The sequence below is a fragment of the Chiloscyllium punctatum genome, chromosome 6, assembly GCF_047496795.1.
Source record: "Chiloscyllium punctatum isolate Juve2018m chromosome 6, sChiPun1.3, whole genome shotgun sequence".
Classification (NCBI taxonomy): domain Eukaryota; kingdom Metazoa; phylum Chordata; class Chondrichthyes; order Orectolobiformes; family Hemiscylliidae; genus Chiloscyllium; species Chiloscyllium punctatum.
Window position 1 is genome coordinate 83,646,360 of NC_092744.1, and position 143,441 is coordinate 83,789,800.

At 43.7% G+C, this 143,441-nt stretch overlaps 5 protein-coding genes across 10 annotated transcripts; 3 read left to right on the forward strand and 2 right to left on the reverse strand.

The window, feature by feature from the left end:
• Positions 1 to 3,824: 3,824 nt before the first annotated feature.
• On the reverse strand, positions 3,825 to 12,105 carry LOC140479152 (BEN domain-containing protein 5-like). Of its 5 annotated transcripts, XM_072573115.1 has the most exons (9): positions 11,838 to 12,105; positions 11,284 to 11,631; positions 11,127 to 11,195; positions 10,762 to 11,004; positions 10,527 to 10,684; positions 10,029 to 10,389; positions 9,762 to 9,919; positions 8,476 to 8,701; positions 3,825 to 4,099 (listed from the first exon to the last, which is right to left on the reverse strand). In XM_072573115.1, the coding sequence occupies exons 4-9, from the start codon at positions 10,997 to 10,999 to the stop codon at positions 3,948 to 3,950; spliced, it is 1,293 nt and encodes a 430-aa protein (XP_072429216.1). In that variant the 5' UTR covers positions 11,000 to 11,004; positions 11,127 to 11,195; positions 11,284 to 11,631; positions 11,838 to 12,105; the 3' UTR covers positions 3,825 to 3,947. The 5 variants fall into 5 exon arrangements, with proteins under 5 accessions (XP_072429216.1, XP_072429218.1, XP_072429219.1 ...); XM_072573117.1 differs by lacking the exon at positions 11,838 to 12,105 and having other exon boundaries at positions 10,029 to 10,386; positions 11,284 to 11,766; XM_072573118.1 differs by lacking the exon at positions 11,838 to 12,105 and having other exon boundaries at positions 10,822 to 11,004; positions 11,284 to 11,765.
• Positions 12,106 to 12,220: 115 nt separating this feature from the next.
• On the forward strand, positions 12,221 to 29,558 carry LOC140479151 (E3 ubiquitin/ISG15 ligase TRIM25-like). The gene is made up of 6 exons (XM_072573112.1): positions 12,221 to 12,807; positions 14,169 to 14,264; positions 17,032 to 17,265; positions 19,712 to 19,734; positions 22,375 to 22,505; positions 27,839 to 29,558. Exons 1-6 carry the CDS (start codon positions 12,253 to 12,255, stop codon positions 28,375 to 28,377), a joined length of 1,578 nt encoding a protein of 525 aa, XP_072429213.1. The 5' UTR covers positions 12,221 to 12,252; the 3' UTR covers positions 28,378 to 29,558.
• Positions 29,559 to 42,694: 13,136 nt separating this feature from the next.
• On the forward strand, positions 42,695 to 55,387 carry mterf4 (mitochondrial transcription termination factor 4). Its single transcript, XM_072573121.1, has 4 exons — positions 42,695 to 42,953; positions 49,003 to 49,525; positions 49,865 to 50,049; positions 54,886 to 55,387. The coding sequence occupies exons 1-4, from the start codon at positions 42,921 to 42,923 to the stop codon at positions 55,255 to 55,257; spliced, it is 1,113 nt and encodes a 370-aa protein (XP_072429222.1). The 5' UTR covers positions 42,695 to 42,920; the 3' UTR covers positions 55,258 to 55,387.
• Positions 55,388 to 55,422: 35 nt separating this feature from the next.
• Positions 55,423 to 104,999, reverse strand: pask (PAS domain containing serine/threonine kinase). Of its 2 annotated transcripts, XM_072573119.1 has the most exons (20): positions 104,906 to 104,999; positions 97,599 to 97,852; positions 97,043 to 97,260; positions 95,354 to 95,524; positions 93,878 to 94,018; positions 93,240 to 93,374; positions 90,480 to 90,621; positions 84,005 to 84,177; positions 79,931 to 80,102; positions 77,953 to 78,027; positions 76,473 to 76,644; positions 73,604 to 74,913; positions 69,960 to 70,132; positions 68,949 to 69,116; positions 68,154 to 68,279; positions 67,385 to 67,519; positions 65,303 to 65,502; positions 64,245 to 64,378; positions 60,553 to 60,696; positions 55,424 to 58,796 (listed from the first exon to the last, which is right to left on the reverse strand). In XM_072573119.1, exons 2-20 carry the CDS (start codon positions 97,813 to 97,815, stop codon positions 58,564 to 58,566), a joined length of 4,239 nt encoding a protein of 1,412 aa, XP_072429220.1. In that variant the 5' UTR covers positions 97,816 to 97,852; positions 104,906 to 104,999; the 3' UTR covers positions 55,424 to 58,563. The 2 variants fall into 2 exon arrangements, with proteins under 2 accessions (XP_072429221.1, XP_072429220.1); XM_072573120.1 differs by lacking the exon at positions 77,953 to 78,027 and having other exon boundaries at positions 55,423 to 58,796.
• Positions 105,000 to 119,731: 14,732 nt separating this feature from the next.
• On the forward strand, positions 119,732 to 141,622 carry ppp1r7 (protein phosphatase 1, regulatory (inhibitor) subunit 7). Its single transcript, XM_072573122.1, has 10 exons — positions 119,732 to 119,824; positions 120,941 to 121,054; positions 125,808 to 125,863; positions 127,916 to 127,981; positions 130,902 to 131,032; positions 133,400 to 133,562; positions 136,068 to 136,184; positions 136,745 to 136,849; positions 137,907 to 137,993; positions 141,188 to 141,622. The coding sequence occupies exons 1-10, from the start codon at positions 119,767 to 119,769 to the stop codon at positions 141,362 to 141,364; spliced, it is 1,074 nt and encodes a 357-aa protein (XP_072429223.1). The 5' UTR covers positions 119,732 to 119,766; the 3' UTR covers positions 141,365 to 141,622.
• The last annotated feature ends 1,819 nt before the right edge of the window (positions 141,623 to 143,441 follow it).

The window sequence follows — 143,441 nt, forward strand, 5'->3', positions numbered from 1 at the left end:
CTCAGCAGGTCTGGCAGGATCTGTGGAGAGAAATCAGAGTTAACATTTCAGTCCAGTGACTCTTCCTCAGAACTGATGGTAGCGAGGAAAAAGTTTTTTTTATGCAGAAGATTGCGTGGAGGGAGGGTATAAGGAGTAAACAATAGAAGGAGATGGAGTCCAATGAGAGAGAAGAATAGTTGGACAAACAATAGAGTGGTTAACAATCAGCCTGGGAGAATGGATAGCTATTAATGGGGTCAATTAGTGGCTAACAATGGGTAATATATGTAATAGCAGACCACATGATAACAAGGCCTACTGGATGGCGGTGAGGGGGTCGGGGTGAGGGGGTCGGGGTGGGGTGGGGGGGGGCGGGGCAGGAGAGGGGGGAAGGTTAGAGTAAGCATGTGGGAGAAGGTGCCTGAAGCCCAAAAATTATTGAACTCGATATTGAGTTTAGAAGGCTATAGAATTCCCAAGTGGAAAATGAGGTGCTGTTCTTCAGCTTACGCTTAGTTTTTCTTGAGCACTGCAGCAAGCCTGAGACAGAGATGTTGGCCAGGGCACACAGTGGTGTATTGAAGTAGCAGGCATTGGAAGCACACAGTCTTTTTGCGGGACAATCCATGCTTTGTTATCCCAAATGTAAAGGGGACCACATTGTGAGCAGCAAATGCAGTAGACTAGATTGAGGTTGAGCAGTGGCTATTTCCAGTAACAGGCCCAAAGTGTTTTGCTGGTGGTCCCAGCTCTAATTTCAGATGAGCTACACTTAGCCATGTTTTCCCTTTTGTCCCTTCCCACCCCTTTTCTGGTTTCATTGGCCTCTCCCACACCCTTTCTCCTCACCTTACCTCGTACCAAACAGTTGGATTGAATTTATTGTCACGTGTACCAAGGCACAGTGAAAAACTTTGTCTTGCGAGCAATACAGGCAGATCACAGAGTTAAGTAGCATAGGTAAGTGAATCAAAGGTACACAGCGGCAAAAAGAAAAACACAGGTACAGGTGAATGGTAAGAGTTTGTGAGTCCATTCAGTATTCGAACAACAGTAGGGTAGAAACTGTTTCAAAACCAGCTGGTGCCTGTGTTCAGGCTTCTGTACCTTCTCCCCGATGGTAGAGGTTGTAGAAAAACATTGCCAGGGTGGGATGGATCTTTGAGAATGCTGGTGGCCTTTCCTTGACAGTGAGCCTGGAAGATGGATTCTATAGATGGGAAGTCGGCCTTTGTGATTGTCCGGGCCGAGTTCACCAATCTCTGTAACCGTCTCCGATCTTGAATGGTACAGTGGCCATACCAGGTAGTGATAACATCCAGACAGAATGCTCTCGATGGCGCACCTATAAAAGTTGGCAAGGGTATTCACCGTCATGTCAAATTTCCTCAGCTGCCAGAGGAAGAAGAGACGTTGTTGGGCCTTTGTAACCAGTGCGTCCACATGAAGAGTCCAAGAAAGCTTTTTGTGGATGACCACTCCCAGGAGCTTGGCACTCTCTGCTCGTTCCACCTCTGTGCTGTTAATGTGTAGGTGGGCATAAGTAACATCCTGCTGAAAGTCAGTAATGAGTTCCTTGGTTTTGCCGGCATTGAGAGCTCGGTTGTTCTCAGTGCACTATTTTTCCAGGTCTCCCACCTCCCATCTGTAGTTTGTTTCATTGCCATCTGAGATTCAACTGACTATGGTGGTGTCATCAATGAACTTGTAAATGGCATTAGTCTGGTATTTGGTGACTCAGTCATGGGTGTACAGTGAGTATAGTAGGGGGCTGAGTATGCACCTCTGGGGGCTCCAATGTTGAATGTTAATGACAATGAAATATTGTCCCCAGTCTTTACTGATTCTGGCCTGTGGGACAGGAAACTGAGAGTCTAGTTGCAGAGAGTGGGGCTTAGTCTGAGGTCACTAAATTTAGTAATCAGTCTCAAGGGCATAATGGTGTTGAAGGCTGAACTGTAGTCAATGCGTAGGATTCTTACATAGCTGTTTTTGGTGTCAAGATGTTCTAGGGAGGAGTGAAGGGCAAGTGATATGGCACCTGACATGGATCTGTTGGTCCAATAGGCAAATTGGAGTGGGTTAAGAGTAGTGGGGAGGCTGGAGTTGATTAATGCCATGACCAGCCTTTCAAAGCACTTCATGACCACTGAAGTTAGGGCCACTGGGCGATAGTCATTGAGACATGCTGCATGAGCCTTCTTAGGCACAGGAATGATATTGGTCCTCTTGAACCAGACAGGGACAATGGCCTGCTGCAGGGAGAGGTTGAAGATGTCTGAGAAGACCTCTGCCAGTTGATCTGCGCATGCTCTGAGTGCACGGCCTGGTATTCCGTCTGGTCCCAAACCCTTCCTTGGATTCACACAAAGGAAAACTGATCTGACCTCTGATGCAGTGACTGTTGGAACAGGTTTGTCAGGACTGGTCGGAATAGGTGTTACCTCTCCGCCGAAATGCTGCTCAAAGCAAGCATAGAAGAGACGGTCTGGAAGGGATGTGTCATTTTCTGCTATCTTGCACTGTCTCTTTTTAGAACCTGTGATGTCATTCAGTCCTTGCCATAGTCACCGGGTGTCTGTCTGGGTCTCTAGTTTGAATCAGTATTGGTCCTTGGCTGTCTTAATGGCTCTGCGAAGGTCATACTTGGATTCCTTACATTTGAGTGGGTCTCCTGATCTGAAGGCCTCATGCCTGGTTTTTAGCAGGTTCTGTATGTCCTGATTCACCCAGGGTTTCCTGTTGGGGAACACCCGGATTGACTTCCTCGGTATGCAGTCCTCCACACACTTGCTGATAAAGTCTGTGACGGTGGTGGCGTACTCAACCAAGGTACCTGCGGCCTGTTTGAACACGGCCCAATCAGACAGCACCAGAGTTGATCCTCTGCCTCCTCCAACCAGCACTGGACCTGTATCCACGAGGGGCAGTTCTCCGGCTTGAGCTTTTGCATGTAAGCTGGGAGAGAGAACACGGCATTGTGGTCGGAGTTCCCGAAATGAAGGAGGGGGATGGAGCAGTAGGCATCAATCAGAGTGGTGTACCAGTGGTCTAAATTGTTCAGGCCCCTGGTGGAGCAGGTAATCAACTGACTTTCAGAAGGATCTGTACGTGGAAATGTTTACTGTGCAGGGCAACCATTGCTGACAGATGACGTGGGGAACACCAGGGATCCGTGAGGGCAGTTCAGTTGTATTCTTTCACCTAGCTCCCAGATCTTCCTGCCATTGCTTCTGAGAGCTTTAGTTCAAAGGCAGGATAATGTGGCAAATGCATTAATTGAAAGCATAAGTAGCTCTGCCACTTAAATAGAAAAAACTGACCATCCATCACCTGGTCTGCCAAGTTGTGCTGTGCACACCCGCAGCTTCACTCGACTGGGTAAATCAAGTTCAGCATTCAATGCACACGTTTTAGAGGAACCACATCAAATCACATCAGCTTCTCTACAGGAGACAAAAACATTGGCTCCCAGAAGGAAAACCCAGGCACTGGCATTCGTGTAAAACCAGCCTGCTGTGATATGTTGTGCACTGTTATATAATTCATGAGTAATACTGGTCATAGCACTGGTAATGCTAGTCAGGGTGCCTGATGCCAGTTGGTCATCTGTCATTATGGTCATAGACTTAGCAGTAATGGTTATGGCACCCATATGCATCAATGAGTGTGGTGCTCTATAACACAGGTATCGTTGCCCAAATAGGATTTATTAGGTCAGTTGTGAAGAACTAAAATGAAAATTGCATATGGAAAAGCTACTGAGGCTGGCAGGGGCCTCTGGTGCTTGTGTGGGTGAGGGCCCACAGCCATCTTATTGGCAACATCAATTGAAGCACTCATTGAAGATTCTGAAACCTATTTTATTGGAAATCTAAATCATAACAGCATACACCGCTCTATGAAAATGGCAACACTTAAAAAAAAAGAAACATTGATAAAAATGCAGAGTCCCTCCCTCCTCTTCACTGTGACACCGACTCTTGTGCCAGGCTGCTTTTTCTTGTTCTGTTTAGGTCCATGATCTTCTCTGATATATAACCATGGACCCGGGCTTGCTCCTTACAGACCCCTTCAGTACTAATCCCCTTAGATCTGAGGTAGTGGCCGTAGCAAGCTGAAGATAGGGAAGAAAAGGGGGAGAATATAATTAATGAAGTCATAATACTGCAGTGTGAATTAAATAATATTTAACGGAAAGGGTTTACAACAGGGATATAAATGACACCTTACAAGCTAATACAATAAGACACATTTTGGCAGGTGTGAACCTGGAACACCTTAAAGTGTTCACACCATCAGATATGATTGGAGGGGAACCTTGTACACCCCAAGGCCTGTATCAGCCTTGGCAGCAGACACGAGAATTTAAACAGATTTCTGTGCACAGGTTAAGAGAAAGGACAGAGATTTCTAGTCATTGTACAGGAATGAAATAAAAACAATGACTGCGGAGAGTCTGAAGAAGCCATTCCAGACTTGAAATATTTACTGTTTCTCTCTCCACAGATGCTACCAGACCTACTGAGTTTCTCCAGCTATTCTCTGGTTTAGATTTCCAACATCTGCAGTAGTTTCCTTTTTTTAAAAAATACATTTTTATTTATTTTGACATTACAACAATACAAAACAATATAATTCAAAACAGTACAAGGTAAGAACAATAAAAAACCAAACTGCACTCATGTACAAACATACAAATCTATATACAAAAAACTAAGTATGCAAATAAATAATAACTAACAACTAACTAATAAATAATAATAATAATAATAATAATAATAATGTAGCTCAGTGAGACAAAACACTGACTCTCAGCCATCAAGAGCATTAATTTACACATATTCATACATTCGCAGTTCCCCCTCTCTGGGTATTAGACTCTTAAAACCCAATCATTACAGCTATTTAAAAGCCCTTATTAGTGTGGCAAACAGATCTGTGTCCACGTAGTCGAAAAAGGACTGCCATGTCTTATAAAATTCTCAATCTTATGATGCACCATGCTTGTAAGAAAATCCAAAGGGATATGCTCCACAACTGTCTTACGCCAACCTGACAAACTTGAAGGATTTTCAGACACCCAATCGAATAGAATATTCTTTCTTGTGCAAAAAGTAAGGATGTTGAAAAGTTTTAGCTAATTTCGTAAGGGGCTGCTTACGATGCCAGATAAAAGAGCTGAACCAGCCGTTCAATTTCCTGAACATTTGCCTAGTGAAAATCAAGGGGAGCATTCACATAGGGTACAATAGATGGGGGACAATGTTCATTTTAACGAGGGCTATCCGACCTAACCAAGTAACCGGAAGCGCCTCCCATCTGCAAAGATCTTGTTTTTGTCAAATAAATGAACAAAATTAGGTTTAAACAGCCAATCAAAAACTTGAGTAATGAATATACTCAAATAAAGAAAGCCCCCTGTGACCACTTAAAAGGGAAGAGAGATTCGCCCTTAAAACCTAGAATTCTCGTGAGACCACCCATAGGCATAACCTCTGATTTTGCAAAACTGATCTTGTAACCCAAAAAGGTGCCAAACGAATTGATACATTGTATCAGACGGGACACCAAAACTGCTGGATTTAACAAAAAGACGAGGACGTCATCTGCATTCAACAAAATCTTAAATGATTTTGACCCCACTTCTGGAGCCAATATATTAGGATCCCTACAAATGGGCTCCACCAGCAGCTCAATCACCAATGTAAAAAGCAGTGGTGAAAGGGCACAGCCCTGTCGGCTGCCCCTAAAGATATTAAAATTGCTTGATCTCACACCATTGGTGAGAACCACAGTGAGAGGATCACTATAGAGAATCTTTACCCATCTTATAAAGGCTTCACCCAAGCCAAAGTGCTCTAGAGTATAAAAAAGGTACAGCCACTCAACCTGGTCAAATGCATTCTCTGCATTTGGAGAGATCACCAATCCCTGTACAGACTGTTGCTGACATGCTTGAATTACAATAAGCAGCCTCCTAACATTATTGGAGGATCTGCGACCCTTTATAAATCCCGACTCGTCTTCTTTAATAATAGAAGGCAACAACACAGTTTCCAGCCTTAATGCAAGACTTTTTTTATGATTAGATTCGCTACAGCGTGGAAACAGGCCCTGCAACCCAACCAGTCCACACCGACCCTCCGAAGAGGAACCCACCCAGACCCATTTCCCTCTGACTAATGCACCTAGCACTATGGGCAATTTAGCATGGCCAATTCACTTGACCTGCACATTTTTGGACTGTGGGAGGAAACCAGAGCAAACTCACGCAGACACGGGGAGAATGTGCAAACTCCACACAGACAGTCGCCCAAGGCTGGAATCCTGGTGCTGTGAGGTAGTAGTGCTAACCACTGAGCCACTGTGCCACCCAAGTTTTGGAAAAGATTTAAAAATCAACATTTAAAAGTGAAACGGGCCTACAGGAAGCACAGTCCACTGGGACTTTCCAGTTTTGAAGAAGAAGAGAGGTACTGGCCTCTCTTAGAGATGGGGAAGGGCGATCATGACTGTATGAGTCATTAAACGTGTTGAGCATCGGGCCTGACAATATGCTTGTAAATTCCTTATAAAATTCACTGGGAAGTCCATCAGGACCAGACGCCTTTCCATTCTGAAGCTGCGACACGGCCTCCTGCACCTCTTGCTCTGATAAGGAGCATTGAGAAAACAACTCTTGTTCAGGGGTTACACCTGGAAGCTCCAAGTTCTTGATAAAAGACTCCATCCTAGCCCGCCCATCCTCACAAACTTCAGACTGGTAAAATCTCTGAAATGCCCCATTGATCTTTTTAGAATCACCGGTTGGGTTTCCAGCATATTCCCTAATCGACATAATGGACTGGGGGGAGCGGGGGTGGGGGTGGAGGGTCACTCTTTTTCCTGGCAAGCACTTGCCCGGTTTGTCACCATGCTCAAACAAGCCTTTGTCTTGCAAAAGCAAGCTTCTTCTTTCCTGTCTGCGTGAGCGTGGAGTTCAATGCAGACCGGAGCACTTAGCCAACAAGGGCCTGTCAGAGTAAGTCTCCTCAGCTGCCTTCAACCATACTTTGGGCAGACATCGCTGTTCACCATCTGCCACTCCCCTCTGGTGGAATGGGAAATGACTAACCCATAAGCTTTAGCTGTTTCCCAAAGAACAGACAGGCTACTAGCCAAACCTGGTCTAGAAATGCCCTGTATTCATTAGAGGAATACTCCACAAACTTACTATTCTTAAGGATTAAGGGATTCATTTACCAGTGCCTTAGACCCACTGCAGCATTTCCTTTTCCGAATCACCGCCACTGAGAAGTCCTGGAAAAACATGATCCTACAGCCCTTGTAAACTAAGGCCTTCAGATCCTTCCCCTGGACTCTGGAAGCTTTCATGATTTTCTGCTTTGTCTCTATAATTGTGGAACGGCACCAGGATAGAGCAAGGATGTTGGTCCAGACCAGACCTCCAAGCCGTGACCCAATGAGCCCTCTCAATCTTCAGACCTCCCATTCCAGCCTCCAAGTTAAGGAATTTCAGCAGCCAATCCTCAATAAATTCCATCGGTTGCTCACCTTCCTTACTCTCCGGCAAACCAACAATCCAAATATTTTTCCTCCTGCCTCTGTTCTCAAGATCATCAACCCAGTCAAGCAAAGTACGGACCTGGGCCTAGATCCTATCCTTGGAGGAATCAGTCTCAGCTTCTACCACTGTGACCCTGCGTTGGACCTCGTCCGACCTTTTCCCGAGGTCTCCCAGCTGCAGCTCGTGCTTCTGCACCGTAACAGAGATCAGGGCCGGCATCTCCAATTTGCTTACCCAGCATCTCGCGAGATTTTGTGAGTTCCGATACCAGGGCCAAGTAAGAAATAGCATCTGAGAATCCTGTGGGTTGGGCCGTGGTCCCAGCCTCAGATGAGCCTGCTTCCTACTTAGGCATCCCTGGACGGCGAGATCGTAGGTAAGTGACTTCTTAGAACTTTCTAGGACTCTGTGACCTTTTCAGAGTCCTAGAATACCACGATGACTTGGGTAGAGTGGGTTAGGGCTTTGTCCCGCCTGCGATGCAGTGCGGAGCTCAGCAAAGCAATCTTCCTAGATTGCCGCCATCTTGGTTCGCCCAGTATTTTGCTTTTATTACAGCATGAAAGTTGTTAATTTTCTGAGTGTATCAGACTGATCTCGACAGAATGATCTGTTTAGCCAGCTTGAAACCCTCTCTCTGAGTTTCATGAACAGAAATTGTTGGAAAAGCTCAGCAGGTAGAGAGAAATCAGAGTCAATGCTGTGGGTTGAGTGACCCTTCCTCAGAACTCCCTCTGAGTTTGTTTGAGTAAACACAACTTTGATCCGCAAACATTAGTCCTCGGTGATCTGTGTAGGAAACTAAGCACAACAATGTGAATGGTACATTCAAAGCAGGCAAGATGTTTAGGATCCTGAAGGCTAGGTATCAAGGGCATGTAAGGGAACACATAAATGCAATTACAGTTTGCAATTGAGCTTACCTTTAACAGCACTCAGTTTAACAGGAGAAAGTGCAGGTTTCGGTACCGGAGGTGTGTCCGCGTTGATGAAGCGGGCACACACTCTGCCATGAATCGACCTATTGCGGAGCACGTCCGAGCCCCATACAGCGGCAGCCAGGGTCTTGACAAACATCGAGTTTGTCTTCGATCGCAGAACATTTTCCCATTGGCGCTCTGTAATCTCCAGACCACCCTGAAGTTGAACCTGTGGTAGAAGAGTGTACATATGGGTTTTCTGCTGGAAATAATGCAGTTTAGTGCACTGTGAACATACAGAGGCTACGTACACACAGTTGAGATGCGGAAGACTGCGGACTGAGTCCAATTTTTAACATCACAGCCGCCATACTACAGGTGCACCATTACTTGGTGCAATGTGATGATAATTAGTGGTATAGTGGACAGTGAATCTGATTATCTAAAAGCACAACAGGATCTTGATCAACTGTGCCAATGGGCCAAGGAACGGCAGATGGAGTTCAATTGAGAGAAATGCGAGGTGTTGCATTTTGTTAAGACAAACAAGGGCAAAACTTATACTGTTAATGGGAAGGCAGGTTGTCGACCAGAGAGATCTAGGGGTTCAAGTACACAATTTCTTGAAAGTGGAGTTGCAGTTCGACAGAGTGGTGAAGAAGGCGTTTGGCACGGTTGTCTTCATTGGTCAGAGCAGAGCATCGAGTATAGGAATTGAGATATCATGTTTCGGCTATACAGGACATTGACGAGGCAAGTTTTGGAGTACTGCATACAGTTCTGGTCACCCTGCTGTAGGAAGGATGTTATTAAATTGGAAAGGATGCAGAAAAGATTTTCCAGGATTTCACCAGGACTGCAAGGTTTGAGTTATAAGAGGAGATAGGCTGGAACTTTTTTCTCACTGGAATGCAGGGAGTTGAGGGGTGACCTCATTGAGGTTTATAAAATCATGAGGCGCAGAGATAAGGTGAATAGCCAAGTTATTTTCTCTAGAGTAGGGGAGCTCAAAACTAGAGGACAAAGGTTTAAAACGAGAGGGGAAAGATTTTAAAGGGACCTGAGGGGCAACGTATTTACACAGAGTTCGTGTCTAGAATGAGCTGCCAGACATAATGGTAGAGAGTTACTACACTTAAGAGACATTTGGACAGGTACATGGATAGGGAAGGATTAAAGGGATCTGGGCTAAATGCAGGCAAGTGGGACTCGTTTCGTTTCAAAACCTTGTTGGCATGGACAAGTTGGGCTGAAGGATCTGTTTCAGTTCTGTATGACACTATAATTACCATTCCATCGATAGGAATATAGAGATTGTCTGCACAGGTGCTGGCCTCTCCGTCTGTGCCAGTGAATGTGGGTGAAGGCTCTGTATTCATCTGCACTGATCTGGGCAGTGCTGGTCTCGTCAGATCCACGGCCCGTCTGGAGAGTGCAGGTTGGCGTGCTACAACAGACAGCAAATAGAAAAATTAGCTCCTTATTCTCAGCTTCCCCAGACTTGAATCTAAAACATGAAATCACATCATCGCGTATTCAGCAATCAGATCAGTTACGCTGGGCGCGGTTTAGGAGTCGCTCTTGGAGTCGGCAGTTGAGGTCCTGCAGCTGGTCCATTCTCTCCTGCAGGCGACGGATGATTCTTGTAGCCTCCTGCAGGTCACTGTTTAGGGACTCCACCTTCTGCCTGAGGACTTTGTTCTCAGCTTCCACCTGCATGAGCCCTGGTTTCCTTTCCTGCCAGTCATGTCCGACCATCCTTGGTGGAGGGGTCATCTCATTCTCAAACCCTCCTGATACAGAGAGGGGGTCTGTCATATTCCCCAGAGCACAGTCGGGCATCTCGGTCTTGAAACCATCTATTAGCCTCTGCAGATGTTTTCTCCATGCACTTTCTGTCCGAGCTCTCTTATCCTTCTGCCAACAAAGAGAAATTGGCATGGGTGAGAGATACGGCTCCATACATCAAGTGCTACCCTTTATTAGATGTGTCTCCGCAGTGTGCATTGTTGACCATATCTCACCAAAACCAAATGAATGGCTTAAGCACCTACCGTTGTCACACCGATGGCCTCCAATACTCTCTTCCCCTGTGTGTTTCTGCTTGGGCCAGGCCCATCACTGGCACTGTCTGATTCCACATTGCTATCCCAGGTAGGATACTTCAGCAGTCTATGTTTAGCTCTTTCTGCTCTGATCTCTTCAGGGGACTCTGGAGATGAGATCACAAAAAATTTAATCAATACCTCATCATCAAACACAACTGTTATCTCAGATGATCACACTTACCTGCGAGAAGCATGATCTGTGCTTTATAGTATGGATCATTGGGGCTCCGCGTATATTCACCAGAGTTATAGTCCTCTGACTTGCCAATGCTCGCCTGGATCCATCGAACCATATATACCCTGCTGGGATTGTGGGTCAGCAGCTTAAACTTTTGGATGTCCTCCTGAATGGACACAATCCTAGATACCCCATTGTCATCAAGGAATCTGACAAATGCAAATTTTGCGACTGCCGCCATTGTATCTGAATGAGGTGGAAAACATTCAAAAATTACATCCAAAGCAGACTTTTCAATTAAATTTGTAAAAAGATTTAATTTCCAGCTATAATGCTGCCTTTAGTTTCCCCGGTTGGGGAAATCTTACCTGACCATAGAGCTTAATGCTGCCATTGATTTGTGAATGCCATTTTCAAACACCGCACCAGGGCAGGTTCTGCATAGAAACAAGCACACAACAATACCTTTACATACTGATATGAGTAAGCATATATCTGTTTCTTAAAACCTTTTCTAAAACACACCTTACATGCAGCACTTCTACATAACAGAGGGAAAGGTGTCCATCCAGGCGGGAAAACCAGTAAAACGTGCGAAGGATGTATACTGGTCTGCTGCAGTACAACCAATATGTGAATTTCCAGGTACCGTTTTTTAATTTTGTTTTTCACTTCTGGGTGTGCTTATTAATTCATCTGAAAATAGATCCTTCAAATAAAGATAAAAGGTGGACACCCACTGCTGAGCATGTTTTGTTTTGAAAGACTGGGCAAGTTTGCAACGTTCACTGTGACTGCGGGCCTCCCTAGGCCCCTTTCATTTCTCCAGTTTGTTCTTCTAGTAGAAGTCCCATCTCTCTGTGTCCAGTTCTGCTGTGAAGTGATTAATAAACTAACATTATCTTCAAATGATTAACAATTATTAAATTAATAATGATTAAAAGGCAGCAACACCAGTGATAAAAAGAAACAACAGTGAACAAAATTTTAAGATTTTTAAAAAAAAAAATTGTGTGGGCTGCAAAAACCTGCCCAGTGGGAAAAACCAGTAAAAACAACACAGGTGGAAGTAAGCGTACTGGTACTACTGGTCGTCCATTTTGAGGGTATACAAGATGAGTCAGACCAGTATGTGTCATTCACAACTTTTACTGGTTTCTCCTTCAGGGTGGGAACAAAAATTGTCTGGGCAGCAAACAAAAGGACAACAAAAATTGTCTGGGTTGCAAGAAAAAAAAGGCCTGTGCATTCATGTTTGTATTAAGAAGTATAATTAACATAATGTAGTGAGTGTGATAGTATGGTGATGAGTGTTAATTGTACTAATAACAATCTTCAGGGAATTGAGTGAGAAACTGTTTGTTGCCACGCGGAACGCAGGCGCGGGGCCCAGGTTTGCCGCCGGGCCTTCTCTGGGCGGTGCACCAAGAGGGGCGGAGAGGTGCAACCAGCTCCCTCGTCCCCGCCCACCAGCTCCACTTCCGGCGCGGCATCATGGCGGCCGAGGTGTCGGATCCCCTGGAGGAGGAGCTGACCTGCCAGGTGTGCCTGGAGATTTACACCGAGCCGGTGATCCTGAGCTGCAAGCACAGCTTCTGCCGGGGCTGCCTGGAGGCGGTGTGGAGGGAGGCGGAGGGTTACTCGTGCCCGCAGTGCCGGGCGGCCTGGGCGGACAGGCCCCGCCTGGAGAAGAACTTCCAACTGGCCAACATCGTGGCCGGTTACCTGGCCCTGGAGCCCCGCCAAGGCGTCGTGCCCTGCACCTACTGCACCAAGAAGAGGCGCTCGGCCCTCAAGAGCTGCCTGCAGTGTGAGGTGTCCATGTGCTCCCTGCACCTCCGGCTGCACCAGGAGAACGCGGTGCTGAAGGGCCACCCCCTGAGCGAGCCGACCGCGGACATGGCGATGGCCAAGTGCGCACAACATCAAAAGCTGCTGGAGATCTACTGCAAGGACGATGCTGCCTGTGTCTGCAGCCTCTGCGCTTTAATAGGAAGCCACAAGGGCCACGACTTAATCAGCGTCAGTGAAGCAGCGAAGGAGCTGAGGGTATGTCTGTGTGTGCGTCTGTCTCTGTCTCTGTCTCTGTGTTTGTGTGTGTGCGCACACCTGTGAACTGGCCAAGTTTCATTGACAGCAGATCATCTGTGGACTTTCATACATAATGCAGTAGAATTACCATATGAATACATGTACAAGAGCTCTTGGACACAGTGGCGGTGTCTCCATTTCTGTTCAAGCTGCGTCTGCACCAGGCAGGTGTCGTAGCATGTCTGAACAGATTTATTAAAATATCTTTGATCTTACAAATAAGCCTTGTTTCCTTCCTATGTTCCTATGTATATACAAATGTTTCCTTCCTATAACCTGAGGCCTGCACAATGCAGCACATTGTTATTACGAACTGAGTAGGCCTTTTGGCCCCTCAAGACTTTGCCATCATTCTCTAGATTCATGGCTGATCTGACATTCCTCATGTCAACTCTTCCCCTGTTTTCCCTGTAACCTTTGATTCCCCTCCACATCAAGAATCAGTCTATCTCAGTCTTAAAGTTGCGCAGTGACTGCTCCCCACAGCTCTCTGTGGCAAGTAGTTCCAAAGACACCACCCTCAAGAGAAAAAATACACCTCATTTTAGTTTTAAATTGAAACCTCTTTATTCTCACCCACTGGTCCTAGACTCTCCCATGAGGGAGAGTATCCTGTCAGCATTTACCCTGTCAAGCCCCTTAAGAATCCTATATGTTTCAATCTCTCATTCTTCTAAACCCAATGAGAAACGTGCTTTGATTATGACCCCATATCCATTTTCTTCCCTGTTCCCTCTTCACTTTGGTTCCATTGTCCGGAATCTCCACCGTTTTTTCAAAAAATGTCCAATAATCCAGCTTCCACTGCAGCATAGGGAAGAGAATTTCACAGGCAAACAACTGAGTGAAAAAGTTTATTTCTTAATGTCTGTCTTAAATCTTTCTCTTAAATGGGAGACCACAGTTTTAGACTGTCTTCAAGTACTAATGTCATTTGAGTTTTATTTGTATAGCAAAGCTTTGAGAGTTGTGCAGATCTTTCAGTTAGATCCAAGAATATTTGGTTAATTAATAATCATGATAGATGGTATTGAATTGGGATAACACAAATAAAACAAAACAAGTAACTTGTAACTCCATAGTTACAGACAATCGTTGAATTGAAAGCAAAATAAAATAAAGTACTGTACAATTATGAACGTTTAAGTTAATACATGAAAAATGCAGATCTCTGTAATTTACAGAATAAAAATGAAAAGTTGACTAATACTTATGTTAAAACCTGAGTAGTGTTTTTTTTCATTTATCATGTACACTATTTATACATTTAAAAATGATATAACAACCTGGAATGATTTATCTCTGCTGCTTCATGTTAGAATAATTTGGGAGATCAACAGGAGGAACTCAGGCAAAAAGTTAAAGTTTCCCAAGCTGCTCTTGAAGATGTTAAGAAAGAGAAGGAAAATGCTTTGGTGAGTAAACTAGCCAGTTGATGAATTGAAATTTTGAAAAGCTTAATGTCGTATGGTGTCAGCTGTTACTCGGTGGGTAGCACTCACACCTCTGAGCCTGCCACCTGGTTTGAGGTCCCACTTTGAAGACTTGAGCACTTAATCCAGGCTGAAACTCCAATTCAGTACTTGGAGCAATCTCTTTCAGTTGATAATTGAAACTGAGGCTCTGCCTAAGATTCTATGGCAATATTTTACAGAAGAGTGGGTGGGTTTTTCCTGTTGTCCTGACCTATATTTGCCTGTCTATCAGCCCCTAAAAACACATTATCTGATCATTAACAGATGTTTATTGGATTTTGCTATGGGCAGTTTAACGTTGCTTTTCCTGTATTACAATAGTGACTATACTTTAAAGGTATATCATTGCCTGTAAAGAGCTTTGGTGTGTACTAATGTTGCTGAAATACAAGGTCTTTCTTCCCTCTTGTTTGCCAAGCCCTATTTGATCCACAATGTGTTAATAAAGTTTGCAAGATTTAGGAGCAGGGTTATGCCATTTGACCCATTGAGTCTGCTCTGCCATTCGATCATGGCTGATATGCTCCTCACCTCCATTTTTCTGTCTTCTCTCCATATCCCTTCAACCCAATACCAATTAAAAGTCTGTCTAGCTGCTCCTCAAATTTATTCACTGTCCCAACATCCACCGCACTTTGGGGTAGGGAATTCCACAGATTCACAATCCTGTGGGAGTAGTAGTTTCTTCTCCACTCTGTTTTAAATTTGCTACCCTTTATCCTAAGACTGTGACCCCTCATCCTGGAATGCCCACAAGAGGAAACATCCACCCCACGCCTTTTTTATCACCTCAAATATCTCAATTTGATCTCCCCTTAGTCTTCTAAATTCCAGACAGTGTAGAGCTGAACAGTTCAATCTCTCTTCATATAACAGACCTCTCATCTCTAGGATCAATCCAGTGAACCTCCTCTGAAACCACTATATCCTCCTCCAAAACCACTATATCCTGCCTCAAATAAAGGGGACCAAAACTCTACACAATACTCAAAGTGCAGTCTCACCAATACCTACCTTTGTATTCTATTCCTTTAGCTGTAAAAGCCAACATTCCATTTGCTTTCTTTATTATCTGCTGCACCTACATGCTAGTTTTCTTTGACTCATGAATGAGTACACCTAGATCTCTCTGCACTGGAGCACCCCGAAGTGTCTCCCCATTAAGATAATGGGCTGCCTTTCCCATTTTTTTTTTACCCAAATGCATGACATCGCACTTATCCACAATAAACTCCATCTGCCACATCTTGGCACACACTCCTCGCCAATCTATATCCATTTGTAATTGGAATTTACCATCCTGCCTAGTTGTGTGTTGTCTGTAAATTTGGCCATAGAGCCTTCTATTCCTGTGTCCAAGTCGTTAGTTGTAGATTATCAATAGCTGGGTTCCAAGGACTGAAGCCTGTGGCACCATGCTAGATACATCTTGCTATCCAGGAAAAAAAAACCCATGTATTCTGACTCTGAATCGATTTGGGTTTGTCCCTAATCTGTGGGGCGTTTGGGCCAATGTGGGAGTGGAGGATTTTGACAGCTTCTCTTTAAATATCAGAATAACCTGCCTAGACAGTTGTAAAGGCTTAGTTGAACACAGATCGGCATTTTGACAACATCAAGGGATATAGGAGGTCCAGGAAAATGATGCTAAAGTAGAAGATCTGCTATGACCTCATTGAATGGCAAAGTAGCTTGAAGGACTGGTTGGCCTCCTTTTTTCTGATATAAATCAGCTGAGCTTCCAGCCTTATCCTGTGATTGTCTTCTATCATCTATTCAAATTATTCAGTGTGCTGACCCTCAGCTATACTGCCCCCACCCTCTCGACCCCAGTTAATTTGCAATCTTTATTGATGGGTTAACACCATTCATTTAACCAAAGGAAGCTCCTTTGACCAGAATCATCATCTATGCACATTGTGTGGTTGATGGAGTGACGGTGAACAATGGGGACATGAGGGGGTGAACTGAGAGAACGTTCACAAAGATCAGCGGTGCCCTAGTTTTTACTCTTCAAGTTTTCTATCCTAGGCCTATTCTTCCTGTTTTAAGGTTCACACAACATCAAATGCAACGTTTGTTATACGCAGTTTTGATGGGAGGGTAAAAAATTATATTTTCAATGTGAATGGATCAGAAATGGGATGAAATTGTTCATTTATTACATTCCTTCCCTCTGTTTTTACAATATGATCTTACTATTGGGATACTATATGAGAAAAGAAATATTTGCATTTCTGTAGTGCCCTGAATAATCTCTGGACACTTAAGCACTTTACATTATAACAGTGATTGGCTGTAGGGAATTTGGGTGCAATAGGTTTCTACAGTGATAAGGCAATGAACAAGTCATCAGCTTGAGATGTTAGTGGAGGGGCAAATATTGACCAGGACACTGCCAACTCTTTATCAAATAGTGTTGTGGATATTTTCCGTCCATTGGAGAGACAGATAGGATCTTGGTTTAATGCTTCAACCAAAAAAATAGCCTGCGTAATGTTGCCCACCTCTCCCTCAGAACTGTACTGGAGGGTTAGTCCAGAGCTTGAGTTTCTGGACTGGGGCTTGAACTCTCAACCTTCCTCCCTATAGGAGAGATTACCAGCCCCGAGGTACAGCTGACATCACTGATGACGAAGAGTGAATATGCAAGATCTGTTGTGTAAAGCTCCTGTATTATCTACTTACTCAAACCTTGCCACCAAAGGCAGCAATAAAGGAGAAGGAAATAAATGTTGAGGAGAAATACGAAGCTCTCAGGAGGCAGATTGATGATGAAGAGAGGAAAGCTTTCGAAGAGCTAGACAGGGAGAAGATCCAAGTAACAGCAGAGATCGATGCAAGGATCCTCGACGTCCAGAATGCAGCCAAAGAATTTGACAAGTCTCTAATGGATCTGAACAATCTGTCCGAAAAGTACGATGACATCCCATTTATACAGGTGATGAATATGTTAATGTAGCTTTTACTTGCAATCTATAAAACTGTTCAATATACTAAATGATCAATAATATTTCACACAAACTGAGCCCCTTTTGTTGACATTATTTGTGCATAATAATTGATGGCAGTGATCATCTACACGCAATAGCTTGCTCCATAAAGCTTCCATTTTCCCAGCTTTCCTCCTCCGAATGACAGTGGTTGATGGAGTGTTGGTTTTGTAGGTGCACCGCAGTCCGTCATGAAGCAGGAGTCAATGAAGGACATTACACTAGTTTTGGACAGGCGTTTGCACTGTTGGTGTGAACGGTGTGTTTAATTCTTGAGTGGTTCGCAGTCGAGCTCAGCTCCCAACCTGATTTTGAAACACATTTATTTTCTGAGAATGGTAGTCCTGTTCTGTTTGTCCTCTCCCTGTTCTGAAGGGAAGGTACTTGGCCTGATGCATGTATTACTGCCTGGTTAAAATTGCTGAGCTACTTGTGCTGTTCAGGAATAATTCAGGTAAGTATGGAATAAACCCACTCTCAGCAGCTTCCCACGAAGCTCCCTCTAGGTTGCAAATGGAATGCCATCATTTGTTGCAAGGGGAATGAAAATAGAGAAGTTTTATTGCAGCTGTTCAGGGCCTTGGTGCCACTATGTCTGCAGTACTGCATCGTTTTGGCCTCCTTATTTGAAAATAAATGATATTCATGCTTTTGAAACAGTTCAGAAAGGATTCATTGGACTAATTTCTGGGATGAGGAGATTGTCTTATGAAGAAAGGTTGGGTTTCTACCCAGCGGAGTTTAGAGGAATGAGGGATGTTCTTATGGAAACACACAATATCCTGGACTGAAGAGGGTGGTTATTTGATGAATATTTTCTGTGGAGCAGACTAAAACTAGAGAACATGCTTTAAGCTTAGGAATTCTCCCCTTTAAGACAGATGAGGGTTTAGGGTTATTGGAGTCTGAAATTCTCTTTCCCAAAAGGTAGTTGAGGTTGGGTCTTGTTATTCAAACCTCAATTGGATAAATTTATGATGAGAAAGTGTGTTATGGAATTCAGACCACAAGCAGAGAAGCCACGATCTCCTTGAACTGCGAAGCAAGTCTGAAGGACTCAGGACTAGGAGTATTCCACTTCATGTTCATTAGTGTAATTAGTACTCCGTGCAATAGTTTTCCATCTGCTCTCTGTCTTGTCATTGTTGGGTAACTTCCTCAGCTGGATGGGTGTAGGCAGGCTTGCTTTTCTCTTACTGTGGGTTCAGCTTCCATGTGCTAGGCCAGTGACAGCTCTCTTTGTCATCTTCTGTCCCCATTTAAAAGGAATTCCTTTAAAGTGGATCCATTCCCTTTCCATGGCCTGTGTGAGTGACCATCTGAGCATGGTTGGTTTTGTTTCAGACACCGCATATCCCTCACCATGTTGCTTACTTCCACCTTGGGCAGCTGTTGCTGAATTCATTATCTGTGGCTCTATCATCATTGTGCCAGTACTCTAACTGCCAGACTCCAATTCTCTCACCCCCACCCCCACCTCACCCCACATCGCTCTCTCTCTCTCTCTCTCTCTCTCTCTCTCTCTCTCTCTCTCTCTCTCTCTCTCTCTCTCTCTCTCTCTCTCCTTTCTCTCTCTCCCCATTTTTTTCCTTTGCCTTTTCCCTTTTTTTTCCTTTCTGTTTCCCTTTCACACTCCCTCTCATGCACCACAGTTGCAGGCACTTTATCACCTCTTTCCCCCTCACCCTGCACACTGTTCCTTTGGCTGTTTTCTCTTCAGGACAAGCGTGGTGGGTTGTTTGCTATATCCCACTCCTATAGCAGTAATGCTTTCAGTTTCTGAGCTCATACAGGCTGAACTTCACTGTCCTTTAAAAAGCCTTAACCTGCTTAAACTACCTCCTAGAATAAATCACCTGTCACCCTCGTCTAATGTCTGATATTGGGGCTTGATATACACCTCTGTGAAATACTGGGCAGTTCTGTATGGTAACATGCAACAAAGGTAAATATATTGCTGAACAAAGACATGTTTGTCAAAGCTTTTCATCTTGCGCTCGTCAGAGGTAATTCACGAGGATATCAGTTGAAGGAGAGCACCAGCACTGAGAGGACAGTGTTGATTGGTTTGGATGGTGGTACAGAGGGTTGATTTTTCTATAACTGTGGGTTCAAGCACTTGCCAACCAATGAGCACTAACCTCACATACAGCATTAATATTGATTTTCCCTTTAAAATAGCATTCATTGTGAAATGTTCTGATGAGTGCAAGACAGAGAAAAAAAAGTTTTTTTTGTATCATTATTCAAGCTTTCTGTTGCCAAACCACTAAAGGTAAATGTGTGGTAATGCTGGTTCCACTTGTGGGTGTAACCCTTCCTGCCAGCCTTTCAGTAAGATTGAGCCTGTTAATGTCCTGTATTACACCGTGTTCCCTGTCTGTTTTGTTTCAGGAATTTAACTCCATCACTGCCCGGTAAGTAAAAACCTGCTCATGCAATTCAGTCAAACCGAAAAACATCACCAGACAAGCTGTTTTACACTTGACTAAGTTGTTCTTTGCAGTTTAAAATCTCATGCCCTCTATCTGATCCCTGACACTCCCTTTGATCTTACTTCCTCCCATCCATCCACCCACCCCATCCCACCCCATCCCACCCCACCCCACCCCCATAAAACCCTCTGTTGCTCTGTCTTCTGTTCTGAAGGAAACTCCTATTTGATTCACCTTTGATCAGTATCTCTGTTTACAGATGCTGCTGAACCCACTGAGTATTTTGTTTCAAAGTTTCAGCATCGGCCTTATTTTTGTTTTGATCTTACACTATTTTACATTGGTCAGTTCAAAGATTGCACTAACACAGCCGGTCGTAGTGTTGCGTGGCTTGTTGAAATATGATTTTTTTTGTGTGCTCAGCTGTCCGAGCAAGTCCAAATAAACAGGCCCAGTTTGTGCAACCTGGGTCTGTTTGATACAAATGATCTGTAATGGTCACTACAGTTCACTATAAGATTGTTAGACCTTTGTATTAAACATAATTGCAGTGAATGGGACAAGTGACAGATGGAGTTTAATTTGGATAAATGTGAGGTATTGTTTTTTGGTAAAATAAACGAGGGGAGGACTTGTACAATTAAAAGTAGGGCCTTGGGATTTGTTATAGAATAGAGACCTAGGAGTTCAGGTACATGATTCTTTGAAGGTTGCGGCAAATGTAGACAGGGTGATTAAGAAGGCTTTTAGCACGCTTGTCTTAATTGCTCAGACCTTTTGAGTGTAGGAGTTAGGATGTCATATTGAGGTTGTACAGGATGTTGGTGAGGTCTCTTCTGGAGTACTCTGTCCAGTTCTGGTTATCCTGTTACAGGAAGGATATTATTAAGAGAGTTCAGAAAAGGTTTGCCAGAATGTTGAAGCTTTATGTTACAAGGAGAGACTGGATAGGCCAAGACGTTTTTCCCTGGAGAGTGGGAGATTGAGGGATGGCCTTATAGAGGTTTATAAAATCATGAGGGGCATAGCTAAGGTGAATGGCAGATGTCCTTTCCATGGGGTGGGGGTTTTCAAGACTAGAGGGCATATTTTTAAGGCGAGAGGAGGAAGATTTTTAAAAAGACACAAGGGGCAACTTTTTTTTAATGTGGTTCATGTGCGGGATGAACTTCCAGAGGAAGTGGTGGATCCAAGTACAGTTACGACGTTTAAAAGTACACGAATAGGAAAAGTTTGGAGAGATATGGGCCAAGTGCAGATAGGTGGGACTTGTTTAGTTTGGGATGTAGGATCTGTTTCTGTCATTGTCTCAGAGTGTAAACAGCTTTGTCGTATTGAATGGTTGAGAGGCCAAGTGACCTGCTCCTAATCCCATATGTATGTTGTTTGCCTTTTTGTTGTCTCTGTGGTTGTGCTCAGGTGGATCTGCATGTATGACATTTGTTCTTCGGTTCCCTATGAACTGAGGCAGATCTTTTGCTCGTTGGAGTATAATGTTACAGGGAGTTCGGTGTGTGTGTGTGTGTGTGTGTGTTAGTTACAGGGGGTGGGAGTGTGTTTGAGATATTTGTCTTTGAGGATATCACTGAATATTCCAAGAGAAGAAGTGGATAAAGGCTCACTGTTGTTTGTTTTTTGAGTATATTATAAATATTTGAGAGTCTCAGTGAATGTTATGACACTGACCTTGTCTACTTTGACTGAACTAATGTCACAAATGATTGCTGCAACAGGGCAAACACATTCCCATTTTACCGAGTCCCAGGGACACAGCCCCTCTCTGGTCTTATGGATGTAAGGGAATGCAAGAGAGCACAGAGGGTACATGTTACCCAAGTCAGTCAGTCAGTCAGTCCGAATTCAAAGTAGGTCAAAAGCAACATAATCTGTTTTTCATTTTCAGTCACCTAATGTAAGGCTGGGAAGGCAACAAGCTCTACTTTCTTGCCACCATGTTCCAGGGAATAGAAAGATCCCACAGTGCTAATTGAAGAAGAGTAAGGAGTTCTTGTGGTGACCTGGCCAACGTTAGCCCTTCATGCAGTATTACAAAATAAGACACGTACTTGTCAGATTTCTATTTTTGGCACCGTGCTGGTTTCAAGTAGCTCCTGTATTTGCTTCCAGAACAGGTGTCTCCCCTAAATGGATAATTAGTCACATGAAATGGTGAGCCATTTCACTGTGACAGGTAGGTCTGTACGTGATATAGCAATAGTGCTCATTATATTCAGGATTTGTGAATAATATTTACTCTACATGAATAGCCATGATCCGACTGTGTGTTTCTCAGGATGAGCATGTTGATTGGATTGGTTGAGACATGATCCTCATGTTAAACCTGATGAAGCTGGTTTTAACATCAGCAGAACAGGCAGTTTTTGAACCTGAGTGTGTGATTTCACCAGAATGGATGACCTTTCTTAAAACTGAACCTTAGAAGGGCCTGTTAACTTAATTAACTGTTAAGGGTGTAGGTTTGCTCGCTGAGCTGTAGGTTTGATATAATTAACTATTGCACCTTCACGGAAGTTTTGCACTTTGCTGCTTAAATGCTTACTGAGAAATCGTAATGTATTATTTCACATGTCTTGTTCTCATTTAATCTACATATGTTTCCAGCTTGAAGGATATCTCGCTGCCACTCGAGTCGATGCCTTATTCTTTGAATAGTGTGCAAGTGAAAGACCATATAAAATGTTCAGTTGAGGGAAGTGAGGAGCAGAGGAGCAGACAGATAATGGTCAAACTCTGTAAGTACGCTACAACAGTCCACTTTTTAAAAAGTCATGCCTCCTGTTTTATAAATATTTGCTCATTGGTTCCTGTTCAGTTGTGCTGCTGTATTTCAGCTGTCATAATATAGTTGTGACCATCAAGTGGCTCTGTGTCAGAAGTTATTGGATCATAGGAACAGGAGTAGGCCATTTGACCCATTGAGCCTGCTCTGCTACTTAATGCTGATGGCTGATCAAACACTTCAGTATCTTCTACCCATACTATTACCCTAACCCATTGCACCACTGATAAATCGATATTTTCCCACTAACATACTCAAACACTGTGCTTCCACAGCCCTCTGGGATCGAGAATTCCAGAGATTCACTGCCCTCTGTGGAAAGAAATTTCTCCTCGTCTTGGTCCCAAATGGCATCCATGGTTTTTTTAAACTTTATGACCTCAGTTCTAGGCTCCTCAACCAAGGGAAACGCTCTACACTGTCGATTTAAATATTTTGTAGATTTCGATGAGATCATCTGACATGCTTCAAAATTCTAGGCTTTCTCTGGTTGTCACTGTTTTGGCCATGAAAATTTCAATTTGTTAATTGACTGTGGACAGATTTGAGGATTTATCATGACTATTGAAACTAACTCAAGAAAAATGGTTATTTCGCCCTGCTGGTCTACATATCTTTTGATAGAAAAGTGAAAGTTTTGGAAGTTCCTAGTGAAATCGAAGTGCTGTGGATAACAGATTTCGCATATACAAATACAGGGGTGACCTTACAGAGGTTTATAAAATCAGGAGGGGTGTGGATAGGGTGAATAGCCAAGGTATTTTACCTTGGATGGGGGAAGTCAAAAACTAGAGAACATAGATTTAAGGTGAGGGGGACAGATTTAACTCTTTCACCCAGAGAGTGGTGTGTGTATGGAACAAGCTGTCAGAGGAAGTGGTGGAGGTGGGTATAATTACATCATTTAAAAGGCATCTGAATTGGAACTTAAGATGTTCAGAGGGATATGGGCCAAATGCTGGAAAATGGGACTAGGCCAGATTGGGATATCTGGTCAGCATGGATGGGTTTGGACTGAAGGGTCTGTTTCGATACTGTATGACTATTTTCACATTGAGAGAGACTGGAAATACACACATGCTGGGAGATCTTGTTTCATGGGAATCAAGCTAACACTGGTCCTTTATCACGTATAATGAATGTTAGTCACAACAAGTAGTTTTATGTGACATCGTTGTAGAAAGAGGCCTCCAAACACTCACCCAATGTCAATGCTAGTGGTCAGGCAAGGTGAGAATGGAGTGTGTGTGAACTGTGTAGTTTAATTACTGTCACCCCTGAAAGAGTGGTCTCCCGGTGATTAGCTGAGGACAGTTATAAGGGAAAGAAGTTGAAGGAGTAAATTACTGCAGATGTTGGAATCTACTGAAAACAACAAATGCTGGCGATCACAGTGGATCAGGCAGCATCCATGGACAGAAAGCAAGCTAATGTTCAGAGTCTAGGTGATTCTTCAGAGCTGAAGTGAAGTGTGGAGGGGACAGCATTTATGCAATAGTTTAGAGGAGGTGAAATAATGGGTGTAGAGTGCTGGTAGAGAAAAGGTGTCAGTAGTTCAGATTAAGTGATTGGAATGTAAGAATTGCAGAACAATGGTGTGTCTCCTGCCAGACTTGAAAGGACAGAATCAACAAGGTAAAAACAAGGACTGCAGATGCTGGAAACCCGAGTCTAGATTGGAGTGGTGCTGGGAAAGCACAGCAGGTCAGGCAGCAACCGAGGAGCAGGAAAAATCGACGTTTCGGGCAAAAGCCCTTCATCAGGAACAGAACATGAAGGGCTTTTGCCCGAAACATCGATTTTCCTGCTCCTTGGTTGCTGCCTGACCTGCTGTGCTTTTCCAGCACCACTCTAATCTTGAAAGGACAGATACTAGGACTGGGGGAAGAGGACATGATAACAAGCTAAAAGAAAAGGAAGAAATGGTTCACGATTTGAAGATGTTGAACTCAATATGAAGTCCCACAGGCTGTAAAGTGCCTCGCCTGAAGGTGAGATGTTGTTCTTCCGGTTTGCGCTGTGATTCACTGGAGCACTGCTGCATGTCAGAGACAGACGTGAGTAGGAAGTGATGTAAAAATGACCAGCGATGGGAAAGTCATGCTTGCGCACAGACTGGAGTGTTCTGCAGAGTGGTCACCCTGTCTCCATTTGGTTTCTCCACTTTTGGTGTAGCAAATACAATATTCAAGATTACAGGTGAAAGGCTGCTTCACCTGGAAAGATGGTGAGCAGGCAGGAGGTGAAGGGGCAGCTGTTGCACCTTCTGCAGTTACTGGGAAAGTGCATGAGAGGGGAGATGGAGATTGTGGAATTGACTAGAGAGACTCAGGGGGAACGATCCCTGTAAAGTACAGACCGGGAGGGGGAGGGGGAGGTATGTTTGGTGGTGGGATTGTGCTGGAACTATCTGAAATGGTGGAGAATGATCCTTTGAATGCGGACACTGGTGAGATGCAGAGTGAGGACAAGGGGAACCTAATCACGTTTATGAGTGATGGGCAGGGATAAGGGTGATGGGTCAGATGGGGTTGAAGGCCCTGTTAACCACAGTGGGTGGGAAACCACAGTTATGGAAGAAGCCAACCCTGTCAGCAGCATTGTTTTGGAAGTTGGCATCATCTGAACAGATGCAGTGTAGGTGAACTGGGAGATTGGGATGGAGTCCTTGCAGGGGGTGTGAGGAATGTAGTGAAAGAAGCTATGGGAGTCAATGGCTTTGTAGTGGATGGCAGTGGATAGTTTATTCCCTGAAATGTAGACAGAGGGGTCAAGTAGAGGAAGGGAAGTGTCAGAAATGAACAATGTGAATGTTTATAGAGGAGTGGAAATTGGAGGCAAAATGAATGAAGTTTTCAAGGTCCAGGTGGGAGCATGAAGCAGCACTGAAACAGCTGATGTAACCAGGAGAGAGTTGTGGGAGAGAGCTAGTGTAAGATTGAAACGAGGATCATTTACATACCCCATAAAGAGGCTGGTATAACTGGGACCCACGTGAGAGCCCATAGCCACTCCTTTGACTTGGCAGAAGTGAGATTAATTACAAGAGAAATTATTCAGAGAGAGAACAAGTTCAGCCAGGTGGAGGAGAGTGGTGATGGATGAAGATTGTTCAGGTCTCTGGTTGGGGAAGAAGCAGAGACTCTCAGGCCATCCTGATGGGGAATGGAGGTGTAGAGGGATTAGACATCCGTGGTGAACAGGAGACAGTTAGGGCTAGGGAACTGGAAATTGTCAACGTGGTGTGGGGCATCAGAGGAATCGCAGATGTAGGTGAGGAGAGAGGATGGAGTCTGGGTAGGTTGGAGTTAAGCTTTCTGTGACTGCTCTGGATTCTGTAGAAATAGGAAAATGGAAATAAAATACAGTGGACTTTTTTGGCCTCTCCTGGGTCCTGGTCCCAAATTAATTGAAAAATAAAATTTGAAAAAATCTTTAAGAAGTATAATATAGGAGGCCTCCTGTTTTAAGACTAAGGTGTGAAGAATTCTTTTCTCTGTGGAATGTGAGTCATTGGAGTGTTCTTTCCGAGAGAGTGATGAAGTAAGGCCCATTGATTTTTTTTTGAAGGCAGAGGTAGATAGGTTTTTGACAAATGACAAAGACCCGAGTTGTGGGAGAGTAGGTGGGAAAATGGACTTACGGTCACATTGAGATCAGCTGTGTTGTTACGGAGCAGACTCTAGGCACTGAATGGCCTACTCCTGGTTCTAATTCACATGTTCATACCTGAGTGTTGGTCTTGTGGGAAGCTTGGGGAGCCTTCATCCCACACAAAGACCTCGAGTTACAATCGCAATTGGCTGGCTGCTAAATTCATTTACGTCTGATCAACATCTATAAAACAGATGCTGCTGGACTGAAATAGTTCAGGAATCAATTTATTAAATAAGTTTATTAATCTACTAAATCAAATATTTATTAATAATTCAGGAATTGATCATTAATACAAATTAATTAGTTATGCCAGAATGGCATGGTGGCTCAGTGGTTAGCACTGCTGCCTCACGGCACCAGGGACCCAGGTTCGATTCCAGCCTTGGGCGACTGTGCAAACTCCACACAGACATTCTCCCTGTTTCTGCATCGGTTTCCTCCCACAGTCCAAATATGTACAGACCAGGTGAATTGGCCATGCTAAATTGCCTCATAGTGTTAGGTGCATTAGTCACAGGGAAATGGGTCTGGGTGAGTTACTCTTCGGAGGGTCGGTGTGGACTTGTTGGGCCGAAGGGCCTGTTTCCACACTGTGTAGGGAATCTAATCTAATCTAATTCCAAGTCTTGAGTCACACTGGCCAGTTTTTGCCCTCCAGGCAGTATTCTGATTTATTAGAAATCTTGCAGGAAAGGATAGTAATCTTGTACTTCTGTCATGTCCAAAACTGCCTGATAACAAGATAATACTTCTGAATTTTGGGAATGGTTACAGTCACAGGATGGTTTCAGCATGTTAGTAAGCTATTCAGTCCTTCACATTTCAGCTGGCTGTTTGCCCCCATAAGCACCTTGCCGAGTGAGATTCCCATGCCTTCTCTCTGTAACACAGCACAGTCTTTCTTAATGAGAAAATATGGCTGTTTGATTTACATGCGAAATGTTAGTTAAAGAAAAACTATTGACCATCAAGTGGGGAGAACTCCCTTACTTTTTAAGTCATCCCAGTTTTTAATTTGTGCCCACCTCAGTGGGAGAATGGGTTATTCATTTAACATTTCATCCAAACGATGCCTCTTCCAACAGTGCACACCGTGTGGGTGCTGAACACTGTGTGTGGGTGCTGAACACTGTGTGTGGGTGCTGAACACTGTGTGTGGGTGCTGAACACTGTGTGTGGGTGCTGAACACTGTGTGTGGGTGCTGAACACTGTGTGTGGGTGCTGAACACTGTGTGTGGGTGCTGAACACTGTGTGTGGGTGCTGAACACTGTGTGTGGGTGCTGAACACTGTGTGTGGGTGCTGAACACTGTGTGTGGGTGCTGAACACTGTGTGTGGGTGCTGAACACTGTGTGTGGGTGCTGAACACTGTGTGTGGGTGCTGAACACTGTGTGTGGGTGCTGAACACTGTGTGTGGGTGCTGAACACTGTGTGTCAGTTTGGAATTTGTGTTCAAGTCCCTCAGGGCGGGACTTGACCTTCTAACCAGACTGCCAAGGTGAGTGTGCCACCAATAAGCCAAGGATTTGGAAATGGAGTGTTTGAAGAAAGTGAAATGCATAAAAGGGTGGAGATTCTGCAGGAAGTGAGCAAGTCATTTACCCTCACCATCTTCTCTTACTGACAGATGGCCAATCACCAACTCTCGATCCAGACACAGCAAACCCATACCTCGTTCTGACAGACAACAATAGAACAGTGTCAGCATCGAATTACATCCAGGTGTTTCCGAAAAGTACACAAATTTTTGACCGGTGGCCCCAGATCCTTGGTGCTAAGGGTGTGAGTTATGGCCAGTCTTACTGGGAGATCCAGGTGAAGGATGGTGATGGGGCCTGGAGTATTGGAGTGTGCTACAAGAGTATCAACAGGAAAGGAGAGGGTAATGACTGTCTGCTGGGGTTTAATGATAAATCATGGTGTATCCACTCTGGGCCGGATGCTCTATCAGGTCTACACAACGGCAGGAGAATTGCCGTGAAGGCAGAGAAACCCTCCACAGTTGGAGTGTATATCAATTTTGAAGGTGGGATAATCTCCTTCTACAGTGTGCCAGGGAGTGAACTCACCTTGTTGCATACCTTCAATGGAAGATTCACTGAACCCCTCTACCCAGCCCTGCGGGTCCGAATGGGAGTGACCCTGTCCCTGTCTGTTCTGAAGTGATTGTTAAAACTCTGATATATCCTGCATTCCACCATTGTGTTCGGTTTCTCTGTCAAAATTGCCTTCGTCACAAAAATTTGAACCTACAATATTGCAAAAAGTTGGTTTTCCTCACGCTGTTCCTATTGACTATGTAATCGATCCTTCAGCCCAGGCATGTCCAAATCCGGTTTGGTTCTAGTGGTTTACATGCTATTTAACTAAACTTCAATCCTCGTAAAAGGGCCAGTCAGGTATAATCTGTATCTGCTAGAAACAGTCTTGCTTCAAATCAGGATGCATGTATTTATTTAATATCTTCATGTGTAATTTAATGTTGGTCAATATGTTCCTGAATTTGAAGTGAATGGATTGGTTGAAAATCGATCTCCTATAGAAGAGAAAGAAATAAGATCTGGAAATAAAGATTAGTTGCAAAAAAAAAGCTGCAGCTTGCATATTTGTCAGTGTTTGATTAGAGTGGGCTCATTCCCAAGTTCTTTGAGAGGTTGAATGTGAAGCACTGATTTGCTATTACAGAAGTCTCATGAGCACATGGGACAAAGCCAAATTTCAAATGATAGCTGCAATTTATATTATTGGAGAAATGGTGTAACGTGATTGAGTGTTGCCATGAGAAAGCAATAGGCAACATTGATTCCTTATTCCCCCAGGTAATTTGATAGGCTCAAGGCTTGAACAGTATGTTTGTAGAGCACAGGCCCTGTGCATGAATATTTGTCACTTCTAACAAGCCACAACATGAGCTCAATTGATTATCATCATTGGTTGTTAGTATAACTATTAGTGCAGTTGGGATTGTTCAGCACCTGCAGGCCAATCACCTGTTTCTAACACGTTTTAATTTTAAGCTTTGTAAATGCAGGCTGGTTGAGTACGATCTGTTCTCTGCCTGTTATGAGCAGCAAAAGGAACATGCTGTTTGATTCAGTCAACCAATCACCAATCTGTGGCTTATTTTCCTGGCATTCCAGTGACACTAAAATCCTTACATAGTCTTGCTCAACTGTGTTTGATAAGTAGAACCTCTTTGGATTTAGCACAGCACTTTGTTAGTAGGAAACTGTGGCATTCTTGTTTCTGTCCTGATGATTCCAAGACACAAATCTGTAGCACCACATCTTTCTGTCTCTCTTAAGCAATGTTCCACGTACATTAAAACTCCTGAATGCATACATCAAGTTGGTCTCTGTGACTCAAACTATAGGTTCCAAGGTAATAAATAGTAGGCATCCTTGTTAGATTTCAAACACACACTGGAATAATTCTCATTACTGTCCAGTGTCTCACATCTGAACTTGAAGACGAATTAATTCTTGCATCAAACCCATCAAAAGTCGCTCATCTTGAAGACAAATGGATTAATGTGCATGGTTTACTATCTGTGATATGAAAGGATGTTGCCATAAAAGGTTATACATTACTAGCTGAGTGATATAAACGTGAACAGCTTGAACTCTCATGACCAGCACAGAATGTAGATCCACATACGAAGAAGTCAACAAGTCTTGACCTTTATCAGTCTATGTAAGAAATTCATTCTGAAGAAGAGCCTTGAATGTGTCTGATATCTATGATATTGTTGTGTACATGGCGTATACTTTTGTTTCTCTATAATTGCGATTTTTAAAAAAAAATAAATTTGCTTTAGTCAATCATTTGCAGCGCATTGCTGTATAATCTGTGTGAAAAGCCATCATGGGGTAATTGCTAATCTTGTGGGGGCTGGGGGCTCTGCCAGTTCTCTCGTGGCTCTCTACCAATTCTATAACCAGAAACATGACCACATCATTGAGATTAGTCAAACCCTCACCTTGCCAGCAGTTTGACTTCAATCTTCTTTCCGTGAATGGGTACTGGTTGTCAATGCTTTGAGATTAAGATGGATGGAGAAGTGAGGTTTTGAATGCTGTTGACATACAATAAACCTCACTTTCAACACCGATTGCATGCACTAAGCAGGATGGCAGACTGCAAGATTTATAATGTTGTTATAACACAAACAGACCAGTCTGCCAAACTATTGCCATCTTGATGCTCCACAGCAGCCTTTTCCAGCTTCTCTTCAGCAAGATCTGTCCTTCTAGTCCCTTCTCCTGCATATCTTTCTCTATCTTGTTGGAAATCAGGGCCCCTCTTTAAAACTGAATTCTTCTACTGTTTCATAATCAGTATTTTCTGTGTTATGGCAGCATCTCGCCTTCAAATATAAACAGGTCATTAACAGCAGGAGACAAAGGGGAAGGTAATAATGTCAAAAAGCACTGAGGTGAAGATGCCTCATTAAGCATACGTTAACAATTACTGGTACCGTAAATATTCTGTTCTCAAATATTGTTTGGGAAAATAAATTCTTAGACTCCTAAGCCTCACGTGGAGGTGGGCTAATGACCTTTAGGGAGGAGAATCTACCATCCTGACCAGTCTGGTCTATATGTGCCTTTAGATCTACAGAAAAACAGTTGACTTGTTAGGGCTGGGCAATAAATCTAGGCCTAGCCAGCAATGGCCACATCCTGTAAATGAATAAACTAAAAGGGGGAGCAGTTATTCTGATGTGCAGAGAATCAATGTTAAAAGGACTTCACAAGCACCTGCCATCATGATCAGGTACATCAGTGGGACGAGGTGGGGAAAGAGGATCCAGGGGAACGTCAGACTGAAGGAAGAATAAAGACTTACCAACAAAGACTGCAAGACAGATGCTCCATTGCCCCCCAAACTGCTTGCCTTGCTCCTCCATTCTGTAGAATGGCGTTGGGTAAAATGCTCTCATCTATCATGGATCATATGTTTCCTTCCTTTCTAACTGAGTCATGCATTGTATCTATACTACTGGTACAGTGGGGAAAAGGAGTGAGTTAAACAGTCAGGGCAGGTAGGAACAAAGCAGAGAACAAGGTCGGACTGATAAATGTGGTTTAATTTATTTCAATGCAAGAGGCCTAACAGGGAAGGCAGATGAACTCAGGGCATGGTTAGGAACATGGGACTGGGCTATCATAGCAATTACAGAAACATTGCTCAGGGATGGACAGGACTAGCAGCTTAATGTTGCAGGATACAAATGCTATAGGAAGGACAAAAAGGGGGCAAGAGAGGAAGGGGAGTGGCATTTTTGATACAGCATTATGGCTGTACTTAGGGAGGATATTCCTGGGAATACATCTAGGGATGTTGTTTGGATGGAACTGAGAAATAAGAAAGGGAGATCACCTTATTGGGATTTTATTATAGATCCCCCAATAATCAGCAGGAAATTGAGAAACAAATTTGGAAGGAGATCTCAGCTATCTGTAAGAATAATAGGGTGGTTATGGTAGGGGATTTTAACTTTCCAAACATAGACTGGGAATGCCATAGTGTTAAGGATTTAGATGGAATGAAATTTGTTCCGTATGTACAAGAAAAACTTCTGATTCAGTATGTGGATGTACCTACTAGAGAAAGTGCAAAATGTGACCTACTCTTGGGAAATAAGATGACTGAGGTGTCAGTGGGGGAGCACTATGGGGGCCAGTGACCATAATTCTGTTGGTTTTAAAATAGTCATGGAAAAGGATAGACCAGATCTAAAAGTTGAAGTTCTAAATTGGAGGAAGGCTAATTTTGATGGTATTAGGCAAGAACTTTCAAAAGTTGATTGGGGGCAGATGGACAGCTGAAAAATGGGAAGCCTTCAGAAATGAGATAACGAGAGTCCAAAGACAGAATTCCTGTTAGGGTGAAAGGGAATGCTGGATGACTAAAGAAATTGAGGGTTTGGTCAAGAAAAAGAAGGAAGCATATGTCAGGTATAGACAGCAGAGATTGAGTGAATCCTTAGAAGAGTATTAAGGCAGTAGGAGTATACTTAAGAGGGAAATCAGGAGGGCAAAAAAGGAGACATGAGATAGCTTTGGCAAATAGAGTTAAGGAGAATCCAAAAGGATTCCATAAATATGTAAGGACAAAAGGGTAACTAGGGAGAGAATAGGGCCCCTCAAAGATCAGCAAGGCGGCCTTTGTGTGGAGCTGCAGGAGATGGGGGAGATACTAAATGAGTATTTTGCATCAGTGTTTACTGTGTAGAAAGCCATGAAAGACATAGAATGTGGGGAAATAGAGAGCAACATCTTGAAAAATGTTCATATTAGAGAGGAGCTGGTGCTGGATGTTCTAAATGCATAAAGATGGATACATCCCCAGGACATGATCAGGTGTAGCCTAGAACACTGGGAAGCTAGAGAAGTGATTGCTGGGCCCCTTGCTGAGATATTTGTATCATCGATAGTCACAAGTGAGGTGCCGGAAGACTGGAGATTGGCTAACATGGTGTCACTGTTTAAGAAGGGTGGTAAGGAAAAGTCAAGGAACTATAGACTGGTGAGCCTGACCTCTGTGGTGGGCAAGCTATAGAGTCATAGAGATGTACAACACGGAAACAGACCTTTTGGTCCAACCCGTCCACGTCGACCAGATATCCCAACCCAATCTAGTCCCACCTGCCAGCGCCCAGCTCATATCGCTCCAAACCCTTCCTATCCATATACCCACCCAGATGCCTTTTAAATGCCACAATTGTACCAGCCTCCACCACTTCCTCTGGCAGCTCATTCCATACACGCACCACCCTCTGTGTGAAAACGTTGCCCCTTTTATATCTTATATATCTCTTTTATATCTTATTGGTCTCTTTTATATCTTATCCCTCTCACCCTAAACGTATGCCCTCTAGTTCTGGACTCCCTCACCCCGGGGAAAAGACTTTTGTCTATTCAGGCGAAAGTGGGTACTGCAGATGCTGGAAATTAGAATCGAGATTAGAGTGGTGCTGGAAAAGCACAGCAGATTAGGCAGCATCCAAGGAACAGGAAAATCGACGTTTTGGGCAAAAGCCCTTCATCAGGAATTCCATTAAAAGGTAGCCTATGGCACCCTCCTGTGTGCCTTACCTCTGAGTAAAATATTCACAGCTAGGGAACTAGTTACAAAGGGAAAATGACAGTTTAGACACTCAATTAAGATGGGAAACAGAAATGTGTGAGGGATGCAGTCGTCAGTCTGTAGTGTATTGGCTGTGCACACAGTAAAACGATAGTCTGGGATGTGTTGATCTATGATGCTAACACGTCCTGGGGACAGGTTAATAATAATATTTGCAGAAGTTGGGGAAATGCTCACATAGCAGCTGTGGAGAGCTCCTTATCCAATCACAAGGCTGGAGCTCTTAAAAGCCTTGTGCAATGAAGATGTAACCAAATTCACTTTCCACTGAAATCTGAGGAGTTGTTGCGCCTAGGATTGCTGCAGTGAACAGGAAATGGGACAGGCTGATAAGGAGCGCCAGTTTTACATCCTACCTTCTCTCCCTCCTGTACATCTGAGTCTCAACCCAGTTTAACAGCGGCTACAGAGAGTAGAAGCAGCAATCAGAGCCAAGAGGATCAAACAGGAGACTCAGCTGGTGCCTGTGTGGTGACCCAAAGCTCCAGGCTAACATGCCAAAGTCTGTAGTGATTCCTCCAGGAATCGCAGGGAGAGATGCTGTCCTCTCTTCAATACAATGGTTGTGTTGATTTGATGATAATGGGGTGCGGATTGGAGTGGTGCTGGAAAAGCACAGCAGGTCAGGCAGCATCCGAGGAGCAGGAAAATCGACGTTTCGGGCAAAAGCCCTTCATCAGGCATTGTTGACTGATTCCATGACTGATACAAAGAGATTACATCATTCATTCAAGTTCAAGTTAAAAACAGTGTGTTTGCAAACATCAAGGATTTATAATTGATTTGAGAAAAAAGTCAAAAGTTTGGACAGTAGTTTGACAATAGGGCGAGCTTTACTTTTCAATTTCAGTTTTAAAAAATATGTTCTGTAAGAAGCTCCCAAAACATACACATTCGCTGAAGCTTGGCTGACACCCAGTTTGAACTCAGAATTTGGCAACTGAGGAAAAAAAAATGAAAGATGTGAGAAATAATCTTGTCCCTCTGTTTGTATTGTTTCTTGTTAAGGTAGACTTAAGAAAAAAAAAACTAAAAAGATTTTGAAGACAATTGGAATGAATGACCAGGTCAAAGAAAAGACAATGATAATTGAAAAGGACCATTAGTCCATAAGATATCGGAGCAGAATTTGGCCATTTGGCTGGTCAGGTCTGCTCTGCTCTGTCAGTTAATCAAAGCTGATATGTTTCTCAACCTCATTCTCCCGCCTTCTTCCTGTATCCCTTGATCCCATTACTAATCAAGAATCAAGTATCAAAGAAAAAGAGAGAGCCTATAAAGTGGCCAAGAGCACTGGGAAATCAGAAGATTGGGAAGGCTACAAAAACAGAGGATAACAAAGAGAGAAATAAGGAAGGAGAGGATCAAATATGAAGGTAGGCTAGCCAGTAATATTAGAAATTATAGTAAAAGTTTCTTTCAATACATAAAAAACAAACGAGAGGCAAAAGTAAAATTGGGCCGCTCCAAATTGATGCTGGAAGCCTTGTGCTGGGAGATAAGGAAATAGCTGAAGAACTTAATAAGTACTGTGTGTCAGTCCTCACTGTGGAAGACATGAGTAATATCCCAACAATTAAGGAGAGTCATGGGACGGAGTAAGATGGCCATTACAAAAGAGAAAGTGCCAGAAAAGCTAAAAGGTCTAAAAATCGATAAATCTCCTGGCCTTGATGTGCTACATCCTAGAGTTCTGAGAGAGGTGGCTGAGGAAATAGCGGAGGCGCTGACTATGATCTTTCAAAAATCACTGGATTCAGGGAAAGTCCCAGATGATTGGAAAATCGCTGTTGTTCAAGAAAGGATCCAGACAAAAGATGGAAAATTATAAGCTGATTAGCCTAACCTCGGTTGTTGGTAAAATTCTAGAATCCATTGTCAAGGGTGACATTTCTAAATTCTTGGAAGTGTAGGGTTGGATTAGAACAAGGCTGTATGGATTTAGTAAGGGAAGGTCGTGCCTGACAAACGTGTTAGAATTCTTTGAAGAGGTAACAAGTAGGTTAGACCAGGGAAACCCAGTGGATGTGGTCTATCTAGACTTCCAAAAGGTCTTTGATAAGGTGCCTCATGGGAGGCTGCTGAGTAAGGTGAGGGTCCACGGTGTTTGAGGTGAGCTACTGGCATGGACTGGGGATTGGATGTCTGACAGAAGGCAGAGAGTTGAGATAAAAAGTTCTTTTTCAGAATGGCAGCTAGTGACAATTGGTGTTCAGTATTCAGTGTTGAGGCTGCAGCTGTTCACGTTATATATTAATGATCTGGATGAAGGGACTGGGGGCATTCCAGCGAAGTTCGCCGATGATACAAAGTTAGGTGGACAGGCAGGTAGTACTGAGGAGGTGGGGAGGCTGCAGAAGGATCTAGACAGTTTGGGAGAGTGGTCCAGGAAATGGCTGATAGAATTCAACGTGAGCAAATGTGAGGTCTTGCATTTTGGAAAAAAGAACACAGGCATGGACTATTTTCTAAATGGTGAGAAAATTCATAAAGTCAAAGTACAAAGGGGTCAGGGAGTGCTAGTCCAGGATTCTCTAAAGATAAACATGCAGGTTGAGTCCGTGATTAAGAAAGCGAATGTAATGTTGTCGCTTATCTCAAGAGGGTTGGAATATAAAAGCAGCGATGTGCTTCTGAGACTTTATAAAGCTCTAGTTAGGTCCTCATTTAGAATACTGTGTCCAATTTTGGGCCCCACACCTCAGGAAGGACATACTGGCACTGGATTGTGTCCAGCGGACATTCACATGGATGATCTCTGGAATGGTAGGTCTAACATATGATGAATGGCTGAGGATCCTGGGATTGTGTTCATTAGAGTTTAGAAGGTTGAGGGGAGATCTAATAGAAACTTACAAGATAATGCATGGCTTTGAAAGGGTGGACTCTGGGAAGTTGTTTCCGTTAGGCAGGAAGACTAGGATCTTAGAGTTAGAGGGGGGTCAATTTAGAACAGAAATGAGGAGACATTTCTTCAGCCAGAGAGTGGTGAGCCTGTTGAATTCATTGCCGCGGAGTGCAGTGGAGGCCGGAACGTCAAATGTCTTCAAGGCAGGCACTGATAAATCCTTGATCTTGTAAGGAATTAAGGGATATGGGGAGTGTGCGGGTAAGTGGAATTGAAATAGCCATCAGCCATGATTAAATGGCAGAGTGGCCTCGATGGGCTGAATGGCCTTGCTTCCACTCCTATGCCTTATGGTCTTATGATCTAAGAACCTGTCTGTTTCGAGCAATGATTCACCACTTGAAGAAATTCCTCCTCATCTCCCTTCTAAAGAATTGTCCCTTCAATCTGATGCTGTGCCCTCAGGTCCAATCTCTCTTCATAGTGGAAACATCTTCTCCATGTTCATTCTGTCCAGGCCTCTCAGTATTTACTAAGTTTCATTCCCCCCTCATCCTTCTAAACTCCATCGGGTACAGACCCCAAGTCCTCAACTGAACCTCCTACGTCCAGCCTTTCATCCCTGGGTTAATGTTGTAAACCTCCTCTGGACCCCCTCCAATGCCAGCAGATCATTCCTTATGGGCCCGAAACCATTCACAATATTCCAAATGCGGTCTGACCAGAGGTTTATTCAGCCTCAGCAGTACATCTCTACTCTTGTGTCCAGCTCTTTACCTGTACCTCTACCAATGTCATCTACTGTATCTGTTGCCCCTGATGTGGTCTCCTCTACATTGGAGAGACAGGAAGCCTTCTTGCAGATCATTTCAGAGAATATCTCTGGAACATCCATACCCACAACCCCACCGCCCTATGGCTGAACACTTCAACTCCCCCTCCCACTCAGTCAAGGCCTCCTCCACCATCAAGCCATTACCACCCAACGCCTGGAGGAGGAAAGCCCCTTTTTTGCAAGGTTTGTGAAGGTATGAAGAAAGCCTCATATTCCGCCTTGGGACCCTGCAACCATACGGGATAAATGTGGATTTCAACAGCTTACGCATTTCCCTTCCTCTCACATTATCCTGGTCCCAAGCCTCCAACTCGGCACCACCCTCTGGACCTGTCCATCATTCCCCTTTCTCTGACCGATCACCTTCTCCCTCACCTTCATCCGCCTATTGCTTTCTGAGCTACTTTTCACCCATACCACACCCCCTCCCATTTATCTCTCAGCCCCATCCCACAAGCCTCATTCCTGATGAAGGGCTTATGCCCAAAACATTGATTCTCCTGCTCCTTAGATGCTGCATAACCTGCTGTGTTTTTCCAGCACCACACTCGAACAAGATTTTTAGGCATGACCACCCCTTCATGAAGCAGTGCTGACTCAGCCCTATGTATCCACGTACTTCCAATTACTCCACAAACGCATCCTTAATAATGGTCTCTAAAATCTTACCAATGACTGTGGTCAGAAGTTTCCTGTCTTCTGCCTCCCTCCTTCTTAAACAAGGATGTTACACTAAGGATGTCCAGTCCTCCAGAACCTTCCCAGACTCCAGTGATTGCTGAAAGACCATCACCAATGCATCTACAATCTCCTCGGCTATCTCCTTCAGAACCATGGGGTGTAGTCCGTCTGTTCTGGGTGAATTATCCACCTTCAGAACTTTCAACTTCTGCACCACCTTCTCCTTAGTGATGGCCACTACGCTCATCTCTACTCCCGACTCACTTGAAGTTCTGGTATGCGGCTGGTGTTTTCCACAGTAAAAACTGATGCAAAATTACCTGTTTAGTTCTTCCATCATTTATTTGTTCCCATCATTACTTCTCCAGCCTCATTTTCCAGCGATCCAACGTCCACTCTTATCTCGCTCTCACCTTCTAAATATCTGAAAAAACCTCATGCAATCTTCTTTAATTGCTATCTCATATTTCAGCTACTCCTTCCTTATTGCTTTTTTTTACAGTATCCTCTGCTGGTTTTTAAGCCTTCCCAATCCTCTAGCTTTCCTCTAAACTTCACCACATTGTATGCTTTTGCTTTTGTTTCTATGCTGTCGCTGACTTCCCTTGTCAGCTAGGATTGCGTCATCTTTCCATCAGTAACCTTCTTTCTTGGCATGAATTTAAGACCATACGACCATCAGACATAAGAGCAGAGATTAGGCTATTCAGTCAATTGAGTCTGCTCTGCAGTTCAATCATGGCTGATAAGGTTCTCAACCCCATTCTCCCGCCTTCTCCCCGTAACCCTTGATCTCCTTGAAACTCAAGAACCTTTTTAATCAGCGTCTTAAATATACTCAATTACTCGGCTTCCACAGCCTTCTCTAGCAATGAATTCCATAGAAGACCCACTCTCTGGCTGAAGAAGTTTCTCCTTATCTCCATTCTAAAAAGGTCTTCCCCTTTACTCCTAGTCTCTCCTACCAATGGAAACATCCTCCCAACACCCGCTCTGTCCAGGCTATTCAGTATTCTGTTAGTTTCCATTGGATCCCCCTTCATCCTTCTAAACTCCCATCGAGTATAAACCCAGAGTCCTCAAATGTTCGTCATATGTTTAGCTTTTCATTCCTGGGACCGTTCTCATGAACCTCCTCTGAACATGATCCAGGGCCAGTACATCCTTCCTGAGAGATGGGGCCCAAAACTGTGCACAATACTCTAAAATGTGGCCTGACCAGACCCTTATAGAGCCTCAGAAGTACATTCCTACTTTTATATTCGAGTCCCCTCAAACTAAATGCCATCATTGCTTTGCCTTCCTAACTACTGACTCAACCTGCAAATTTACTTTGAGAGAAGCCTGGACTTCAGACTTCCGAATTTTCTCCCCATTTAGAAAATAGTCCATGCCTCTATTCTTCCTACCAAAGTGCATGACCTCACACTTTCCCACGTTGTACTCCATCTGCCACCTCTTTGCCCACTCTCCTAACCTGTCCAAATCCTTCAGCAGCCTCCCCACCTCCTCAATACTACCGGTCCCTGTCCTTATCTTTGCATCATCTGCAAACTTATCCAGAATGCCCTCAGTTCCATCATCTAAATCGTTAATGTATAAATTGAAAAGTCATCGTCCCAACACTGAGCCTTGCGAAACACCACTTGTCACTAGCTGCCACACTGAGAAGGACCCTTTTTTCCCCACTCTCTGCCTTCTCTCAGACAGCCAAGCTTCTATCTAGGCTAGCACCTTGCCTCTGTCACATGGGTCCTTATCTTACTAAGTAACCTCCTGTGCGGCACCTTGTCAAAAGCCTTCTTGAAGTCTGGGTAGATAACATCCATTGGTTCTCCTTGGTCTAACTTGCTCATTACTCTTTCAAGGAATTCTAGCAGATTTGTCAGCCATGACCTCCCCTTCATAACACCATGTTGATGTTGCCCTATTTTACCAAACATTTCCAAATATTCAGTAATCTCATGCTTCACAATGGATTCCAGGATCTTACCCACAACCGAGGTTTGGCTAACTGGTCTGTAATTTTATGTCTTTTTCTTTGTTCCCTTTTTAAACAGGGGTGTCACGTTAGCGATTTTCCAATCCTCTGGGACCTTCCCTGATTCTAGCGATTCCTGAAAGATTACCACTAACGCCTCCACTATCTCCTCAGCTTTCTCCCTTAGAACTCTGGGGTGTCATCCATCTGGTCCAGATGATTTATCCACCTTCAGGCCATTCAGTTTGTTTAGCACCTTCTCCTTGGTAATGGCCACCATACTCAGCTCTGGCCCCTCACTGTCTTGAATTTTTGGGATATTATTTGTGTCTTCTACTGTGAAGACTGAGGCGAAGTAATTATTCAGTTCCTCAGCCAGTTCCTTGCTCCCCACTGCTATCACTCCAGAATAATTTTTCAGTGGCCCAATGTCCACTTTTACCTCTCTTTTGCACTTTATATATCTAAAGAAACCTTTGCAATCTTCCTTTATATTACTGGCTAGTTTATACTCATACTTAATCATCTTCCTCCTTTTTTTTTACCCTCTGTTGGTCTTTGTAAGCTTCCTAAACCTCTGGTTTCCCACTGCCCTTCATCATATTATATGCTTTCTCTTTTATACTATCCCTGATTTCCCTAGTCAGCCATGGTTGCTTCATCCTCCCTTCTTTTTCTTCAGGATGAATCTTTGCTGTGTCTCCTGAATTAATCCCATAAATCCCTGCCATTGCTGTTCCATTGTCTTTCTTGCTAGGCTCCTCTCCCAGTGAATTCTGCCCAGTTCCTCCCTCATGCTTCTGTAGTTGCCTTTATTCAGCTGTAATACTGTCACCTCTGATTCTATCTTTTCCCTCTCAAATTGCAGAGTAAATTCAATCATATTATGATCACTACGTCCTAAGGATTCCTTCACCTTAAGCTCCCCTTATCAAGCCTGCCTCATTATACACAACACTAAATCCAGTATTCCATGTTCCCGAGCAAGCCATACCACAAGCTGCTCCAAAAAGCCATCTTGCAGATATTCCACCATTTTCTTTTTTTGCAATCCACTACCAACCTAACTTTCCCAATCCACCTGTATATTGAAATCCCCTGTACTTTGTCTCCCAAATTATTCCTGAAATTCCTACCATTGCCAATCCCTGCTAGCCTCTCTCCCCCCCCCCCCCCCCCACTTCCAATCAACGCTAGTCAGCTCCTCTCTCACACCTTTGTAGTTACCTTTACTCAATTGTAATACCGTTACATCTGATTCCAGCTGCTTTCTCTCAAACTGCAGAGTGAATTCTATCATGGTCACTGTCCCCTGAGGGGCTCCTTCACCTTCAGCTCCCTAATCAAGTCTGCCTCATTACACATCACCAAATGCAGAATTGCCTGTTCTCTCGTGGGCTCTACCACAATCTGCTCCAAAAAACAAATCTTGTATACATTCCACAAATTCCTTTCTTGAGATTTGCTACCAACTTGATTTTCCCAATCTACTTGCATATTAAAATTTCCCATGATTATTGTAATAGAGTCTTTCTTACATGTATTTTCTATCTCCTGATTTATTTGCTTCCTTACATCCTGACTACTGCTAGGAGGCCAGTAAACAACTCCCATCAGGGTCTTTTCTCCTTTGCAGTTCTTCAAATCTACCCACACAGATTCTACGCCTTCCAACTCTGTATCATTTCTTGCTATCAAATTGATTTTATTTTGTACTAACAAGGCAACCCCACCCCTCCTTTCAATAGGATGTATACCCTTGAATATTTAGTTCCCAGCCCTGACCCCTTACAGATCTTCCTCATTGATATCCACAACATTGTACCTGCCAATTTCAATCTGCACTATAAGTTCATTTACCTTGATTTATAAACTATGTGCATTTAAATACAACACCCTCAATTCTGTATTGACCGTTGTCTCTGCTCATAGTTTCCCTTTACCTGCTGTGCGTGGGGTTAGATTCCTGACCCTTTCCACTCTCACTGTTGTATTACTTATTCGGGAAACTTTTAAAAACCTCTGCTGAACCATCCCTTCTTTTAATTTTTTCCAAAATTTTCCATGCAATTGAATGCCTCACGCCCCACTATTTATTTTAAAGCCCTGTCCACATCCCTCATTATGTGATTCGCTAGGACTCTGGTTCCAGCATGATTCAGGTGGAGCCCATCCCATCAGAACAGCTCCCTCCTCGCCCAGTTCTGGTGATGATGTCCCATGAAATCAAACCCTTTCCTCCCACACCAACCTTTGAGCCCTGCATTTGCTTCGTTAATCTTGTTGACCCTGTGCTAATTTGGTAGTGGTTCAGGAAGTAATCCAGAGATTATTATCTTTGTAGCTTTGCTTTTTAATTTATTCCCTAATTGCTCATATTGCCTCAGTTGAACCTCCTTCCTCTTTCTACCTGTATCATTGCTACATAGAGTGCAGCAACTGGATCTTTCCCCTCCTATTCCAAGTTGGTCAATCATGGCCAAACAATCTATTACTACAAAACTGCTGCCCCTGCTCCTCCATTCTACAGAATCGCTAAAGTGTTCTCATCTGTCATGCACCATATATTTCCTTTATTTCCCCAATTGAACAGTACACTGTCTCTAAACTGCTGCTTCTTAACAAATTTATTAAACTTTCTGAAAATGGCTTACAAAAGTTGGATTTCCTCTGAGTAGGTGACTGTGAGTGTGACTTCCCAAAACCAAAAACCCTTCCCTTTGATGTTCATGGTAGTGTATTTGTCTCAACCACTCCATGACAAAGAAGCTGCACATTGTCACCACACAAATAAAAAAGTATTTCCTGAATCCCCTGTTGCATTTATCAGTGATTTTTATATTTATGATCCTGACTATTGGACATTCCCCAAAAAGTGGAAACATTTCCTGTCCACCTTCCCCATTATAACTCTTTTTGACCTCCATCAGATCATTCTTTGGTCTTCTGTGTTAGAGAGAAAAGTGACCCAGCCTGTTCAGATCTTCCTAAGTAACATGTTGTTTTCACTTCCCTCATCATTCCTGTGAATCTTATCGCATATTCTCCAGAGCACCCCTTTATAATTTGGAAATGAGTACTTTCAGTGAAAAGGCAACATCATTTGCCGACATCAGACTTTATCCTCAGAGCAGCCGGAACGTTTATCTCGGGAGCGGATTGTCGGAGAGTCCGAGTCACCGACGGACACCGGGGGGTGAACAGGAGAGAGCATGAGGGGGAGGCTGAAAGAGGTGGCACAGCAGGTGAGAGGAGAGGGGAGGGGGGGAGGGGGGGTGAGATGGGAAAGGGGTGGGCGGGAAGGGGGGGCGGGGAAAGGAGGGAAGGGGGAAAGGGGGGGAGGAAGGGGGGCGGGGCGGGGAAAGGGGGGGGAGGAAGGGGGGCGGGGAAAGGGGGGGAGGAAGGGGGCGGGGAAAGGGGGGGGGCGGAGGAAGGGGGGGGGCGGGGAAAGGGGGGGAGGAAGGGGGCGGGGAAAGGGGGGGGCGGAGGAAGGGGGGCGGGGAAAGGGGGAAAAGGGGGAAGGGGGGCGGGGAAAGGGGGGAAGGGGGAAAGGGGGGGGCGGGGAAAGGGGGGGAGGAAGGGGGGCGGGGAAGGGGAGGAAGGGGGGCGGGGAAAGGGGGGAAGGGGGGCGGGGAAAGGGGGGGAAGGGGGAAAGGGGGGGGGCGGGGAAAGGGGGGGGAGGAAGGGGGGCGGGGAAAGGGGGGAAGGGGGGCGGGGAAAGGGGGGAAGGGGGGCGGGGAAAGGGGGGAAGGGGGGCGGGGAAAGGGGGGGAGGGGGGCGGGGAAAGGGGGGGAGGGGGGCGGGGCGGGGAAAGGGAAAGGGGGGGAGGGGGGCGGGGCGGGGAAAGGGGGGAGGGGGGCGGGGCGGGGAAAGGGGGGGAGGGGGGCGGGGCGGGGAAAGGGGGGAGGGGGGCGGGGCGGGGAAAGGGGGGGGAGGAAGGGGGGCGGGGGAAGGGGGGGAGGAAGGGGGGAGGAAGGGGGGCGGGGGAGGGCGGGGGCAGGGAAGGGGTGGGGAAGGGGGGGCGGGGAAGGGGTGGGCGGGGAAGGGGTGGGGAAGGGGGGGCGGGGAAGGGGTGGGGAAGGGGGGGCGGGGAAGGGGTGGGGGAAGGGGTGGGCGGGGAAGGGGTGGGGCGGGGAAGGGGGGGAAGGGGTGGGGAAGGGGGGGGCGGGGAAGGGGTGGGGAAGGGGGGCGGGGAAGGTGGGGAGGAAGGGGGGCGGGGGAAGGTGGGGAGGAAGGGGGGCGGGGGAAGGGGGGGGGAAGGGGGGGGAAGGGGGGGAGGAAGGGGGGCGGAGGAAGGGGGGGAGGAAGGGGGGCGGGGGAAGGGGGGGAAGGGGGGGAGGAAGGGGGGCGGGGTAGGGCGGGGGCAGGGAAGGGGTGGGGAAGGGGGGGCGGGGAAGGGGTGGGCGGGTGGGGAAGGGGGGGCGGGGAAGGGGGGGGCAAGGAAGGGAGGGGGCAGGGAAGGGGGGGGCAAGGAAGGGAGGGGGCAGGAAGGGGGAAAGGAAGGGGGCGGGGAAGGGGGAAAGGGAGGGGGCGGGGAAGGGGGAAAAGGGGGCGGGAAAGGGAGAAGGGGGGGCAGGGCGGGGAAGGGGGACGGGACGGGGAAAGAGGGGGGGCGGGGAAGAGGGGTGGGGAAAGGGGGGGAGCGGGGTGGGGAAAGGGGGAGGAGGGGGGCGGGGAAAGGGCGAGGAGGGGGGCGGGGAAAGGGGGGGAGTGGGGCGGGGAAAGGGGGAGGAGGGGGGCGGGGAAAGGGGGAGGAGGGGGGCGGGGAAAGGGGGGTGCGGGGCGGGGAAAGGGGGAGGAGGGGGGCGGGGAAAGGGGGAGGAGGGGGGCGGGGGAAAGGGGGAGGAGGGGGACGGGAAAGGGGGAGGGGAGGAGGGGACGGGAAAGGGGGAGGAGGGGAAAGGGGGAGGAGAGGGGCGGGAAAGGGGGGGCGGGGTGTGGAAGGGGGGAAAGGGGACGCGGGGCGGGGAAGGAGGGAAGGAAGAAGAGAGGGGAAGGGGGGGTGGGGAAGGGGGGTCGGGGAAAGGCGGGGAAGGGGTGGGGAAGGGGGGGCGGGGAAAGGGGGGCGGGGAAGGGGGAGGGGGAAAGGTGGGGAAGGGGAGGGGGGAAGAGGGGGCGGGGGGCAGGGGGGGGGCAGGGTGGGGAAGGGGGGGGAAGGGGGGGTGGGGAAGGGAGGGGGCGGGGAAGCGGTGGCAGGGAAGGGGTGGGGAAGGGGGGGGGTGGGGAAGGGAGGGGGTGGGGAAGGGAGGGGGCGGGGAAGCGGGGGCAGGGAAGGGGTGGGGAAGGGGGGGTGGGGAAGGGAGGGGGCGGGGGAAGCGGGGGCGGGGAAGGGGGGAGGGGGCGGGGAAGGGGGGAAAGGGGGCGCGGGGCGGGCGGGGAAGGGGGGGAAAGGGGGTGGGAAAGGGAGAAGGGGGGGCGGGGCGGGGAAGGGGGGCGGGGAAAGAGGGGGCGCGGGGAAGAGGGGGTGGGGAAAGGGGGGAGCGGGGTGGGGAAAGGGGGAGCGGGGTGGGGAAAGGGGGAGGAGGGGGGCGGGGAAAGGGGGAGGAGGGGGGCGGGGAAAGGGGGAGGAGGGGGGCGGGAAAGGGGGAGGAGGGGGGGCGGGAAAGGGGGAGGGGGGGAGGGGGGAAGGGGGGACAGCGGGAGGAGGGGGATGGGGACAGCGGGAGGAGGGGGATGGGGACAGGGGGAGGAGTGGGGCGGAAAAGGGGGAGGAGGGGGGCGGGGAAAGGGGGAGGAGGGGGGGCGGGGTGTGGAGGGGGGGGAAAGGGGATGCGGAAGGTGGGAAAGGGGGTGCGGGGTGGGGAAGGGGGAAAGGGGGGCGGGAAGGGGGGAAAGAGGGGAAGGAGGGAAGGGGGGGTCGGGGAAGGGGCGGGGAAAGGCGTGGAAGGGGGGGCAGGGAAAGGGGGGGAGCGGGGAGGGGGGGCAGGGAAGGGGTGGGGAAGGGGGGGCGAGGAAGGGAGGGGGCGGGGAAGGGAGAGGGGGGGCAGGGCGGGGAAGGGGGAAATGGGGACGGGACGGGGAAGAAGGGTGGGGAAAGGGGGGGCAGGGAAGGGGGTGGGGAAAGGGGGGGCAGGGTGGGGAAGGGGGGAACGGGGGCGGGGAAAGGGGAGAAAGGAGGGGGGAAAGGGGGGGGCGGGGAAAGAGGGTACGGGGGGGTGGGCTGGGGAAGGGAGGGGGGGGAACGGGGGGGTAGGGGAGGTGGGGAAAGGGAGGGGCAGGGAAAGGGGGGTGGGGGAAGGGTGGGCGGGGGAGGGGGGCCGGGGAAGGGGTGGGGAAGGGGGGATGGGGGGGGCGAGGGAGGGGGGCGGGGAAGGGTGGAAGGGGGACGGGGAAAGGGGGTACGGGGGGCGGGGAAGGGGGTGAAAGGGGGCGCGGGGCGGTGCGGGGAAGGGGGGAAAGGGGGCGCGGGGCGGTAAAAGGGGAAGTGGGGCGGGGAAGGGGGAAGGGGGCGGGGAAAGGGGGGCCGGGAAGAGGGGCGCCGCGTGGGGCGAGGTGGGGCGGGGAAAGGGCACGGGGCGGGGCGGGGAAGGGGGGAAAGGGGGGGGGCGGGGAAAGGGGGGGGTGGGTAAAGGGGGGAAGGGGGTCGGGGAAAGGGGGGAAGGGAAAAGGGGGGGGCGGGGGAAGGGGAGGAAAGGGGGGGGCAGGGAAGGGGGGCTGGGAAGGGGGAAAGGGGGGGGAGGGGGCAGGTAAGGGGAAAAGGGGGGGGCGGGGAAAGGGGCGGGGCGGGGAAGGGAGGAGCGGGTGGGGAAACGGGGGCGGGGAAAGGGGGAGGAGGGGGGCGGGAAAGGGGGGGCGAGGTGGGGTTGGGGGGAAAGGGGACGCGGGGCGGGGTGGGGAAGGGGCGGAAAGGGGACGCGGGGTGGGGGTGGGGCGGGGAAGGGGGGAAAGGGGGGGCGGGAAGGGGGGAAAGAGGTGGCGGGGGGGTGGGGAAGGGGGTGCGGGGAGGGAGGGGCGGGGAAGGCGGGGGAAAGGGGGGAAAGTGAGGGGACGGGGAAGGGGGGAAGGGGGCGCGGGGTGGGGCGGGGACGAGGGGAAGGGGGGCGGGGAAGGGGGGAAAGGGGGCGTGAGGGGGGCAGGGCGGGGAAGGGGGGACGGGGCGGGGAAGGGGGGCGGAGAAGAGGGGTTGGGAAATGGGGGGCGGGGCAGGGAAGGGGGGCAGGGAAAGGGAGGGTGCGGCGGGGAAGGGGGGGTGGAAAAAGAGTGAGGGGGGAAAAGGAGGGGAATGGGGGAGGGGGAAATGGGGAGGCGGGGAAAGGGGGTACGGGGGGACGGGGCGGGGCGGGGAAGGGAGCGTGGGGAAAGGGGGGGAAGGAGAGGCGGGGAAAGGGGGGGTGGAAGGGGGAAGGGTGGGCGGCTGAGGGCGGGGGTGGGGAAGGGGGGGGCGGGGAAGGGGGTCGAGGAAGGGAGGGGGGCGGGGAAGGGGGGAAGGGGGCGAGGGGCGGGGCGGGGAAGGGGGGAAAGGGGGCGCGGGGCGGGAAATGGGGTGGGGGGCGGTGCGGGGAAGGGTGGCGGGGAAAGGGGGGCCAGGAAGAGGGGCGGGGAAAGGGGGCGCGGGGTGGGGCGGGGGAAAGGGCGCGGGGGGGAGGTAGATGAGGGGGGCGGGGGGGAGGGAGACGAGGGGGGGCGGGGCGGAGGGAGACAATGGGGGGGCGGGGGGGGAGGAGGGCGGGGAGAGACGAGGAGGGGGAGACGAGGGGGAGGGGGGGAGACGAGGGGGAGGGGGGGAGACGAGGGGGGGGAGGGAGAGGAGGGGGACGGGGGGAAGATGGGGGGAGGGAGACGAGGGGGGGGGAGGGAGACGAGAGGGGAGGCGGGGAGGTGAGGGGTGAGACAAGGGTGGGAGGGGGGTAGGTGAGGGGGGAGATAAGGGTGGGAGGGGGGTAGGTGAGGGGGGAGATGAGGGTGGGAGGGGGGTAGGTGAGGGGGGAGATGAGGGTGGGAGGGGGGTAGGTGAGGGGGTAGGTGAGGGGGGAGATGAGGGTGGGAGGGGGGTAGATGAGGGTGGGAGGGGGGTAGGTGAGGGGGGAGATGAGGGTGGGAGGGGGGTAGGTGAGGGGGGAGACGAGGGTGGGAGGGGGGTAGGTGAGGGGGGAGACGAGGGTGGGAGGGGGGTAGGTGAGGGGGGAGACGAGGGTGGGAGGGGGGTAGGTGAGGGGGGAGACGAGGGTGGGAGGGGGGTAGGTGAGGGGGGAGACGAGGGTGGGAGGGGGGTAGGTGAGGGGGGAGACGAGGGTGGGAGGGGGGTAGGGGAGGGGGGAGACGAGGGTGGGAGGGGGGTAGGGGAGGGGGGAGACGAGGGGGGTGGGGGAGGGGGGGAGGTGAGGGGGGAAGACGAGGGGGGGTAGGTGAGGGGGGGAGGTGAGGGGGGAAGACGAGGGGGGGTAGGTGAGGGGGGGAGGTGAGGGGGGAAGACGAGGGGGGGTAGGTGAGGGGGGAGACGAGGGGGGAGACGAGGGGGGGGTAGGTGAGGGGGGAGACAAGGGGGCGAGGGGGTAGACGAGGGGAGGAGGGGGTAGACGAGGTGGGTGGGGGAGACGAGGTGGGGGGGAGACGAGGGGGGCGAGACGAGGTGGGGGGAGACGAGGGGGGGAGGTGAGGGGGGAGACGAGGGGGAGAGGGGGGGAGGTGAGGGGGAGAGGGGGGGAGGTGAGGGGGGAGACGAGGGGGGGAGAGGGGGAGGTGGGGGGGGAGGGGAGGGGGGGAAGGTGGGGATAGGGGAGAGAGGGGGAGGAGGAGTGGGGGAGAGGGGGAAGGGGAGAGGATGGGGGGAGGAGGAGGGGGGGAGAGGGGGAGGGGGGAGAGGGGGGAGGGGGGAGGAGGGGGGGAGAGAGGGAGAGGGGGGGTTGAAGAGAGGACCGAGGGGGCGAGGGGAGGGAGATCGGGAAGTGGGGGGAGGGTAGGGAGAGGGAAAGAAGGACGGAAGGAAGGAGAGAAAGGAGAAAAAGGAGAAAGAAAAAAGCAGGGAGAGAAAAGAAAAAAGGAGGGAGGAAGAAGAGGAAATGAGGGAAGAGGAGGGAAGAAGAAGGTGCCCGGGCTGTATCCATTCTGGATTAATGTCGAATTGTATTAATGATAAAATTGATTTGGGGAAATGGTGTGAGGACAGAACTCAATAAATTGAGGAGGTATTTCATTAAATCCTTTGTACTGGCCTTTTGAAAATGGGAAGGAAGTTGGATCCTGTACAGAGATGATAAATAAATAGAGCTGTGTCACTACATTTAAAAACTTGTCATTAAACAGACAGATGGAGCATTGCACCTTTGTCCTTACCCTGTTGGTGTTATCTTTCAGGCTGTAAGCTTGCACTGCCAACTCCACAGGATCCAGGCACCGGTCAGGTATTGGCCACTCTGCACTACATTAGAGAGACATAATGCTCAAAATGCAGGTGCTTGGACATACACCTCTCGTGGCTTCCATAAAGCTGGGATTTCCAGGCAGTCTGAGAAAACATCATCAGACTCTCTTTCAGCTGCAAAGATCAGCTCGGAGGTTTTGGAGACTCTCAGGCAAACCGCTGCAAAGCATTTTGGGAAGTCAGCCATGGATGCCTCAGGGCTGGAGAGTGTGATCGAGTCCATCCTGAAGCTGGGTCTAAACCAGGCTCAGCTTAAGCAGTTGCTCACTTTGAATCCGAAAATCGCTGTGCAACCTCCACAGAGGAGCCTCGCGGCGCTCAATGCACTCAACCTCCTTGGCTTAAACCCAAGTAACATTATCAAGATCCTGGAAAAATGTCCAGATCTGCTTGGAGCAAAGGCACATCAACTTCAGCCACTTATTGAGAACCTACAGAAGTATGGGCTGGGAGAAGGTAATATAATGGCTCCTGTCTATGTCTCAGGATTCACACAATATGGGAAGTATACAGAATTATGAAGATGATAACTTAGAGTTTATAAGCCTGCTGCATTTATGCTTAAAATGTGGAAGGTGTCATATATCTTGCCCCTTCAACACTGGTTTCACTTTGTCATGACCCATTGTTGCCTCATGTCTGCTTTCTCTGGTATTCAATCCTTTCCGCTGTAAGGAGGTGTTCTCTCTATAAACTGAAATCTAATTGTTTGTGAGAGATTGATGGGACCAAACCTTCATGAGAAGACTCTTCGGGCCCTGTTGTTCATTTTCAGTGTGCCTTTCCTTTCTCTAGGCAGTCTACAACGTGTCTTGGTGCATTCCCCACAGATCCTGAATCTTTCTGCAAAACAGGTGAACAACACAGTACGTTTCTTCAAAGACAAGTGTGTTTTCACAGCTGCTCAGATCACAGAAATCCTCCGGACTTCACCCAATGTCCTTTTTGAGAAATTTGAAGAATTGGAATATAAATTCCAGGTAACGAGCACATCCTGGTTAACACCGTGTATTAAACTAACCCATTTTATTTATGCTTTCTGCTGCCCATTGCTCTTATGTTTTATTGTAGAATAATCCTAATGGATTAGAATTATGAAGGTACGTAGTTTTTAAATTTGATGTCTGTGAAAAGTCCTTTCACAAGCAAAATGTTAAATGAGATCAATTAAGAATGGACTGTTTGAATCTAAACCCTTGGTTTGAAAGTTCTGAGTTTAAAAAATCTGGGATTCAATCCTTCATATCTAACTCTATAATTCAGGAAATAGAGGGATTGGGCCCAACGAACCTGCTCCATCACTTAACCATGGCTGATCACCTCTCAGTGCCATTTCCCTTGACATATTTATTATTCTATTGCTCTTTGTCTCGAACCTGTGCAATGACTGAACCCTCTCAGCCCTCTGGGGTAGAGAATTCTAAAGATTCGCCAGAATATTTTCTCCTCATCTCAGTCCTAAATATTCTACCCGTTGTTCTGAGTGTGTTTCCCCCTCCTCTGGTTCTACATTCCCCTCAGCGTGGCCAGGGAAAATATTCAGGTGACATTTTCTAAGACATTAACTTGAGTATTGCAACAATTATGTTTATGGATTTAAAAAGAATTTTTAAATCTTCAGTTTGTAGACACTGACATCTGTCTGTTCAGATGTATAATAAAAATCATAAGGTACAGTTTGAAGGGGAGAATTCCTCTGTTGCTTTGAACAACATTACTCTCTTAATTAATACCATCAAGACAAAGACACCAAATTAGTTCATTCTCTCATTGCTCTCTGTTGCATTTTATTGAGAAAATGCAATCCGGCACTATACAACAGTAACTGGACACTGTCGCTTACTCTGTAACAGAACTTTCACACTTTTGAGATGGGAAAGAGTAATGCACAAATTCCAAACGTATTTTGAAATTATTCTTAAGAACGTAATCTTTGAATACTACTAAACAAGTATTTTGTGTCATTGTTTACTGTGAAGATAGGTAGAGAACTTGGGGAAATAAATAGCAACATTTTGTACAGTGTCCATATTACAGAGGAATAGGTGCTGGATGTCTTAAACCACTTAAAGGTGGATAAATCCCTGGGACGTGATCAGGTGTACCCTAGAACTCTGTGGGAAGCTGGGCCCCTTGCTGAGATATTTGTATCTTTGGTAGCCACAAGTGGGGTGCTGGAAGACTGGAGATTGGCCAACATGGTGCCACTATTTTAAAAAGGTTGTATGGCCGGTTTCCATACTGTAGGGCCAGGGGATATGCAGTGTTACAGGGAAAAAGATAGGGGGCTGCATATAGATGGGATGCTCTTTGCAGTGTTGATATGGACTTGTTGGGCCTAATGACCTGTTTTCACATTGCAGGGCCATGGGAAAAACCAGAACTACAGATAAGTGATTGTGATATCAGTGGTGGCCAACTTAGAGTCATAGAGTTGTACAGCACAGAAACACACCCTTCGGTCCAAATCTTTCCTCTCACACCCTAAACCTCCATCGCTCCAGGAAAAACAGCCCCAGCTTGTTCAGCCTCTCCCTGTAGCTCAAATCCTCCAAACCTGGCACCATCCTTTCAATTGAACCCTTTCAATTTTCACAACATCCTTCCTATAGGAGGGAGTCCGGAATTGCATACAATATTCCAAAATTGGCCTAACCAATGTCCTGTACAGCTGCAACATGACCTCCCAACTCCTGTACTCAATGCTCTGACCAATAAAGGAAAATATACCAAACACCTTCACTATCCTATCTACCTGCAACTCCTCTTTCAAGGAACTATGAACCTGCACTCCAAGGTCTCTTTGTTCAGCAACACTCCCCAGGACCTTACCATTAAGTATAAGTCCTGCGCTTTCTTGCCTTTCCAAAATGAGACACCTAATTTATCTAAGTTAAACTCCATCTGCCAGTCCTCTGCCCATTGGCCCATCTGATCAAGATCCTGTTGAACTCTGAGGTAACCTTTTTAACTGTCCACTACATCTCCAATTACAGGGTCATCTGCAAACTTACTGTCACCATCTTCTGTGTTCTACCTTTGAGCCAGTTCTGTATTCAGATAGCTAGTTCTCCCTGTATTCCATGTGATCTGACCTTGTGAACCAGTCTCCCACGGGGAACCTTGTTGAACGCCTTACTGAAGTCCATATAGATCACGTCTACCTCACTGCCCTCATCACTCCTCTTTGTTACGTCTTCAGAAAACTCAATCAAGTTAGTGAGACATGATTTCCCACGCACAAAGCCATGTTGACTATCCCTAATCAGTCCTTGCCTTTCCAAATACATGTCATACACTGTTTTCCATTGCTGTTGGTGTGGTCTCCTCTACATTGGGGAGACAGAATGCCTACTTAAGGAAAATCTCAGAGAACATCTCTGGGACACGCACTAAAAAAAACCCCACTGCCCTGTGGTCGAACACTTTAACTCCCCTTCCAACTCCAAAAAGGACAGGCAAGTCCTGGGCCGCCTCCACTGCCAAACTCTAGCCACCCGACGCCTGGAGGAAGAACATCTCATCTACCACCTCGGGACCCCCCCCCCAACCACACAGCATCAATGTAGATTTCACCAGTTTCCTCATTTCCCCATCCCCTACTTTGTCATCGAGCCAACTTTCCACTCAGCACCGCCCTCATGAACGTTCCTACTGGTCCATCCTCCTCCTCCCTATCCGCTCAATCATCCTCCTTTCTGACCTATCACTTTCCCAGTTACCTTCACCCCCCTCCTCCCATTTATCTCTTAGCCCTCATGGGCCACCTCCTCATTCCTTACGAAGAGCGTATGCTCATGTCGCTGACTCTCCTCCTTGGATGCTGCTTGACCAGCTGCACTTTTCCAGCACCACACTTTTCGATTTAGTAAGGCATTTGATAAGGTTCCTCATGGCAGATCAAATGGGATACATGGAGAACTAGCCATTTGGGTACAGAACTGGCTGAAAGGTAGAAGGCAGAGGGTGGTGTTGGAGGGTTGCTTTTCAGACTGGAGGCCTGTGACTAGTGCCACAAGGATCGGTGCTGGATCCACTGCTTTTCATAATTTATGTAAATGATTTGAACATGAATGTAGGAGGTATGGTTAATAAGTTTGCAGATGACACCAAAATTGGAGGTGTAGTGGACTGCGAAGAAGGTTACCTCGGATTACAACGGGATCTTGACCAGATTGGACAATGGGCCGAGGAGTGGCAGATGGAGTTTAATTTAGATAAATTTGAAGTGTTGCATTTTGGGAAGGCAAATTGGGCAGGACTTAATGGTCAGTCTTGAGGAGTGTTGCTGAACAGAGACTCCTGGGAGTGCAGGTTCATAGTTTCTTGAAAGTGGAGTACAAGGTACACATGATAGTGAAGAAGGCGTTTGGTATGCTTGCTTTTATTGGTCAGTGCATTGAGTATAGAGGTTAGGAGGTCATATATTGTGGCTGTACAAGACATTGGTGAGGCCACTTTTGGAATACTGCGTTCAGTTCTGGACCCCCTGCTATTTGAGGATATTGTGAAACTTGAAAGAGTTCAGAAAAGATTTGAGGATGTTGCCAGGGTTTGAGCTATAGGGAAAGACTGAATAGGCTGGGGCTATTACCCCTGGAGTGTCAGAGCCTGAGGGGTGACCTCAGAGTTTAGAAAATCATGAGGGGCATGGATAGGGTAAATAGACAAAGTCTTTTCCCTCGGGTAGGGGAGTCCCAAACTAGTGGGTATGGGTATAAGTTGATAGGTTCCTTTTAAATCTTTCCCCTAAGGGGCAATTGTTTCACACACAAGGTGATACATGTATGGAATGGGGAAGTGGTGGAGGCTGGTACAATTACATTTAAAAGGCACCTTCATGGGTATATAACTGGGAAGGGCTTAGAGGGATAGGGGACAAATGCTGACAAATGGGACTAGATTAATTTGGGGTATCTGGTCGGCTTCCATGCTATACAGCTCTTTGACCAGATTTATGATTTTCTAAATAATAGGTTTTATTATCACAAGTAAATGTTCCTCGCTGAAGAGCTCTTGGGCAGGTGGGTAGATGTATTATCTCAAAAGGTAGTAGAATTTCAATCCCTAATATTGACATTTTCCTCTTTGTACCCCCAGCCTGTAGCCGCCCTCTCTGTATTCTCCAGCCGTATCAATTATCCCTGGAGAAGTTGGCTGCCAGGAATAAAAAATGCTTCTATGCCACTGTGTTGTGCTGGTTGATATTGTATGGGTACCTGGCTTTATACCTAACCCAGCTGAGAAAAACAAAATCTCCAAATTGGGTTTCACAGATCCACCTGACAGAATCAATTTTCTTCCTAGGTAACCCACTGCAAATTGTTCACTTGGCAATCTTCAGGGCATGTGAAGTGCTCATTACAAACTGCAATTATCATTTGTAGCTGAGAAGCTTTCTTCATGAGGACATAGGTTGGAGGCGCTGCAAAGCAATGATGGAATTGAAAGCATAGGATCCTGGGAAACCAGTGAATCTCAGCAAAGGCAGGTGCCTCTGGAGTTCTGGTAGAATGTTGATATGTGGTAATATAAAACAGTCAAGAAGCAAACACTTTAAAGTCCAGTTGAGGGAATAAGCAGATGTTAAAACATCAGGTGAGGTGGATCATGTGGGTGAAAACTTAGATGCATAAATAAAGCTGAGCTCAGAGTTAAGCAATATGTCAGGGTTCTGTAGTTTGGGCTACATATGTATGCTAGCAAATAGCTAAACATAACTTTCAGCACTGTTATCACTCTCTCTGTAAATTCTATCATTGTCTTCTAAAAGTACAATTTAATCACATGATTATAAACTGCCTCTATTTTCCTAGTACGCCTACTTCCGAATGGGTATAAAACAATCAGAAATTGCAAAATCCGCATTGTTCCGGGTGTCGCTAGAAGAACTGAAGCAGCGTCACATCTTCTTGGAACGACTAGGACTTTACCAGACTCCAGATAAGAAGGGACAGACTCAGATTGTAAACCCCAAACTGAAGGATGTAATCTCCACCAGCGAGGACCATTTTCTGGCTAAAGTGGCCAGGTCAACCCACGAAGAGTTTGACATCTTTAAGAAGCTACTGAGCTGTGAGGAGATAGAGAAAGAAGAACTTGAGTCCTCAGAATGGGGAGACGAAGAAGAACTCGAGAAGGACTACAGCAGTGAGGAAGATGATGGACCACTTCAGAGAAATCGCTAAAGGTTATATTCCAGAAAGGGATTAGAGTTGATGATTAAATTGAGTATTTGTGCTGGAGGATACCAATTAAAATTGCAAATGGGAAGCTACAAGCATGATTCATTAATTAAAAAAACATTATTCTCTGCTAGACTTTGTACAAATGACCATGTTTTATACAGATTTTAAAATTGGTAGAATGTAACTATAAGCCAATAATATGGAAATTTATTGTCGTTGGTAAGGTGCTATAGCAATGAAGACCCTCCTTCAGTTACCGATATCAGCTATTAGCCTGGTTGAGGTAACTATCTCTAGATATATGATGCATGTCAGAAATATGTTTGAAGTAAATTAATCTTGCAGGTTGCAACACAGAGGAAAAGACCAATGAAAACATACTTTAAAAAAACAAATGTGTTTAAGATAAACTTTACTGTTCACACAGTGCAAATACAAAAATAGTGTGTAAAGGATAAGAAGCTACAAAGCTTAAATAATTCATTCTGGCACTTAGAATCCTTATGCAATATATAATAGATTACATTTTATATAATTATAGTGCTGCTTGGTGATCCCAACAGGTTTGGAAAAGACTGGTTAAAACAATTGTAATGGGGTGTCAGTGTATTTTAATGGTAGAAGAGAAGCACAGATGTGGAACTGAGTAAGTTCTGCTTTGATAGCATGAAACCCCCCAATCTCACCCACACCCTATGCACACAGATTTCTCACCAAGGGACCTTCCATTCTTGAAATGGGCTCACAGTGTGGGAAAGAGTTTGGAAAGTGCTGGTTTATATACTCCCAAATAAGAGTTAGTTATATTATTAAAGAACAGCTGACCATTTCTTTAGGAGGTATGTAGTGCAACGGTTAACAATCTCTTAGCCAAGTTGCTTTTCTTTAGGAATAGAAATGAAACCAGCTATTAAAAATAAACTAGTACTAAAGTAACTTAAATACAAAAGTATTAAATTTAAAATAACTATCCATTTAAGTTATTCTGTACTAAAGCAATGCTTTAGTGATAACTTTAATCTGGAACAAAGCAATGCTGGAGAACTCAAACTGCAATACTCTAATTGTAAATCTACAATAGTATGTAGAGTGGGTTCTTTTTTGATATGTTTTATTGAGATGTAATTCAATTAATTTTTATGAATGAGGTGGTGGAGGTTGGTACAATTACAACATTTAAAAGGCATCTGGATGGGTAGATGATTAGGAAGGATTAATAAATATGGACTAAGTGCTGGCAAATGGCACTAGATTAATTTAGGATATCTGGTCAGCATGGATGAGTTGGATGGAAGTATCTGTTTCTGGGCTACACATCTCTATGACCTAGAGATTATCACTTCTATCACTAAATGGTTTCACCACTCAATCCTTTGCTGTACGGTAAAATGTATAACTTTAGCAAGAAATCAGTTGCAATTTGAGAAATTTACTGAAATCAGTTTGAGAAGTAGCTGGAAACCTTAAGCAAGTGCATTTCATAGGTTGCAAACATCAGCCATAAAATGAGAATTAAACAGAACAGTGTACAATATTGGTGACTGAAAGATTTCAGTTTTAAAACAAAAGTATGCTGAACACATTCACTTGGGATTGGTGATGATCAACCAGACTCCAACGGTGACAAAAAACACCATTTCTGGCAATTCGATTGGAATGAAAGAGCAAGCTCAACTCATTGTGAAATCTAATGAAGATTTCCAAGATGCTCTGATCACAACTCCTTCATATTCACCTTTTCCATGGAATGGTTGCAAAGAACAAAAATAATGTTCTTGAAGTGTCTTATTGATGTTCAGCACCCTCAACATGTGACCTTAAATATTCAAACTTTTTAAAAATTGAGTGATTTGTGTCCTATATAATAGAAGTGTAAATCTAATGACAATAGCATACTTTATATTCTAATACAGGAGTGTTAAATTTGGAACAAACCCTTAAAACATGCTCCCAACTATTGTGTAGCCACTCAAAAAAAAGCATAGTCAGTATACTGTTATTTCAGTTTGGATTTGTTCTTTAGGGTGAATTTGCTTTTCTTTCTGGACTAAGGCACTTTTAGGGAAGCATTCAGATTTCCATGACCAGTCTAATGCATGTTAGCCTGTGACACAGTCTGCTGATCTGCCTTAACATGTTAGACAGGAGCTGCCTAGTTAAAACAGTAAAGTGGAAGGAAATTCTCCAAGTAATTTGTTAAGCAGTTTGTAATATTCATATTCCCCAAAAATTAAAGGTTCTGACTATCATTCAGTACATGAGTATATCAAGTTGTTATCTAAGGACATCAGATTGATAAATTGGTGTTTCACAAAAGGGCAATGAGTGGGAGTAAACCACTCACCCTCAACTTGTGCACAGCCTGCGATAGGGACGGTGCTGTTTGCATACTCCTATCATTAGGCAACTTGTTGGATTCAATATTATATGCATTGGTTGCATGCAATGGATAGTCTTTGTTGAGGATGTGGGCTAAGAAGAGAGGGTGAGAGAAGGAATGATCGATGTGCAATATTGTGAGGCAGGCAGACAGCTTGTTTGCATGGGGTAAGTTCTGCATTTCTCCCTCCCTGATTTGGATCTTTGCAAACTGACCAAATTCCTTGCCTTCATAGACATGTGTTTTTCTCCCAGGGTTCCACTCATCCCCAGAAGTGACTTCTATTCCTAGCAGGCTCCACTGTCACTCATTCTAAGTTCCTGTTGCATGAAGGAAGTATGTGATAAAACAAGTACCAATTGTTTCAAATAAAGAGAGGTATTAATTCCAGGGCATCTCAAATCAGCAGCAATAATCATCTGAAAGCCCCTGGAATGGATTTGAATTGCCTGATCTGTGTATAATTAAAAGGAGTTGTAACTGGAGAAATAATGATCAATCTATGGCTACTTTAGTATCCCAGGGCAAGAGAAAATTTTCAATTGCTGTTTAGTCAAAATGCACGTTTGGAAAATTAGATGTGACTTGGTATAGAGGCTATTTTTGCTGGCACTCCTACCTAGGATCAATGATGAGGGATAGCTAAATGTGACCTGCAGCTGCTTCAGGAGTTTTACTCAACACTAATTGCTGTCTTCAGATGAAGGATTAGCATGGTGTTCAGCAGTCCCCCACACCATGGTGCCTCCCACTCCAGCACACTACTAAGCTCTTACAGCCACTCCATTCTTCGGCCTGCAGTAGACATCACTGATTCCGCACAGCACTAGGTAATAAAAATTACAGGATGAAAATAAAAGGAATTAAATCAAATTAAAAACAAGTGCAAGTGCAGCTACCCTGCTTATAGCATGAGAATGTTCCCCTCAGTCCTGGCTAAGCAGGTATTCGAGAAGGTCAGCTTGGAGCTCCTCAGAAGATGGCAGTGTTTGGTGATTCACATTCTCCTCATCACTCCCATACTGCTCGCAACATCCATGGCCATCTAGGAGATGATCCTCATTGGCACACACCTCACTCCTTCTGCCTGCTAACTTCAGAGAAGTTTTGAAATCCTGGCAGTTCTCTCCAACCATTGCAGAACGGTTTCTCGAGAGTCCTGTCAATAACACGTAGGAAGAGTTATTTTATATTACAGAGCATGTGCTGCCCCATCCCAGATATTGTTGCAATTGGAGGCTGGAAGAACATTTGTGAGCCAAGGTCCAATTGTGTTAGGGCATGAAGATCCTGGAACAACCCTGTGATCATATCACAGAGCTGCCCATCGTTGAATATAAATAACATGGTATGCAGCAGTTTTAGAACACACGCTGAATGAACACCAGCAGAAGGAACACTAGAGTCTGGAACTCTGCATCAGATCAACATAGACATGAATACAAAGTAGAAAGATTAGTCCTTACCCAAAATAATTCTAGGATAACAACCTGGTAAATCTACAATTACCATGTATAGCAGTATTTAATATCAATCTACAATTAAATAGTGTCACTTTGAAATCTAGATCTGAAGATTGTCCTGAACCTTGCCTTCTCCACAACCAGCTTATAAAGAACTGAAGCTTGATGCAGCATCAAACAACATGATAAAAGAGTTCTTACAGCAGGTACTTGCATGGAGAATTGACAAGGTGAGGAGTGTCAGGTCTACAGAATGGAACAACATTCTCTCACTTTCTCACCCAGTGTCAGTGTCACACTGAGATTTTACCTTGGAAAGGATTTGGGAAAACGTATTTTCAAGACTTTTTAAAGCAATATATATTCCCACAAATTAAAAGAAAGTCAATGAGCAAAATATTGACGTAGACCCTCATGGACTGTGAAAGATAAACATTTTGTCAGTGTGTGTTGGTAATAAACAAATAGTCTGCACACCCACTGTTAGGAAGATTTGTATAGTTTCTGGAGTGTGGTCTGGCAGCTCCACCCCGAAGGTCTCTGAGACACTGCAAAATACAAATTGTGCAGTCTTTGAACTGAAAGCAAGAACAACTTTAGTCATCAGAAGGGAATTTCAAGAAGCTGGTCAGGAATTACTTTATTTGTCATAAAAGATGACCCCCTGACCTGAGGCAGTGTAGTTTCATCCTTATTTTGCATTCTGGCATAAAGACTAATTGAATTAAATCAGCCTGATTATAAATACTTGTCAATATGTCCATAGCTTCACCAAATGGTTTCTGGGTCTATCTTTCAAACAAATGCAAAGGTGTTTGTTTCTTCTTGCGGGAGTGTCTTGGACCAGAAGGCATAATCTCAGAGTAAGGGGTTACCTGTTTTTCCTCGGAGGCTAAGAAATTTGTGGAATCCTTTACCACAGAGGGCTGTCAAAGTTGGGTTGTTAAGTATATTCAAGGCTGAAAATGTTTAGGTTTATTGGAAATCAAAGGTTATGGGAATATGGCTGGGAAGTGGAGTTCATTATTAGATCAGTCATGATCTCATTAAAAGCAGAGTTGACTCAATGGGCCAAATGACCTATTTCTGCTCCTACATCTTATAGTCTTATAAGCAACGTGCACTTATGTCCTGTATTAATGTAAAGCCCCAAGTATAACTGAGCATGCTGGGACCCCATCAAATGTGGAAGGTGTTCAAAATACTTAAAAGGAATTATAAGTAGTAATGTAACCAAATTAACATTTAAGGCATTTTGCAATCTGCTTTAAGAAACCCTACATCATGCACAGGTCAGAACAGAATGTTGTGCTGATGTCAGTCGCTTCTCTTCCACAAGGTACATTAAACCCAAAAAGCAGAAAAACACCTTTTGTTGGGTCAATGAATTTGCCTCATCAACCAAGCCCAGAATTCACAGCTGTGATGGAAGGACTCTGGTTCCACACTTACTTCCTTTGCTGGAGTACACCTCTTCCCAGGTGTACAGAGCTAGGTTCACTGGCTGAATCACCCAGGAGTTCTTCATTAGCTCCTCTAGGCTCAGGCGCTGGTGAGGATCAGGCTGCAGCATCCAGGACACCAGCTTCATAAATTCTGCAGAAAAGGAAAACCATCACAGTAAGAAGAATTCAGTCCTCAAAGCAGAGATATTTGCATTAATGAACAATATTATACGGGATCCTGTGCACATTTGATTCATATATTCCCTGACAATCCATTAGTTGCTTGTCTGCATTGTAATATTTCCATTATAAAAATAATTATTTTGAATGAACCCATTGACACACCACCCTGCAGGTAGGACTTGAACCTTCTGACCCGGAGTTGGGGACACTACCACTGCATTATAAGAGGCCAATGTATTTCTGTTATATAATAGGTGAATAATAATCTCCCATGGCTTTATTTACAGAGAGTCAGACAATTGACAATGTGATGGGATGTTGAAAGAGCTGCAAAAGGATAGATAGAAAAAGAAAAGGAGGATGCTTGTGGACCATCTGAACAATGGGAGATTGTATGGAGCAATAAAAGAGAAACACAGCAAGTATGGCCTGGGAGATAGGAGATTGGAATCAGAAGCCGGCTTAAGCAGATCACAGCACGGTGTAAGAAGCAGAAATTGCAGGATGAGCACCAAATGTTCAAACAATTAGGACTTGAATGCAGAGACTTTGATTAAAGGAGATTGCAAACAGTACAAAAAATAAGGCTGATAAAGGAACAACAGATTGGACTGGTCAGACCAGTGGCAAATGGAGTTCATCCCAGAGAAAAGACAAAATGAAGAAATTTAGAGGAAACAATCTTTTGTCTTTGCACATCACCTAGTCAATTAGAACAATTCCTTTTTCAAGTGTTTGGCTCCTGCTTCACATTTTAGACAGAATTAACTGTTTTCAGGATAACACTAATTCGGACTTGGAATATTGTGTTGGGGTTGTTCGGGATGTTGGTGAGGCCTCTTCTGGAGTACTGTGTCCAGTTCTGTTGCTCTGTTATAGGAAGGATATTATTAAGTTGGAGATAATGTCAATGTATCTGGCAAACTACCTGCTTGGAGTTTATTGCCAGACATTTGGATGTTGTCTTGACTTGATGAGACTTAAACTGACATGAAGAAATAGCAAATCCACACCAACCAAATCGCCAATGTTTGTGGGGCAGCTTTGTTCGAAGCGCACCATCAGCCAGGAAATCCAGCCCATTAAGTGGGTTTTTTCCCCCCCTCTCAGCATATTCTGCTTGACCTGGTGAGTATTCCCAGCATTTTCCGTTTTTTTTAAAGCATTCATGTCTGGGTTTGAGACACAACATTTGGTGCTAACAAGTTGTCATTGTATGATGAGCACATTACAGGGAACCACTCGGTCCATCATACTTGCACTGGCTATTTGATTAATCCTACTTTTCATTGATTTATAAAGTTTTATTTAGCATGCCCTTGTGAAACTGTGGCAATGCCAGGAAAAAAAATTAAGGTCTTACTTTGTGATTTCCTGTTTGCGAATGACCATGTGCTCATGCCCCCCTCAGAACTGAGCGTGTGTGGTTGAATGGACTTGTCCTCCAGTGCATACAACAGCTTTGGTTTTAAGACCACTGTGAAGTACACTGAAACAATATCAGCCTACTCCAAGAAAGTCCCACCTCAAGCCCAAGATTTCATTGTGTGGCCAGAACTTGTCAGTGATAGGGAAGTTCACTTAGCTCAGCAACACACTCTCATGAGCTGTCTATGTCAATGGTAAGACACAGGCAGGAACAGCCAAAGCAAATGTAACCTTCAACCATTAGTCTGGGAAACCAAACTGAAAATCTACAGAGCAGTTACCATGCCAAGTCTGTTCTATGCAATACAAAGCTTAGATTGAGTGCCAGCATCATGCCAGGAAGCTGAACCACATCCATTTGTGTGCCTTTAGGAGCTTCTGAAGATCAATCAGATGGCAGAACAAAATCCCAGGTGCTGAGGTGTCAAACATCCACACCATACTGTGACAGTCACAGTCAAGTAGGGCTGGCCATGCAGCCAGTATTTCTGACATTCACTCACCAAAGTGAATCTTCTGTTGAAAGCCTGAGTGTGGGGATCTCTCTCATGACAGTTAAAGGAAGTGCTACAAGAATACACTCAAGGATTCACTTTGGAGTTTTGGTGTCAACTTTGAGTTCTAGTGGTAGATCACACAGGATCACTGCATCTGATATGATCAAATCTCTTTCAAAGACTAGTACGTATCGGAGGCAGAGAGAAAATGTAAGGAGAGAAAAACCTGAGCCAGCAACTTATTCAAAACTCAAATCATCTACAGTATTCTGTTCTACTTAGAGTCATAGAGACCCTCTTCGCTGTCCACTACACCTCCAATTTGGGTGTCATCTGCAAACTTACTAACTGTACCTCTTATGCTAGTGTCCAAATCATTTATGTAAATGATAAAAAGTAGTGGACCCAGCACCAATCCTTGTAACATTCCACTGGTCATAGGCCTTCAGTCTGAAAAACAACCCTCCACCACCACCCTCTGTCTTCTACCTTTGAGCCAGTTCTGTATCCAACTGGCTAGTTCTCCCTGTATTCCATGAGATCTAACCTTGCTAATCAGTCTCCTATGGGGAACCTTGTCAAAAGCATTACTGAAGTCCATATAGATCACATCTACAGCTATGCCCTCATCAATCCTCTTTGTTACTTCCTCAAAAAACTCAGTCAAGTTTGTGAGACATGATTTCCCACGCACAAAGCCATGCTGACTATCCCTAATCAGTCCTTGCCTTTCCAAATACATGTACATCCTGTCTCTCAGGATTCCCTCCAACAACTTGCCCACCACTGACATCAGACTCACCGGTCTATAGTTCCCTGGCTTGTCTTTACCGCCCTTCTTAAACAGTGGCACCATGTTTGCCATCCTCCAGTCTTCTGGCACCTCACCTGTGACTATCGATGATACAAATATCTCAGCAAGAGGCCCAGCAATCACTTCTCTAGCTTCCCTTTCTTGCAGCAGAACCTTCTGGATTCAGATCAACTTCAATAGTCACCTACAAATCTATTGGAACCCTATCACCCCAGATGTTAATGCTGTTTCAAAAGATTAACTAAAGCTTTATTTCGTGCAACAAAGGATTTTTGTTGTAAAAGGGGTGTACTGAGTAGTAAATGAGGAATATTTATAATATAAACAGACAATGAAGAACATGTCAATTTAAATCTGACATCAAATCAAGAGAATCTCCAAATGTCCAGCAATAAAGTCTAAGGAAGTTGCCCCATTACATTGACAAATGCTCATAGACAGCAAACATTAAGCAAAAGTTACATTACAACAAGTCTTAGCATCATCCTCTTATCCTGGTACTACAAATGTGACATGTGCCTTCCCCATGCTCGAAACCAAGACAGATTCACAGAAAAATGCTTCACTGGCTCAGAGTCGCAAATGAAATGGTATCAATTGGCAAGGTTTCACCAACAGTCACTCCAGCCTCCCATCGTAGGCACAATGGTTAGTATCCCAAGCTGTATGATATCAATGCTTTAATTCCAGAAACTGCAAAGTGAGCAGACTCAATCCATACACTCCAGATTACAAGTGTGTCCTTGGGCTAGCCAGTATTTGAAGACTGTATCTTACCATCTGATACTTGAAAAGGTGGTTTTAGCTTAGCTGCTACTGTCTCTTCCACATCACTGAATGGATTCTCTGCAAAGACTAGGGTATACAAGGTCACTCCCAGGGACCAGATCTCCAATTCAGGCCCAGAATACCTGGACACAAAGAAGAAGGAGAACATTAGATCCATTGGCAAAAGGAATAAAAATTCTGCTCCTCCAAAATCAAAGGCCTGCTAATATTGGAAGCTGACTAAGTAGGAAATCTTTTGCACCGTATATTTACTTCATGAACACCTCTTCATTTATATCAAAAGCAAACAGGTTTAGCAGTGAGAAAAATGCCATGAGGAGGATGCTGATGGAAACAAAAGATAAGAATAAAATCAGATCTTCTCTGTAATACACTTTCAGTGTCAGATTGTATCAAAAACGACAGTTAGAGCAAAGCGGCACAAAGCTGGTCTTTATGGTGCTGGAGGGTTGGGTATGCTGCAGGATCTGCCAAGAAACCAGAGGTTCCAGCTTGCCCTGTTCAAAGGCCATGAACAGAAAAAGGAAAACTAATCTGATTTGGGGTTTGGCAGTGATCATAAAATATTCGGAATCATTTGATTTGTGACTGGCAGAATTTCGGGAGCAATTCTATCTTGATAATATCGAAGGAGAGGAACTAGGAGGAAATTTGTTAAACAGCACTATAACAAGTTATCTGATATATAAAGAGAGCCAGGATTTCATAGACCATGTTGGCTCAGAATGACTAAGGAAGAGTTGGATTATAGATTTGATCTGTAGGAATGTACAGTGTAAAGTGAATAAAAAGGGAACAGCATCAGGATAAAAACTATTTACTGAAAAGTACAGGTTTCCACTGAGTCAATATGGAGTGTCAATTATGGACAGCTGTAGAGGATTTTACAGGCTTGACCCTTCCTGTAACAAGGACAATGAGTGACTGAGAAGTAGGCATCATGGAAAAAAAAAACAAAGGGAAAGAGAATCTAAAAGATAGGAGTGTTCAGTTGAAAATAAATGTTCAACAAACGTCATTCATATGTTTAGCAGGTAGGTACTCACGGGTTTCCCATCAGCACCTCCGGGGAGCAGTATTCAATTGTTCCATAAAATGTATGGAAAACCTTCCCAGGTTCCAAATTCACAGCTGAACCAAAGTCAATTAGTTTGACAGTGAAATCCTCATCAATAATCACATTCTCATCTTTGATATCCCGATGTAGAATGCACTTGCTGTGTAGGTAATCCACTGCAGCCACAATCTGAAACGATTTGGAGATGCCAGTGTTGGACTGGGGTGTACAAATTTAAAAACCACAACACCAGGTTATAGTCCAAGAGGTTTATTTGGAAACACTAGCTTTCGAAGCGCTGCTCCTTCAGTAGGTGGTTGTGAAGAATAAGATCTTATACTCCACAACCACCTGATGAAGGAGCAGCAATCCGAAAGCTAGTGCTTCCAAATAAACTTGTTGGACTCTTACTTAGTGTTGTGATTTTTAACAATCTAAAATATATAAAACATACTAAGGTGGTGGATCTACTTACAGAACATACTACCCTTTGCAAACTCATGGTTACAGTTTAACATGTACAGCAAACTTTTATTAACTGACACTATGGGACCAGGATTGTACCGATTGATCAAACCTTCTGGTTGATCGTGAGGTTCACACAATCAATATAAAAACACACACTAAGCAATAGAAATTTAATGTAGGAGATATACACATCACTGTTAAACTGCATTTACAGCATAAATCACAAAACAATAATGCAACTTTGCTTAAAAAGAACTTACTGGCAGACAGCCTTCTCACTTGCATCCTCAACTTACTACTTGGACATCATGGAGATTGCAATAATCCATTAAACTTCCAGTATTTGGGGTATAATATTTGCTGGTTTATCGAGAGTGCCAGTTAAAACAAAAGTTTGCTATGGATCAAGCCACTCTTATGGTAGCAAAATATCACCTCCAATTGCTTAAGCGATCACTCCATAAACATAGAACATTACAGCACAATACAAGCCCTTCAGCCCTCGATGTTGTGCCGCCCTGTGAAATTAATCTGATTCCATCTAACCTACACTGTTCCATTATCCATATGTCTACCCAATTTAAATGCCCGTAACGTCAGTGAGCTTACTACTGTTGCAGGCAAGCTGTTCCACGCTCCTACAACTCTGATTAAAGAAACTAACCCTGAAATCTGTCCTAAATCTATCAGCCCTCAATTTAAAGCTATGTCCCTCATGTTAGCTTTCACCATCTGAGGAAAAAGGCTCTCACTTGGACATATCAAACAAAAATGATAGAATGAATGTTAATAAATCCTAAGTATAGAATATGTTGATACATCTTACTGGGGTAGAGTACTAGAAATCAATCCTATGTATCCTTGGAGTTATAAAAAGTTAAAAAGATTTTAAAAATTATGCAGAATTCCTCAATTTCCATCTTGTAGCCCATGGTTGACTGAAAGGTTTCTGCATATGATTATTTATTACAAATAAATTCTAACTACATAATTGTGAATTGTCTACATAGCTCTACTAGGGTAAAACTCTAGGGTTGAGACTGCAGTTCTCACTTTCTCCTATTTAAAACTCTAACCAACTTCCATTTGCTGTTAACTGATTAAAGAATGACCTTTATCAGTGTGAATCAGTCACCCTGCGAGAAGCAGCACTCTGATCAGCAAAAGGATCACTTCAGCAATTCCTTCAAGGCAGGAACCGTTGAACTACCTCCTCACCCTTTTGCTCTGTCCATGACATCCTTTTCTTTTGTTTGTCTGCAAGTGTATGTAGAGGGCAAGTCTATAAGGGATTCAAGTTTTAATGAGTAGGGTCAAATGCTGATTTCATTATTGTTTAACTGTAGCTGTTTATTTGCAATTAATTGTTATTTTTGTTAAGCACAGAAACATGGTCCATGTATTTCGTCAACCTTGGTCTGAAAGTTAGGCAAATTGGGGAATTCTGCATACGTTTTAAAAAAATACTCAACTTCTGTAACATCTCAAGACTGCAGAGGGCCTCGATTTCCAATATGCAACCCTAATGAAGCATAGCAAAAGTTACATACACCCTTGAAAAAACAAAAAAAAAATCATGAACCTACTGCCCTCTTCTCTTTACCTGTCTAAATATGAAGCTTGCCAATGGTTCATCTAGGTCTGGCTGTTGATCAATGAACTCAAACAGATCCAAACCAACTCCATGTTTCTCCATCACAAGCTGAAAGAAATCCAGATTCTCAAACACATCAAGTACCTGTGGGAATTTGAAAGCACTTGTTTTAACTTGTAGCTATACCTCCAGAGGAGAAAATACAAATAGAAAATAAGAACTGTCAAGCCGATGGAGTTTCAACTCCACTTATTCTAAAATGGTTGTCACAGTATGGAACTGAACCACTAGTTGAAATTCATGTCTGTCCTCAATTTCACAAACTAGTTTGCACATTGCGGCCTCTATCCAAGTAATACCAGAGTACAGTACTTGGTTCAGAGTGATGAGTCAGTGTTACAGTTCAGTCAAAAGGAAGGAACGCACACTTCCAACAAGCATTTTGACCTGTTTGCATATTGCAACAGGAATATATAATTACAATGACAGAAGAGATGTTGCCTAACTTTAGTTTCATTCTCCCCAACATTTCTATTTTAGATTTCCAGCATCTGGGTTTTGACAGTGAGGATCTCCTATTGGAACAGAGTAATTAGGTATCTTGGAAAGCAACTTCAGTAAAATCGACGACCAGAAAGGTTCTCACTTTGCTGCCTGGAGTCAGTGAATTTATTCACATGATATACTATGGATCAGCAGCAGACACCTGGTGCAGAAAGACCGAATCAGAACAGAAGAAATAGGATATTTTAAAAAACTAAGAAGAAATGTGACTGACCTTGATTATGTTTGGATGGTTGAGTCTCGCAAGGATTGCAATCTCTTGACTTACTCTGCCTAAGTCCACATCATCCACCCAGCAGTCCTCCACAATCTTATCCTTCCGAATAAATTTCACCACAACCTGGAGACAAAAGAAATCTTATGTAGAAAATGCCGCATGAATGTCTTTCATACCATTATTAGCAACCATTGTTAGCAACCAAGTTAAGAAAAACCTCCATGGCATGTTCTTAGCAGGAGGTTGGGAACATTAACAAAGCTTTCATATGTCTAAGTCAAAGTCAAACAAAACATAGAAAATGCTTATACAAAACCTTATACAAAAATATCCCCTCACCCTTCTCTCTTGAAGGCTCTGACCCATAGTAGTAGCCCAGATCTCAATGAAATACAGCACTCCAGAAAATGTTAGCAGGCTATTTAAGCTGTCAGTACACAAACACTCAAGCTGTGCTCACATTTTCTTATCCATTGATACATGCTAAAACAGTGCTGGGCTAGCAATTTGACTAACAATTCCACTATATCCATACATAACAAGAATCAAAGCTGCAATCTTATTAAAAGGCACAATTATTTTAGCCAGTTGCTCCAGCAAGACGGTTTATAACAGAATCTTTCCCCAATTTCTCTCAATGTTTTTGTTAATCCCTAATTCCCTATCAGGTCATACATTTCAAATCACTGTTGATTGTTAATGCTAACTTGCTAATGTTGAAAATTTACTTCGACAATAGCCCATTGCTATCATGGTCATTTTGTCAAGTTGGGAAGTTTGTTCCACATGTACCTCTTGCTTGGTGAGCTTTTGACTGGCTGTCCACACAAAGCCAAAAGCTCCTTTCCCCAGTGGGCTCAGTGTGTTATAATATTCGGAGTATTCCCCTTCACAAGCTTTCATTGCTTCCAGCTCTTCTGAACTCTTCAAACCATTCGACCTGGCAGTCTCTATTATAGCCTAAGAAGAATGGCAACCCACATGTTAGATATGGCATCCCATGAACTTTGCACGATTCAAAGAGAAATAGAAAGCATTTAGGTCCCCCCCATGAGGCTGTGCTATTTATTTCTAGAGATCAAACTCCAGCTCATGAAGTTGCAATTTACTAGTTTCTATACAGCTGCTAGAACACCTGAAAGCCTGGTCATTGCAAACACGCAGTACAAAGGGAAATAAAAGTAGGAAGCATCAATGTTTGACACTCAGGTGGCTGCTAATTAGTAGAACATGCCAATGAAACCAAGTTTGAGCAACTAGTAGTTAATATTACCAATGAACACTTTGCCTTTCTCAACAGTAATCAAGACTGCTCATTCAAGGCACTTCTCATGAAGGGCACTCAATTTTCCAAAAGACTTTCAGTGTTCAATACAAATAAAAGCTGCTCAGCAGCACAGGCTAAACCGATGTTTTAAAACGTGAGCAAATTTAGTAATCATTTGGAGGTCGATCCAGCATGAATTGGTTTTGAAATTTCACCACCGATGGTGCGCAGGAACGTTCAAACTCTCAAGCATGATTCAGCGAGATCATGCCTGATCAGTATCCCAACTTCAAACATATCCTTCATATCCCTTAATATTATTGGTTAGCAAAAATCTATTTGCATTCTTTGGACCTTTTCTCAGATTCATACACCACTCAGATTTGACACAGCCATCTCCAAAAGTATTCATCTCACCAATTCCTTCATGAATGACATTTAGAGGTGAATTAATTTTCTGGCACAAAATGTTATAGCACTGACCAAATGCAAAATCCAGAACAAATTAATATTTCAGCATTGTTAATTTGACTGACCTCTCCTAAGCTGAGAGAGTGGTCTGCAGACAGGGAGGTAGTGTTCAGGGTGGACATTAGAAGAGACTTTAGTGCAGCTTCTCTCCGACTCTGAATATGATCACGCACTACCCATACGCAATACAACTTTCCTCCATCTTGTAAATGCAGACATTTAACCTGAAACACAATACCTGGGACAAAGATATACAGATCGTACAAGTCCACAGCATAAATGACATATACATGATATTCTGGTCATATCATTCAGGAGTAGCTTATTGTACAACTTGGCATTCTACCATTAATCACAAACATACATCCCCATACTTAATACAAAAGCAAAATATTGCGCTTGTGAGAAATCTTAAAACAAAAACAGAAAATACTGTTAATAGTCAACAGTTCGGGTAACAGGTAGAGAGAGAAACAGAATTAGTGTTGTGTATCTGATGAAAAATCAGAGACTTGAAACATTAACTTTGTTTCTTTCTCCACCGATGCTGCCAGATCTACTGAGAATCCACAGTATTTTCTGGTTTATTTCCAGCATATTTAACATGCACTATTTTAACAGAACTGATTTTCCACAGATCATTCTGGGCAGGACTCAAAATCAAATATGAAAGCCTCATGTTTGCACAATCACTTTGTGTGTAATTGTTAGATGTTAACGTAGCCAAGCCTTCAAATGGTAAACAAAATGCATCAAATTGTGAGGCTTCTAAAATGCATGAAATACTCTTGCCAAAGGAGATGATTGATACAAAAGTAGACAAGTATCTCTGGGAGAAAAGGACAACTTTCTGCAGCTCATTTGTTCTAACCACAAAGTTTTCTAAAAGTAATTCCCAAGATAGATCTGGACAAAGAACGGTCCAAGTTTCTCCTTCGTGTATGGAATGAGCTGCCAGAGGAAGTGGTTGAGGCTGGTACAATTGCAACATTTAAAAGGCATCTGGATGGGTATATGAATAGGAGGGATTTAGAGGGATATGTCAGGTGCTGGCAGGTGGGACTAGATTGGGTTGGGATATCTGGTCAGCATGGACGAGTTGGACTGAAGAGTCTGTTTCAGTGCTGTACATCTATGTCTCTAATACAACCATATACTTTCAGTGTGGGCAGCAATTGCTTTCAAATGATTATCCTGTGCGTAAAGAAAATCTTTCCTACATTTGTCTTTTGGACTCTCCATGCCCTCTGTTTCCACAATGCTGAGGGATCCAAAAGTACCATTTCAAAGTGATTCATCGCACTGAGATTCTTGTCTACATTTGCAAACGTTTCTCAGAGAGGTCAGAGGCCTTGAAGCTGACTGAGTTCACCAGTGTGACGTGGGGAATCGTCATCAGTGGTTGAAGCTCAGAGTCTCACATTTGGTTTTGTCACTTCAGAGACCTGGAAAACAAACCTCACGAGCTTGCCTTCATTGCTTGGTTCTGAGTACAGGAGTTGGGACGTCATGTTGAGGTTGTACAGGGGGTTGGTGAAGCCTCTTCTGGAGTACTGTATCAAGTTCTGGTCACCCAGTTATAGGAAGGATATTATTAAGCTGGAGAGGATTCAGAAGAGATTTACCAGGATGTTGCCAGGTATGGAAGGTTTGAGTTATAAAGAAAGGCGGGATAGACTGGGACTTCTTTCCCCTGGAGTGTAGGAGGTTGAGAGGTGACCTTATAGAGGTTTATAAAATCATGAGGGGTATAAATAGGGTTAATAGTAGGTGTCTTTTCCCTAGGATGGGGGATTTCAAGACTGCGGGTACATTATTAAGATGAGAGGGGAGAGATTAAAAAAAGACATGGGGGCAAATATGTGTACACAGAGGGTGGTTCACGTGTGGAATGAACTTAAGGAAATGGTAGACATGGGTACAGATACAATGTTTAAAAGACACTTGGATAAGTAAACGACTAGGAAAGGTTTGGAGGGATATGGGGTAGGAGCAGACAGGTGGGAGGAGTTTTAGTTTGGCATTATGTTCACTATGAACTGATGGCACTGAAGGGTCTGTTTCCACACATAGACTTTCAAAACAATAAAGACCTGAACAGCAACAATCATGTTGTGAATTATTCATTTTTAAAATAAACTCTCATGTCAGTAAACATATATTTATGACTCTCAAGTTGACTGGTAACAAAACACGGTGGACAGAATTTCCCTCCAATCCAAAAGATTTCAGAGCTACCTGCACAGAGGTCAATTTCTGCTTCGTGCAGACTGACCATCCTGAACACTCAGTTTCAGAACTACTGATCAAAGTTGTCTGATTTAATTTTGTGCGCAGTACCTTTTCAGTTTGCGATTTGTCAAGTGTTTGACAACAATATGACTTGAGTCAGTTTGATGTGTGCAAGGGGTGCAGACTGGACAAGATTTTTATGTACACACATACAAGCAGATTTCAGGTAAGTGATAAGTGCAATTTCATATTGGCATACATATGTTTCAGGAGTGTTACACCAGGTTTTAGAATGACAGGAATATCATGGCATATATCATGTCAGTTGTGTTTTTATAGTGATTTATTCCATTAATGTCATAAAGTCCAATAATGAGTCAAGTTTAATTGTTATTTGGAAGTTGACTGTAAATTCTGGGTATGATAAAGAACATGAATTCAAAGTTTCCTTTTTCTCTCCATCCACCAACAAAGACACTTTTGAAATACAAAGCCTGGATATCTAACTTGTGCAGAATTTAAAAAAAAACATTTCAGGAATGAACTGTCTGGGAGGGTAGTTGAGGAAGGTAACATCAATCTTTTAAAAAAATACTTGGATAAGCACTTGAAGTCATAACATGGAAGGCTCTGGGTCTAATGTTGGAAAGTGGGACTAGTGTCAATTGTGTATTTTTGGTGGTACATACACAATCCTTTATCCAAAATTCTTTTTGTGAAGTTTTTCTGCATAACAAGGTTGTTTGGAGTACAAACAGGTGACCCAACTAGGCGAAAGTGAGGACTTTAGATGCTGGCGATTGGAGTTGAGAGTGTGGTGCTGGAAAAGCACAGTAGGCAGGTAGCATCCGAGGAGCAGGAGAATCGACGTTTTTGGAAAAAGCTCTTAATCAGGAATGAGCTCATTCCTTACAAAGGGCTTCGGCCCAAAACATTGATTGTCCTGCTCCTCTATTGTCCTCGGATGCTATCTGACCTACTGTGCTTTTCCAGCACCACTCTCTTGACAGGTGACCCAACTCCACATCCACTCGACCCACGTCACTCAAAGGTGACGTGGCGGTGTGACCCAGCACTGGCAGGCGACAACTGTGTTTCAGCGCTGATACTAGTCACAAGTGGGTCTGCTGTTCGGTATTTATTTTTTAATTTCACTGTGAAAATGTCACTTATTCTGAAATCCAAAAAATTTCGAATTCCGAGAAATAACTGGCCTCAAGGATTTCAGATGAAGGATTGTGTATCTGTAAAAACTTGACATGCTAAAGGGCCTCTTCTGTACTGTATGATTCTGTGAAAGTTCTGTGAAAGATCATGAGAACAGTCTCAGATGAATACATCAGACACTTTCAAGTTGGACATCTACTGCTGAAGCTCACTATAGTAGACATACCTCACCAATGGAACCCGACAACGACAACTGTTACTGCAAGAGCTTTTATGATTGTAATTCTGTATAATTAAGATTATGACTTACAGAGCCTGGAACCGTCCCTGTGATAGCAGTTTCCCGTGTAGTTCCCTTCATAAATTTCATTGTTGGGGCCTACAGAAGCTTGACTTTTCAGCTGCTTCTTGGCTATTGGTGTTGATGTCACATGCCCCTCCAACACATCCTTACTTTCTGACATTTCCAAGTAAGGACTGTGCCACAGTGAGAGTTCACTGCTGCTCATCATTTCATTATTATAGTGACGATCCTGGCTGTAAATGGATCCTTCAGGTAAATCACCAACCAACATGGGATCAGCAACCTGTTCCGATGCAGTTACACAGCAGCTGGTTAACTTTCCACTTTGGTCACTGCAACTGGAGGTACCCATCATCATTGGCTCTTCCAGATCAGCTGCTGGGGAACCTGTGCTACTCCTCTCAGCTTCTGGTTCAAGATCTGAATCGATCACATAGGGAGATGGAGTCCTGAGAAGTTCTGAGGTAGCACAAGAAGTGCATGATCGATCTATAGAAACCAACTCAGAGTCACTGCTGAGTTCCAAATCTTTGAAACCAGAGAGAATCTGGTTCACATCAGCATCAGATGCATTTACAGCCTCTGTGCCACTCTGACTACACTGTCTTGAAGATAATTTTATTTGTCTGTTTAGCCTGTCCAGAGAAATGCTATTGCAGGCGCTCATTTGTTCTTTGAGGTCATCAGGTAGCAGAGAGAGTGAGTGAGAGCACAAACCCACTTTGTTAGCTGTACCTAAAGTATTGCATTTACCACTAATACAATTGTTGGAAATAAAGTCACATTCATCATATTTGTTTTCTAAAGTACGGTAGGTACAAGTTCTATTTCCAGGCAATGCTTCATCCAAGGCGGGAGTTCCTGGGGAATCATAGACTTTGCTATGGTGCTCTCTAATAAAGTTGCAGTTACCATTCAAACGGTGAATCTCATCTCCTGGCAGACAGGTTGGGGTACCAAAAGTGGACCTGAGTGGATTTAGAACTGGTGACCGTGGAAATGGACTCACTCCTTCACAGACTGTTGCCGATGCTACTGAAATTGGATAATTCCCAGATACAACAGAACAGTGCAGTGTCTCTGTTAAGTCTTTTGGACACAAAATTTCCTGGCTTTCCTCTGGGCGAACCTCGTCAGAGCAAAATGAAATGCTCTCTGTCTGTTTTGGCCAGTGAGATGTGGTGGATTGCATTATGAAATGGTCCTGTGTGCCAGTCCTACTTTCCGAAAGCAGTAAGGAATTACTGTTCTCGCCCATAGTGTAACACTGATCAGTCTGGGCAACAATTTGTTCATTTGTGTTGTCACTCCCTGGCCTGAAACAATAAAAAAGTGTAAGGTAAGGATATTAGGTAGATATCAAGTCCACCCAAACAAAATATGTTAAAATTGGAGCACACATTAGCATGAAATTACAGGAATACAATGCTGGGCAAACTCAAATCTCCAAATCTGGCAGAGATTAGGTGGATTGGAAAGAGGTGAAATCATTTCCAACTCCCAGAAAGCAAAGTTTAAGCCAAAGAAATGGGACAACTTTAGTGTTTTAGCCAATTGTGGAAGATGAGTTGAAATGCTATTATTCCAGATTCTAATGAATGCTCACAGAACTAATCACACACAATAGATTTGTAGCTTCATAGTGTTCACCAACATACATACCAGCTTTTTCTTAACATTTCAGGTTCATTTAACAAATCAAAGTTAAACTCCCCTGTGCTGTGATTAGATTTGAATTCATGCCTCCAGATTATGAGCTCAAGCCACTGGACTATTAGTCTGGTTGCATTTACTATACAGCAAGTTCTATATTTTGAAGTCTGCAAATGACACAAAGCTAAATGGGAATGTGTGCCATGAGGAAGATACAAAGTGGCATTGAGGGGATTTGGCCTTCCTTTAAGAATGTGCAAACTCCACACAGTCATGAAAAGATTCATGGGTTCCTGGCACTGTGAGACAGCAATGCTAACCACCGAGCCACTGTGCTGCCCAACAATGAAACTATTCTTGTAAATCATTTCTGTGCCGACTTCAATGCCTTCGCATCCCTTTAGAAAGTAAGGTGCACCAAAATGACAATATTCCAGTTGAACCAGAACCAATGTATTTTAAAGTTTCACCATAACTTCCTTGCTTTGCTTCTGGTCATCAAAACCATAGATCTTGTACATGGCTTAACCTGCTCTTAAATGCTTTATACCTACAGAACCCTCTGCTCTTATGTCCTCTTTACACCTTTTATTTTTATATAGTCTTTCCTCATTCTTCTCATGAAAAGGACTCGGTTCACACTTCTCTTCATTTCATCTTTGATGCTCCACTCATTGCATTGGCACATCTGCATCCAACCCTACTACATGTCACTTCTGTTTTCAGCTTTGCCCAAGTTTGACTTTTCGACCTGCACACTCAAGATCTAATATTAATATGACCAAGAAAAGCAAGGGTCCTTAACTGACTAAAAAAAAACTGAAAATCAAACACAAATAGGTAGAGAAACTCAGTAGGCTTGGCTTTATCTGTGGAGAAAAAACAGAGTCAACATTGGGTCCAATCCTTCTGAAGGATGAAGGATCTGAAATGTTAAATCTGCCTCCTCTCCACAGATGCTGCCGAGCCCTACTGTCTTTCACTGGCTTCTTCTGTTTGGTTTAATACTGAGCCCTGGGGAATCCAATTATGAACCTATTACAACCTGATTGGAATAGTACTGCAGGCACAAGGAGCCAAATGACTGACATTTGCACCTAATTCATCTAATGTGACCAACAAGTTATCTTGCACAATGAGGATGTGCATATCATGACAATACTGGAAATGGCATCTATCTCTCCTAAACCCTGTTTGTCTTCATAAATTTGAGCCCTTTTACCTGTTGGAAGGAGTAGAGGTGACTTTGGGAGATGACATGGTGGAAGGGAGGCTACCATCAGCATCTAGCCTTGAAATGGTTCCAGTAAAAATCGAGACGCTCAGCTCATGGCCACATTGTTCTTGCTGCTGTTGTAAAAGACCCGTATCCCCAGCAAGCAGTGGACTTGGATCTAAGTAAGAAATCCATACATAGCAAACACTCATGTTATGATTCTAGGTTAGTAACATATAGTACTACCCCATTAGTAAGTGACTATACAAAAACATTGAGAATGCAACTCAAGGGGCCACATATGTATGATGTATGCAGGTAGATTTTGTTTCACGTTGAAACTGTTTATTTGCAGGGTGGTTTAAACATACATTCTCCATACTTTCTCAGTTACACATTACAGCAATGTCATTCTGAGGCAATACTATAACAGCATGTCACTCCCGAACAATGCTGTCAGGGAGCTGGGTTGCTTTTGAAACCCAGAGTGAAATAGCTCCCTCCTCTGTTTTATTATCAATTCAAAGGAATATGCTCAATACTATCTGATAAAGCCAGGAAAATAGAAAGCCATATGGCCCAAAATGGTCAACTGTTTAACTGGCCAAAAACAAGTTGTGCACAGCATTTTACAGCTCATGAGGTAAAGGTATCATGCAGGAAACATGACACCAACTTAGACATTGCAAGATGCCACAAATGTCAACACAATAGTGACCTATTCATCTATATTTGAGAGATGTTTAAAGGATAAAGAAGGGCAGTAAACCCAGGAGAACTGCCTTCCCTTCATCAAATCATTTCAAATCCTTTACTTTGATCTGAAGGGGTCGGGATGACCTCAGTTTAACATTTCATCTGGAAGATGGAAGCTCCGATAGCACAGCACTCCCTAGCCTACATTTTGTACTAAATTGGTTTAGGACATGAAGTCACAACTTTATTATTCCAAGGTAAATGTGTTACCAACTGATCCTTGGATAATAAATGGCAATGTATAAACACTGCTGAAAAATGTGTTGCTGGAAAAGCGCAGCAGGTCAGGCAGCATCCAAGGAGCAGGAGAATCGACGTTTCAGGCATAAGCCCTTCTCCTGAAGAAGGGCTTATGCCCGAAATGTTGATTCTCCTGCTCCTTGGATGCTGCCTGACCTGCTGCGCTTTTCCAGCAACACATTTTTCAGCTCTGATCTCCAGCATCTGCAGTCTTCACTTTCTCCCATTGTATAAACACCCACAATCTTGGAAGTAGATGTTTTGATGAATGGCGGAAATTACAAATAGGCTTGGATATTAACAGTTTGCTAAAAATTACAAGGACTGAATCCAAATCAAAATAGAGCAAGACCCACAGATTTTAACCCAAACTATGAGTGCAGTCACCTGCTGTGCAGCTTATTTTCCCCTCCAAACTCCTACATGATTCAGATTTTTCCTGATATCTCCTCCCTCAGTTCCCCCAATCTCAGTTACCATCATACTGTACCTTTTCTCACTGTAGCAGACACTATGGGGAGTATGTTAGGTACCTCGATGTCACTGCTCAGTGGGTTAATGCTGTCTGCACGATGTTGGTCATCAAAACACAAACAGAACCCAAAGAAACAGACCAAAAGAAACACCAGAGAAAGAAAAAAAGGAGAATGTCAGTTGGTAAGAAATAAAAGCATTACTACTTGCATTATAAGCCTTCACATATGTTCACCCTGTGAAAACAATGTGAGCAGGCAGATCACCAAATACTCAAACAAAAACAGAAATTGTTGGAAAAGCTCAGCAGGTTTGGCAGCATCTGTGGAGAGAGAAATCTGAGTTAATGTTTCAGGTTGAATGAAAGGATGGTAGTTACCAAATATTCACACTCTAAATGTTATATACACAGATACACAGTGACTGCTCAGTGCAAGATTCTCACATGCTCTCATTGTGTTAAACAGGTGAAAATACCACCAACATAAATTAGCCAAAAGCACCACCAATAGCATTTTTGTAAACAATTCTACACATCATTTTCTTCTTTTTCCACCCTTATAAGTCAACATCTAAAGAAAAGGTACCAGAAGATTTCAGGCACCAGAGAGCAAAGCCCATCTGAAAATTTACTGTGCCAAATCATATCTGATCAAGACCAGCTTCACGGAGACCAGACTCAAAGCATGTAATTTCGTGCCATGCTTTAAAGAAATCCACCTCCAAACATGACAGCAGACTTCTAACTTCAGTCATGCTTCACTATTTTCCCCCGAACTTTCACTTAATATTACTCTACTCTCTGATAAAGTGTGTACAGGTCTGATTCAATCTTCACAATGCTGCAATTGACACATTACCAGTGTGACTGGTTATAAAAACTTGCTTGGGACCTCATTTTTGTTATAGCAAGGAATTCATTTTAGTGAATAACAACAGTATAATAACATATGGCAGAGCAAACAGCAAGATTTGCATACATTTAATTTAACCTTTTAAAAAAGAAAATGCTCCATGCCGCTAAGTCACTTCTTACAGGAGGAGCTATTGCCATGGAAATGCCAAGTTGACATCCTAGGGGTTACTGCTGACCAGAAACTGAACTGGACATGTAAATACCACGGATACAAAAAGAAATCAGACAACAGCAATTCTAACCTACCTCCCTCCTCCATCCTACCCCACTGGACTGAACTGACCACTTCCTTCAACCATTAGTACCCAGCCCAGCATCCAGCATCACCCCCTCCAAACCCAGCTGGACTCAATCCAATATTCATCCACCAAACCGTCAGCATTCTGGACTTTTACATTTCAGAATTCATCAATTGGCTGCTGTGAAAGAAGGGGTATGGTTTGCTTTTCTCTGACACTTCTACACTCCAAAGAATCTGTCAGAATGCAAGTATGGCTCTGCGTTTCTAGGACAGCCCTGAGTGGAAACTGCTCAGAAATGCAAAAATCTCTTTTTTTTTTCTTTTTTCAACAAAAAAAGGGCCTGAGTGGCATTTTGCTTGAGATTGCTACTCCTTGGAAATCTTGCCCTTTGTTTAAGAAGTGAAGATGATTTCTTTCTCCAGAGTTTGAAAACCTGATACTGTTCTACATCAGACTCAGTCTGCATTAACCAAACTCTCCAAGTGAGGCAAAATAATACAATTAAAGATGTTTGTTTCTGAACTGTTCAGAGTGTAAACCACATAGTTAAATAATAGATACTTGAAGATTACTTCAAATAAAAACCTATTAAAAGCATTAACAGTTTACTCATTAACTTGTCTGGGATGCCACTGCTGCATTTTACTGGTTTTAGGAAAGATTGTCAATTTAGATTGCTACTGTTGGTGCCTTCTTTCTTCCCCATCTACTTAAGAAGACAACTACAGAGATAACTACAGCAGCGAAGCAGGGGGAAAGAAGGCAGGTGCTGACATTAGAAGAACTAGACAGAGGTGAAGCCAAGTCAGGAATTTATTTTGTAATATTCAACTTACCCTCTACATTATCAGATAATACCGAGTAACTATGGCACTCTCCTTCACTTGCCTCACCATTACGACAAACCTCTACTTCCTGACTACAATCATCCAGTAATGGCAATGGTATAAAACCATCATCAATAGGATCCATGTAGTCATAGAAACCAGGAATTAGGAATGTAATATTCTAGAAAATAAAAACACTTCCATCTCAGGACGATCGAATTAAGCAATGAATGAATTAAAATCAGATTCTTTACATACCCTAATACAAAACAATTTATTCTTGCAAGAGCCCCGGGTCTGCTTTATCAAAATAAATACTAACCCATTTGGGTTAACTACTCTCTTACAAATAGCAGATAATAAAAAATTCAAGCAAAACTGTTTAATATTTGTACATTAATATTCCAAAAGTCCACTCTGAAATAAGAAGTGGTCAAGATGGAAAAGCTGAAACAGAAAATTCTATATTCCTCTGCAATTTATATAAGATCTACAAAATAATTCAACGGCAACAGCTGTAACATGAGTCTTCACAAAGTAGGGATCAGGAGCCAAACTTTAGGGGCTGTGAGATCCAAGGCAGTAATGATGACCGAGAAGTCTAGACATGGCTACAATAGCCATGCTCCCGTTGAGCAAGCGCTGGCTCTCTCAGTTCTCATTTAAGAGGTTTGATAGTTTCCAAGCCTTGCGGTGGGGAAAAAGTTAGGGAAGTATTGCTCTAATGAACATTAAAAAGGAGTTATTTGGTTATATTGAACAATATTTTGGACAGACTATCATTCTAACACAGACAGAACAATAAAAATTAAAAGTTTTGGAAGTTAGCTATTTATTGTACAAGGACTCTACTTGTGTTTTAGCTTATCCATCCCTTGAATGAATCATGAGTGCTAAAATACCACTTGTGGTAAAGAGACTGGTCTACTTAGTATAACTTACCGACTGTTGTTTTTATTGCCCACTGTTACTGCAAAGCCATCCCTCAATCAGGGATTCAGACTTACCATTTGTTATGTTTGTAAGTATAAAATTAGTGATACCGAATGCATGGTTTGAAGCATGGTACAGGAGGGAGAGCTTCACATTCTTGAAAGATTGTGACCATTCTGGTGGATAAGGCATTGATTAAAAAGTGAGGAGCTTGCAACTCAACATAATTGAGACTAATATGGAGATTCTAGATGTTTAAGCTAAGTTGACATGGGGATAGGTGACAGCATGGAGATGTAGAAAGTGGCATAAGATACATGAACTGAAAATGTTGTCAGCACGGGATCTCACCACGGGAAATGGAGATGAATAGCAGCAACTTTATTAAAAATGCACAAGAAGAAGCAAGCCATTCAGATTGTTGAGTATGCCCCACCATTGAATACGAACATGGGTGTTTGAGCACTTCAATGCCTTTTACCCATATTATTGTTATGGACCAGGCCAGACCTTCTCAAAATGTTTTGAGAAGGTAGGCTAGACCCTAACCTTTTCTTATTTTAAAGGCAGATGTGAAGTGGATATTCCAGGAGTAATGCATCTGGACAAACCACTCAGCTTTAAGCAAAACAGAATTTATTTACACACTACAACTGAAACGCGAAAAGAGAATTGAGAATATCTTAACAATTGGAAAACTTAACTGACCCGACACAACAACTTAACTGTGGAGCTGTTCCAATCCAGTAACTTCCCATAAACCCACCCTTTGGTAAAATGGTAAATCAAAGCACAGATTCTTACAAGCAGGAGGAAACAACTCCCAAAAGACATTTCAGAGAGAAATCTCCCCTGCCATTATTAAACTAGACATTTTGGCACCTCTGCCTTTGCGACCTGTCTTGACAAAAAAAATACCAAGGACAAAATAACCTTTTTAAAGTGACAGCATCATCACATCATCCCTATATCCCTTCTACACCAAATGTAATCAGAACTCTACCAATCTCTACTTTAAACATGCTCAAAGACAAAGCTTCTGTAGTCCCTCGTAGATGGAATTCCACAGATTCACAATCCTCGGAGTAAAAATATTTCTCCTCATCTCAGTTCTACATGGCATTCCTTTCACGTTTAAATTGTGCCTTCCTGGTTCTAGACTCCACAATCAGGGGAAGAAACTTACTTGCATCTATCCTGTCTATCTGCTTAGGTTTCAATGAGATCACCTCTCCTTTACATTCCTGACACTAGCCCCAGACACGGCAGAAAGGAGAGAAATTGGTGCCCATTTTGCCAGGACCTGAAAATGCTTCTGGATGGGGTGGTGCAGAGGCAGAACTTCTTCATCTCCAAGGAACCCTTAGAAGGCAGTGACCATAATATGATAGAATTTACTCCGCAATTTTAGAAAAGGGTCTTTCTCCACTCCAGAGTAAGCACTCTCCAACTCTTCACGCCAATACCTCTCATTCACTCTGCTATTGTAAGCACCATTATCAAGGTTCACGCTCTCCATTTTCACCAATGCCAACAACGTCCTTCCCCACTCACTCATCCCTCCCCAACTTCCAACTCACTAACTCTGCATGTTCTCTGTGCTATTTACTCACTCGCTTGAGAACTGCCCACCTGCACCAAAAGTAATAGTTGTATTCCGACTTTCACCTCCCAAAATACTCCCTCTTTCTCATTCTAGGAGATAAACAGCCCACAACAGGTTAGAAACAGTCAAGACAGGCCATAGGCTGCCTAACATAAGCTCCTCACCCGTTATGTGGACGGCATCCTGATTCTGACCATCCCTAGTGGCTGACTAACAATGTCCAAGCTCCTGGACTGACATAAGAGACTGCCTTTGATTTACTTGCTGGGATACCCTTAGAGAAGGCTATATCCTTTGACTTGATTGAGGCCTAATGACAGCCATGAGGTTCCTGCTTTTGTCTGTGCTAAACAGCATGGCAATACAGAGAAATAGGAGTCCAGTGGCAGGGAAGGCAAGGCAATACAATACAATTTACCGCAATGCAACACAATGAAGCGAGAGTATCCAGATAGACTCAGAGTAAATGAACACTATGACAGTGAGCAGAGAGCCCAGAGATGCAACTTATGGTTCAGTTTATGAGCTGGGTGTGTGTCCCAGAGTGCAGTGCCCCCTGCTGCAGCATTACAACGATAGTTGCCAATCTAATATGGAAGTGCGGAAGTGCCTGGAAGTGCATATGAGGTGTGCCATGAAGGATCTTAGCTGGTGGACACATATCTGAATCCAATACCCATGAAAGGGGAGTGATGAATGGCATGTGTCCATGGAGTGTATCCTGAGATGTTGATGTTCAGGCTCCAACATGGAAGTCCTTCACAGCAAACACAGAACTGAAATCATGGAGTCACTGAGCAGGGAAAGCACCCTTCAATCCAACCAGTCCATGCCAACCCTAATCCCAAACTAATCCTGCTTCTGCTTGGCCTATGTCCTTCCAAACGTTTCCTATTAATGAATTTACCTAAATGTCTTTTAAAATTTGCAACTGTTCTGCACCCACCACTTCTCTGGAAGTTCATTCTACACACAAACCACTCTGTATTTAAAAAAACTGCCCCTTTTTAAAAAGTCTTTCTCCTCTCACCTTAAAAATATTCCCCCTTGTCTTGAAATTCCCCACCCTAGGAAAATGACAGCTACATTCACTTACCTAAACCCCAAATCAGCAAGTACCAACTCCATGTTGAGAATTCTCAACAACCAGTTTGTTTGGGAAGATAGGAAGTCAAATGTTCATGAGGCAAGTTATGCCATTAATTAGGTATTTAACAAGCAATACTCCCTTTCTTGGCAACTCCCCATTGCCTATGGGCAACCTGTGCAAAGCATAAAACATAGCATGAGGTGATCCTGAGACTGAGATAGGCCTTGTCAGATTTCTCTAACAACTCTGCCATAAGTCTCAACATAGCCCTAGTTGCTCAGATTCTATAATATTCTCTCCTCAGTCAGTTAAAAGGGAATGGGATTAGAGGAAACTGCTCTCGTTTACAAGCTAGCACAGGAATGATCAGCTAGATGTATGGTCAACCTCTGGTATAATTGCCGATACTAGTCCTTACACGCATCACTAATGCAACAGATTTTTACCATCTTACCTTGCCCTGTAATTCTCTGCTCTCGTATCCAAACAACATCAGTGCAAAGTTATTGTTCAAACTGTGAATTGTTCCATCTGGCAGAAGAGTGATCAGTCCACTGATGGTAGTGAAAACCCACACAACTCCTGAGAAAACCACTTTCTGATTCACATCATCTTCTCCAGATACAGCTGGGAGAAAAAGAAAACAATCTTTTCACACAGTTATTACAGAATCATTAGAGGGTTGAAAAGCATTTCAGGATCGAACAAATCAGTATCAAAGCATCCAGTCTCAGGGAAAAATTCATCATTCAAAATTTATTCAGTACTGATTGTATTGCTGCACCGTCTGCTTTCTAATACCACGCTCTGCTAAGGAAGTGAATTGAATCTGGAACATCTTAATCCCACTCTGAGTGCAAGACCACAAATGCTGACAGCAATTTGATCCTAAATTGACAACTTCATTCTTCCATAACAGGATGACTGTTTTGAGAAGTGGAAAAGTTGATGTTGCATTAGCATTTAACGGCTGGTTTCGAACCACAGAGCAGAGAGGTAATTGTTGCACATCTAGCTGGTGATACTTTCATTTACTGACATGCAATAGTGGTGTGGATGCAGTTAGAGATGAGTCATTATATGTACTATACCCCAGCAGTACAAAATGATGAATGGATAGCTCAGAAATACAAATGGAAGTTGGCAAAAACTCCAGTCAGTAAGGGGTTAGTCAAAATATCACTATGGTTAGGGTTAATGTGGAATCAAAAGAAAAATGGAAGGAGTCAGTGATGACAGGAAACTAATCAGCACATGGAAGTATGGAGAATTAGTAAGGATGGGTATGGCCAGTAGGGAAAGAAGCTGTATTTTCCCATCACCTGCCACCAAAATATCTTGCTTCAAACCATATCATCTCCCAGCTAAGACAAAAGAAAAGCACAGAATGAAAAGAGATAAACAGATGAGCAAAGAGAAAAGAATAAAGAAAAGACAAAATTAGAATTTGAATTGAAAGTCAGCCTGATGGCAATCACATAACTTCTTTGATAGTTGTAAGGACCTATTGAAGTCACGAATGCCCTTTGTGCAGCACAGTGGCTAGCATTGCTGCTTTACGCTCCAGGGACCCAGGTTTGATTCCAGCCTCAGGCAACCATGTGTGGACTTTGCATTTCTCCCCACATCTGTGTGGGTTTCCACTGGGTGCTCCAGATTCCTCTCAAATATGTGCAGGTTTGGTGGATTGGCCATATTATATTGCCCATAGTGTCCAGGGATGTGCAGGCTATGTGGATTAGCTATGATTTAGGGAAGACAATCTGCTATCCTTACCTGGCCTGGCCTACATTTGACTCCAGACCCACTGCAATGTGGCTAATTCTTAATTGTTGTCTGGTTTATTAGGGATGGGCAATAAATGTTGACCTAACCAGAGCTGCACAACTCATTTTTTATTTTTTAAATTCAATCAAGAGACAGATAAAAAATCAAGATGATGAGAAGTTTGGGTAAGAGATAACTGCTTTCACTAGGATAGTTTTTGAGAAACCAGAGGACTCAGTTTTAAAGTATTGCTGAAGAAACAGAGGGGGAGATAACGATTTTTTTTTAAAAAGAATGCAAATTATGGCAATTTAAAATGCAGAAATGGTGGACAACTGTAATTTTCGAGAGTCAGATAAATTCTTCAAGGAGCTAACTAGCAGAGCTCTTTCATAAGCCATTATGAATCCCCCAAGCCCTTTCTCTCCAATGTATGGTTCTATTACACCACTGTAAGCAAAAAAGAATAAATTGTAATTCTGACATATTGCAAAGCAAATTTGGATGGCACATGGAAAAGCTCCAATGAACATTTGGAAGTGAAGAATACAAAACATCAGCAAATATATTGAGTTGGTTTCATATCATTTTGTAATTTACATATATGAAGAGCCCCAGGCACCCCACAAAACCCTCAATCACCCACAGTCACACAACCACATGGGAGGAAGGTAAAAAGCAAGAGGGGAATTAACACTGCTTATTATGTAACACAACAAATGTGCAAAATTTAAGTCTCAGGAACTCCTTTTTAACCACATTGTGTTGACTGTCTCTAATCCCATCAGCCACATTAAGCCAGTGATTCCCAAACTTTAGCCTCCAGTGGGATTACAGAAGCCAAATATGGAATTACGAGCCTCTGAGAAACAATTGCAACTGTGGACAGATGAGAGGCAATGACAGGATGAGACTGTCACCCACTGGATCAATTGTGCCCAACAGCCCAAAGTGCTCTTCAACTTCAGAAAACACTTTTGGTGGTGGGCCTGGGTTGTGTGTGCTGCAAAAAGACACAGTAAGAGACCGGCAATGACACTTGTGCCTGGAGTACGGAAAAGTAATGAGGTAATAGGAGACCAGTGGTATTTCAAACTTCACTGCATCGCTATATTTAGCATAGATCAAGGACTGGCTAATTAATAGAAGACAGATTTGGGCAAGAGGGGCTTTCTCAGGGTGACAACCTGTGCCACAGGGATGAGTGCTGGACCGACAGTTATTTACAACATAAATTAATGATTTGGACGCAGGAAGTGAACGCACTATCGCCAAGTCTCCAGATGAAACAAGACAGTGGTGAGAATGACACAAAGAGTCTTCAAAGGCATACAGGCACTTGGGCAGTACAGTAATCAGGACTCCCGTCCACCTCCCCAGGACCCCTTTGCCCGCCTCCAACACACTCCATCCACCTGGACACCCCGCGCTGGCCTATTACCCGCCCTCAATCTCATTTCCAACTGCTGCCGGGACATTAACCGCCTCAACCTGTCTACCCCCCAACCTCTCACCCTCACAATGCACAACCCACCACTCCCTCCGTTCCAATCCCAACCTCACCATCAAACCACCATAAAGGGGGTGCAGTGGTAGTTTGGGGCACTGACCTCTACATCGCTGAAGCCAGACGCTAACTCGAAGACACATCCTCCTACCGCCCCCTCGACCACGATCCCACCCCCCTTCACCAAACCATCATCTCTCACACCATACAGAACATCATCACCTCAGGAGATCTCCTACCCACAGCTTCCAACCTCGTAGTCCGGGAACCCCGCACCACCCAATTCTATCTCCTTCCCAAGATCACAAGCCTGACCAAACCAGCCGACCCATTGTCTCAGCATGCTCCTGCCCCACCGAACTCATCTCCACCTACCTCGATACTGTCCTAACTCCCCACATATGTTCGACACACCACACATGCCCCTCACCTCCTCCAAGACTTCCATTTCTCTGGCCCCCAACGCTTCATCTTCACCACGGACATCCAATCCCTCTACACCTCCATCCGCCATGACCAGGGCCTCCATGCCCTCCATTTCTTCCTCTCCTGACGTCCCCAACAGTACTCTTCTACTGACACTCTCATTCATTTGGCTGAACTGGTCCTCACACTTAACAATTTCTCCTTCGAATCCTCCCACTTCCTCCAGACCAAAGGGGTAACCATGGGCAACTGCATGGGCTCCAGTTATGCCGTCTCTTTGTCAGCTAGGTATAACACGTAGTTACACCGGCACCACTCCCCACCTCTTCCTCCGATACATTGATGACTGCATTGGTTCCACCTCGGGCTTTCGCGAGGAGGTTGAGCAGTTCATCAACTTCACCAACACATTCCACCCCAACCTTAAATTCACCTGGACAATCTCGGACACCTCCCTCCCCTTCCTGGACCTCTCCATCTGCATTAATGATGACTGACTTGACACTGACATTCTTTACAAACCCACCGACTCCAACAGCTACCTGGATTACTCCTCTTCCCACCCTACCTCCTGCAAAAATGCCATGCCATATTCCCAATTTCTCCGCATCCACCGTATCCACTCCCAGGAGGACCAGTTCCACCACAGAACACATCAGATAATCTCCTTATCTAGAGACCGCAATTTCCCTTCCCATGTGGTTGAAGATGCCCTCCAACGCATCTCATCCACGTCCCGCACCTCCGCCCTCAAACCCCACCCCTCCAACTGTAACAAGAACAGAACCCCCTTGGTGCTCACCTTCCACCCTACCAACCTTCGCATAAACCGCATCATCCGCCGACATTTCCGCCACCTCCAAATGGACCCCATCACCACAGATATATTTCCCCACCCCTTTCCACTTTCTGCAAAGACCGTCCCCTCTGTGACTATCTGGTGAGGTCCACGCCCCCAACAACCCACCCACCCCTCCTGGCACCTTCCCCTGCCACCGCAGGAATTGCAAAACCTGCGCCCACACCTCCTCCCTCACCTCCATTCAAGGCCCCAGAAGAGCCTTCCACATCCATCAAAGTTTCACCTGCACATCCACCAATGTCATTTATTGTATCTGTTGCTCCCAATGCAGTCTCCTCTACATTGGGGAGACTGGATGCTTCCTTGCACAGCACTTCAGGGAAAATTTCTGGCACACTCGCACCAATCAACCTCACCACCCTCAGGCCCAACATTTCAACTTCCCATCCACTCTGCTGAGGACATGCAGGTCCTGAACCTCCTCCACCGTCACTCCCTCACCACCCGACGCCTGAAGGAAGAATGCCTCATCTTCTGCCTTGGAACACTTCAACCCCAGTGCATCAATGTGGACTTCAACAGTTTCCTCATTTCCCCTCACCCCACCTTACCCCAGTTCCAATCTTCCAGCTCAGCGCCATCCTCATGACCTGTCCTGCCTGCCAATCTCCTTTCCCCCCTATCCACTCCATTCTCTCCTCTGACCTATCACCTCCATCCCCACCCCCATTCACCTACTGTACTCTTTGCTACCTTCTCCCCAGCCCCAGCCCCAGCCCACCCACCCCCCTCCCCATTTATCTCTCCACCCTTGAGGCTCCCTGCCTCCATTCCAGATAAAGGGTTTTTGCCCGAAACGTCGATTTTCCTGCTCCTCAGATGCTGCCTGACCTGCTGTGCTTTTCCAGCACCACTTTAGTCTAGACCCTGGTTTCCAGCATCTACAGTCCTCACTTTTGCCCAGTAACTAAAACTGCTTCCTCTTGGTACCAGGTTCAATTCCAGCTCTGGATGACTGTCAGATTTTCACAGTGTCTGCGTGGGTTTCCTTCCACAGTCAAAGAATGTGCAGGTTAGGTGAATTGGCCATGCTTATTGCCCCGTAGTATCCAGGGATGTGTGGGCTAGGTGTATTAGTTATGGTGAATGCAGAGTTGTAAGCATTTGTGGTCAGGGTGGGATGTTTAGATGGACCAAATGGCCTTGATCTGCATTGCAAGGATTCTATGAATTCTATGATTCTGTGAACATGTTAAGCGATTATGCAAATATTTTCAGATGGAATAAAATGTCAGAAATGTTAGGTTATGCACTTTGGCAGGAAAAAGTGATGAAATTAATGTTATCTGAATGAAGAAAGACTGCAGTAAACTGCAGCACAAAGAGATTTTGGAACCCTCCTGCATAAATCTCAAAAATGTGTTGCTGGAAAAGTGCAGAGGTCCAACAACACATTTTCAGCTCTGATCTCCAGCATCTGCAGTCCTCACTTTCTCCTTTTGTTTTGAAAGGCATGGAATAGGAAAAAGGGAAGTCTTGACAAAAACTATGCAAGACACTTGCTAGACATCTCCAGGAATATTGTAAAAACAGCTTTGATCCCCTTAACCAAAAATGCACTGGCACTTGAGGCCGTCCAAAGCTTCATTAGGTTGAAACCAGGTACAGAAAGATTTTCTTATGTGATGGTGAGTAGACAGGGCCTAAACACATTGAAGTTTATAAAAATAAGAGGTGACCTCACTGAAAGATTATGGGTCTTGAGAAGGTAGATACTGAAAGGTTGTTTCTCTTTGTATGAGACTCTAAAATCAGAGGAGATAAACACAGTGTAAGGTATTGCCCAGTTAGGACAGAGATGAGGGGGACTCCTTTCTGAGAGGGTACTGAATCTGTGAAATTCTTTACTATGGATGTCTGTCAAAACTGGGTAGTTTAGTATATTACAGACGGAGATAGATCAGTAAGGGTGATGGGAAAGGGAGCAGAGTTGAGGAACATTAGATCAGTCATGATCGCACTGAGAGGTGAAACATACTTGATGATCCAAATGGCCTACTTCTGCTGCTGTGTAGTATGTTGTTAAAAAGATGGCCTGATTTCTAGAACTCCAAGGAGAGGTTTCCATCTGAAAAACTGCTCATCTTATTGCTTCACAGATATCATGGTCAGCTGATTGTTTAGTGTTTGTTTTGGTTTCAGCTTTTCAAAATCAGCAGATTGTATTTATGACACAAGGTCTACTTTAGAAACTTCAAGAGTTAACAACAGGATACTTTCATCTCTAAAGTAAAATCCACTTTCATAACAACAAATTATATCACAAGTCATACCAACCAAAGGTTTGCTCAGTATTAACTGTTCGCTTCAACATTTATTTTTTCCCAAGGCAAGTTAAGACTACAAAACGAGAGCTATTCACTGTACCTGCATAACTGAGATCTGGTGGATGAGGAGGTTGATGGTCTTCACTGCTTGGCCCCTGTAGGCCTTTATCATTCAGTTTAATGCTGAGAGGAAAAGTAGTGCCATCTTTTGCTCTGCCAGCTGCACGCTGAATTTTCAAATTCTGAAAGAAGAGATAAACTGTAAAAAGTAACAAACATCTAACAAAGACTTCAAAAACATCCCTACCACCTCCTTCAACCATTGGTAATCTACTATCCTATGCCTCCATTTGTACTGTAACTTTAGGCAACATGATTTTTCACAGCTAAAACACAATGTTGGAGGTCTATGCAAATGTTAATGAACATACAGTACTGACTTTGTTAACTATTAAGATGCACAAACATTTCTCATGCACATAAATAAGTGCCCTTGTTTTCTTGATTATATGTTGAAGATTTTTGTCTAAATCCAGTGTCCAAAGACAAGATCAAGCAATTCAACCAAATACAAACATCTAAGGTTTGGTTAAACAGGTTTGATTTTTCACCTCAATAAAGTTGTGTTATTTAACATTTGGCATCAATTGTTTCCTGGAAAGTATTTCTTGTCCTACTTGGGTTAAAGGTCACCTCCCTAAATGAGAGCAGTAGCCTAGATAGATTCCTCCTACATTGAAAATAGGAAAAGAAAGACCATACAAAAATACACAGTTCAATGTGGTCAGGACTGTCGGTCATTTCATACTTAAGAAAGCTTTAAGATTAAAAAACTTTAAACTCAAAATGAGCCATATGGAGTAAAAAAATGAACAATTACTGTTCTCCAATAAATAGAACAACTGCTTATCTTGTATCTGTCTCTCCACTGGTCTTTCATTCTGTTTCTTTATTTACTTCCCGTTTTTCTTTGTCTCCACATAGGTTTTGTATGTTGAAACTGGATCTTTTCCTCAAGTTCGGCATCTTTAGCGCACAGTAAACACAAGTGAGTTGTAGGTCATACAACTGTAATGAGTCTTCATTTGATTGCTATTTTAGGGAAATTGGGCAAATCCAGGAGGGATTGTCGGACAGGATAAGGCCATTCAAGTCCTCTAGTCCACTGTTCAATTAGAGCAGAGTTGGTTTGTACCTTAACCACCATCTCTCCACCTTAGTTCCATATCCCTCAATGCTCTTACTTATCAAAAACCTAACTCTGTTTGAAATTATCAACTGAATACCAAACTTGAGAAAACCCCAGACACCCATAATGCTGTGTGGATAAGTGCTTCCTGCAATCACCCCAAATCTCCTAGCTTTGTTAATGTCACGTTCCCATGCACTGAAACAGTTTTTCCCTATTAACAGATCAAATCTTTTAATGAACTTTCCACATTCAAGGGCATGCAGTGCTCCCACAGCTTAATATAAATGTAACAGTTCCTTCTGCTTTAAATTCTTGTCCTTTGAAAAAGGATACTTTGCCTTTATGAGCTTTAGGAGCTGTCCCACCAGCTGTGAGGAATTTCTGGGCTTGAACCCTGAAATCGCTATACTCATTTACATTTTCTGAACTCCATCCTATAGTCTTGTGCACTCAGCTAACTACTAGTGTCCCTTTGCAATCCTCTGTTCTAATCTATACTAATTTATTGTTTGATCTAAAGCCATTGTCAGAAATTTCTATCTAAAGTTCTTCTGTCACACAAGTCATTTTCTTCATACAACGATAAGCTGTAGCAATGGTACAGATCTCTGGAGACATTAGCCGCATCCTAACAATCAGGACACATACGTAGCATCCTTATTCTCCATCTGCTACCTTCTGTAGGTACAGATATACTGTAGGTAATCTAATCTAAACAAATCCTTATTCAACCCAACAGGTTAGCTTTAATATTATGAATTTTCATACTTGAAGTCTCTGTTCATCTTGTTGAAAGTCTTCGGGACATCCATGTAAACAATTAAATGGATAAACTCTCAGCATTGCATTCCAATTTAATATTTTGACTTCAACAAGTGGTGGAATAAACAAACTCATCAAAGTTGTGGCTTAGGTTGTCAAGTCAGATATACTCATTATTCAACACGTACAGTAACAATACAGCATTTAAATTAATTTGTAGCTTTGGACATGTCTATTCTCTTGGAATACTAAACAAATAAAAAAGGCACTTGGCTATGTCTGAGCAAAACTGCCCCTTGAAACATAATCCCACATGTCAGGTGTAGCTTTCAATATTATCCAGTTCCACAGTGGTTTGCATTTCTTCTTCATAAAAACTGCTGACTGGAAGGAAATTAGCCAAAGATTATAGAAAAGAATTCCTTTCAGGATACCTTGGAACACACTGGTCAGCATTTCAGGATCTCAAAAACATGTCTAGCAAAGCAGCTGCATTCAAAAACGTCAACCTCCCTGTATCAAACCAAGGTGCCCAAACAGACTGCATAGGACATTGCTTCAATAAATAGAAACACATCTTTAACATGTACTTAATGTGGTAAAAACAATGACTGCAGATGCTGGAAACCAGATTCTGGATTAGTGGTGCTGGAAGAGCACAGCAGTTCAGGCAGCATCCAAGGAGCTTCGAAATCGACGTTTCGGGCAAAAGCCCTTCTTCAGGCTTTGCCCGAAACGTCGATTTTGAAGCTCCTTGGATGCTGCCTGAACTGCTGTGCTATTCCAGCACTACTAATGCAGAATGCACTTAATGTGTACACCCCTCACTGTATTTTAAGGAAGCTGTCAGAAGCCTTCCATCCTTCTCGTCTTACTTTACAACACCCACTTTCAGCATTCTCAAACCTTTGGTATCTTTGTGCAAGATGAGGGTATCTTTATTGAAGGAATAAGATCAGTTATTGCAAAGCCTATTACTTCATCTGTAGATGTGTATCCATGGAGATAGGCAAATGATGCATCACAGGATACAATTCTTCCCTAAAGAAAGAAACAATAATTTCAACGTGAAATAATCAAAGTGTGTGTGGAACAAACATGTATTTTAGCATCCATAACATGGAATACATAGTGCAGGGTGGACAATAAGAGTACAAGAGTCTGGAAATTCTTATTTTGAAATCCCTCCATGAGTTCCTTCAGCCCTACAATTCTCCAAAATATCTCTGCTCTCAATTATGATATCTTACAGGTGAATTTAAACTGTTCCAATAATCAGTGCCCTTCAACTATCATTTTAAAATTCCCTTCTAAAATATTTCAATCTACCTGTATTTCCTCCCAAAGACATCCCTTAAACCTAACCTCTTTGACCAAGATTTTAATCACTTGCCCTAATATCTCCATATGGTAACTTGGTGACAAACTTTCTTTGATGACGCCTGTGAATTGCTTCGGGATTTTTACCACATTTAAAAATGCTACATAAGTGAAGTTGTTCAACTTCAAGTTGAGGCACACAACAACTACATATATGTACTCACACTGCCTGTGAATGTGACAGAGGCAGTAAGTCGCTCTACAGGTTCCATCACCACAACACAGCACTGCCTGTCTTCACCAGTCATGCGCTTCATCCAGACTGATACAGGGATCTCCACTCCACTGCTACTAATAATGTCAATCTATAAATAAGAACACAAGCCATGGCAAGAAAACTGGAAGAGAGTTTATTAAAAGATACAATGCAAACAATTGTTTGTTTATGTCGTTTGAGTTGATGGGGAGAATCCCAATAATGAGTCTCTTTATGTTACATACCAGGAAGCAGCAGCTTGCTCTTGGATAATGACTTTCTAAAATAATGTGCAATAAAAGTTCAAAGTGCCATTCCACTTGTCCCTTCTCATCCTGAGCAAATGCGGGTTGATTTTATATTAATCCTCTTCCTTCAGTACTGGGTTTAACATACATTGTGGGAAAATGTGAACTTGTCCAGTTTAGCAGGAAGAATAAACAAGTATATTATTTAAATAAAGAGCAATGGCAGAATGTTTTTTGTCTGTAGGATGAAGTACAGATTGAAGGTTACACAAACAGAGGTAGGTAAGTAGGTTGGAAAGAGGACATTAGGAGGGCACAAAGTGAGTGGGCAAAGATATGAAAAGTGGAGAATAATGTGGGAAGGTGTGATTGTCCATTTTGATAGGAAGAATCTAAAATATTATTTAAATAAGGAGAGGTTGCAGAGCATTGGATAGAGAGATCCTGTATCCCATTACATATGAATCACAAAAAGCTACTGCACAAGTACAGTTAATAATTAGGAAAGCTGAGATAATGTTACAAAAGCATGGAGGTGTTGCTTCAGGCATTCAAGGCACTGGCAAGACTGCATTTGAAATATTATACACAGTATCGGTGACCTTATCCAAGGAATAACGTAAACGAATTATTGGAGAGAGATCAGATACTACTTGCTAGACTAATCCCTGGAATTGATGCCCTGGTGGATGGGTGATCACAAATAGTTGGCTTACGAGGAAAGGTTGGACAGGTCAGGCTTTGTTTCTGATAAAGTTTAGAAGAGAGGGGGCACAATTGAAATATACAAATTCCTGAAAGGTCTTGACAGGGTACAGAAGCTGTTTCTTTTTGTGGGACAATCTGGAACTGAGGTCAATGTTTTAAAAATCAGGCGTCAGCCGTTTAAAACAGAGAGAAGGTGAAATGCTTTCTCTGAGGGCCTGGAGTGTTTGGAAATCTCTTCCTGAAAAGGTGGTGGAAGCAGCGTCTTTGAATATTTTTAACGCCAAGGTTGATAGATTTTTGTCACTCATACTTTCAGATTATGAGGCGAGGTGAGCTTTTATGTACGTTTGGTTTAATTAGCAGAAGGGTCCACTGCCATCTCACCTTCCAAGGTGCCAACTTTGCACCTTAAACACAAATAACTCATCAAGAGCACAACAACAGAAACATGGAGAGACATCCATTCATTGGCTGATTTGGTCACGTACCACTTTTCCAGAGATAGTCACAACTCGTCCATCAAGTTCTGGATGTTCTTCATTCAGCACCTCTTCCAGCTCATGACTGGACTTTGACACGAGTAACGACAACTTCTGACCAATTAGCTCTTTGCTACTGTAACAAAGCAGCTTACAAGCCATGTCATTGGCCACTAATATCTGTTGAAACATAGAGAAACAGCAAAAAAAAATCAGAATGATAAGAGGTGTCAGATAGAAAATCACCAGTTTTTCACGAAGGCATCATATCATTCTCTGAAACAGATCTAGAAGACTAGATAATTGGAGTTTTTGCTCTTATCTGCAGGCAACTGTTCTAACAGGTCAACTAAACAGGTGGGGAACAAAAGGGGTTAAATAGCAGGGAAAGGAAAGAAATGCTGTACACTCATCAAGAAGAGTTCAACATTTCTTGGCTTAAAAACTGGGTGGCAGTAGAAGACCTTTTTTAAAAATTCACTTGTGGAATGTGAGCATAGCTGACTGGTCAACATTCATTGCCCAATTCTAGTTGCACTTGAGAAGGTGGTCAAGGGCTACCTTCTTGAACTGCTGCAATTCATTTGGTGAAGGTAGGTCCACAAAGTCCTGAGGGAGGGAGTTCCAGGATTTTGAACCAGCAACACTGAAGAAATGGTAAGATATTTTCAAGTCAGCGGCTTGGAGGACATCTTACAGGGCTGGTGTTCCCAGGTATCTGCTGCTCTTTTCCTTGCAGATAGAAGTGGCAGCAGATTTGGAAGTGCTGTCCAAGGATCTTTCGTAAATTTCAGCAGTGCATCTTGTAGATAGTAGACACTGCTGCTATTGAGTGACGGTGGTGTAGGGAGTTGATGCTTGCGGATTGAATGCCTATCAAATAAGCTGCTTTGTCCTGGACGGTGTCAAACTTTTTGAGTGTTGTTGAAAGTACACTCATCCAGGCAAGTGGGCAGTATTCCAACACTCTTGACTTGCACTTCATTGACAATGGACAGGCTTTGGCAAGTCAGTATGTGACTTTCTTGTCACAACATTCCAAGCCACTAACTTTCTCTTCCAGTCACTGTACTTATATGGTGAGTCCAGTTGAGTTTCTGGTCAATGGTAACCTGGACACCACTCAGCTGAGGCAAGTGAATCTTAACAGTATTTTAGACATGGCACATTGGAACAAGTATTCCCAGCTCAGGCTGTAAAAAGCATGAAAACAAGATTTGAATTTGACTTGAATCTCAATTAGAATGTCCACAATATACCAGGTGCACGTGCAGGATTTAGCCCAATAAGATAGAATAAGCACAATTTGCTGTTTTAGATAGTAGCAAAGTAGCATGACAGAAATTTCATCATTAAACACACCTGCGAGTGTATTTTATGAATAAATTGGCCCAAATACCTAAAAAATCCTAAGATAAAAGTTAGCATTGAACAATAGCATCCTCCCTCAGAAAAGTATAACTTGACTATGTAAACATTAGGTCCTTTTCTGTGTTGCCACTTTCACAAAACCACACAAAGTCTCCTCAGGATTATGCACATTTGACCTTCTGCAAATACAATGTGGCTCTACCTCTTCCATTCCCTAGCCCAAACTACATTTTCTTAACTTCTTTGAAATTGGTTTCTCCAAGCTATATGTAGTAAATATATGCCAAACGTGTCCAGTAGGCTGAAAGATCAGGGTCCATCTTATACCTCCGTAGTCAGGCCATCAATTGTAAGGATAGCTTTGTTCGGGTTGCGCACGGCAGCAGGTAGGGTAGAATTGCCATCACTTCCGAGAAGATTCCAAAAGTTGCTTGATATATTAGAAGCTGACCCAGGCCCAGGGCAAGAAATGGAACCACTGAGATCAGTCACGAGAAGGTTTCGGGAGGCCACAGAGGAATAACTGTAGGAGTTCAGAGATTCTCCTTTTGGAAGCAAGCAATGAATAATCAGTAAGGTCAAGCCAAACTTGGTAACCTTCTAACTTCAAAAGATTTTGGGTTAAACAGTTAAAATGCACTAAAACCTAAACATATGGTCAAAGATTACCATGTAGTCTGAAACTTCAATGTAATACATCACCTAAATTTGAAGGCAAACAACACTATCCAGTACCATAGCAGAATTCTGCAATGGTGCATACTTATTAATGGGTCAACCTACATTTCACTTCTTCTCAATTGTTGCAAATTGCAATTAAAGTTTGAACGTTCCTAACAGAAAAATTCTTCCAGCACACACTACAACAATTGGAAAAGGTTACCTGTGAAAGATTCCAAGTTCCAGTGGGTGCCTGGAGGTACCTTCCGCAGTGCAGGCTTTGCTAAGCGTGGAAATGTTTTGCTGAAGTCAAAAGAATCGTTTAACTTCTTTTCAAGTCCAAACAGTGCTGCCCTCATTCTCTTGCCTTTCTCCAAACTATCACATGGGGATAAAGCTCTATATTTACGATCAAAGGAGCCCAAGAGTCGTGACTCCATGTTTAGCACTTACACAGTAAATTACGTGACCATTCACCTAACAAACAGATAAAGGACAGTCAGAAAAAAAATAGTAACACAGCAACTGTTCATAATATTTTGGTCACTATTCCAAGTTTGCAATGCAGAATCAGGATTAGAAAAATACCAAGCACCAAAAGAGCCGAACAGTTGGCAGTGAAAGACCAGGCAGAAGAAGTGCAACTTTACCCACCTTAAAATTGCTACTGTATTTTTTTGATAAAACAAATCAGAAATGTGGCAAACAAGCAATTTTTGAGAAGATTTGTAGCTCAGATTGAGGTTCAGGTTGTAAGTTTGCTCCCGGAGGTGGAAGATTTGTTTTCAGACATTTCGTCACCATGCTAGGTAACACCATCAGTGAGCCTCCGTTGAAGCGCTGGTGTTCTGTCCTGCTTCGCTATTTATGTGTCTTGGTCTGTTGTGGTGGATGACATCACTCATGGTTCTTTTTCTGAGAGGATGGTAAATGGGGTCCAAATTGATGTGTTTGTTGATGGAGTTCTGGTTTGAATGCCTGGCCTCTAGGAATTCCCATGCGTGTCTTTGTTTAGCCTATCCCAGGATGGATATCCCACAACCCACTTCACCTTCAATGACAAGAACTACAGACAAATTAATGGGACACCCACGGAATCACAAATATCAGGATTCTTGGCAGAACTCCATCAACAAACACATTGATTTGGACCCCATTGACTAACGTGTCAGAAAAAGAATCAGAAGTGATATCACCCATCACAACAGACCAAGACACAAATAGAAAACATGACAGAACACCAGCACTTCAAACGGAGGCTCACTGATGATGTCACCTCGGATGGTGACAAAATATCTGAAAACAAATCTTCCAGCTCAGTAAGCAAACTTACAACACATGGTAAACTGTTAGTGAAACTAAAACTTAACCATTCAGATCATTCACTCATACCCTGACTGAAGATCATATTATTGGCACAAACTTTCAGAGGTGTTGTATTAACAAACATTGTCAGAGTCAGAGTTATACAGCATGGTCATAGACCCTCCAGTCCAACTCAGATAATCTAAATTAATCTAGCCCCATTTGCTAGTATTTGGCCTATAACCCTCTAAACCTTTCCTATTCATGCATCCATCCAGATGCCTTTTAAATGACATAATTAAACCTGCCTGCACCACTTCCTCTGACAGCTCATTCCATAGACATACCAGCCTCTGCATGAAAAGGTTGCCCCACAGATCCTTTTAAATCTTTCCCCTCTCACCTTAAACCTGCACCCTTAGTTTTGGATTCTCGCACCCTGGAAAAAAGATCTTGGCCAATCACCCTATCCATAACCCCCATTATTTTATAACCCCTCTAAGGTCACTCCTCTGCCTCTGACACTCCAGGGAAAAAAAGCCCCATCCTATTCAGCCTCTCCCTATGGTGCAAATCCTTCATTTCACCAACATCTTTGTAAACCTTTCCTGAACCCTTTCAAGTTCAATAACATCTTTCATAAAGCAGGGAGACCAGAATTGAATGCAGTACGCTAAAAGTGACTTCAATGTCCTGTACAGCCGCAAAATTACATCACAACTCCTACACCCTAATCAATGAAGGCAAGCATGCCAGACGCCTTCTTCACCACTCTGTCTAACAGCAACTCCACTTTCAAGAAACTGTGCACCTGCACCCCTCGTTCTCTTTGTTTGGCAATCCTCCCCAGGGCCCTACCATTAAGTGTATAAGTCCTGCCCTGGTATGCCTTACCAAAATGCAACATGTCACACTCATCTAAATTAAAATTCACCTTCCACCCCTCAGCCCAGTTGGCCCAGCTGATTAGGGTTGCATTGTACTCGGAGATAACCTTTGTCGCTGTCCATTACACCACCTACTTTGGTATTATCTGCAACCTTACTGATCATACCTCCTATATTCACGTGCAGATCATTTATACAAATGACAAAAAGTAGTGGACCCAGCACTGAGCCTTGCGACACACCATTGGTCACGGGCCTCCAGTCTTTGTAAAAAGGTTAAGCCCCATTTTTGATCTTCATTTTGTTTTTTAATTGAACAGCTTTGTTAACTTATTCTACCACTTTTCATGACTTGTGTGCAAAACTCTACAGCTGACAGTGGCTGCACCCTCTTTAAAATTGTCAATAACATGGTCTCTTTTCAGTCGTCCTCTCAAGAACACAGATGATTTCAGCTGATTGTTAAAATGACAGCATAGGCAGTCACTTGGCTCAGCATGAATTTGCTGACTCTTCATGTACTATTAATTCAAAGTCCTGCCTCATCTGCCCTTTCACACTCCCACAAGCTCTTATTTTCTACCTTTCAAGAACCAAGCGAAAATATTATTTGTTAAGAGAAGCTTTCTTCCTGCCCTGCTTCCGTAGACTTTTCCAGGGAAGCAGTCCATTGCTGTCCACTGTCATCATGAAATGACTGCTCACAGTTCACTGCAGGTGCAGCTGAGAATTGAGAGCATAAGCTGACTTATCAAGTTTCCTTACAGCCTTTCTTTCACCCTCAAATCCACCTGTTTCAAGGTACTATATGCAACTTCTGCATTGTTCCATCAAAACAAAGACAGACCTGTATTTATATAGTGCCCATGGTGATATCTGGATGTCCTATATCACTTTATGCCCAAAAGGTAGTATGAAACTGGTGCTCTGTTGTATTGTAGGAAATGGCAGCCATGTCACCACAAACAGTACAGGCCATTCTGCTATAATGTGCATTTCGTTAATGTGATTTCGCCATAATAGTTTGATGAGTTGGGGACACTGTTTCTAAAGCACAAACTTTTAAAACATGTGTTGGCTGTAACGCAACTACAGTGCCAACACTTTAAGCTTTGTGGACGGCACGGTGGCACAGTGGTTAGCACTGCTGCCTCACAGCGCCAGAGATCCGGGTTCAATTCCCGCCTCAGGCGACTGACTGTGTGGAGTTTGCACGTTCTCCCCGTGTCTGCGTGGGTTTCCTCCGGGTGCTCTGGTTTCCTCCCACAGTCCAAAGATGTGCAGGCCAGGTGAATTGGCCATGCTAAATTGCCCGTAGTGTTAGGTAAGGGGTAAATGTAGGGGTATGGGTGGGTCCCGCTTCAGCGGGGCGGTGTGGACTTGTTGGGTTGAAGGGCCTGTTTCCACACTGTAAGTAATCTAATCTAATCATTGTTTCTAAACTGCTATTTCTCTATAACACGGGGTTGTACAAGAATGCAACTAACGTGTTATTGAAGAACTATCTGTAGTGAGAGAATAACCAAATAATCTGTTCTGGAAACATAGGAAATAGGAGTAGATGATGATTTGGTCTTTTGAGCCTGCTCAGCCATTTAAATGATCATGACTGATCATCCACCCAGCACCCTCTTCCTGCTCTCTCACCATATCCTTTGATCCCTTTAGCTCTAAGGAGTAAATCCGATACCCCCTTGAAAACATTTGATGTTTTGGTCATAACTGCTTTCTGTGGCAGAGAATTCCACAGGGTCACCTCTCTATGGGTGAAAACATTTCTCCTCATCTCAATCCTTAATAGCATATCCTATAGCCTCTGTTTACATACTAGATTAGATTAGATTACTTAAAGTGTGGAAACAGGCCCTTCGGCCCAACAAGTCCACCCCGCCCCACCAAAGCACAACCCACCATTACCCCTACATCTACCCCTTACCTAACACTACGGGCAAGTCAGCATGGCCAACTCACCTGACCTGCATATTTTTGGACTGTGGGAGGAAACCGGAGCACCCGGAGGAAACCCATGCAGACACGGGGAGAACGTGCAAACTCCACACAGTCAGTCACCTGAGGCGGGAATCGAACCCGGGTCTCCGGCGCTGTGAGGCAGCAGTGCTAACCACTGTGCCACCGTGCCGCCCACCTTCTGATCCATCAGGAAAATCCTTCCTGCGTTTACCTCATCTAGTCCTGTTAGATTTTTATAGGCTTCTAAAAAAAAACCTCCCTCGTTCTTTTACACTTTAGTGAATACAAATCCTAACTGATCCAGTTTCTCTTCATGCTCCGCTCCTACTATCCCAGGAATCAGCCCGGAAAATCTTTGATCTTCTTGCAAAGCCAGAACATCCTTCCTCAGATAAAGAGATCAAAGCTGCAGACAACACTCCAGGTGCGGGTCTCACCAAAGGCTTATGCAATTGCCTTAGAGGAGGTGGTGGTGGTGAGCTGCCTTCTTGAACCAGTCCAGTATACTGTTCTGTGGAAAGTTCCAGCATTATGACCTAGCGACAGTGAAGGAATGGCAACTTGATTCCAAGTCAGTATATGTCTAAGAAGGGAATCACCTGAGCCATATCTTTAACAAATATTTTTAAGAATCATTAAAATTTATAATATACCCAATTTCAGATCATGATAACTTTGTAGAGCAATGTGCCCTAGTTGAAGGGATGCAGCTCTGCTGTAGCAACAGCAAAAGATTAGCTTCAGTGTCAGAAGTCAGATGACAGTTGACCAGCCACGGTAAGAATGACTTAGCTGCTAATGTGAATCTCTTAAAAGAAGCAAAACTAAATCGAGTCCTACTCATCTGGATTGTTTTCATATCTGTCTCACTGTTAAGAAACCTTCCACCATTCCAATCTGTTTCCCAGTGTTTTCTTTCCTCTTCTGAAAATCTCACTATTGGCAACAGTTCAACTTTAGAATGTCTTTCACCGTATGCCAGTGTGTATTCAACGGGGTGGGGAACCTTGGTCGGGGAGTGATCCTCCAGGGGGATGGGGTTGATCCGTTAGGGGGAATGGTGGTGGTGGTGGTGGGGGAAAGGTGAAAGTGATCCTTCAGGGGGGTTGGGGGAGAGTGATCCTTCAGAGGGGATTGGGGATGGGGAGTGATCCATCTGGAGGATTGGGGGGGGGGGGGGGGGGGGGGAAGAGTGATCCTTCAGGGGGGATTGGGGATGGGGAGTGATCCATCTGGAGGATTGGGGGGGGGGGAAAGAGTGATTCTTCAGGGGGGATGGGGAGGGGAGTGTTAGTTCAGGGGGGATGGGAGGGGGGGGGGAAAGAATAATCCTTCAGGGGGGATGGGGAGGGGAGTGTTAGTTCAGGGGGGATGGGGGGGGGGGGGAAGAATGATCCTTCAGGGGGGTTGGGGAGAGTGATCCTTCAGAGGGGATTGGGGGTGGGGAGTGATCCATCTGGAGGATTGGGGGGGGGGGGGGGGGGGGGGGGGGAAAGAGTGATCCTTCAGGGGGGATGGGGAGGGGAGTGTTAGTTCAGGGGGGATGGGGGGGGGGGGAAGAATGATCCTTCAGGGGGGTTGGGGAGAGTGATCCTCCAGAGGGGATGGGACGGAATGATCCTTCAGGGAGTTGGGGAGTGATCCTTCAGGGGGATGGGGGGTGTGTGATCCTTTTGGGGGTGTTGGGTGGGGGAGTGATCCTTCAGGGGGAATGGGGGTTTCAAGGGGGGAGTGATCCTTCAGGAGGGAGGGAGTGATCTTTCAGGGGGGATGGGGATGGAGTGATCCTTCAGGGGAGTTTGGGGGGTGGGAGTGATCCTTCGGGGGGGGGGGGGAATGATCCTTCAAGTACGGGTTGGGGGGAAGTGATCCTTCAGGGGGGGTTGGGGAAGTGATCCTTCAGGGGTTTAGGGGGGAATGATCCTTCAGAGGGATTGGGGGGGGGGGGGGGGGGGGGGGGGGAGAGTGCTCCCTCAGGGGGGGTGGGAGGGGGGGGCATGGGGGGAGTGGGGAGTGGTCCTTCAGGGGGGATGGGGGTGGAGTGATCCTCAAGACAGATGGGACAGAATGATCCGTCAGGGGGTTGGGGGGGGTGGGGAGGGGAGTGATCCTTCAGGGGGGATGGGGGAGGGTAGGGGAGTGATCCTTCAGTGAGGATGGGGGGGAGGGAGGTATCCTTTGGGGGGATGGGGGAGCAATGATTCTTCAGGGGGGTTTGGGTGGGGAGGGGGAGTGATCCTTCGGTGGGGGGGGGGGGGGGAAGTGTAGTGTTCCCTCGGGGGGGGAATGGGGGGAGGGGGAGTGGTCCTTCAGGAGCTGTTGGGGACTGGGGGGTGGGGGGGTGGTGGGGGGAGTGATCCTTTGGGGAGGATGGGGGGCAATGATCCTTCAGGGGAGTTTGGGGGGGAGGTGGGTGGATCCTTCAGGGGGTTGGGGGGGGAGTGATCCTTTGGGGGGATGGGGGCAGTGACCCTTCAGGGGGGGTTTGAGAAGTGGTCCTTCGGGGGATTGGGGGGGAGGTGGCAGTGATTCTTCGGGGGGGGGGGCGGGTGTGATCCTTCAGGGGCGGGTTGGGGGGGTCCTTCAGGGGTTTAGGGGGGAATGATCCTTCAGGGGGGTTGGAGGGGGTGGGAGTATTCCTTCAGGGGTTTGGGAGGACGGGGGGGGGGGGGGGGGGGGGGAGAGGAGTGTTCCTTCAGTGGGGATGGGGGGGGTTGGGGGGGAGTGTTCCTTCGGGGAGATGGGGGGAGTGATCCTCCAGGGGTGATGGGACAGGGTGATCCTTCAGGGACTGTTGGGGATGGGGAGTGATCCATCAGGGGGGTTGGGGGGTGGGGGGGTGGAGTGATCCTTCGGGTGGGGGGGGGGGGAATGATCCTTCAGGGGGGTTGGGGGGGGGGTGGGAGTATTCCTTCAGGGGTTTGGGAGGACGGGGAGGGGGGGGGAGGAGTGTTCCTTCAGTGGGGATGGGGGGGTTGGGGGGAGTGTTCCTTCAGTGGGGATGGGGGGGGAGTGTTCCTTCAGGGGGATGGGGGTGGAGTGATCCTCCAGGGGGGTTGGGGGGGGGGGGTGGAGTGATCCTTCAGGGGGGATGGGACAGGGTGACCTTTCAGGGGGTTGGGGAATGATCCATCAGGGGAGATGGGTACGAGATCCTCCAGGGGAGTGAGTCAGGGGTGTGTGGGTGGAGGTAGACGCCGGTAAGCCCGTGTGGAGCCCCCACTCTCTCTGTGTCCACGATGATTGTCGGGCGGTCAGGCCCCAAGGGCAGCGTTTCCCGGAATGAGACCGCCCCGTTCCTATGTAAGGGGTGACCTGACCGGGCCGGGCCGGGCCGGGCCGCGCCGGCAGCTCGCGCCTGTCCTACCTGCTCTTCAGTTTCTCCCCGTTCGGCCGCGAGGCCCGCGCTCCGCCGCCAAATTCCGTCGCCGCCGGTTGGCGCCGAGCTTTGACGGGCAGCCCAGGGCGACCAATCGCAGGCCGGGGCGCCGCATGGAGCCAATGGGGCAGCGCCTGGGGGAGGCAGGCGGGGCTGTTCCCCTGGCGACGGCCGCGCGGTACACGTTACCATGGGAGCGCATGGAGGGAGGTCAGAGGTCACTGGGTGGTGCCGGCTTCCCTCACCATGGAAACACCTCGACATCTGAGCTCCCCGCGTTCAATTTGAGCTGCACACGTTCAGCCATTTAATGTAATCGACAAACTTTTGATATCCAAAACAAACATCCCAAGAACTGCGGATGGCGGAAATCAGAAACGAAAGCAGAAATTGCTGGAGGAACTCAGCAGGTCTGGCCGTATCTGTAAGAGAGAGAAAGTAGAATTAACCGTTTTGGGTCCAGTGTCCCTTCCTCAGGTCCGTGTGGGTCACTCCACCATAAACGTTAACTCAACTTTGATATCAAGTTCTTTATTCCAACCCTTCTATCAGTATAATGCATACTGAAGCCTCCCACATTCCCCACTGCCCTCGGGGGTCGCCGTGGCTAATTTTTCTTTCACCTGCTTGACTTGGTTTGAGTTATAAGGAGAGCCTGGATGGGCTGGGACTGATGATGGTAGGAGACTGAATGGTGACCTTATATAGAGGTTTATAAGATCGCGAGGGGCATAGGTGAGGTGAATGGCAGGTGTCTTTTCCTGAGTGGAGGATTTCAAGACTAAGGGGGCTCCACTCTGCAGGCACCCTGCCTCTAGATTCCTGATGAAGGGCTTTTGCCCGAGGCGTCAATTTTCCTGCTCCTCGGATGCTGCCTGACCTGCCTGTGCTTTTCCAGCACCACTCTAATCTAGGCATATTTTTAATGTAAGAGGAGGAAGATTTAGAAAAGAAACAAGGGTATTTTTTGTTTGCACAAAGTGGCTTGTGTGTGGAATGAACTTCCAGGAGAAGTGGTGGATACAAGTACAGTTACAATGTTTAAATGACATTGAAATAAGTAGAGTCATAGAGATGTACAGCATGGAAACAGACCCTTCGGTCCACCTTGTCCATGTCGACCAGATATCCCAACCTAATCTCGTCCCATTTGCAAGCATTTGGCCCATACTGTCCAAACCCTTCCTATTCATATACCCATCTTAAATGTTGCAATTGTACCAGCCTCCACCACTCGCTCTGGCAGCTCATTCCATGCACGCACTACACTCTGTGTAAAAACATTTGCCCCTTAGATACCTTTTATATCTTTCTCTTCTCACCCTAAGCCTCTGCCGTCTTGTTCTGGACTCCCCCATCAGTGAAAAGACTTTGTCTATTTACCCTATCCATGCCCCTCATGATTTTATAAACCTCTATAAGGTCACCCCTCAGCCTCCAACACTCCAAGGAAAGTAGCCCCAGCGTATTCAACCTCTCCCTGTAGCTGAAATCCTCCAACCCTGACAACATCCTTGTAAATCTTTTCTGAACCCTTTCAAGTTTCACAACATCCATCCAATAGGAAAAAGAACAGAATTGCATGCAATATTCCAAAAGTGGCCTAATCAATGTCCTGTACAGCCACACATGACCTCCCAACTCCTCTGCTCAGTATTCTGACCAATAAAGGAAAGCATACCAAACGCCTTCTTCACTATCCTAGCTACCTGTGACTCTACTTTCAAGGAGCTGTGAACATGCACTCCAAGGTCTCTTTGTTCAGCAACACTCCCCAGGACCTTACCATTAAGTGGAAAAGGCCTGCTTTGATTTGCTTTTCCAAAATGCCACACCTCGTATTTATCTAAATTAAACTCCATCTGCCAGTCCTCAGCCCATTGATACATCTGATCAAGATCCCATTATAATCTGAGGTAACCTTCTTCGCTATCTACTACATCTCCTTTTGGTGTCATCTGCAAACTTATTAATTATAACCTCCTATGTTCACATTTAAATCATTTATATAAATGAAGAAAAGTAGTGGACCCAGCACAGATCCTTGTGGCACTCCATTGGTCACAGGCCTCCAGTCTGAAAAGCAACCCTCCATCACTACCCTCTTTCTTCTACCTTCGAGCCAACTCTGTATCCAAATGGCTAGTTCTACCTGTACTCCCTGAGATCTAACCTTGCTAGCTAGTCTCCTGTGGGGAGCCTTGTCAAATGTCTTACTGAAGTCCATACAAATCATATCCACCACTCTGCCCTTATCAATCTTCTTTGTTACTTTCTCAAAAAACTCAATCAAGTTTGTGAGACATAATTTCCCATGCACAAAGCCATGTTGACTATCCCTAATCAGTCCCTGCCTTTCCAAATACACGTACATCCTGTCCATTAGGGTTCCCTCTAACAACCTGCCCAAGACCAATGTCAGGCTCACCGGTCTACAGTTCCCTGGCTTGTCCTTACCACCCTTCTTAAACAATGGCACCACATTAGCCAACCTTCAGTCTTCTGGCATCTCACCTGTGACTATTGATGATGCAAATATCTCGGCAAGAGGCCCAGCGATCACTTCTCTAGCTTCCCACAGAGTTCCTGGGTACACATGATCAGGTCCTGGGGATTTATCCACCTTTATGTGTTTCAAGATATCCAGCACCACCTCCTCTGTAATACGGACATTTTTCAAGATGTCACTATCTATTTCCCTACATTCTATATCATCCCGTGTCCTTCTCCACAATAAACACAAGCAAAATACTCGTTTAGTATCTCCCACATCTCCTGCTGCTCCACACAAAGGCTGCAAAGGGTTCTATTCTCTCCCTAGTTACCTTTTTGTCCTTAATGTATTTGTAAAAACCCTTTGGATTCTCCTTAACCATATTTGCCAACACTACCTCATGTCCCCGTTTTGCCCTCCTGATTTTCCTCTTAAGTATACTCCTACTGCCTTTATAGTCTTCTAAAGATTCACTCAATCTCTGCTGTCTATACCTGACATATGCTTCCTTCTTTTTCTTAACCAAAACCTCAATTTCACTAGTTATCCAGCATTCCCTTTCATCCTGACAGGAATATACTGTCTCTGGACTTTCGTTATCTCATTTCTGAAGGCTTCCCATTTTCCAACTGTCCCTTTACCTATGAATGTCTACCTCCAATCAGCTTTTGAAAGTTCATGCCTAATACCATCAAAATTAGCCTTCCTCTAACTTAGAACTTCATCTTTCAAATCCAGTCTATCCTTTTCCATCACTATTTTAAAACTAATAGAATTAAGATCACTGGCCCCAAAATGCTCATCCACTGACACCTCAATCACTTACCCTGCCTTATTTCCCAAGAGTAGGTCAAGTTTTGCACCTTCTCTAGTAGGTACATCCACATATTGAATCGGAAAATGTTCTTGTATATACTTAACAATTTCCTCTCCATCTAAACCTTTAACACTCTGGCAGTCCAACTCTATGTTTGGAAAGTTAAAATCCCCTACCATAACTACTCTATTATTCTTACAGATAGCTGAGATCTCCTTACAAATTTGTTTCTCAATTTCCCACTGACTATTTGGGGGTCTATAATAAAATCCCAATAAGGTGATCATCCCTTTCTTAGTTCTCAATTCCATCCAAATAACTTAAGTACATGAACAAGAAATGTTTGGAAAGTTATGGGCCAAGTGCAGGCAGTTAGGAATAGTGTAGTTTGGTGTTATAGTCAGCATGGACAGGTTGACCAAAGGGTCAGTTTTCATGCTTTATGACTATGAATGACTTTATTTAAAGGGTGGAAGCAACACAATACAATGAAATGCTGTCAGTGGTTTGTAAACTAGAGTACAATATGACAGCTTCTAGGAGTATGGAACATGAAAAGTCACTGACAAGTTCCTTGCAACATTTGTCAAATTGCTTTGAATTGAAATTGGAGTTACCACGGTGAGAGTAGTTCTTGCTAGGACCTTCTGAGTAGCCAACCTCCATTGTAGAGGCCTCAAAACAAACCCTTCCTGTGCTTTGGAGAGACACAAACAAGCCGCATGTTACTGTGGAGTATCCCCTCCACTGACCAAGAGGCATACTAATCACCATGGCGATTGCAAGGCTTTATGAATATACATCCATAAAGTAATTACAACCTCATGACAAAGAGCTAAATATCACTTAGAGTAATAGAGTCATACAGCATGGAAACAGACCCTTTGGTCCAACCAGTCCATGCAGAACAAAATCCCAAACTAAACTAATTCCACTTGCCTGTGCTTGGCCCGTGTGAGAAACAAAGCCCACTCACTTCAATAATTTCAGTCCGAGACAAGATCTGAATCAGTAGAGCCATTTATTTTACACTTGCAAGTGGGTGTGATGTCCAGTGCCTATAAGGTAGAGGACATACACACCAAATTCAATTCATACACAACATTTATATGATTTGATGTCTATTGTTTTACACTGCTCCCTCCCCTGTTTACATCGTCCACTTCCCTAAGACCGGCCCCCATTACCCCTGTTTATCTCTTGCCTTATCCGGCCTTGTCTGTGACAAAATGCTTATTTCTGGTCTCACAAGGCTGTTTGACCTCATCCTGCTGTAGGTCATTGTTAGGCAACTTCTTTCTTCATCATTATCTACCCCCTTCATCTGTGCCTTTCCCGAGGCCGTTCTGATCCCTATGACCCTTTTAATTGGGGTTTGTTCCTGTGTTTTTGTAAAAGTGGGAAGCACATGTTTATATCTACTGTTTGTACAGGCGTATCTAGCTTAACTTCATCCCCTCACAACATCTTATCTACTTGCCCATAATGTCTACCTTCTGACATACAGTTTTAGCTAATACAAAAACAATTATGTATTTCCTCCACATCGTTTCCATTCTTGTTGACTCAGCTCTTGGCCAAAACAATTACACACTGGTGTGAGTTCATTTTACTTTGTAAGATGGAATTGCAGAATTGCAGAAGTAACATTAATTTACCTATATCCCACAATTTCCCCCTTTTCTTTAATTACCATTTGTTATCTTCTGCATTTTTCTTTTAGGGGCACCTGTTTCATCAAGGCTGTTTCAATCAGCCTTTGGGTGAGTCCTCGTATACAGGGTATGATCATTTTTATTAATTGTTACCCACCAAAAGAGAGCTGACACAAAGCCTGCTGCAATCTGGTTACAAGCCTTGAATTCATCAGGTACCCCCCTAGGGACTCCTACCGAATCGAGATAAATCCTGTCATCGAAAGAAGTGTCTAACAGTAATCTCTTACCCCTTCCCTTTTTCCCTCCTATCTTTTCCTTCCCAAATGCCAGTGTAAATGGAATTGCCAATTGTACAATTGCACATATCCCTCTCCAATCCGGAGGGAGGGTGGGTCTCTATATTTTGCCTCCACAGTCCCACCACAGATCCGCTCGGGGGACCTTCAGCGCTGAGTAGTTCCCTCCCTTCTCCATTTCGGTTACATTCTTAATCTCTGTACATAATTTCAGCTCCCCCAAATCTTTCGACTGACTTGTACCTCGTCTACACACACGATGTGTGATTTCCAACTGCGGCAGAAAACAGGGGGGGAACGTTTGCATCTTTCTTCTCCAAGGGAGGGAACATCAGAGATAGGGAGGTACAATTCCTATCATTCCATGCAGTCTCATCCTGATACAGGGCTATCATACATTTCATGCCCTTCCTGTCTCACTTCCACCCGAGCGGAAAGGGAACCACCTGGGCCACTGGCCTACCAAAGGCACATGCATAGCAATTGCTTTTGTTCAGACTTTTTACAGTATACGTTACCCATTCAACCCAGACATTTGCATCCCCGTACCCAGTTTCTATTTCAATGGCCTGTTTCAAGTCCTTTACCTCTATAAATTTTACTACTTTAGGATCAGCGGGAGGGGTGAAAGATTGTATTTTATTACCCAGTAGTTCTACCCGTTTTCCCTGTCCTACACTAATTCAAAAACAATAGCCCAAGAAATCCTTCCCATTTGCTTTCATTTCTATCCCAAACATTTCATTTCATTGTATCTCATAGGTGCCCCCCCCCCCCCCCCCCCCCCCCACCAGGATTGTTTCGTGCCATGTGGTTTTCCTTATCGTTTGGTATATTGGGTTACACTTTTTATCAGGACAATCACGAGCTGGTCGGAAGGGGGCCTGGTGTACTGTGACGAGACCATTATACTAAGTACCATCCCCAAGGCTATCCCCATAGGACTTAAGATGTATCTCAGAGCTGCGGTACTGTCTCTGATTATTTACATCCCCACAATTTACTAAGCTGCATACATCAGCGTCTATTACTTGTGGATTATCAGACTTGGGGACCGTTAATAATACATATGAAAATGATATTTGACAAAATCCCAATACTAAAAGGGCTAGCATCATATCTCTAGCAGCATTCCCAGTATTCTAATCATCATGCTGAATTTACAATCTTACAGAAATAATCCCGCGCTCGCGTCGCCACTGTATAATCAGTTACTCAAAGTCTCTTTAGCCTGAGTTTCAGCGAATCTTGCGTTGATTCGGCTGTCCAGACTTCTTTCTCCACGGGAGGGTCCACTGGCCCTTTGATCCGAGTGTAGTGAGTCCAGCCTTTCTCTGCTGTCCTTATCGCTGTTTCAGGGGTCAAAAGAGCCTGGTACGGCCCTTCCCAGTCCGGCTGCAATTTAGTCTCTGTCCATGATTTTACTAAGGTTCAATCGCCCGGCCGGATGGGATGAATGGTGCATTCAAGGGCTGGAGTCTGTGCCAATAAACCCTGTTTCCTGAGGAAAAACAAAGAGGAGGACAAGCCCAGTATATACTTCTTTAAAAACAAATCTTTAGTTTTGGGACTTGGCAATTCTTCATTCGTTCCCAAGTAAGGTAATCCAAATAAGATTTCATAGGGGGATAGTCCCAAATCTTTCCTTGGGGCTGTTCGTACTCGCAAGAGAGCTATAGGTAAATATTTGGTCCAAGGGAGTCTGGTTCCTATTATCAATTTAGAGAGCTGTCGTTTGAGTGTTTGGTTCATTCTCTCAACCCTTCCCGATGATGGCGGGTGCCATTGAGTATGGAACTCCCAGGAAATTCCCAACCCTTTCATTAACCCCTGTAACACTTTAGAGGTAAAGTGAGTTCCTTGGTCGGAATCAATATGGTTCACGAGCCCATATCGGGGAATTATGTGCTCCAATATTGTTTTAGACACTCCACTCGCAGTGGCGGTAGCTAGGGGGTATGCCTCAACCCAACCAGATAAATGATCTACTATGACTAGCATATATTTTAGTCTCCCTACCCTGGGGAGTTCAGTATAATCTACTTGTATACTCTGGAAAGATCTCAGTTCTGGGTCTCTTCCTCCCGGGGTCTGTTTTCTCAAGACTTTCTTATTTACCTTTCTGCATATGATACATCCCTCACATATTTGTTTAGCAATTGTATATATTCCTTTACATCCATATTCCCTAAGAACCAAATCACACATTGCTTGTACTCCCCAATGGCTGCCTTGGTGTAGGACAGCCATAATTTCTCGCATCATCATTTTGTTCAACATTCTCCTTCCATCAAGTAACATCCAATGCCCGTCTGCTGTTTTTACAGCCCCTAAATCTCTCAATTCTTTTTCTTCGCTTTCAGTAAATATAGGAGCTTCCCGAGGACCTGGGACAGTAGGTATTAGGGAATGAATCACCACTTCTTGTGGGTTCAGGGCTGCTTCCTTAGCCACTTCATCGGCTAATCTATTTCCCCTAACCTCTGGTTCATTTCCTTTCTGATGACCATTTACATGCACTACTGCTATTTCTCGGGGAAGTAATAGGGACTCCAAGACTCGTTTAATCAATTCTTCATGTACTAATTGCTTCCCCCACCTCTGGGTTAATACTCCCAAAGCCGCTCCCTTATCCACGGTAGCAAAGAGGTGGAAAGGTTTATCTAGAGAAGGTAAGGCTAACACGGGGCATGGATCAGATCTCTTTTGCCTCATCATCCTAACTTAGACATTTTGGTTCCCCCTCTAATAGTTTGAGATATAATTTCTTAGTCTTCTGTCCATGGGAATCAATCCACAATCTGCAATAACCCGTGAGACCCAAAAATTTGTGTAACTCCCGTTTAGTGCTGGGCAGCGGCATCCCCACTGTTCCCTCTATCCGTTCCGGGCTTATCTTTCGCTTTCCCTCACTAACTAAATGTCCCAAGTACTTCACTTCTCGCTCCACATATTGTAGTTTGTTTTTAGATACCCTCAGTCCCTGCTGGCCCAGGAAATTCAATAATTTGTTAGTGGCTTCTACTACTCTTTCTCTTCTTTTTCCTGTTACTAAGAGGTCGTCTACATACTGCAACAGGGTAGTCCCCTTGGGGCTGCTAAATTTCTCCAATATTTGTTCTAACATCTGTCCAAATAAATTCGGGGATTCCGTAAACCCCTGGGGAAGCACAGTACACCGGTATTGCTGTTGCTGTCCTGTCTTAGGGTCTTCCCACTCAAAGGCAAACAAATTCCTACCGTCCTCTGCCAAATGACAAGCCCAAAAGGCATCCTTTAAATCTATCACACTAAACCATTTGTGGTCATGAGGGATCTCACTTAATAACGTAGAGGGGTTTGGCACCCTGGGTGCCTGATCTGTACTATTCGATTTAATGTTCTCAAATCCTGCACCAATCGATAAGTTCCATCGGATTTCCGTACTGGTAGTATTGGGGTATTATAAGGAGACATACATGGCTCCAACAATCCATCTCTAATCAATCCTTCAATTACTGGCTGCAGTCCTCGTTTACCTTCTCTGGAAATAGGATATTGTCACTCACAGACAACGTCCCCTTTCCTTTTTTTTAAAATTTACTTCAAGGGGAGGGATCTGTAGTTTTCCACAATTCCCTTCCCTAGCCCATACAATAGGGTCTATCTCTCTCTCCACATCCTCTGTCAACATTGCCTTTTGTACAACTAATTCTTTTTCCTAAATTCCAATCCCCGGTCCTAAGAGGATAATTAAATCTCTCCCTAATAAGTTACTTCCTATATCAGGGATATACAACAGTTCCCCTGTGACCCTATCCTTAGGACCTTCTATCATCATAGGTTCAAATACTGGAACAGTAAATCCTTCCCCTTTTTACCCCCGAAATAGTAATTGACCGTGTTGACATTCCTACTTTCTTTGGTTTAAAATTCAGCGATGACCGTGCTGCCCCCGTATTTACTAGGAAGACTACCTCTTCCCTACAGAGTCCCACCTTCAGGTTTATCAAGGGTTCCTGGTGGGTCCCCGGGGGCAGGAACCCCTGACACCCCTATTCTTCATCAAAATTCATAAGCGGAATTGCCCTCTCTTCCCTTTTCAAATCTCCAGGAAAAGCGCTATGCGGAGAGATATGGGTTTCTTGTGCATGAGACACAAACAATTAGCATGCAGATAAAGCAAGCAATTAAGAGGGCAAATGTAATTTTGCCCAATATTGCTAGGGGATTTGAGTTTAAAAATGGATAAGTCTCGTTAGACTTGTAAAGAGTGTTGGTGAGGCCATATCAGGCATAATGTGTACAGCTTTAGTCCTCAATTTAAGGAAGTTCAAAAGGGATTCACTTGGCTGATTCCTGGATTGAAGGAATTGACTTTCCAAGAATGGCGTACAGCTTAAGCCTATATTTATTACAATAAAAAAGAACGAGGGATGATCTTATCAAAACACGTAAAATTTTGGTGGGGAAATAACCTCTCAGCATCTACCCTGTCAAGCTGCCTCAGAATTTTATATGTTTCAATAAGGTCTCCTCTCATTCTTCAAGACTCCACTGAATACAAGCCCAACCTATTCAACTTATCTTTATAAGAAAATCCCAGAATCAATCCAGAACTTTCTCTGGATTGCTTCCAATGCTAGTATATCTTTCCCTAGATAAGGGGATTAAAACTGTACTCAGTATTTTGGTATGAACTAACTTGTGCATTTAACAGGACTTCACTATTTTAATACTCTATTCCCTCAGAAATAAAGCTAATATTCCATTTGCCTTTCTTAGTACCCACTGAACTTGAATGCTAGCATTTTAAGATTCATGGACAAAGATTCTCAAACCTCTCTGTGCTGCAGCTTTCTACAGTCATTCCCCATTTAAATAACATAAATTTGATTTTTAATTCTATTTTTTATTATAGTATAATTTCTACTTTCCAAACCAAAATGCATAACCTCACATTTTCACACACGATATTCCAGCTGTCAGTTTTTGTCCTTAACTTAATCGGTCTATATCCATCTTTATACTTTTATCATTCTCACTACAGTAGTCCCTCCATACCTGTGGGGGATACGTTCCAAGACCTGCTGCGGAAGCCCGAAACCACGGATAGTCGCAAACCCATTCATGTAAATGGGAAATTTACCTTCCTGGTAGCCCCATGGTTCTGGAACAAACCCTGTACTATGTTCAGGCTGAAGTAAACCGTGGGTAACTGAAACGGTGGAAAACTATTTTACGGGTAAGGTGGCCAGCCTGTACTTGCCTTCCTACGTATTTTTGTGTAATCTCCAAAATTGGTGATAGTATGTTCAATTCCATCATCCAAGATATATATTGTAAATAATTGTGGCCCCAGCACTAATCCCTTTGGCACTCCACTAGTTTCAGATTGCCATCCTGAAAATGCCTTCTTCATCCCAAATGTATTTCTGCTTTTAGTTAGCCAATCCTCTATCTATGCTAATACACATGGGCTCTTATCTAATTCAATAACCTTATGGAAAATTGGAGAGCCTGTTGCTTTCTCCATGGCAATGTCTTGGTCAATCAGAGTGGACCTGCCAATCAATTAGCATCACTTTCTGGTTGTAGTTTTGTTGAACATTTTTAATTTGGCATTTTCATGTTTGTCCTGATGAGCAAGTTGAAAAGCTTCTGCAGCACATCTCTTTTTTTCAGCAATGTACAAGCTTGTGAAATCCTGCAGATGTCACTAGCTGATCTTTGGAGTAGCTGGAGGTGATGAAATGCAGGACAGTGGTGACTTTTCTCCTTACTGGCACGTTCTGGTGACCTAGAAGGAACTCTTGTATTAGGACACTGCAAATGTCAAAAATTACCTGCCATTAATGTTTGAGCTTTGAGAGACACTAATGCTTTACTATGTCCAGGAAGCCCATCCTCTTCTTGTGGACCCTTTGTTGAGACATTGCTTAGTAAGAGCCAGAGCTCTATGTCCATCTTCTTCGTCCTGCATGTTATAGACAGACTGAAAAGTCCATGCATTGGAAATTTAAGCCAGAATCCAATGTTAAAAATGGAGTTAATTGTCCTTTAACCCAGGGATGCATCTGTTCTACAGAGGTTTCCTGCACACCAAAAGAGGCACTTGAGTTAAATGCGGAGGGTGACATGTTCCAGTCAGTTTTTGTCTGTTTAAAGCAATTTTGCCGCTTTATCTTCTTCCATATGGATTATTGTTATGTGGAGGATGTTTTCAGTTGAAGGATGATCATAATACAAGGTAGCTCAAGTCACTTACTATTTTCCCAGGACCCATAGACATTCCCAAAAGATGATTTAATTCAAACTGGATGAGTTATATACTTTAAGACATTTTTGTTTATGCAAGCTGCACCACAATCATAGCATCCCATCCATTTGAAGCTTTTTCTGTACTTTGTCAAGGAGTTTTTCTAGGGGTAGTTATCAGTTAACAATCTGTTAGAGTTGTGCATTTTGGAATTACTTTAATTTTGATTTATTGTATTTTTAATTGATTTCTATAAATATCTATTAACACAGTGCAGTTAAGTGTCACTGATTATATTTTACACCAGACAACCATTTAGTGACCATTAGACTGACTCCTAAGTATCCAATTAGGATTGATAATCCAAATTCTCTGCACTGATTTACTCTGCTTGTGGTTAATATTCTTTATTTTTGATACCTAAAGACATTTTCTCCCTTCCTTTTAATTTCTCAACTCACTTTCTGGGTGCATTTATCACTCTGTGTGTTGCTGAGTTATTTAGATTAGAAGGTTGCAGGTTCTAGTTTTGGTCTGTGCTGAGCTTTTGAAGGGACATTCTAAGAAGTTTCAGTGTCCCTGAGAGAAATACATAAGTGAGGCTTCCCACGCTTCGCCATTAACTGATGATGCCTCACAGAGGCTGTAAACATTGGGTGAGGGGATACATTGTGATGCTTTTCATAGAATCATAGAATCCCTACAGTGTGGAAACAGGCCATTCGGCCCAACAAGTCCACACCGACCTTCGGAAGAGTAAACCACCCAGACCCATCCCCCTAACCGACCACTATACATTTACCCCTGACTAATGCACCTAACTTACACATCCCTGAATACTGTGGGCAATTTAGCATAGCCAATTCACCTAATCTGCACATCTTTGGATTGTGGGAAGAAACCAGAGCACCCAGAAGAAACCCACGCAGACACGAGGAGAATGTGCGAACTCCACACAGACAGTTGCCCAAGGCTGAAATTGAATGCAGGTCCCCGGTGCTGTGAGGCAACAGTGCTAACAACTGAGCCAGCGTGCCACCCTGTTTTATTATTTCAATGGGATATATGTGTCACAGGCATCCCGTGATTTGTGATGCTGTTACCAGAGGGCAGTTGAGTCAAACATGTTGCTGTGAGTCTGGAGTCACATAATGGTCCACACCACTTAAGGATGGCAGATTTTGTTCACTAAAGGACAGTAATAAACCAGAGGGGTTTAGTTTAGGGCAATCAATGACTGTTTCATGGCCATCATCACATAGTTTTATATTCCAGATTTATCAATGGAATTTAAATTCCACCAGCTCCAAATCTTTGTCTGGGCCTCTGGATTACTGGTCCACTGACACTACCATGATGCCACTGTCACTTGGACTATGGTATCTACTATCACATCATAAAATCCAAATACTCACTATATGTAGAAGTATAATTTGGGCAAGGGACTGGAGAGATCCTCATGGAACTGTATTCCAACTTCAGTCGTTACTTCTAGGAGAATTCGCAGGCTGGTTTAGGGTGGTCTATATGCTGAAGGAATAAACAACAGCATCCTCACAAAACAAGGTCATATTGGGGTAAATATTTGGCAGTCTTGCCATTAATAATTAACAACAAAACTGTCACAAAATGATTTTCTGAGTACAATAAAAAATAACTGCGACGAGGTACATAATGTTACTTCACGACCATCAGCAACTGCATTAACAGTGAGATAAAAGCCTATTTCTAAACCATATACATTATCTATCTTATTAAATCAAACTCTCCTCTGATTCTTTAGGAGCTTGTAATAAAAAGTAAAATTAAGTCATATTCTTGCCTTACTTCTGAATTGGGAATTTGGGGAACAAACCTCAAAAGATATAATTGAGGAGATGATCAGCCATGATAGAATGACAGATAGACAAGCAGGAGGCTGAAAGAACACAGCAAGCCAGACAGCATCAGAAAGTGAGAAGTCTGCAATTTTTTTATTGATAGAATGGCAGGCAGGCTTGGTAGGCTGAATAGCTTCCTCCTGTTCCAATGTCCCCTCTTCAGAAACCTGGGCTCATAATCCAGACTGACATGACAATGCAATGCTGAGACATTCATCCAGGAGCACTTCTGTCCTCTCATGTGAACCTATAAGAGATAGCACTATTCATTGAAGAGTAGCAGAGGCCAGGTCAACATTTACCCATGAATAGGAGAAAGATAATATGGTCATTTGTCATATTGTGGGACTTTGTTCAAATTTTCATATAGTAACACAACAGGGATGCTTCAAATGTCCTTTTGTGACTGTGAAGCACTTAGGAATTTCCTGAGGTCAGAAGGTGGCATATAAAGTGGGGGAGATAGTGGTAATGTCACTAATCTGGTGATCCATAGATGCATGCTAATATTCTGAGGGCAAATAATCAAATCTCAACAAGGCAGCTGATGGAATTTAAATTCAATTCCTAAATCTGAAATTGAATGCTAATTTCAGTACCAGTGGACATGAAACTAACATAGTTTGTTACTAAAAACCAATCAGGGAAGGAAAGCTAACATTCTTCCTGGTTTGTCTTACATGTCATTCCAGGCTTACAGCATTGTAGTTGACTTCTAACTGTCCTATGAAATCTGTGAGCTAAACTCAAGGACAGTTAGGGGTGAGCAACAAATGACGGCCTTTATAGAAACATCCACGTGCCATTAAAAAAAATGCAAGTTATTTACGCCTCCATGGTGCAGACACAGATGGATACTGTCAACAGTGAACACAGAACCAAAATTCAGCAAATGCTACCTCAATGCTGTGAAAATTTGAGACAATTTTGAATGAAAGTGGTAACTCCTGGCATTGACTGCAGTTTGATATTGACTGAAGTCTTGAATTATCTGCAGCCAACTCCATTGACTCCAGACTCAAAGTGTCTACAGCCTTTCATTGGCTATATTTAAATCCAGATTGGCAATAAGTGCTGCCTACAATGAACTGCAATATTGCATTGACTGCAATTTCGCATTGACTGTAATATTGCAGGAACTATAATATTGCATGGACTGCGAACTGTAGTGTTGCAATGGATTACAGCCCGGCATTAACTGCAATTTCGCGTGGACTGTAATATTGCATGGAGTTACAGCCCGGCATTATCTGTGATACCGCACTGACTGCAGCGGGGCAGTGATACCATTCACAATAACCATCAGGCCACGGCCAGGCTGACACACGCATGCGGGCACCCACGGCGCTGGCCCCGCCTCTGGCCGACGCCTATTGGCCAATGCCGGCATCCCCGCCCTCCCATTGGAGGAGGGAAGCTGTCAATCCACAACGGGAACTTCCGGTTGTTTTGGGGCGGAGTAAAGAATGGCGGAGAACGGAGGGGAGCAGCAACAGCAACATCAGCAGCAGCAGGCTATGGAGAGTGAGTGAGGGGAGAGAGAAAGAAAAACAAATGGAGGAAAGAAGGGGAGAGCGAATGATGGGTGTGGATGGGAGAGTGTGGGATTGTGAGGGCCGAGGTTGGAAAAGTGGGGATTGAGTAATGAGGAAGGGCGGAGTGAGAGGAGAGTTAGGGAGGGAGTTGGATGAAACTGGAAGGTCTAAGGAGAGGACAGGGAAAGAGAATGGGGAGGGGTGAGGGAGAAGGGGAGGGTCTGAAGGGAAGGGGGAAAGAGGTAATGTGGATGGAGAAGGGTGGCAACAGAAGAGAAGGTTGGGAGGGTGAGGAGTGTGTGTGTGTGTGTGTGTGTGTGTGTGTTGGAGGGGGAATGGACAGCAAAGGGGTAAAGAGTGGAGAGGGAGGAGAAAAAATTAGGAATGGAAGGCAGGAGGTGGGAAGATGGAGGAGACTTTGGGGACATGGTGCTAAGGATGGGTGCTGGGGGAAGGATGATGGTTGTGAGGGAGGGAGCAAGTGGAGGGACTATATTGAGGGTATTTGAGGGATGGTAGGAAGTGACTGTAAAGGAGATGTGGTGAAGGATGTGCAGGCAGTTAGGGAAGGATGGCATTCAGAGGGTGCATGGGAGTGAGGATGGGTGATTGAGTATTTGGAGAACGGGGTTGGGGTGGGAGAGGATCTTGAGGTGTTTGTTTTGGGTTATCCTGTAGGTGTTGAATGCAGAGTTGCTGCAAAGGGGTGGGGATAGAAAATAGGGAGTTCTTGGAGTAGAATGAGGTTAGGAGCATCACTGGCTGTTGAAGAACATGCAAGAGAGGGTATGAGGGGCTGGGTCACATAAGTGCACATGTAGTGCTGAGGAAGGGGTAGTGAGGATCTCTGAGGAAATGAGTGTGTGTGCAAAGCTGAGAGGGGGTGCTGAGTTCAGGATGTGCATGTGTGGAAAGGATAGCCATCAGGGTAACGGAGTTGGACATAGGAAGTTGAGTAAGGGACACTGTGAAGTAATGGAGTGATTTGATGAGGGAGTGTGGAGAATGGGGGGGAGTGACTGAGGGAGTAGCAGCCAAACTGATTGAATGCTTATTGGATAACATTTTCAAAATGAAATTACAATCACCATATCATGTTTGGTAGTTGACAGACGTGCGGAATCTGAAGAATCTGGTGATGAAGAAGGGCGAAAGAAAGGGACAATTGATGAATTATCACAGAACATAAGATTGAGGGGAACTGGAGGGAGCGCATCAGGTACTGAACTTATGTAGTTTTATGTTTGGTGCATTTAGAAAGCTCCAATGGCAAACAATGGATTTGTTTCAAAATTCCATCTTGTTGCATATTAAATTGCTATTATTTCCCCCTCACTTGAAGTATGGCATTAGTGTGGCTGTCCTGGGGCACCTTGGCATATCTGCCTACCCCACAAAGGCATTTGTTTGTGATGTAATATGTTATTACCTGTCTTTTCCTTTTTGCCTTTATCTGGCATTCTCCAGCTTTATTTTTTTTGTAAATGTACAAGAGAAAGGGCAGCAACTTCTGGGTTTAAATTGCTCTCCATCTTAAAATAATTTTTAAAAGTTTAGAAATTAAAGGTAAAAACTGGCAATGTGAAACAAAAGAATTTGTTGGCTCCAGCAGAGTCTGGAAAGAAATAATCTTGTGACAGATTGAGGAGTTGTTGCATATGCACAATTTATAAAGAATCAGAAGAAGTCATTCGGACTTTGTGCTAACTTGTTAAAGATGCTACAGTTATCCCGTTTTCCTGTCATCCTTCCATTTCTATGCAATTTTTTTTTGTCATTGCAAGTATTTATCCAATTCGCTTTTGAACCATGCTCAGTGATTAGCACTGCTGCCTCACAGCGCCAGGGATCCGGGTTTGATTCCACCCTCTGGTGACTGTCTGTGTGGAATTTGCAAAATCTCTCTCTCTGTCTGCGTGGGTTTCCTCCCACAATCCAAAGACGTGCAGGTCAGGTGAAATGGCCATGTTAAATTGTTCAGGGATGTGTAGGTTAGGCTTCGCCTGATCACGTTGAATTTATCTAAGTGCCCTGTTATAATGTTTTTAATAAAGCTTCTAACATTTTCCCCATGACAGACATTACAAGTAATTGGAGATAGGCAAGAAGTGAAGCCTTGCCAGCAATGCTCACGTCCGATTCGGAAAAAAATTAAAGTTCCACATATATAAGATTAACAAGCTGTAAAATGAGTAGGATAAGAACAGGCAGAGCTGTCCCTTGTGGGTTGCAGAGTCCAGGGAAAAGTTGTGCTGTCTCCTCCTCACCCCAGGACTCTAGCTTTTCCATCCATTCCATCTGCAAAGTTCCAAAGTCTGCAATTTAACTTTGCCATGATTACCATTCACCAGTATCTGTTATATATTCTCCTTATGCTACTTGTTTTGTGTTGTTATGGCAGAGTTCAAATAATTCTTAACTGGTCAGTTTTCTTTCAATGTCATGCCGATAAGGTCACACAGTATCATTCGTACTTGTTCAAAGGTCACCCCCAACCTGACTTCTGATTCCAGTCACCCTAAGTTGCTCTTCCCCAGGGCATAATTCTGCTAGTAGGAAAGGGCATGTACAAGACTGGAGAAATTGTGCTTTTGTTTTCTATGTTTCTTAGCAACAATGCAATTAGTGAAGTGGTAATTGATCACTTTTATTGGGTTGGCAATGCTCAAATAGCTCCTGTAGTTCAACACCGCTTGTCTTACAATGATGAGAAGCTGCAGTGATACCGCAATTATGTTTACGAAAGGAAAGTATTTAGCACAGCTTGAAAGTTGCTTTTGCAGTTGGAAGGGATGGTGGTACCTGAGATATAGAACTGCTGGCTTGCAGTAGACAACTGAAAATAATTTGTTTGCCAAAACTACCATGGTCCAAAATTATGTGAAGATTTGTATGAGCCAACTTAAGTCTTTTCCATTAAAACTGTCTTTTGCCATACCAAGGGTAATGTACCATCAATCTTAACGTGGTGCAACATTAATTACCTATTCCTTCAACGTTCTTCAACAAGGTGAGTAAACTTTTATAGTAATTTTGCCTGGGGCATATATTGATATGATGCGTAAGCAATCTGAATTCTCCTGTTCAGTTACAGTGTGCACCTCATTTCCAGATATGTCCATGTATGCAACATGTTTCTGCCATTTGGCAATCATCTTGGTTCTCTATTCACAGCCTGTCTGGTGCTTGGCAATGCAGGTTTATCGACTATTTGTCTTGAGATGACTTGCCTGTTTGTTTTGATACTTTTCTCCTTGTAGAGAGCTAAAGATGAAGGAGAACTGTTGAGACAAATTACTGAAGTTTGAAATGCATAAATTTATTCTTTATGCAGTAGCCAAAGTCACGGGTCTTCTGTACCATATAGTTCATAGTAGATCATACATAAATTTACACCAATCCTAAAAATCTTTATACAAGAGATACTCTAAGGTATTCAATTATTGCAGTCACTTCTACCTTTGTGTGCAGGCGTGTTGCTTTCAGTACATTTGGAGTAAGTAGAAGTGCCATGTTATAAATTTGAAATATTCCAAGTTAATTTTAAGATACAAATTCACAATATAGACAGTTACATTATAATATCACATTTAAGTAAAGTTGGCTGGGCAGTTTTGAGTTTTCTGGGTTAACCAAGGAACTCTATCTAAAGGGAGGTTTGGCAGCTTTCTGAAGCTAGACGGTACAGACAAGCAGACTTGAAGATTATTGATACTTCCCAATGAACTGCAGCCAATCGATTATCTCCTTGTGGTCGTATCATGCCCTCTTGAATCTGTTTCCATTATGAAAATCCATTGTGGCCCCTGTAACTGTTTGGAAATACCTTGATGTTCTTTGGGTTGGTTTGATCAGTCATAAGCCCCAACCTCCTGGATTTCCTAGTTTGTACTTTCCCATTCTCCCCAAACTTCCTGCATTGTTTGTTTTCTGCAGAGGGAAATGGAAAAGTCTTTTGCAGAAGCAAATAGGACAGAGACTAGTAACAGTTACCAAAGGCAATCGGGCAATAGATAACTATAAGAAAGCTGAAGGAGCTAGTGGGTCCAGAGCGGAGAGAAATTCAAATTATGGAGAATAGTAGAGAAAGACATGGTGGAATTGAAAGGAGAGGGATGTTTTAATAGAAGTAGTTAGACAACTGAGAGGACATGAAAAGTTCATTAGAAGATCTAATACTGCAACCTGCTAGTGTGGGTGTGCCTGAAACGTCGATTCTCCTGCTCCTTGGATGCTGCCTGACCTGCTGCACTTTTACAGCAGCACATTTTTCAGTGCTGGAAATCAAGCCCTGCTAATCTTGGAGTCATTTCAAAAGTTAAAGATTTTAAAAAGTATGCAAAGATTTCCCAATCCATTTAACTTTTAGACGCAGTTAAGCACAGACCAGGTTGATGTGCTTAACAAGAATTATTATTTATTTATAAGTATTTAGACAAGCTCCAGGTAAATGATTATGAACTGTTGGCACATAAGTGCTAATTAAAACTCTAATCCCATTATCAACTTGCCCTTGCACCCATGCATGCGTTCAGATGTGAAAGAGAGTGTGGGTGTTATGTATGGAGGGAATGACAGGGAGTACAGGTCAATGGTTCCTGAGATGAATTTTCTGATCTTGTCCTTTTCCAGATGTTTCCATTGATTTGCAAGAGGCACAAGGCTCACTCATAGTCTCTGAATTATAAATTAAAAGTCACAGTTTACAGCAATTGCTGAAGGAAAACTAAAGTGGTTCCATCAGTCTTAGCCAAACTGCCTAACTGTACACTGCCCCTTTGTTCTAGTTTGTCTTCAACCACACTTTACACAGCTGCTTGTTCAAGCAGTGGTTAATCAGTGCTTAGAATGAGTGTCAGGTTACTTTCAGACCAGGTAGCAATCATTAGTTTCAAAAGTTATTTCTTCTTTTGCAATTAAAAATACAAGGGGAGAAAAAGACATGGTCTTTATAGTAGGAACATGAGAAATGGGAGAAAGTATTGCACATATAATTCCTCAATCCTGTTCCATTCTTTACAATTATGGCTTTAAGATTACTCTTCCCATCCTCCTTCCAAACTTTCCTACCCTGATTTCACTCAGTGATGAACTATGACAACCTTCTGGCTTAGAGAATTCCAAAGATTTGCAACCCTTTTGAAGTGAAGAAATTTATCCTCCTTGATCCTAAGCGCTCACCTCTTCCCCTGAGACTACGACCCTTTGTTCTTAAATCCTCCCTATCCAGGAAAGCAGCAACTTTTCCACTCAAGGACTTCCTAAAGTGGGGTTGCAAACTGAAATTTTTGTTCACCAGATCCACTTCAGTAAGGCTGTTGTAGACATCCAACCAAGGGCATAGCAGCTGTGCTCCCTCTATAACAGTCCCCTACTGTGTGGCCTCCCCTGTCCTTTGCTCTCTTGTAGGTCCTCCATATTCTTCCTATTAATCACCCTTCTAACCACCCAGTTTGGAAAATCTTATTGCTGCCAAATCTGGAAATTAAAAGATATTGCAGACATCAACAGGGGGAAGGAGAAAAAGCATCCCAGCAAGTGTGGTGGCATGTTAGATGAGGTGTACCCGTGCATTTGAAACCAGTAAAATGATATGTGGCATGACAGTACCCATTCCTGCATTTCCAGTTGTATGTAAATATTGAGACACTGTCAGTTTAGATCCATGCATGCTAGAAACATAATGGTTAAAGAAATTAGTGGGGAAGAAACTAAAACTGAATTGCGGAAGTAAACACTGGATTTTACAGTCTTCCAGTTGTAAGGAGATTAACTGAGCAAGCCTGGCCAGGGAAATTGGGTCCCCACCAGCTGCTGGATTCTGATCAAGGATCTCAAACCCAAGTTTGCCTATCAAATGTTTCTGATTAAAATCTGAAGAGGAATGTGTAATTGTCTTCGGTTTTGTATTTCAGTATGTCGGTATTAATATTGATTAGGCCAATAAAACAAAATGCTAAATTCTATTTCAGGAGAGCCAGATACTCCAGTTGATATTGACACCATCATTCTGGATCCTGAAGCAGAGGTAAGTGACCTCTAAAAGGAATTTTGATACATTAAGAGTTGCAAGTACAGGTTGTTGGGGTGAATGGTATAGTTACTGTAGTTCATTGCTTTTGGTTGAGTTTGTCACCTTCATGTATTTCCTGTTGTGTGGCATTGTGAACCTGTTGAACTCTGGCAGACGCCCTCTCCCGAGGTTACATGGCTGAATATGAGCTCCTTTGGTTGAAGGTGTCTCTGTTCTCCTTCCCACTTGCAGCATCAAATCCTGTGGCATTGACACTGCTGCATTATTTACTAAGTTGCAGTTCAGGTGAAGGTGTTAATATTTACAAATCCCTGGAAGAGGCGATCAGGTCATTTGTGAATTGAAATGGGTAAGGTGCTATTATTTCACAAGCTAATTGGCTGTTTCTCCATTCCATTTGCATTTGGGAGCTGAGCAATCCTGGTTATTACTCAGTGAAGACAGGGATCCTTGGTTGATTGGAACCACAGAGTTGCAGCTTCCTTTTATGTGAGCAGGTGACTCAGTCGTGCAAATGCCGAACATTTACCTGATGATTCCCTGCACACGCACTTTATCCTGATCCTTCCAAATAGTTAGTTTTCTTTTATTGAAACCATTTTTCTAATCAACCTGTTCAGAGATGTTATTACACTCCTCTAGAACAGGTGAGACTTGAGCCCAGGTGTCTCAGCCCAAGGGTAGGGACACTACACTGCTACAAAAAGCCAATCAGGGAGAGCTTCATAGCATTCGTTTTTAATGTACTGCAAATATGATTCTTGGTGAGTCCTTTCATTCATCATACCTATCTACATTGCACCTCATTTATAATTCTACATTATGCATTAATCTATATCAGAAATTGCTTGTCTGTTGTTAATTGAACGTACAGTACCAAAATATATCAACCCTGCAGACAATGTGGCATTTCCTTTTGCACCCATGTGACCATTTCAAATACTAGGCTGCATCGTGTGAGCAAGGCAGAGTAAAAGATAAAGTAAAAGTGTGTGAAGTGTTGTACTCCTGGAGAACTGAGTTTGAGACAGGAGACCTTGAACTCTTAGCTCTAAGGTGTAACTGCTATTGATAAATGTTTTTATTGAAATTTTATTTTCAAATCTACGGATGCTATCTTAAATTGTGGTGAAATATTGATGTAATTCGATTTTCCTTTTTGGAAAATTGTGTTCTAATTTCAAACAGTGCTGTCAAGAGCACTCGGATCCCAGGTAAAATGCTTGGACTAAACTCTGTACCTGAATGTCCCTTTGACCTGTTCAGTATATAGAAGAATAACTAGCAGCTGAAAGAAAGAAGGGCTTTCACTTCTAATGTTTTCACAATCCTAATATATTTCAAAAGCCTTACGACCCAATAGAATATTTGTTTTCTAACCAGAAGTGCACTTACACTGAATGTTTTTTTTTCCTCTGTCACCAAATCACCTGCCAGTGGAGTATTTGAAATATTCCCTATAATTGCAGCATTCAATTTGCTCACAAAGTCCAATGAAAAAAGATGTGGTAATGACTAATCTGTACTTGTGATGTAGTTTGAGGGATTGATATTGACAGGGACTTTGGAGCCAGTTACCCTGCTCTTTAAAAGGTACAGAAGAACCTGAACCACAACTTCTGAACTTTGTAGTGTCACACCTGAAAGCACTGGCACCAGAGTAGTTTTGTTTAGGTTGCTAAACCAGAACAAAGTTAACTAATTTTTATACTCCTGACACAGGCAGTCCCTCTGGGGAAGCAATGGTGTATTGCATGTTAAGACTGCCGCTCCTTTTTAAGGCTTATTTTTCTTTATTTTGAAAGGTTTTATGGTAATTTTAGGACTTGATTGTTCATTGCATTTTGCAGGTTCTTGGCTCACATTACTGCGGTTGCTTGTAAATTAGTGTCCTTTGAAGTGATATGATTTTACATGCAATAAGTTGCCAATTAACCACAACCTTTAATGTTCTCTCCCATTCAAATTATATATTCCAAATAAGCAGTCCTGGATAGTGGAGTTTGGAGCAGTTTTCACTTCAGTGCAGCTTTTGTGCTTTTCTAGGATGTTGATCTCAACCACTGCCGGATTGGAAAAATAGAAGGATTTAATGTACTGAAGAAAGTGAAGGTGAGATCAGTTGACATCCCAGGTGTAGTAGTCCATTCTTGTACCACCTCTGCACATCTTAATTGTTTCTATTATAGCCACTGGATACCTTACTGCTTCATGATGAACAGTAAAGAACCTCAATAAACTGTTCATGGCAGATGACTCATCGTCATCTCTGTTTAAGTTCTTTTTCACCTCTGTATCCACTATATTCCCTGCTATTACTTAGCTCGTGTAATCAGTGAAATGCAAGAGGTTAGGTGTTGGTATGTTGGGAATTTTCTTGAATCATGACAGGAAGTTGACACATAGAGCTCAACAAACTGCGCATCAGAATATCTGTATCCTGAGGTCTCACTCACTCCTCCCTTAGCCTGGCTATTTTCTGAAAAAAAAGTTAGGTTTTCAGTTCTGTTTTTGACAACTGCTCAGACCTGCCATTGCTGATGAGATTTGAGAGTCCCCTTCAGTCCTCCCAAAATGCAGTGACTGCAGTCGTGCTTGTACCTTGGTGTGAAAAGCTAAGCCCATTGGTGAGCTGGCTGCTTCAGACTTGCCACATTGCAAGTTAGCTTACTTCTGGGGTTTATTCCCATTCCATTATTACGTGTTTATATTTCTATGTGCATCCAGCTTTAAGATCATTGCAACATTGCTGACAAGAGTTGGATATTTGAAACTTAAATTGAATTGATTTTTGTTTGTTGCTGTGAAGATCGATCTTCGGCTGAATTTCTGCCTTTTACTGTATTTTGCTATGTGGTGGTTCTTTCCAGTACGTTAGGACGGTCTGCCAACTTCTGGCAGGTTTTTTATTAAACCGTCCTGGTTGAGATCATTTAATTCTCTTGGTGTGTCCTGGCATTCCTGCAAAATGTGCTTTTTGATGTGCTCCATTGACATCCTGTTTCACTGTGTGTGCTGCACATTGCTGGTTCAGGAATGGGTTCCAAATTTGGATCTCCTGCTGTCTGTTTTGTTTGAACAGGTCACCGCTCAGGAATGCAGGTCTCAAACTTGATGGTTCAATAGCCAGAAGCTGAAGCTGACTCGTGTCCAAAAATTAAACCTGCCCTGGAAATTTTGCCACGCAACAGGAATAAGGCAGACATTTTGATGTCCAAATCAAGAAATATGCAAAAATAATTTCCCACCTAAAAGTATAGTCAGTTATAAAAGAAATGCAATAAGTCAAAACCCACAATGGAATATAAAATTTAAAGTAATTGAAAGAACTGCAAATGCTGGAAAGCAGAAACAGAAACCAAAACAGAAGCGTCTGGAAAATCTCAACAGGTCTGGCAGCATCTGTGAGAGATTTAAAAGTCCAGTCTTAATGAACTCTGATTTCTCTCCACAGATGCTATCAGACTTATTGAGATTTTCCAGCAGTTTCTGTTTGTGTGGGGGAAATGCAATTAGTAGTTTCAATTTGAGGTCTTGATTTTCAACGCAACTAAATTATTGCTGATCTGCATAGTGGTATGTCGAAGGAGTGGAAAGTTAAGGAGTAATGGTAGAACTTGTCCTCAAGCAAATGATTTTCCAAGATAAATAGGCTGACCTTGATTGCGAAGGGTAAACAGTCTGTCTTGTGCTTTTAGTGTCTGAGTGTTATAGATAAAAATTGTTTGGTGCAAGGAAATGTGATGGCAATAAAATCAGCTATGATTAAGGTGCAAGTTCAGTGACTTGTAATATGTATAAATAGAGGGATTTGTCAACTGTGGTACAAATATGGTTAACAAAGTCTGGTCTTTGAGATTGGGTACAACAGGGTCAAACAGTCTTGAGATGCGTATCTTTGGAGTAAAGAATATAGTTGTTGACATACATTGTATCTATTCCCAAATCCTCAAGATACTCAATGAGAATTTATTTTACATGCAACTTTGAAAGTAGAAAATGGTACACAAAGGAACATGATTTTCTACAGAGAGCTTGAAAGATACAGAAACAAGCAAATATTGCTTTCTGTATATAGTTAGGCTAATCACTCAAACTAGGTGTCAGTAAAGTATGTTCGCATTCTCAATTATCAAGTGTTTGTGCTTATTCAGACATACTGTACTGAATCAGATCAGAGGAGGTCGACAACTAACCTTTATTATATACTATGAGCCTGTGTGAACATTTACCTTAGCCAACATCGGCCCTTCTGTTCCTTATTGCTTTGGTATGTTGACTGAGTCAAGGGACATCAGCAGTACTGTTGTCCTTGCACTTCTCTAACAGGTATGCCTATTTGTAATGGTTTCCAGAGAGATTCCTTTTTAATTACAAAAGACACTCATGCTCATTAGCCCACGTGTATATCCTATGCTTAAGTCTTAAACTTCTGCTGGTGATAGACCTGTGTCAGTGTAGCCTGGCACACAACATTCTATCTATGCAGGCCATCTGGGGATTATACCAATACCAGTTAGATTTGTACATCACATAATTTAAGGCTATTCCATTCCTTGAAGGCACCATATAGGACACACTGAATTGTCAATAATAGCTAGTCATTTTCATGTGTTTAAGGGATGAACAATTTAATTCACTGGCCAGTCAGCGAATCAGTGCCAGATTGAGATGTGGATGTGAGTTCAGTTTGATATTTTAATTGATGAACTATTGGAAAAGTTTGAATTTGTGTATATCAGGCAGTCAAAGTAAAGACTTTTTTTTAAAAAAAATTGCATTTCTTCCATGGAATGTTATTTGTTACATTAATAAATCCTCCAACTGCCTACCAACCCTGTCCACACTCCCATGCATTCATTGCTGAGCATGCATTTTTTTTCTCCCCTTGATGCCTGACATTTTGCTCTGGATATAGTAACACAACTAATCCAATTGTAATGTGTTTATAATAAATGTACATTTATAGCTGGGTGTTTGTGTTTGGAGTGCTGGCCTCTCAAGTGCTTCCTGGTCTCTGGGTTTATCCTAGGTACTGTGTCTTCGTCAGAATCTTATTAAGGCAATTGAGAACCTTGAGCATCTGATAACACTCCGAGAGTTGGACCTGTATGACAATCAGATCCATCAACTAGAAAATCTCCAGACCTTAAAGGACCTTGAGTAAGTATTAAAACTAATGAAATTTGTTTCTTTGGTGGTGATTCCAGTGCTTTGCTCTAGTTCTTTTGGTAAGAACATATTGTGTTATCTAGAGTAATCTAGTCCCTTCCAATTTCCCTGCTGTATTCTAACAATTCTATAATTTTAATTTCCTCAAGCAACCATCCAATCTTGTTTTGAAATCATTAATCACCTCTGCTTTCACTACCCTCCAGTGCAATAAGAGATCCACTTGATGCTTACCCTATCCCTTCACTTATCTCTTGTTCAGAGCCATAAGTCTGTCTCCTATTTGTCTCTTATGCTAAGGGGAACAACTCTTCTTTATTTACCTTATCAAATTTTGCTATGATCTTCTACACGTGTCAAAGCTTCCTCTCAGTTTTCAATGTTACCACGGAGAGCAATTCTAGCTTACAAATTAAAAGTAAAATACTGTGGATGCTTGAAATCTGAATAAAAACAAAAAATGCTGGAGAACCTCAGCAGGCCTGGCAGCATCTGTGGAGAGACAAACTGTTAACATCGAAACAATATGACTTCACAACTGAGGGGAAAGATTGAGAAGATTTTCCAGGTAGAAAAGTACGTTATCAAGAGATGGTTATAGAGTCTGCCCAGGGACCCAGGTAGTTTAAAGTGAGTGGGCAAAAAATGGAGTACAATGTGGGAAAATTTGAACTTGACAGCTTTGGCAGGAAGATAGCAAGGCGTGTACTCTAAGTGGGGAAAGATTGCGTGACTCAGTACAGAAAGGTCTTCTGGAGCACGTACGTGAGGCACATAAATTTAGTTTACAGGTACAAGTGATTAGGAAGGCAAATAGAATGTTGTCACTATTGCAAGGGGCATTGAATACCGAAGTAGGGATGTTTTACTGCATCTGTAAAGGACTCTAGTGAGATCACATGGAGTACTGTTAGATAAGAAATTATATCATTGCTCTGAAAGTACTTCAGAGAAGGTTCACATAACTCATTCTTAAGATGAAATGCTTATCTTTAGAAATTTTGAGCAGGTTTTGGAGTTCAGTTTGTTGAAACATAAAATTTCAAAAGATCTGGTGGAATGATGCTTTCAAGAGACAGAAGACTAAAGATAAAGGGTATAGTTTAAGGATAAGAGACCTCCCTTTTAAATGTGATGAGGGAAATATTTTTGAAGTATCATTAGAGTTGTGGCATTCTTTCCCCCCGGAAGGTAGTTAAGACCAGCTCTTTAGATCTAGCTCAGCCTGGATTAAATTTTTGATTAACAATGGAGATGGGTTACGGGGCCAAACAGGAAACCAGATCAGCCATGAATGTGTTCCGAAGAAGTCATGTCGGACTCGAAACGTTAACTCTGCTTCTCTCTCCATGGGTGCTGCCAGACCTGTTGAATTTCTCCAGTATTTTCTGTCTTTAGGTCAGACTTGATATTGAATGATGGACAGGCTTAAAGGGCCAAATGGCCTATCGCTGCTCCCATGTAGCATTCCCTCTCATTTTCTTTCCTGCTACTTAGGTCTCCAAGATCCATGCTCAATTTTGATGTCTGGAGCCGGAAGTCAATATTGTGATCCATGTGCTGACACTAATTGTGCGCAGGACATGGGAGTGGCTGTATGCACAGCTGTGCAAATTAGAGGGAGCATTATCCTATGTTCTGGGCCTTATGAAGGTTCTGCATAACTTTTTTTTGCATTTGTCTCCAATGCCTCGACTTATGAAGCCTAAGCTCCTGTAAAATTTCTATTTAATCTCTCAATGTGCTCTACCACCTTCAGAGATATGTAGTTGATCGTTCAGCTTCTTCTTTCCTAAAAATATTTTTGAACTCTGCCAAGCCATCTACGTTACTTTTCCTCATCCCTGAGGTGAAATGCATCACCTCAAACTCTAATGGCTGTTATCCACCCATTAAATTGACTTGTTTAGCCGTGTCCCATTGCAGTTAATTGATATCATCTTGACTCTTCGCCATCAAATCCAGAGGCTTGTCATTACAGAAACTGTGACAATTTCTCCTCCCACTAGATTACAGCTCTGATCTGTTCATTGTACCACAGATGTGCAGATGACTCCTTTATAAAGTCCAATGATTTCTGGGGAATGGCCCCACACCAATTTGGAGACCGATTCCAGAGATTGGTGGAAACACAACAGATTTTACCAACTGGCAGCAGTTGTTTTTAAAACACTATTTGTTCAAATAGAGAAAGTCCTAAGGTTTCATGCTGTTTCACCATTGGCCTAATTTCTTGCCATTTTTTAAAAGCTGTATCAGCATCTCACCTGGAAACCCTGTCTGTGCATTGCAAGCATCCGTGCCTTGGCTGTGCTGTGGAATTGGAGTGATTTCTTGATACCTTTTGCTTCCCTGCAGGATTTTGGATCTCTCCTTTAATATTGTGCGGAAAATTGAGGCTCTTGAGTCTCTGACCAAGTTAAAGAAGCTCTTCCTTGTGAACAACAAAATCTCAAAGATAGAAAATATCGGTCACTTGGATCAGCTGGAGATGCTGGAGCTCGGTTCAAATCGTATCCGGGTAAGTCTGGGCTGGGATGGCCACTGGGACAGAACAAATCCCAGGGGAGTATGTGTTCAGGTAAAAGGCTCAAGTGTCTAATGGAATTCTGATGGCTTTACCTGAGAACATCTGGAACTCAAGAAACGCACCAAGTAACGAACATTGCACTGTATCTAACAATAAACTATTGGCTGTAGGAAAGCCTGAGGACATTTTAAACTGTACACTGTTGTACAGGAATTGGAAGATGCTTTTAAACAGTTGTGCATGAGGAGATGGTGGTGATGGGATGTTTTGATTAGTTGCCGTCCTTGTGACGCAGCTCTCAATGACATTGGAAAAGGACTGACCATGATATACATCAGAATCAGAGTAGTGCAACTTGGAAGAGAATTGAAACTTTCAGTTTGAGACAGGAGAAATGTGAATGCGTGAAAATCGTATCTCAGTAACCCAGGAGTTTTTGAAAGAGGTAGCAGAAGGTTGATGAAGGGCAGGCTATTGATGTGCTGTACATAGTCATCCAAACGGTGTTCAACACAGTCCCACACGATAGACTCAAAGAAAGTTACAGATATGGAATAAAAGAAGCAGTAACAAAGTTGATACAAAACGGGCTGAGGGATAGACAACAAAGAAACAAGGTTAATTAAAATTCTTCAGGCGGTGAGAAGTTTGTGGTAGAGATCCCCAGGGGTCAGATTAAGAACCTTTGCTTTTCTTTGTCTATGAATAAGCTAGATCTAAGTGCAGCAGGGGGAAATTTCCAAATTTGTAGATGACTCAAAACTTCAGAAAATTGTAAGCTGAGAGAAGAATAATGTGAACTTTACCAGCTTGTCAATACTCCTGGAGTAGGCACAAGGTGGCAGGTGAAGTTCAACGCCGAGAAGTGTACTGTGATTCAGTTTGATACAAAGAACGTAGAAAGATAGTAGAAAGTAAGTAATATAAAGTAATGTACAGGAAAAGTGAAACCTGGGTGCCTATGTACATTGAAGGTAGTAGGATGCTAGACAGAGCTGTTAATAAAGCATGAAGTATTTTAGGCTTTATAAATAGGGGCGTAGGGTACAAGGCAAGAGAGTTTATGATGAACCGCAAAGGTGAAATGTCAGCGGTAAGTTTGCAAATGACATGAAAATTGCTGTGGTAAAGAGCAAGAAGGCAGCTTCGGACTACAAAATGATGTAGATGGGCTGGTGAGATGGGTAAAACAGTAGCAAATGTAATTTAATTGGAGGATTAAAAAGGCAAGGGAGTATATGAGTGGTAGGATCCTGTGAAATGTAGAAGATCAGAGAAACTTTGGTTTGCACATCCATAGATCATTAAAAGCAGTCGGACACGTAGATAAGGTGGTTAAGAAAGCATATGGGATGCAGTTGCTTCTGCTGTAACTTGGTGGCTCCATGCTTGTGCAATCCCGCGTTATAAGAAAATTGTGTAATAGCAGCACCATTTAAACTAATGGGGCCAGAATTGTGTTATAACCAGTTCACACTTCAGAAACAGTTTCCCCAATTTGTCAATCGTGTTATAGCGAATTCACATTAACATCGTGTGTTACAGCAGAATGACCTGTACTTGCCTTTATTAGTTGAAGTATTGGACGCAATATTGGGGAGGTTATGATGGAGCTGAATGAAATGTTTATTAGGCCAGAGCTGGAGAACTGTGTGCAGTTATGATCACCACACTATAGGAAGGATGTGATTGTACTACAGAGGATGCAAGAGGAGATTCGCAAGGACATTTCACCTGTGAAGAGAGACTAGAAAGGCTGAGGTTATTTTCCTTTGAGCAGAGAAGGCTGAAGGGTTACAATTGAGGGGCTTGGATGGGAAGAAAGCTTGATCCTCATCTGAGTCAAGAACCAGGGGAAATAGATTTAAGGTAAGGGACAGGTGATATGGAAAGAATTTGAGCAATTTTATTTTCACCCAGAGGGTAGTGGGCATCTGGAACCCACTTCCTGAAAGGATGGTAGAAGCTGGAATCTTGACATTGAAGAAGTATTTAGATAAGCACTTGTAACGATGTGCTGTACAAGGCCATGGGCCAGGTTGGTGAGAATAAGATTCAAGTAGATAGTCTTGAATCTGGTTTCCAGCATCTGCAGTCATTGTTTTTACCTTGGTGACTGATGTGGTGGGCCTTGTGGAAATCTAGAACTAGGAAGTACAATTTCAAAAGAGTTTCAAATGTCTTCCATTTAAGGCAGTGATGAGCCCTTTCTTCACTCTGAGGATTGTTTGCCGTTGCAACTCTCTTCTCCAGAGAGCAATCAAGGCTGGATTATTCAACATAGTCAAGGCAGTAATTAGAGCTTCGATCTACAAGGAGTTGAGGGTTGTAGGGGCAGGAAGGAAAGTGGGGTTGAAAAGATGCAAATCAAATTAGTCACGATCTTATTGAATGGAGGAGAAGAGCTAAGCAGCCAATTTTTTTTCCTATACTCTGTTCAGAGTCTCTAGTTTAGAAGACAGTGGGAGTAATCTCTTATTAATTTATTTTTCACAGGTTATAGAAAATATTGAAAATTTGAAGAAGCTCAGCAGCTTGTTTTTGGGTAAAAATAAAATCACAAAACTACAGAACCTGGATGGGCTGACGAATCTGACAGTCCTCAGTATACAGGTAATTGCTGACCCTGAGAACAGAGATATTCATTTTTCAGTGCATTGAAACAGAGCTATTTCTTTGGAATGTTTCACTGAGCAATGCAGGACCGTATTCCTGTCTGTAAACCGTGTTTAGCTAGGTGGGCTTGTTACTCTGAGCTGTTGCTGGGTTCTTTTTTATCTCTTGAGTAAACTTGCCAGCCAGTGGATGATCCAAAGTGTACAGACTCGTTTACCAGTACTCTAAATCTGGAAATGTACGTTTTTATAAGGTTTGCCATTGCTTTGCCCTTTAGTAGGTGCCACAGAAACGTGTCTTAAATCTGCACCTAAATTTTCTGATGCCTAGTTTTTAATCATATGATACTCAACTGCAGCATTCGTGCCAAATTGAAAACAAACTTATGGAAATCTTCAAAGTTTAGTTCGGAGAAACTTATTGATGGCTTTGTTCTGGTCAGATACAGTGCTCAGCAGAGGTGAAGTTTCAGGGATTAATCTGCTACTGATTGCATTTGCTTGATAATTCTTCTGCACAGCTAGTTGGTATTGATGCACTATAACCTTACCTTGCAGAGTAATCGGCTGACGAAGATAGAAGGTATGCAAAGCCTGGTCAACCTGCAGGAGCTTTATTTGAGTCACAACGGCATAGAGGTGATTGAAGGCTTGGAGAACAACGTGAGTCCCTGTTGCAACATGTTAGTTTCTGTGCACTAATTAACACTTTGTGTGAGAAGAGTAGAACTAAAGCATTCAAAATCTTCAGACTGTACAATATCGTCAAACATTCCTTCACCTCCAGTTTGCAGTTAGTTCAGAATGTTACACCAATAGACCGTGCATCTTCCACAGTGAAGTGCAGGTATACTGTTCAGGTGATGAGGTCTGTGAGTGCAAGGTGATGAACTTGGGGTCTGCTAAGGGCTTCACATCTCATGAAGTTCTTCATGGTAGTCACTAACGTAGGAAACATCGAAAACAATTTATACAGTGTCTCTCAAACAGCATAGCAGTAAGTAATAATGGTTGTGTTTTGAATGGGGGATAAATGTTGATCAGAACACGGCTGTCATGATATTCCAGTACCGTTGTGGGATCTTACACATTCACCAGAGATGACAGGCAGAGTCTCTGTTTAACCTCTCATCCTAAAGTTTGTGTCTCCTGACTCTGCAGCTCTGCCTCAATGCACTGATTGTTAGCCTGGATTATGTACTGAATTCTCTGATGTGGTGGGCATGGTCCCACTGTATCCAGGCCAACAGTTGTAAGGGATGTTTTGACCTGAGGTGCATGGCAAGTTTGTCTTGATTTTAAAATCCTTTTTTTTTAACCTTTCCTCTTGTACATTACGTGCACTATAAAATTCACTGCTCAGTCTATGTAAGTATCATGTTGCAATTGGGGTCAATGGAATTAATTAACATTTAATTGAGATGTGGTCATCACTGGGAAGACTGGCATTAGGTTATACATTGTCTCCAGGGAATAGTGGAAATTGCCAGGGATCAGTGGTAAGCTTTTTCACGTAGCAAGTGTTTAGGATCTAGAGTGCATTGCAGTTTATGTCCACCGCCTTGCTTGTCAGAATAACCTCGAGGTCTTTCACTGAGTGCAGATCATGTGCCAGGACAATCAAAATTCCACTGTTTACCTATCACAAGCTGGTGTGACTGCATCTGGTGCTTTCTACAGAGCCATGTTGCCTCATTCCTTGTCTGTTTCTCTGTTCCAGAAAAAGTTAACAACTTTGGATATAGCAACCAATAGGATCAAGAAGATCGAAAATATCAGTCACCTGACAGAACTTCAGGAATTTTGGGTAGGTTTATTTTAGCCTTGAATAAGCATTCTGATACTGAAGGGTACCACCCCAAATTGGCTTCCTATTTTAGAGGGATAGGCATATAGTAGGCACTGTTGTACACAGATTGACATGCATCTTGAAGAGTGAACTACAGGGAGCAAGGAAAAGGTAGAGGATTGACCACTAATTAATGGTGGTATTCCCATAATAAAGATGGACAACATAAAAGAGGAGGGATATTGCACTGGCACTTCACTGGAACCTCCCACTGATGATGATACCTCGTAATGGTGACAATGTCTGAAACTTGCATACTTATTGTGAACCTGTGCTACACGTCTTCTCAAAAATGGACAATCTAAGTTTAGGAAACCAGGAAATAGAAGCAATTTGAGCTGACATGAAAAATGTTAAAGGCAATAAGTTGCGTGTGTGAATAATGTACAGGACCATCTAAGACCACGTGGTAGAATGGAGTATAAAGAAGTGGATGTTTGTCTGAAAGGTTTGGCGATAAACATGTGGAAATTTTAATCCACGTGGGCAAAGATAGCCAAGATGAGTTAACGGAGAATCACAGAATTTCTACCACGTGGGAACAGGCCACTTGGCCTATCGAGTCCACACTGACTTTCCACAGGGCATCCCATCCAGACCCCCCCCCACCTCTACCATATATCCCTGTAACTCTGTATTTCTCAAGGCTAATCCGCCTATCCTGAACACCCCTGTTAGGTCTTCAGCAATTTAGCATTGCCGGTCCACCTATACACAGTTCATTAAATTTTCTTGTGCTAGTTTCTCAGACCAGCACATTCTGGGACAAACTCCACTAGACTTGGCATGGTGCCACAAGAGAAGATTAATGACTTTGTAGTGAAAATATCCTGGGGGTCACAGTGATCATAATTAAATTTTACATTCAATCTGAGGGAGAGAAGAGTGGGTTCAAGACTAGTATTTTAAACTTAAATAAGGGACATTATAAGAGTTTGAAGGAAGAGCGAGCAAAAGTAAATTGGAATATTGGATTAAGGGAACAAGTAAATACCATGCAATGGTAGAGGTATTTCAGAATGCATAATTGATATGTTCTACTTGAATAAGGATATAATCGTGGAAAACTGAATGGTGGGTCAGAAGCTTGGACAGAATCTGAAAAGTAGCAAAGAATGATTAGAAGCTTAAGGTAAAATCCCATTGTCCCAGAGAACATGGGTATGCTGTCATCAGAAATAACTGGTGGTGGTGTGAGCTGAAGCAAGGGGAGAGGGTGAGAAGGAGAGTCTTTCTTTCATGGTAACCTCAATTGATGCAGAAATTGAATCCATGCTGTTAATATCACTCTAAACTACAAACTGGCTATCCAACCAACTGAGCCAATGGAGTCCCTTTTGATAAAAGATTGCTAAGGAGGGAAAGTTAGCTTATAAGAGAAAGTTAGCTTGAAATATTAAAAACAGTAACCGTTTTTATAAATATTCAAAAGAAAAAAGACTGAAAGTGAACATTGGTCATGTGAAACTAAGTCTGAGGGATTATTGGTTATTGCCAAATAAAAACTTATGGTGCAAGGGTAACACTGGCACAGATAGATGATTGGAAAGCTAACAGGAAATGAAGCATAATTGGATCAATTTCTGGTTGCAAAGATATGATGTGTTGTGTGCCACAACGTTTGCTGGTGCCTCAACTTTTTACAATTTATATAAAAGACTGATGAAGGGACCAAATGCAGGGTTGCTAAATTTAGTGATGACAGCAGATGGGTAAGGGAGTGAGTTGTGAGGAGGACATGAGTCTCCAACAGGATATAGATAAGTGAATAGGACCTGCAAATGGAGAATGTGAAGTTCACTTCAGTGGGAAGAATGAAAAACTGGAGGATGAGATAAACTGCAAATGACTACAGAAGCTGAGGTGGGGAGCAAGAGTGTGCACAAACCACACAAGTTAGAGTGCTGGTGCAGCACATCATTAGAATGCTAATGGGAACTATATTTTATGGGAACGAATTGAACATAAACGTAAGGGCTTAATGTTTGGTACATAGGATGTTGGTGAGAACACACCTCAGGTACTGTGTGCAGTTTTGATCTCTTTATTTAAGGAAGGAAGAATGAAAAGAGAGCTTTTTATCTAAATGGTGAGAGATTGTAGAACACTTGAGGTGCAGAAGGATCTGACAGTTCTCGTGCATGAATCTGAAAAACGGCTAGTGTGCAGGTACTATAATTAGGAATACTAATGGAATGTTATGGTTTATTACAAGAGGAGTTGAGTCCTCAACTTATATAGGGCTCTGGTGAGACCACATCTGGAGTGTCGGTCACCTTTTTTTAAGGAAGGATGTAAATGCATTGGAAGCGGTTCAGAAAAGGTTAACTAGACTAATACATGGAATGTGTTGGTCTGTTAGCTCATTTGGCTGGATAGCTAATTTATGATGCCAATAGCACGGGTTCAAATCTCACACCAGCTGAGGTTGCCATGAAGTACTCTCCTTCTCAACCTCTTCCCTCGTCTGAGGTGTGGTGACCCTCCAATTATATCACCACTGTCATCTCTCTCTAATGAGAGAGCAGCCATAAGGTTGTTTGGGGCTGTGGTGACTTTACCTGGAATGGTTGGGTTGTCTTTTGAGGAAATCCTGGGAGGCTGACCTGTGTAAGAATAAGAGGTGACTTGCTTGAAATATAGGGTCAAAGATGAGTGCAGTGGAGTATTCAAATGCAAACCCAATAAAAGTTTAGAGTAAGCATTGAGTTGATGGTTAGGATGAAGCAGGTAATATTGTTGCACAAGCTCTGGGTCAATCAAAAGCCAAGACTTTCATAGTCTGGTTCACTCATAGGAAATGGGTTTGGAAGAATTCATGCATCAGTCAAAGTGGACATTATTTGTTGGTCATCAGGCTGGAAGCCACATTGGAGGGATTTGAACAGTGAGGGGATCCAAGCCTGCAGGAACTGCCGAGCAGTGTGTGGTTTAAGAGGATGGCTGGTAGTTATGAATGGCAGAAAGGCGATGCCTGAGGGGAGAGAGAGACATTACTAATATTAGCAAGCATGGGAAATTGTGCTGATAGTGCCAGCTAAAGATTTTATGGGCATAGTACCCTCCTTCCATGATTATTTCAAATTAAGTTACTGGATAACCAATTACTGTCTGCCTTGTGTTTGAACAGTTTCTCTCCGTTGAATTTTCAGATGAACGATAATTTAATTGAGCACTGGAGTGACCTTGATGAATTGAAGAATGCCAAAGGTTTACAGACAGTGTACCTTGAGGGTAATCCACTGCAAAAGGACCCACATTATCGGCGGAAAGTCATCTTGTCTCTCCCCTCTGTGCGACAGATCGACGCAACCTTTATCCGATTCTGAAAGGGAAGCAGCTTCTTATCACTGACTCATTTGGAGGAAGCTCCATGTGTTTTACTTGACTGAGGCTCTTAAAGTATTTGGTAAAAGTACTAAATTATAGCTAAATAACTCGATGCATGATTTTGTTATTGATTCCTGTCTGACATCTTGTGTGCAGCAGCCTTGCACAATTTCTAAGGTGACTCATCCTTGGTTTGTGAGGGGCAAATGAGTCTGTTTTGTTTTGTATGGAATGAATATTAAAGGCACTGAACAGCATGGATTGTACCCATTGTATGGTCTGCAATTCCAGGAGGAATGAAGAAGATGAAACATTCACTCATGTGGCACATAATGGTCTCAGAAAAGTTAGTAGGTTACTTTGCAATGCGTATTGACTGCGACTTGTAACCAAGAGCTTTCCAATAATGGGCAGTAGTGCATGCTACCTGTAATATTCTCACAGAATATATGTGCTGGGTTATGCTACTCATAGGGATATAGCTTACTTTCAGTTCCCTTGATTCACTCAGTCACAATAATTGTTTAAATTGTCTGTTCTCCTGTCAGCACCGCTCCCTATTCAGAGTAATGGTTGGTGTGCACTTTCCCTGTAAAATTTTGTCTCCACCTTACTCACATGTCCATGCTGCACAGCTCCTCTGAGCTAGCCTGATACTGGCAGTATCCTGAACTCAGGAAATGACATGGTCCCCAAGCTGGAGTCTGGTATTAAATGGATACTGTACATGGCTGGTGTGCGATATTACAGAAGCTGATTCATTAGGTCACGTTACAAAAAGGAGTAGAGATTGGGGCAGAAGGAGAAGTAATTCTGACTTGGGGTGTGTTTAATGGGTAAAGAAATGAAAGCTGTTGTGTTCCCAAATACTACTTTTGCAATAATGAGAACCGCAAACTAGCAACATTGTGACCTGAGGAACTCAGGTGCCCAAGGAGTCTCGGTGTAACAGAACTTCAGGAGTCATGAGAGCAAATAATCCCTTTATGCGTGATGCCTTTAATTTAAAAATAACTGAGAGAAATGTTGAGTGTATCGTGTTGCGTTTTGGCTCTTAATTTCTGGCATGAATTCAAATCTAGCCCATCATGATAGAAAAGCAGTCTCTACATATTGCCTGTGGGTCTGCCATGTGGAATGCATGTCGCCTGACTTAACCTGCTTCTTGGCAGATGTCTGCTCCGGTGTACTAGGGCTAATTTGCCATCTTATCCTGGGGCTCAATGTTTAGAGTTGAGGCTGAACGTTTTCTCACTAACTTTGTTTAGCAGCCTTTCTGTAGCCAGTCAGTCATTATTGTCTGTGCAGTAAGAGAAATGAAGTCCACATGCCAAATTCAGCATCTGATGCCATCGTGGCCAAACTGTGACCTAAACTTCATATACAGTGCCAGCCTTTGCCCCACAACAAACAGCTTGGAAAACTGACCTAAAATCGCCTATTTGAGTAAGAGAGCTCCAAATGTCTACCAACCTTTGTGTCTTAAGTTTTTTTTTAAAAGAAACAGTTTTCATTTCTGAAAGATCTGGTTTTAATTTTAAGACCGTGACCCTCAGTCCTAAAACCATAGCAATGATATGGCACAGAAGGGGGCTATTTGGCTAATCTTGTTCATGCCAATACCAAGGCACCCAGATCCCCCCCCTTTCTAATCCCAGCTTCTTGCATATGACCCATAGCCCTGCAGCTTACAGCACTTAAGGTACAGATCCAAGTACTTTTAAGAAGAGTTTAGGGTCTCTGCATCCAGCACCAACTCGGGCAGCAAATATCAGACACCCGACCCCTCTGTGTAAAAATGAATGTTTTTTCCCTCCGGTCCCCTCTAATCCTTCTGCCACTTTGCTTGAATCCATGACCCCTGGTTTTTGAACATTCTGCCAAGGGGAACCGGTTTCTCCAGTCTACTCTTTCTCCACCCCTTCACAATTTTGTACATCTCAATCATGTCATCTCACGGCCTTCTCTGTTTGAAGGAAAATGACCCCAACCCTCCAATCCCTCTTTGTAACTACAATTCTCCACTCTTGGCAACATTCTAGTAAACCTCCTCTGCACTCCCTCCAGAGCAATTTC

Excerpts from the sequence above, each read along its gene's own strand:
- ppp1r7 (XM_072573122.1), top strand. The coding sequence starts at position 119,767 with ATGGCGGAGAACGGAGGGGAGCAGCAACAGCAACATCAGCAGCAGCAG. Across the intron at positions 121,055-125,807 it reads AACTGGAGGGAGCGCATCAG|GAGAGCCAGATACTCCAGTT; the intron begins GTACTGAACTTA and ends ATTCTATTTCAG. Across the intron at positions 131,033-133,399 it reads CAGACCTTAAAGGACCTTGA|GATTTTGGATCTCTCCTTTA; the intron begins GTAAGTATTAAA and ends GCTTCCCTGCAG.
- LOC140479152 (XM_072573115.1), bottom strand. The coding sequence starts at position 10,999 with ATGGCGGCAGTCGCAAAATTTGCATTTGTCAGATTCCTTGATGACAAT. Across the intron at positions 10,390-10,526 it reads AGGCCATCGGTGTGACAACG|AAGGATAAGAGAGCTCGGAC; the intron begins GTAGGTGCTTAA and ends CTTTGTTGGCAG. Across the intron at positions 8,702-9,761 it reads ATATTCCTATCGATGGAATG|GTTCAACTTCAGGGTGGTCT; the intron begins GTAATTATAGTG and ends CTTCTACCACAG.
- LOC140479151 (XM_072573112.1), top strand. The coding sequence starts at position 12,253 with ATGGCGGCCGAGGTGTCGGATCCCCTGGAGGAGGAGCTGACCTGCCAG. Across the intron at positions 17,266-19,711 it reads ATGACATCCCATTTATACAG|GAATTTAACTCCATCACTGC; the intron begins GTGATGAATATG and ends GTTTTGTTTCAG. Across the intron at positions 22,506-27,838 it reads ACAGATAATGGTCAAACTCT|ATGGCCAATCACCAACTCTC; the intron begins GTAAGTACGCTA and ends TCTTACTGACAG.
- mterf4 (XM_072573121.1), top strand. The coding sequence starts at position 42,921 with ATGAGGGGGAGGCTGAAAGAGGTGGCACAGCAG. Across the intron at positions 49,526-49,864 it reads GAAGTATGGGCTGGGAGAAG|GCAGTCTACAACGTGTCTTG; the intron begins GTAATATAATGG and ends TCCTTTCTCTAG. Across the intron at positions 50,050-54,885 it reads AATTGGAATATAAATTCCAG|TACGCCTACTTCCGAATGGG; the intron begins GTAACGAGCACA and ends CTATTTTCCTAG.
- pask (XM_072573119.1), bottom strand. The coding sequence starts at position 97,815 with ATGGAGTCACGACTCTTGGGCTCCTTTGATCGTAAATATAGAGCTTTA. Across the intron at positions 93,375-93,877 it reads CTGTCACATTCACAGGCAGT|GGAAGAATTGTATCCTGTGA; the intron begins GTGAGTACATAT and ends TTCTTTCTTTAG. Across the intron at positions 65,503-67,384 it reads CAAGCTTCATATTTAGACAG|ATTGTGGCTGCAGTGGATTA; the intron begins GTAAAGAGAAGA and ends AAATCGTTTCAG.